Below are 112,816 nucleotides of genomic sequence, written 5' to 3'. Positions count from 1 at the left end.
AGATATTGATAATTTATCTTTTTTTTAATCAGACATTTGTAGCTCAAATCTTTGCATGGGGGTCCCTGGAACTAAATATTTTACAAATGTTCGCTTTGAAATATATATTTTCAAAGATTTGCACAAATGTTCACGATTTTTCAAAAATAGCAGATATACAAGCTCACTCGGTGCCACGCTATGAGCTTGTATATCTGCTATTTTTGAATAGCCAAATAAATCTTAAAATGACACAAATTATGCTTTCCCGGACTTAAATGGTTAAACAGTATGAGCATTTGATATTTAACGGTGGGATTTCACGTCATCTAGGGTTGACCACGTTAGATCGCTATGGTTTACTCACTCAAGAGGTTAGAGTAAGCAGTCCATTTTCGGACATAATGGTAAACCTGTAACTCCATATGGTCATGGTTTACGTGTAGCTCCTTATATGGATTATTATATGATTTGTTGGAGTCTGATGTCATGATGACATGGTTTGTTTGGGTCTGATGTCATGCTGTCACAGTCAGCATGACACATGTCATATTTGGGTGAAGCTCAGTGAGAACTCTATGGTTATGTCTGAGTCATGGTGAACTATATGTCTGGGTCGTGTGATTATGAATCCCACCAACATTATAGGATATAGACCCGCCTTACCTGTCTGATTGGCTCGACGGAACCGAGATGGTTGACCGACCGGCTGACCAACCGCAACCGACCGACCGCATGACCTGTTAGGCAGTTTCAATATAGGATGAAAATTAAGATCAGAATCCATAGCATTCCAGACATGCAATCACACCAGCAGCAGGCAAAAATAATCAGGATTCGTTTGCCTGCTGCTGTTGCTCACTGCATTTCAGAGACAATGAAGTACGGTTTTACCAGGAATAATCTTCATAGTACCTAGTCACCACACAGTTTTACCAGAGCCCTGTTATTCAGCATTACCTGCTTTCACCTAGTGGGGTTGGGTGGAAGCCACTGTACGTGGTCATCTGGTTGTTGTCGTCAACAAAGTGGTTCTTGTCATACGGCAGGTAAGCCAGGAAGACTGGTGACACAACCGGGCAAGACATGACCTCTACCGGGCTAGACGTGACCTCTACCGGGCTAGATGCGGCCTCGTACGGCATGTCGGCCAGGAGGACTGGCCACACTACTGGGCTAGACGAGGCCTTGGCCTCGTACAGAATACAGATGGAGCCGCCATCCTCGCCAATGCGATAGCAGACTTCGTATGGGTCAACCCACAGTGTCAGCTCCAGAGGCAACAGACTGGACAGCTGTTTAATGGTAAGTCCACTGCAATTGGCAGCCTTGGCCAAGAGAGGGACCACAGGGCCTCTCTGGTTGATACGTATGCATCGGTAGGCGTTGCCCTTCAGCGGTCTGTCAGGGTACCAGTGGTGTTGGTAGTGGGCGCTCATGGAGTCCTGGAGACATTCCTGGAACACCTGGAGCTGATGTTCATCAAAACCTTTCATTTTCAAAAGTGACGCCATGAAGGACGCTGCAGCAGTCACTTCATCAACCATCTGAGTTCTGGAGCTGTGTCCTTGGTTCATATTTTGCAAAATAAGTTAGCAATAATCAAGCCAGCTGGATCACTCGTAAAACGTTAATGAACAATAGCGGCTGCCATCAGCAGCATTTTAATGGTCGCCACTTCGCTATTAGATCCGACCTTGCGTTGTGATTGGCTAAGAGGCCCGAGACGCATTTTCAATATTTCCAAATATGGTTTGTGCCGCTAAGCCAGCATAAGTCCCTGACTCCCTGATTGGCTAACCAGACCCGTCGGCTTACCTTATTGGCCAAGCCTCGCATTTGTGCTGCATAGCCAGGGGTCATCAACATGCCGGCTTGTGATGGACATTTTCCTCAAAGAAAATCTTTGCCACGGACATACCAAATGAGTGGTCAATAATATTACCAGAAACACAGCCCAAAATGTATACTAGTCCAGTAGACAACACATGCTGTGTTTATAAAGAGGGAGAGTGGTTAGTCCTCATCACTTGTAGTTTATTTCATTTTATTAAGATATTACATATCTCTGCTGTTCGGCCGGAACCAGCTAAATCCAAAACGGTAATTGTTCAGGAAATGAAAAACAAAATATCAATTTTTCAGAAAATGAAGAAAACCTTATATTTTTAAAACAAAGCAATACTGCCTCATCAAACTTGGTATTATGACTTTATATATTATCAGATACTTGCATGTGTCATTATATTATCACCACTTTACCCAAATCCAGTGCAAGTGGAGTTAGGAGGTTTTGTCCATCATTGATAAGAACAGCTGGCAATGGATCTCAAAGCTCACAACACATCACAACACATTGTGAGCTTGGAGATCAGCTATTTATGGTGAGCGCCATCCTCATATACTATAGATCAAGCTGAATTCTGTACTTAAACAACTTTTATTTTAACATGCATTGTAAACAACCATGGATCTAACTGTTACCACTGTTGTTCTTCTACAGTTGAGTGCAACAAACAATTCTGCCTCAATACTCAATCATGTATTTAACAAAAGCGATCATGGCACACCAACAATAAATAAATGGCATATAAATACAAAATGCATTCATGAAAAATAGAATCTGTCAAATCTGTAGCCTACTGCACTAACAATAACAACCACAGTTGAATTTACCTATCATATACCTATCAACATTTTATTATCACACTGTTGTGTGTTGTGTGTTGCGTGTGTGTGGTGGGTGTTTCTTAGTGCTTTAGATTGTCATAAAAGCTGTGAAAGTCTTTTGGCATGATCTCCTTGAGCTCTTGGAGATGTTTGAAACAAACTCCTGCACACACTCATTCTCTGTCCATTAACATTTAAAAAGAAAACACGAGCAGATGACCTTTGTGAAGACACCCTTCTCCTCTTTACTGGGGTGACATCTATCAAACCTTGCACATACATTCTCTTCTCTTCCCAGTTTATGTTCTCCCAAAAGCATTGAAAAATCTTCTCCCTGTCTGCCTCATACAGAGCAGAGCTTCTCGAGAGCCTGAGAGGAGGGGGGAGTTGTTTGTTTTTGACGGACAGTTTGAGGGTCCAATGGAGTTAGGAGTTTTCGTCAGAGGCGCTTTTTAATACTTTTCATATGTTATTATTAAAAAAAAATGTACACAGATGTAGAGGGGGTTCAATAGCGTTGATTTATGGAAAAAAAAAAAAAACTGAAAATGGAGTTAGCTGGTCCCGGCTGGACACTGACGATATTTTCTATCAATTACACACCCTGTGAGTCCTTGAATTCATGGAGATATTTTTGTTTTTGTCGCATTTCTGAGCCAATAATTTGAAGAGTGGCAGAAAGATGCTAATGTCTCCGATAGGAGACTCAAATGCAGGTCAATTGAGTCTCTGTCGCACATCAAATTATTGGCTCAGGAATGTGGCAGCCTAATGCTGCCGGCTTTTGTGCGTGGCCATGGGGGCTGAACTTGACCACCACTCGCCCCCCCCCCCCTTCCCCCCCGCCCCCCCCTCCACCCACTGCGTCGCGGCATGTGCGCGCGCGAAGGGCGCGATTTTTTTTGCTTAATTAATTCATTAAATGACCATAAAACAACATTAACAACACTCTACCCATCCTTCAGTGTGTCCCATCCTCAAATGTTTTACTTAAATAAAAGTACTTATTTTAGTAGTAGCCTATAGTTACTTCTACTCCACTACATATAGACAAATATTGTACTTTTACTCCACTACAATTATTTGATAACTTTATTTACTATAGTTACTTTGTAGATTTTGATTATTATTACAAAACCACTTATACAGTATATATACTTTGGCAATTTGAAAATAGCAGATTTGCGACGCGTTGTGAGCTTGTAGATCTGCTATTTTCAAAGAATTTGTATACATTTTACACGTTTGAAAACTTGTGAAATGGGACCTTCTGCATAATGAGTACTTTTACTTTTGGTACTTTAAATACATTTTGATACCAATACTTTTCTACTTTTACTCAAGTACATTTTGAATACCTTACTTTTACTTGTAATAGAGTATTTTTACACCGCAGAATTGATACTTTTGTTTAAGTAAAACATTTTAGTACTTTTTCCACCACTGGTATTCAGTGCATGCAGTGAGTGACTGTTAGTGCACACAGGACGAGGGAGTCGAAGGACACAGCATAGACCCTTCATTTCAATAAGGGCAGACGGCAGAGCCAAAACCTGCAGAACATGTTTAGCACAGCCATAGCCATGGTTCACATGACGCCCGAGTCCCCCTGGTCTAAAGTTGTGTTCGATTTTTTCACATTGCCACTCGAGCTGCAATAGCCCCCCCCCCCCACCCTGAGCCGTTTCTCTGTCTGGGGTATTGTTCTAGTGTCAACGGCGCGTTAACACCTATCTGCGCCCCGCTATAGTAATGGTAATGGTAGTGATACTGTAAGTTTGAGCCTGACATCTGAGATTCATTCATTCATGACCAATTGACCGTGGGGGCGCTAGCCCCGAAGCCCCCGCGTCATCGGCGCCCCTGATAGAGCCTATTGGGGCAGCAGCCGCAGCACCTGTCAGCAGGGAGTGTTGGGCGGGAGGAGTAGGAAATGCATACGTCCTCCTGATGGGGGCTCCTCACTGGCAGGTGAGTCAGTAGATACGACAGCAGTGACAACACAGAAATGTGTGTGGGGACTGGGGAGGAATCAATTGGCATAACGAATAAATTGTGGCGAAAAAGGGGTAAACAATTATTGGCTACTCTAAATTTAAAAAAAGAAAAAGAAAAAAAAACGATTTTCACGGACACGGTTGTGTGGACACATTGATGACCCTTGCTAGCTTGTAACTAAAGTTTTGAAATACTTATAGCCTAGTGGAGTAAAAAGTACAATATTTGCCTCTGAGACGTACTGGAGTAGAAGTAACAGTACTGAAAATTTAAAATACTCCAGTAAAGAAAATGTATCTCAAAATTGTACTTAAGTAGCCTACGGACATTACTAGTATGTACTTAATAACCTTACACCACTGAGAAAGAGGCAGAGAGAAAATATACAGCCTAACAGCACCTCTTACTGGTTAAAAGTAACAGCCTAGTTGGAAAATAGAAAAAGTCAAATACTGTACTTTTTGAGGTACTTTTACTTTACTGGAGTATTTCCAATTCTCAATACTTGTAGTTCTCCACACCTCACAGCCAAATATTACTTTTTACTCCACTACAATTATTCAAAAACTTTAGTCACTATATTACTTTGTAGATTAGTGATTATTATTACAAAACATATACATTACCCACTTCAGCCCATTTTGGCTATTTGAAAATAGCAGATCTACAAGCTCACATCACGTCGCGATGTGACACATTGTGAGCTTGTAGATCTGCTATTTTGAAAAGATTTGTATTTTCAAAACTTGAAATGGGACATTCTGCATAATGAGTACTTTTACTTTTGGTAGTTTAAGTATATTTTGATGCCAATACTTTTGTACTTTTACTCAAGTAAATTCTGAATACTAGACTTTTACTTGTAGGGAGTATTTCTACATTGCAGTAGGCCTATTGATACTTTTACTCAAGTAAAACATTTGAGTACTTTTACCACCACTGCCTGAGAGGGCTCAACAGGAGAGTGGGACAAAGAGGCAGAGAGCAAATATACAGCCTCACAGCGCCTCCTACTGGTCAAGCAACAGCCTGGTTTGAAAACAGAAGAACTCATCCAAAGATTTCAAACACACGCGTTGCTAAGACGATTAAAGCTCGACTCTGATTGGCTCCTCGCTTCACTCCCAGCCAACCAGCGCCGCTGTTGTAGCGAGGTCACTCTTCACTCAAAAGCGTCCTTCTTCCTAACCAACCGCGTCCACGGTGATACACAGAGGGTTTCATATCAAAGAGCCTCTCTCTCTGATATCAAATACATGAATATAGACTAAACGCTACGATATTTCTAGTAGCTTTAGTTATAAGTGGGCATTTTTTATAATAAGTAACATTGTCTTCTCTCAAGCTGGCTTCACCAAAAGGCAGAAAGCTGAGGCTGACTCTACCAGCTTCACTTTTAACCAGCATGTCAAAGTTCAGTTTCAGGAGGAAATCTGATCAACAATATGTAAGCTCAACGTTTTTTTCCCCCTTCTCTCTTTTCTATTCTTTCCATGTTACAACGCTTTAGACAGACAAGACAAGACAAGCCTAATGTAAACATCTGTAGCCTACCAAATGGCTGTGTGTGTGTGTGTGTGTGTGTGTGTGTGTGTGTGTGTGTGTGTGTGTGTGTGTGTGTGTGTGTGTGTGTGTGTGTGTGTGTGTGTGTGTTAATATATGCTTAATTAATGATGATTAATGACATTAATACATTAATTCATCATGGATTTATAATGAACTCATCATCAAAGGTAGGTTAACAGAAAGTTTTTAGTTAAAAGGTTAAAGCTCTATATTCTGACAGTGATTGAGAAATCATTGCTGTAGACAGTAGCAGGGGTCTCCCTGTCTCTCCACCTCTTTGTGTATGTTTGTATATAGATGGGTTTCCGCGCGACGTCATCACAGAGCAGAGTGTGCATTCTGCGCATGCGGGAGGTAGAACGACCCGGAAGTGCCATTCACTCTATTGTTATTTTCGGGATTTAGATAGGCATAATGCTGCTATTATAGGCAGAATAGGCATAATGCTGCTATTATATACAGACAGATCCAACTTCCGACAAATCATTTTTATTGAGTAAAGAAGATATTACAAACTGCATCATTTAATCTACTTTCATTAAACCCGGTGAAGACCATTTATTTTATCAATGTACAGTGGCCAGAGATGCTGCGGGTAATAGCGCCCTCTACAGGCTCTTCCCTCCACTGCGCGCGCATCATCCTCAATGTTTACAAACGGGAAACCCATCTATACGGACCTGAAAATGCAGTTTCTTATAGACATGCTACATTCTATAGCAATGATTACTATCAGAACAGGGCCGGACTGGGACCAAAATTCAGCCCTGGCATTTTGGTCCGGACCGGCCCACCCCCCCCCGGACCGTTTTGTCAACGGGGGGGGGGGGGGGGGGGGGGGGGAGCGTTGTGTTTCACTGTTTCAGCCCAGCCCTGCACATGAACTCTGCAGCCGCACTGAGGCCCCTGCTGGAAATCATCCCAGCCCAAACATTAACGTAACTAATAATTGGGCCACGCGACCCTGAAATGACCGTAATAATCCTAAAACGGGAACGAAAATATTTAATTAAAAAAAAAAAAAAAAAAAAAAAAATTTTTTTTTTTTTTTTTTTTTTTTGGGTGGCCCAGCGGCCCACTGGCCAGCGGCCCACCGGGCATTTGCCCGGTACGCCAAATGGCCAGTCCACCCCTGTATCAGAATATAGAGCTATTCAACACTATTAAAAAACATATATAATATAACTTTCCCTACTTATAAGTCCCGGTCCTCACCATTAAAGGAGTAGTTCACAAAAAAAAACCATTTTCTTTCTCTTTTTTCTTTTCTTGAGTCAATAATTTGATGACCGTTTCATTGGTCAGTATAGGAGACTCGGTAGGAAAGTCTTTGAGTCTCCGGTCATCAAATTATTGTCTTAGGAATGCGACAAAAACAAAAATCTTTCCATGAATTCAGGGCTTTATGGGGTGTGTAATTGATAGAAAATAAGTCATTTTTTTGGGGTGAACTACTCTGTCTCTGGTGGTCGTTCAGAGAATCCTGGCTACTCCTACCCGCCTATATGAGCACTCATCCTGAGCATATTAGTGGAACTGTGGAATAACGTCCTTAAAGGTAGGGTAAGTGATATATTTTGGTTAAAACAAAAAGTATTTTGTTAAAAGGTTAAAACACTATATTCTGATAGTAATCATTGCTCTAGAGTGTTTTTTCAGTAACAGATGTCTTCCTGTCTCTCCAGCTCTTTAATAAACAGAAAATACATTTTCCGGTAGGTGTCAAAATCTCAGCCAATCAGGAGAAAGTACCCATTTTAAGCTTAATTTGTATAGTGTTCCAGTTCCAATTTTATTTGCTCATTTCTTAGTGTCATCACTTCCAATTTCACTTGTTTAATCTGTATCCTTGAGTTCTCTGTCCTGGTTGGATAAAATTGGAAATGAAACTGAAACTGAAACGAAAATGTATTTTCTGTTTAATAAAGAGGTGGAGAGACAAGGAGACTCCTGTTACTGAACAAACACTCTATAGCAATGAGTACTATCAGAATATAGAGCTATTTAACACTTATTTTAACCAAAACAAATCACTTACCCTACCTTTAACTAATGATATATTACACTTGGTTCACAGTCACAGTGAATTCACCATTAGTTAATGGTTGAGGATCAGGAATTAATGATACATTCATGATAAATGTATGTATGATGTTCATCATTAATTCATCATTAATTAAGCTTTCATTACGTGTATCTGCATTTGCATGACCTTTTGAATGTGTGTACATACATACAGTATAGTCTAACTGTATCCCTGACCTGCGTCTCCATAGAGGTACATCTCTCACGGTTTGGTCCCTGCTGCCTCCATCGCCCCAAAACCTGCTGTCCCCCGAACCCCTCCACCCCGCAGCCCCGACCCCTCTCCTGAGAGGCCCAGGTACCATACCCCCTTCCCTTCTGCCATCTCCTCCACCCCTCTCCTCTCCTCCTCCTCCTCCTCCTCCTCTCCCTCTGCCTCTGCCTCTGCCTCGCCTCTCCTCTCCTGCGCTCTACTCCACCTTCCTCTCCCTTTCTCCCCTCACCCCTCTACCAGTATCATATCTCTCCTCATTTGTCCCTATTCCTCCTCCCTTTATCCTCGTTTATTTGCAGATCAGCGTTAGCGGCGGCCGTCTGGTCTTCATCTCTGACCGGCAGGACGTTTGCTCTTCCCCCAGCCAGACCACGCTCTCTATCTGACAGCGGCCACCCTCAGTCTGTCACCTACCACCCCGACACCAGCACAGCGCTCTACGCACAGTAAATAGTGTTTTCAGCACTTCTACACCATTTCTACAGTGAAGACAGACAAGGAGGAGAGGTTAACCACATGAACCCTAGCGTCTCTATCATGTGGCAAACATTCCACGAAAATAGCAGATCTACAAGCAACGCGACACATTGTGAGGTTGTAGATTGGCTATTTTTAGTGTAGAGGGGAGAAAAGGAGCGGACCAAGTATAGAGCCCAAGGGGATATATTAGGTTTAAGTGGTTAAAACCACTTTCAACATGTTGTCCCTATTTTGAGCATGTCATCATAGGCAAAAATGGGATTTTTTTTTATAACATTGTCTGAATTTGTAAAAATATCGAAAATGGCTAATCTGCAAGTTCACATGACCTCGCACGGCGTGACCTTGTTGATCAGCTATTTTTGCTACTCATCGTACAATGAAGTACAGTATATTTCCTTTATTTATTCAGGGAAGCCCATTGAGAGCAAGCTCTCTTTTTCAAGGACGCCCTGATAACAGCATATAAAATACAATACAGTACATGTATAATGAAAAACAACAAACATTTGAATCATATTTCAGTGTCACAGATGCAAATAAACATAGAGTTACATGAAGCAGGTGCAGTCACTATGTAGTGTGTCCTCGAGAAGCACCCTAAATGTCTCAATTGAGACCAATCGCACCAGTTTCAGAGAGTCCTGAAGTTTGTTCCATTTGTGTGGAGCATAATGCATGAAAGCAGTCTTTCCTTGTTCACTGGACTAGTATATCTAATGTGGGTTTGTGTCCAGTAACCTTTGGTTTCAAAAGCGAGGATAGGTACAAAGGAAGCTTTCCACCCAAGGCCTTATAAATAAATGAAATACAATGTTGCTCTCTACGCACTGCGAGAGATGGCCAACCCACTTTATCATATAAAATACAGTGATGGGTGAGATAATCATCGGCAGTAATAAAACGCAGGGCACTGTGGTAGACTGCTTCAAGGGGCTTCAGTGTGGAGAGTGAAGCATGCATATACAATATATCCCCAATTCCCCATAGTCAAAAACAGACATTATTACAGATTGAATTATAGTCTTTCTGCTGGAAAAAGAAAAACAGGACCTGTTTCTATAGATGAAACCTATTTGTCCTCTTAATTTTTTTATTAGGTTCTCGATATGAACCTCTAATATAGCCTCTAATATCGGGCTTAAGTGGTTATTAAGCGTGATTCATATTTGTCGTTTGACCGGGTCGCTCACTGAAAATAGCCGATCCGCAATTTCACAATGCATTGCCTTGTGTACTTGGTGATCTGCTATTTTTGGTGAGTGATGCAGTATGATGGAGTATGAATTAATGAAGCATTGGAGAGGCAAAACACAGATGTTACGGCCACTAGAGGGCACACACAGCAAAGCTATCTGGATGAGCCCATTAGTGCAAAATACCAAAATAATAGTTGAAAAGGGGGTCCCATCAAAGGGCAAACTTCAAGCACACTCGAGCAAGGGCTCACTTTAAAAAGCCTTTAATTAGACCACCCCAGCAGGGCTACACATAATTTTAAAAACAATAAAAAGCCAAAGACACCAACCGGTTGTTTTTTGACTTTGTGAGCACCTTCACCACCTGGACTGCAGTCTTCCCCCTTTGAACTCTAAGAAGCACTCGGCTCACCTTTGGTCTTTGAAAAAGAATAATAGTGAACCCTGTTCACTACTAGGGCATCAGTATTGCTGTTCTAAAATACTTTGTGTACATCTCACCAGAATATTAATTGAAGGATTGTAAAATGTTTGTACAAATTTGGTATGAATATCTGACCAAATTGATATTCAGTGATACTGTTGTGGTTAGCTGGCTTTAGTCATTAGACTAAGGAACAACAACAAAATAAAACTCTCCTGTCAAAATATCCATTTAGTGCATCGACCACGTAACTGCAAAATCACCAGTTAGATTTTGCATGACACTATCCAGCACCGTGAAAGTCCCTACAAAAGTTGAATCCTTCAGCAATCTGTTCACAATCCGTTCAATCTGTGACTCTGGAAAAGAGCCTCAGCTATGTGTTGTAATTCTAGGCACGGTATTAGGGTGTTAGGTGGGGCTGTGTCTTAGTGAGGTGTCTGTAGAATATGTATATAATTTGTATATCGTTGCTGTCGGGCAGAAACTTTGTATCTCCATATTTAATTGTTTCCCCCCGTAAATGAATACCCTACCCTCATCATACAAGAGTATTGTACAAAAGTAGTGAAAATAGCTGATCTACATTTAAATAATAATAAAAAATATATAATTGGACATACAAGGTTTCCACCCGACAGAGATGATATAATACACATACACACTGTGTGTGCGTTTTGTTCGTACAGGGACACATGGCCAGAGTATGCTATCAGTCGACCTCACCTGCCATCTCCCGGACATTCTGATGAAGAGCTAGATGACAAAGAGCAAGAGGAGGAGGAGGAGGAGGAGGAGGAGGAGAGGAGGAGCAGGTGGGAGGAGGACATAGAGAGGGAGCCGCTGTCCGAGGAGGAGGAGGGGCATATCTACCAGAGCCTTGACAGACGAGGGATCTGTCCAATCACAGAGCCCGTCTACACGATGCCTCTAAAAAATCAGGTAGTTCTGTCAGTCTGTCTCTGTCTGTCTGTCTGCTTTACTGACTGTCTGACTGTCTGACAGGCAGAATGTCTTTCATTCAGACTATGAATGACCAGTGTTCGTTGGGCACCTGCCTGCTAGGGAATGATGCAAGTTGGGAACAATCCAAATAGGGAATGCATGCAAGCTTAGGCTGAGGTTGCCATGGCAATCAATTGGCTCATTTGGGCCACGGCCAGAGCCTTTTCTGGTGGTTCTGGACAACCGCCTATCTCGAGACGTGGATTACAGACGTACATGTCATGCTTACAGAGATTCTGTGCATTTATTGCAAGAAGAAGATTGTAATGTTCACTTTCTAGAGTAATATTAGTTTCAGACTGCAGTTACCAACCTGAATCACAAGGTGGCTTCACTCATACTAGGTTCTTCTGAGAGAACTGACCGTGCTGTAGCCCATAATAAGTAGAAAATGTTTGTATCACCGTCGAATAATGGGATGTCGGAATTATGAGCGGACCCCCTCTCACCTCCCTTGACACATACTCTTGAGGTGTCCTTTAGCAAGGCACTTGCTAAAAGATCATTGGCTTTATTTTATTTATGTACTAACCTCTTGTAGACATTGAGAAATAAATACAGCTGAGGTAGACAGCTACAGCTTATTCCTGATTTATACTTCGTTACGTATAGGTGTTGTGCACCAAAAAGTATTTTCAGTGTGCCACAGCCACATGCAATTAAGTATAAATCAAGGCTGCATCAACAGTGTGGCCTGTCATGCAGGCAGCTGTTTTCCAGAGTGCACGGGGCCGTGACCCCCAAATGAGCAAGGATTAGAGCCTCCCCACTTCCCTGTTAGCATCTGTCACTCTCCATCAGCAGTTTCCCTGCAGCTACCCAACGTTTCTTTTAGTCCCTCTGAGAGACAGTCAGTGCATGCACCTGTCTGAGACAGAGGGAGACAGGGAGGAACGGGAGAGAGACAGAGAAAGACATAGAGGAGAGAGAGGACAAAAGCCTGCGAGAAGGAGAGAGCCGAAAGACAGACAGACACAGACAGACAAGGAAATGATAAGTTAGTTCTGTATGTGTGCAATGATCTGTAGAGGTACTATATCTGCTGGTTAGATTCAATTCTAGCAATCTGATTTTTATTTAGTAATGTGTAAATCTCAGTGTAAACATGAAGCAGAACTAGGCATAAAGCTACAATTGTGTACGTTTTAAGTCTCCCTCTCCTGGGGGAAAGAGGTAATTGCAACAATATCCAAAGTACGATACCCACGCATGCAGCCACGCACGCACGCATGCACGCACACATGCACACAGCCACACACACACACACACACACACACACACACACACACACACACACACACACACACACACAAACACACACAGGCGCACCTGCGCACCATCTGCTTCATAACTATTTATTGTCAACCAGTAGGTGTCCTACCCGACACTAGGGTCAGACACTAGTGGTAAAATAACATTTCATTCATTCAAATGATTCTCAGATGTCATTTTGTGTGTCTTTCAGGGTACCAGTCAGTCAGAAGGAGGAGAGGAGACAGATGACTCCGCCTTCCTGTGCTCCCCTACTCCACTACAAGGTCTCTGCTCATATCACACACTCTGTACTGTAAATACAGTACAGTACACACATATAGGGGCTGTCACAATCATGGCATTTTACTTGACGAGTAATTGTCATACAAAATAATTGTGATGAATGGTTTAATTGTGTTTATCCATTGAACATTGGATTATAACATTTTACATTTCTGTCTTTTTAGGCTTTGTAAACAAAAATAGGCCATATTTAATGATTTTATACTCAAAATGTGTTGGAAATGTGTGGAAAAATAGTGGAATTAGCCGATCGACAAGTTAATCGGCTATTTCCACATTTTCTTTAAATGTTTGAAAATGTATTAACATTTGTCAACATGGAAACGATTATGACGATTATGCAAAAATATTATCTTGAATAATTGTGATTATGAAATAATTGTGATGGCCTGTGTGAGGCCTACACACATATACACAGCACACACTGTAAACATCCCCACAAGCATAAGCCTATATTTCAGGAAGACTCAAGACATCAGCAACAACTTAAGTTGTCGGGCAGAAACCTTGTATCTCCATATTTCAAATTGTTATGTTTTTTTTGTAAATTAATGCCACTCTTCCTCTTATGACAGTGTCGCACTAAAGTAGCGAAACATTTTGTAAGTGAAAGTGGCTAATCAGGCTAATTCTGTCATTTTTCATTTTATTGTGTTTTGTGTTGTTATTGTGATATGGATCTCCCTTGGGTCAGAAATGTTTTTTTAATTGAATTGAATTGTGGGTTAAATATTTAACCAATGAAAAGGAGTTGGCTCTATTGGAACACAGGTGGTTTTTACCATTCCCTGAAAAGTAAAGGTTTTGAACATACCAGCTTTCCACCTGACAATACAAGACAATACAAGACAATACAATACAATACAATACAATACAATACAATACAATACAATACAATACAATACAATACAATACAATACAATACAACTACTAATTAAGTACCAAAGAAAAAAGCAAAAGAGGAGTGCTGCAGCGTTGAATGCAGTGTTGGAAGGTGCTCTTTGGTTAGAAAAGGGAGGAGCCTTCAAAGTCAGATAAATTGAAAAAACCAAGGCACATCTTCCAAAAAAGTTAAAAAATACTTTCACATTTACTAATTAAGTACGTTGTTTCTCTACAGAGGAGATACAGGAGGCAGAGCTGCTGAATAAGAAGGTAAGACACCTTTTTTTCCTTTCAGTTTTTTGTTTATATTGTATATTTTTATTATAATTATACAGACTAGTCCATACCCGTGGGGGGATATGCGCCCCCGCACGAGTCCCGTCGTGAAGTTTGAGAACCACTGGCGTAGAGGGTAGAGAAATAGTCTTTGGTGCTTACAGTCCGCAGTTACATGCATGTAAATACACACACACCCATCAACACAATGAAGTGAGCGTGTCTGTTTGACTGCAGTGACTCTGCGTTTCTGATCAGTCACACCACCTCCTTATTTCTGGATGACCTCTTCACAGTAGAGGTAGCAAGACACTTAATTGGCCTCCCTATTTTTGGCTCGTCATTATAGATGGAAACCTTCAAAATCCTCCTCAATTATTCGAAGATAGCCGATCCCAACTTGCCGTGACGCGTTGTCAGCTTGTAGAGCCATTTACAAATAGGGCTTAAGTGGTTAACAGAACTGGAGAGAAGAGCATTAGGACAAGTACCTCACTCTCTCCATATATCTCTCGATCACCCCCCCCCCCCCCCTCTCTCTCTCTCTCTCTCTCTCTCTCTCTCTCTCTCTCTCTCTCTCTCTCTCTATCAGATGGTGCACATGTAGCTGTTAGAGGAAATTGAAAATCTCTCAGATATCATCTGACCATTTGTCTTTTTACTCTGCTTGTCCTCGTATAATCTGTCTTTGGGGTCAGATGATAGTTATTCTCTGAAGGCAGACGTGTTGGCTCCCACAATTTTCAAATTAGGCTTCTGCCTAACAAGTCTGCACTTCGGAAACTTTGAAAATTAGTAGATGTTCCACCACTTCCGTTTTGCAGTTACATAAATAAGTCCCACTGGAAACCAATTTAGTCAAAGCATATCTAGCTACAGTAGCTGTTTACCACTGGAAATTCTAAAAGATCATTTAAAGATATTTAAAAATACACTTGCGTTGTGACTGGTCGAACACCCTTTCCGGTCTGCGGAGCAGATGTCAGCTTCCTGTTTTCAACTTTTACCGGGTGGAATTACAGACTCCGTAGCATTTAAAGATTGTGGAAGAGATAGTCTGGCTTGAGAGACTAGATTATAGTCAGCCCTTCGATAATACATGTCACTCAGTTAACAGTCAGTCAGTCAGTCAGTCAGTCAAACAAACCAGTGTATCTGTTTCTCTTACAAATTACTCTCTCTCTCTTAGACCTCGACTCCAAAGCTGAAACAGAAGTCTTCATCAGCCAATAGAAGCATGCCTTCCCCAGGTACTGGTCCTCTCACTGGTCCAACCCAGGCATGGGTTGGACAGGGTGTGTGTCTCAGAGCCAGCACACACCAGTGGATACACTCTGCCATGTCAAACGAATTAAAGCAGTGGTTCCCTCACCTGGTCCTTGACATACCTTAGTACTGCTGGTTTTCTATCCTATCCTAGGTAGTGGAATGCCTTCACCTGACAATGAACTACTCCCTGCAGGAATAACAAGGACATCTGGTCAATGCAATTAACATCTGGTACGATACAAAACCAGCAGTAGTAGATGTCCACTCCATTTTCTTTTTTTAGATATTGCTAAGTATTATAGGAAATCTTAAAGGCCCTAGAATACATTTCACCATTTGACATTAGAAAATGTACTCTAATGAAAAACTAAACTAAAATACACACTAAAGCATACGACTAAGATTCGAATGACTATGAAACATTCACTGCACTGCATTGTTCTGTGTATTTGTTGCACAAAAGCTATTTTTGTGACAAATCTAGTTTATCTATAATCTAGACACACACAAAAAAAAACCCACTGAAATAGCTACCTAAATACTGTTACTTTGAAATTGGAATTTGGCGTTGAAGGGACCAAGGCACCACACTCCTTGCTGTTATCTGTGTCATTCCTCTCTCTGATAGCAGTAATCAAGTATGTGAGAGAAATGATCCATTTGGAGGGGTTAAAATCGTCTTGTCTTTTAGAGACAAATAACAGGAACTGTCTGTCCTACAGAGACAAACAGAAGGAGCGGATTGAGCAGTGAAACAGATATTTTTTTTTGCTTACATTTGATCTCCTTTACTGAGAACACTAAACTGTAAGAGAAATGGATTCTAAACTCCAGTCGTGACCAGTGACTTGTGTGAAGTGAAGTAGTTCATGATGTATCTAGGTCTGTTACAGTCACTACATAATTGCCCGATCGCAATTATTTCAGTTAATTGCAGTCATTTTGCATAATGATTAGAATTGTTTCCATTCGTCTATATAAAAACCCGATGGACTTAACAGAAATGTCACATTTCCATTATTATTTCCACGTCATTGTCCACACTTTTAACCACTTATCTGCCCTGTGCAATTCTAGTTGACAAAGCCTAAAATGTAGAAATGTAATTTGTATTCACACACCATGTTCCACTGCTCAATGCCAAACATCATTAATCATAATTATTTGTATGACAGTTATTAGCCAAATATAATTTCATGATGGTGACAGCCCTGGTTGTATCTTTTTAGGGCAGACTTAAAGCCTAACTTGTGCTCCGTCACACGACGGTGTCGCGCGTCGAAAATAGCAGAGCCACAAGCTCACAGGGCGTTGCGGACGCCACGCGCTGTGAGCTTGTAGGTCTGCTGTTTTCGATGTGCGATGAATCGGACTTAATGTGAACGTTGTTTGTTTCTTAGATGTGACAGAGGAGACGAGCGGCCGTGGATTGTCCAGGAAGAAGAAATGTTCAGTTAAAAGAAGAGAAGGCAGCCGGGGACAGCACGGAGAGCCTGGTAAGACAAGCTGCTCATATCGATGCCTGGTAGAACGACTCCGTTTCCTCTTCAACCTTCACTCAACTTTTACATCCATGTGGGGTTTTTATGTGAATTAAAATGGAAAGGAATTGAGGGCCACCCACACCAAGAACTGTAGCAATATCGTTCACCACTGTTATATTTGTGGTGTGAACTCTGCTATCCACTTGAGTTACAATGATTTTTTTAGCTATATATTTACAGTATACTTATAGTTATAGTTACAGTATAGTGCTTGGTGTGGACACCCTCCCCAGCATCCCTATTCTGGGGTGAACATTCGACGGAAACAGCCGATCTACAAGCCTGCGTTGTGAGCAGGTAGATCGGCTATTTTCGGCAAAGAGATTTTGTGTAGAGGGAAAAAAGGAGGGGGCCTACTATAGACCCCTGGGGGACTCAATAAAGTACGTATATAGGGTTAAAGTGGTTAATGCCGTGTGCAGCAATGGAAACACATTTGTTAAAAGATGAATGATGCAGTCACTATACATACCGTAAACATACTTATGTTTACTTGAAAATTACAAAAAAATACATTGTGGCCTTTTTTGAATCCAAGAAGTTTGCTGCATTCTATAAGTATACTTTATTTATTCACTTCAGACTATTGGATGGAAATGTACTGTAACAGATTTTAATTTCACAGAAGTCTTACCACTTAAACCACCACTTACTTAGTCGACCAGGGTCTCCCAGGGCTCTATACTTTGTCCGCTCCTTTTTGTGTGAGCTTGTAGATCTGCTATTTCCGTTGAATGCCCCCAGAATAGGGACGCTAGGGTTCGTGTTGTGCACTTCAGATGTACTGATGATTGGATGGACACATTTGGTGTTTACGTTCATTGGTCTAATTCCCCCCCCTCCCCCCCCCCCCCCTTTTCTCTTTTGTTCTTATCTCGGTTTGGGTGTCTTTTTCTGTGTTGTGTGGCGTGCCGTGCTGTCGCATGTAAAACCTGTTTTACCCACACCTATCACCACACTCGTACCAAATCCCACTCATTCCCTACTCAAAACACACACTGCCTCATTTCACCAAACACTCCCACCTCACTAACTCCACCCCATCTCACTCACCCCTACAATAACACATCCAACCCCACCTAACCCCACTCATTCCTACCCTAACAACCCCACCTAACTAACCCCACCCCACCTGCACCTGCCTGCTCCGTGTTCTTTGTTTTGTCGTGTGGCTGTGTGTTGTGTCCTATCCTGTTCCGGTCGGTGCCCACGGCGTTCCTACCAACCTCCTCCACCCCCACACCCACCACTACCGACCTCCACCCACGCCCAGGGCCCAGCCAGGCGTACAGGGAGGTGTTGGAGGTGCAGAAGGAGCTGGTGCGCTCCCTGATGGAGCAGAACGCGGGGCTGGCTGCCGAGCACAGGCAGCTGGAGCAGAAAGTCTCCCAGCAGGGGGCAGAGATCAGCAGGAGCCTGGAGAGACAGAGGCAGCTGGAGGAGGAACTGAAACACAGCAAGGACAGGAGGAGCTCAGCAGGTGGTGCTCAGGGAGGAGACGCAGAGAGGAGAGGAGAGGAGTAGAATAGAGCCCGACCAATGCCATATTTTTGGGTCCGATGCTGATCCCGATTTTCCTAGAGTCCTAGACCACCGTTTACAGATGTTTTGACCGATATTTTGTGAAAAAGTGCAACATGTTTCAACCCATTAAGACCTGAGGCCGATTCTACAAATGCCTTCTAAATCAGTAGTCCTCACACTTTCAAGATTTTTCAAAAATGTTCAAAAATAGCAGATGTACAAGCTTGCGCAAGCTTGTACATCTGCTATTTTTGAATAGTCTATCTAAAATGACACAGATGCTTTCCTGGTTTTAATGGATTCATCGTTTTGAAAACGATTTTTTGAACACTTTGAACCTGGCTTCCCTATTTTGGCCATGTCGTTACAGGAGATTTTCACAGATTTTTCAGATTCTCAATAATAGCAGATATATTGTATTTGAATAGGGCTTCATTATACTTTATTATGTAGACAGACACAGCGGCTACATAAAAGTCAAGATCGATTTATCGGTCTGGCTCTTGAGATAAAAGGGAAGGGTGAGAGAGCAACTGCAAGAGGAGGAGAGGAGATAGAGCGAGGAGAAACCGGGAGAGAGTGAGAATTAGAGAAGAGGAGACGGAGAGTAGGAGACCCAGGGAGGAGGAGAGAGGCTGGTTGTGACTAAACATAGTGTATGATGCTGTAGTGTAGGCGATCACAAGATTCTTCTGCTTGTCCTGTTTAACAAGTTGGCCTGTAATACTACATACTCATAACACTGTACATGCCTGCTCTTTTACACATTTAGTATTTATACCGTTGCTCTCTGTGTGTGTGTGTGTGCGCGTGTGCATGTGCGTGTGCGTGTGCGTGTGTGTGTGCGTGTGCAGGACTACAGACAGACAGACAGCCTACAGACAGGCTACAGACAGAGCTACGGACTGTCAGACAGCAGGCTCAAGAGTTGGTGGATGAGAATGACGGTCTCAAACTCACGGTGCATCGTCTCAACGTGGAGCTGAGCCGCTACCAGGCCAAATACAGACCACTAAGCCCACAGGAGGTGAACACACACATCCACCCACACATCTGTATATAAATATATATTGATTTGACTACAGGGCAGATGTTGTTGGCTTTGGGGCTGACATTGACCTAAATGCAAATGTCGAGCCCGAATTTCGCTAATGGCTGACAAACGACCACGGCAGTGTATAATGCCAATAAGAATAAAAAAGGGTTGGATAGAGCTCACTGTCAAACTAGAATAAACTTTGGAACAGAATTCAGATGGCGTGCGTGGCGGTGGTGAGAGCTTTGGGACCGTGTGGGATTGGAGGAAGATGTGGAGCTTGCATTGTTTACTGAACACGAAACGTGGGGCTTGCAGCAAATTGTTTTCAAAACATTGCCGCTGTACTGTAGCTGAGGCCCTTGGCCTTGTTGGTCCCCCATCGATGGCTGCTATCAGTTTTTCACTCTGTGTTTTGGTTCCTTTGTGCCCAGATGCCAGTTCAGCCATGAACTCTAGCACACTGTTAACAACCATGTATTATGTTAGTACTCACCACCAGAATCAATTACTGTCACAAGCCTGACTGCCTGTACACCTGTGGCTTCTCGTTGCTGGAGCCTGGCTGCCAAGATTTAGTCAATCTGCTGTCTGGCTTAAAAATAATTTGATTGCCGTCCAAGATTCCATGTACCTCCATGGAAAATGAAAGCTTCTGCTGGGATTTCCAGACAGTGTAGGGACACTGGATGCCAGACTCACTGTTATGCAGCCATTCTGTGAACCCTCAAAGGGGGCCGTTTTCTCCTCGGTGGTTTGGGTCCTTAGTGCCTGGTTAAATTCTGGCATCTCCTCTGCTGAGATCTACCAGGTGATCAGATTGGGCTATTGAGATACTCATTTGAGTTGATCAAAATCAATTATTAACCTTAATTGTGTGGAATTATGTGCAGTACACCTTTCTCCCCAGATATAGTCGGAAATGTATCTTAAATGTATTATTCATAAAGAATTGTTGACTTGTTCTCAGTTAGGTTGTATTATTTAGTTATTGACTATGCTAGTATTTGCAGCCTATATAGTAAGACATAAAAGCAATGGTGGTTTTCACTGTCTGGCACTGGGTGACCACCCCTGATTTACACTATCCAAAGCAACCACGTTTGGCAGCCAAGCTTTGTCCATGTTTGACTTAGTGAGTTATGCAGGGAGGTGCCAGCTCAGCCCGCCACTTTACCACTTTTTGCTGTGCTGGTTATACGGCCAATGACCAATCAGGACACGCTTATCACCCTCTCTGTACTTTTATCACTCCTCTTACAAAAGGGCCAACGGGTCATTCTTGTCAAACTTATTTCTGTCCTGTATTATGTGATACCTCCGATAAGATAGCTATTACTGTATCTCTGCTGAATATTTAATGTGAGGAGCATCCGCAGTACTGCACACAGAATACTAACCACAGAATCACCTCATATCAGCCTCTCATTTTACCCTCTGTCATATCACATCCCCGTATGTGACCATTCTCATGCTAAACATCTTCTCCGGGTCAACGCAGGTTCCGCTGCTCTTAAAGACAGCTCTTATTCACTTTATCCGTGTTGTGGGAGGTGACCTAACGATGGTCCAGTCTCAGTCCTTTATACTGTACATATCGCTGCTGTCGGGCTGAAACCTCGTATCTCCATAGTTCAACTTTTTATGTTAGTTTTTTGGGGCAGTGAATGCCCTACTTCGGCTATTTTTGCTGCTTTTGTGTGACACTGTAGTACAATATGACGATCTATAAGCTCTCAAGGCGTTGCAATTTTATACTATTTTCGAAAATATTTGAAAGTGAAAGTGGTCAAGTATGTCTGTGGGTTTTTACCAATGGAAAGTATTAACACGAGCATGTAGCTGAATGATAACTACGTTGGATCCATTGGAACAAAAGGTTATTTTTTTCCCCATTTCCTGAAAAGTAACAGTTTTGGATATACATGGTTACCACTCGACAGCAACGATATCCCAGGTCATATTTATAGCTCATATGTGGAATCGTATGTGGAATAGAGTTACAGCAGATCAAACTATTCTTACAAACTACTCAGAGAGGTAGAGTTGTGACTGCTTCATCAGTGTTAATGTATCCATTTGTAACTCTGAGACACTATTGGAGTTCAATTAGCACTTGTATCTTTCTCCCTGTCCTACAGTCTCTCTTGCTCCCACATTCTCTTTGTTCTCTCTCTCTCTCTCTCTCTCTCTCTCTCCCTCTCTCCAATTCGATCTGCGTCCCTCAGTGTTACAGAGATTGTAATTTTGTATCTAGATAGTAGAAATGTAATTACTCATACAGCATTGTGAGTCAATCTGCAGGAATGGAAGGTTAATTGTGATGTGGAGATCTTAAGTGTGTGTGTGTGTGTGTGTGTGTGTGTGTGTGTGTGTGTGTGTGTGTGTGTGTGTGTGTGTGTGTGTGTGTGTGTGTGTGTGTGTGTGTGTGTGTGTGTGTGTGTGTGTGTGTGTGTGTGAGACTGAGAGGAGAGGCGAGGCTGGTTGTGAACTTGCGACTAAACATAGTTTATGATGCTGTAGTGTAGGCGATTACAAGATTCTTCTGTTTAATGAGTTGGCCTAGTAATAATATATACTCATAACGCTGTACACGCCCTGCTCTTTTACACATTTAGTATTTATACCATTGCTGTGTGTATGTGTGTGTTCAGGTTTCTAAGCTGACTGAATATGACAAATATGTTTGACTGTTCTCTGGTTGAATCGCTGACTGAGTGTCTGACATTTGTCTCACGTCTCCAGTGAGTCACTGATCTTTGTCCACATTTACCATTCTGAGCAATATCGGATCAACTGGCTATCTGACCAGACATGCACGCACGCACGCACGCACGCACTCACGCACGCACGCAGACGCATACGCACACACGCATACGCACACACGCATACACGCGTACACACACAGGTTGCCCTATCATACACTTCAAAGTTCAACTATATCAAATTAACAATCAACAAACAAATAAATAAGACAGTTGGCCAGTAAGGTTCTGTCCTACTCAGTATATAGCAGTTATAGTTGAAGTGAGAAACATGACCTCTGTCCTGTTAAATGTATAGTGGCTTATGGCATAGCTGTATATCGTCTCTGTCGGGTGGAAACCTCATATATCCAAAACTGTTACTTTTCAGGATTCAAATTCAAAAACAGCAAAAGTAGCAGATCTACGCAAGCTTGTAGATCTGCTAGTTTTGATATTTTTGTGTGACGCTGTTGTATGATCAAGTAGGGCGTTCATTTACAACAAAACACAAAAAGTTAAAAAAAATAGTTAGTATCTCTCTCTATATCTATCCATAATATCCATCTATCCATCTGTCTGTCATCCAGGGTTCCAGAGTCAGTGGGTTACCAGTGAAAGGTTCTCCTCCTCCATGGCTGGTCAGTATCTTTACTTATTAAACACATTGATTGGCTAGATCGAGTTAACTAGTTTTTTACTAGTTTTTAGAATCCATCACTTGATTGCCAAGATTTTTTTAGAATTTGACCCAAAGACCAAGGAGATATGATTTTTCGAAGATCTAGACTCCTATCCACTTCCTTGTTAACTTAAAACTTTAAAATTCTGTATCTCGGCTCCTGAGTACTTTTTTTTTTTTTCAATGAAAAATCTCTGGCAATAAACTGCAAAAAATCTGAAATAATTCTGGCAATGTGTTAAAGCGGCACATGTCACTTTTTTAAAATTAATTAATTAAAATTTTGTCCAATCTGTATGTTATAATACAACTAGAGGTCTGTAGCCGCGCAAGGGGCTCTAGCGAGGGCTCGCTTATTTTGGGGTTCCAAAATCGTGGGATAAAAATTTCCCCCCCAAAAAATTAAAACAAAAATGTAATTAAAAAATAATTAATAAAAAAAATAATACATGGGGGACCCCCTGGGGGTCCGCAGACCCCCTGGGAGTCCTGGGACCCCCGCGAAACATCACAGACCCCCGTGAAACATCGTGGACGCCTTCGGCTGTTTTTTTTTTTCTCATGAAGGTTGCTTGTTTCTGGCGCACATCTGGCAACACTGACCTGTCTGCTTTTCTGCCCCCCAACGTGGCAACCCAGACTGCCGAGTCGGTGTTGTTGTTAGCGGCTGCGTTGAGACACTACACACACACACACACACACACACACACACACACACACACACACACACACACACACACACACACACACACACACACACGGTGCAAGGGGAAACACGCTCGTGCGCAGGAAGGGAGAAGCAGCAAGCGGCTATGATTAGCTCTGTGTTTTTTCATGAAGCTGCCCATGCATGCGCAGTTTGCAAACGGACGAACAAATTGCGACCTAACTGCGACCTAGTCCGCGCATGGGCAGATATGCCGATTGTATTATAGGATATAACGTATACAATTGGGGTGGTTGTATTTGGTCTCCCTGCTCTTTCTTCTATTGAGACATTTAGATGGTGTCAAAGGTCATGTCTCACCTAGACACCTATCTTTTTATTGCTTCTCTACGGGTGATCCATCCCTGCTAACCCCCCACAGTAGGTCATTGGGAGGGAGAAGACAGCCACGAGTCCCCTCCGATACCCTCTGACTTGGTCTCCCTGCTCTTCTATTGAGACATTTAGATAGTGTCAAAGGTCATGTCTCGCCTAGACACAGGATCTGACACAAGATTATTTATTTTCAAAATCTTTTTATTTACATTTTTAATGGCAGAAATCTCAGGAGCAGGCATACAGTACATAATGACATCCCAGATCCCATTTATTTCAAAAGTAAAATAACAGAATTATTAAAACAGATATAAAGATCTGAGGTCTATTATTTTCATATAAAAGGTACAAAGACAAATAATGAAAACACCCCACGCTCCACCCAGACAAAAGAAAACATATTTGTATTCCCTTCATATTCCCAATTTAGTCATTAAAGGGGAATTTTGGACCACGGTTTTCTTACCTTTTCTATGATGTTATGATATCCTAGGATGAATGCTACAGTAGAAAATTCTAGCCACAGCTAAAAACGCGCGCCAATTGGCGGTGTGCTAGATCACATATTTTGATAGCTTTATTTTTGTGAGATCTGACGTTCATAGTGACAGAACACCCGGAAGTCGCCCCACCGGAGGTCTCGCTAGACAAGATTGAAATCTCGAGATCTGACATCGTTTTTAGCTGTGGCGGACCCGAGATGGATGGATTTTTTTTGTGGTCCAAAATTCCCCTTTAACACATTGACTGCCAGAATTATTTCATATTTTTTTAGCCAGTGCCAGAGTTTTTCATTGGAAAAAAAAAAGTACTCAGGAGCCGAAATACAGCATTTTCAAGTTTTAAGTTAACAAGGAAGTGGATAGGAGTCTAGATCTTCAACTAATCATATCTCCTTGGTCTTTGGGTGAAATTGGAAATTTTTTCACTTCACGTAGATCTACGCGATTGGCACGTGGCGGCTTTAAAGCGGTTCGCGTAGATCTACGTGATTGGCAGTCAATGTGTTAAGCCAATTCCCAGTTCCCCTGCTTCTCTACGAGTGAACCATCCCTGCTAACCCCCACAGCAGGTCATTGGGAGGGTGAAGACAGCCACGAGTCTCCTCCAATACCCAAGCCGTCAAGCCAACCATCTTCTTTTCACCTGACAGTGAAAAGCCTCACTAGGGGGCATAACACATGTGGAGAGACACGCTATCCTCCCCAGTTCCCCCCCCCCCCCTGAACAGGCGCCCTGACCATTTGTAAGGACCATTAATGCAGCGTCAGAAATCAGCCCTCCTTCCCCAATCGGCTTCCCACCCGCAAACACGGCCAATTGTGTTCGTTGGAGCGCCCGGCCAAGCCGAATGCGCCGTGAAGACTATACTCCACGGTGGTGGGCAGGAACTTTAACCTGCACCACCCGGACGTCCCAGTAGTGGCCCCAACTGAGTCCAAACAGACGGACCCTAGACAAGTAATCCCAATCAACACTCCCCGAACATCAAGTGAGAGACATCAGGCCATCCAAAAGGGTATCGAATCAGGCTTAAAGCAAACCCAGCGTCAATATGTACATACATGATATCCACCAATAAATGAACAAGTCCAGTCCACAGATCGAATGTAACCTCTAATCAGAACAGTAGTCCCACCTCTAGGTGGGACTACTGTTCTGATTACTGTTCTGATTCTTGCATGGTTTAGGGTTAGAAACAGTGGCGGAACAACTGAAAGCCGGGCCATTAGGCACACACAGGCCCCCCCCCTGCAGCGCTCGTGCGTGTGGGCCCAGCCCGTGCGCGAAAATTTGCGGGTTTTGGGCGGATTGTGTTCGTTTTTTTGTTACTTTATTTCGGTTTTAGGGTTAGGGTGAGCTTCCAACAGTGTTTTGGGGTGAATTAGCCTCGAATATATTTGCAGTTCTATGTAAGCTGGTGAATCTCTGGGAAAGTTGCTGAGAGGCGGCCGTGGAGAGGCGGAGCACGCAAAGTGCGTCTAATTCTAATAAAATAAAGGTCCATGTGATCTGACGGCCCGGGTCCCCGGAGTCCCGGGCCCGTAGGCGGCCGCCAACCTGGCCTACCCGGACGCTCCGCCACTGGTTAGAAATGTCTATTTTCAGTCCCGTATGAGGCAGTTCATCTGCCACCCCAGAGGAGGCACAATAAGGTCTGCGGATTTGTCTTACAGATGTTATTCGTTCGCCGGACCACCGGGGACGTTACAATGTCCAAACATTATTCTGTGCGAGCGAGGTAGTATAGCCAGATAGCCAGACCAAAGGGGGCAAATAGAGTTCACTTTTACGGCAGTGATAAAGCCCCCAAACTGAGTGACCAACAAACTAAACTGGCATACAGTGTACAAAAAATAAATGAATACAAAACCAAACAGGATACAAGATTCAATGTGATTCAAGAGCAAGCAGGCAGGCTCTATTAGCTCAATGGTAAAAATGTCAGCACTTGTGCAGGAAACCGGGTTCAAATCCGGGGTAGAAGAGGAAAGTTACATAGTGCAGCTTTAACCAGGGGGGAAAGCAGTCTGAAGCATGGATGTACCGTAGCAACGCCTTGCTTCACACAAACACTGTGCTGATCAATCCAAAAGTGTATCAGAGTGTTTTCATTTCTAAACGAACACTACACCAGCTGATGTGAATAATTAGGTCCCCTCAAAATATAGTACTACTACTACTACTAATCATAATAATAATATAATAATAATAATAAATACAAATTTTACTTTAAATACAATATGTTTTTTTGACAAAAAATGATTGATCATAAATATTTAAAACGCTTGTAAAATATATTAGTTTGTATGTATATTTTTAAGCCCCAAAATAGGACCACAGTAAGCTATAAAGCAGGTGTGTGCTGCTGTGCTTATGTGTAACCTATCTCCCTCATTTAACCTACACAGCAAAAAGTTATATATAGGACCCCATTTTACACTCCTGTACAGATTGTTCAAACCAACATTACACAAAGTAAATATTTTTTTTTATCTGTGTGTACATGGTAATGCCGTAGTGCACTACTTCTACAAACCCACACGATACCCCCGTCCCCCATTGATGCTCCTCATGGGGATTTATATTTTTTTAATGTCTTTGTTTATCTTTATTATCGCCATTTATTATCATTGTTATGTTGTGTTAGCACAGTATTTGCGGTCTTTAATAGCGCTGCAGTTGGCTGCTTGTACCTGTGTTAGTAGTGACAAATAACCCTTCTTGATTCTTGACACTGTTGCAGTTAAATTAACACTCAGTATTTTTCCGCGTGGTGCCTTAGTTACGCACGTAGTCCAACCAAGTTCTGCTTGTGACGCTCTTGTGACAACTGCTGTTGTGGCTTGTTTCTTTTTATAGACTATGCTACGTCTTCAGCATGGTTAATGAGCACACAGTCTGCTGTGGATTCATTTTTTATATGCAGTTTATTTATGCAACATAAGTATTCCATTTGATAGTCTTCTCTCGCTCTGACTCACCTCTAGATTAAATGATGCAGACAAAATGCAACATTACTGAACAGAATCCTCTGAACACCTGTGTTAATCTTGTCAAATTGAGACCAATTATAGTATTCTTTTCATTTTCCAAAATAATTATAGAACATAAATGAAAAGGGTAATTGAAAAAACACGTATTGAGAGGACAGTATGAGTCACCAGAACCAAGGACGGGTGTTTTCGATGAATCTATTATGGTTAAAAATTGATCTAGATTTCACATCAACTAATCCTTTATTAAACTGTTCCTAGGCCTTCCTGTAATAAATAAAGCTAAAATAGATCTACATGTTTAGATATAGGTCAACATGTTGCATTGTGGAACGCTGTGAGCTTGTAGATCTATTTTAGCTATTTGTGAAAATTCCTTGAAAAAGTTTAACATTTTCACCTATAATGACATGCCCAAAACATAGTGGGCCAGGTAGAAAGTAGTTTTAATCAACACATTGTGTTTGTGGCATACAACAATGACCAGCCTTGTCATGTTGGTGAGGTTGAGAACAAACATTTCAATGTTGATTTCACTGCTGCTACTGGCTATTGAAAGACTAGCAGAATTAAAGGTTGTATCTAGACTTGAGATTTGCTCCTCAATAAATAAATAAAAACTCACAAATCAATTTCAACGTGAAAAAAAAGTATAAATGTTCGACTAAGGCCAAGAACTGAGTGATTAATGGATTATTCGACTATATGGGGGACAGACACATAGACACACTGTAGGACAGACAGTTGGTGCTGGTTGTCTCAGTAGGACAGACAATTAGTGGTGATTATCTCTGTAGAACAGTATTGAGGAGACATCTTGTAAATGTTGTCCTGATTTAATGTGTTGTTTGCTGTCTGTCCCGCCTGCAGCTGGACGTGAAGTATTTATGTCCTCTGCTGCTAGCGTACGAAGACAGGATTAACGAGAAAGACTCTCTTCTAAAAGATGCTGAGGTAAGGCTGTGTACACTGTGTGTATGTGCGTGTGTAAATGCACAATCTGTGCTGTGCTCTGTGTAATCATATGAATGTGAATGTTGTTGTGTGCTGTTTGCAATTGAAATTCAGTGAATTATGTATAATGTCTAACGAAATAATTTGTGGAAAGTTGTGAATTGTTGATTGAGTATCATGTTGTTGGTTCAAGAGGAGACCCAGATTTTTTTTACCCATTCAAACCGGGAACGCATCTGTGTCACTTAAGATTTCTTTGGCAATTTTTTAAAAAATATCTTGAAAATGTGTGCAATTCTTGTTCATTTATTTGTCAAACATTCGACAAATGTCTTCTAAACAGTTTTTTTGAAAAAACTTATGTTGCTATAATCAGTGGTTCTGAAAACTTTTTCATGTGAAGGACCCCCAAAATGATATGTATTTGGCCGTGGACCCCCATCTCAAAATATTTCGTTCCAGGGACCCCCCAAGAAGCAAAGATTTGAGTTACAAATGTTTGCTTTAAAAAAATATATATATATATTCAAAGATTTGCAAAAAGAAATCACGATTTAAAAAAAGAATACAGATACTACATACTGTAGAAAGAGTAGGCTAATGAAAACATAGGGACACTAGAATTGTTTCTAGAATTTCAAATTACTTACTTACTACTTACTTTGTGAGAGCCAGAGTCTTGGACCCCGAATATGTTCTGCTACTGCATGTTCCCAACTCTGTCTTTTTTATGTAAATCACTTGAAATTGCCTTTGTGTGTATGAAACGTGCTATACAAATCAGTTTGTTTAGCCCCTTGGCTTTATTGTTGGATTGGCCTCCATTTGCCAATGAAAATGATGTTTTATGGTCCATTAGGACAGAGGAACACTCAGCTAACAGCCAATCACAGCTATTAAATGTTTTGTGTTTATTCCAGCCATCCAATTTAAACTGAGATATGGGGTGTTGTGTGTTTGTGAAAAATAGAAAAACAGCACTTTATTTTGTACACATACAGAATATCTGCTATTGTCACTCTGGACAAGAGAGAATTATAGGAGCAAAAACTGCCCCAGAAATCTCAAATTGCCAGTATGTACCTCCACTAATAGTTTTTCACATGTTTTATTCTATTTGAAATGTTTAACTTAAATTGCATAATGGAAGTCACTACATATTGTATAAAATTGTGTTGCAGATTAAACTAAACTTTTTCATAGATCTCATAGATAGCTTCATAGACTTGTTTGACAGCACTGTCATCAGTGTTGTGTAAATTCATGTTTTTTTTAGCATGTTGGATTCATGTTAACGTGCATTTTCTGTTAAAAACTTAAACCGTCAAAACTTGACCTTTCACTCTGTACTTGGTCTGCTCTTTTTTCCCTCTACACCAAACCTCTTGTAGATCTGCTATTTTTCGGCTAATGTTCCCACCAGAATAGGGATGTTAGGGTTCAAGTGGTTATGTAAAAACAATAATTAATTGGATAACATATCCAAAGTGAGAGTGTGTGTGAAATATATCAATACATCAACCAATAATGCTTTCCATGCCTTTCCCACGTGGATCTTGAGATCCACATGATTCAACTTCTGTTTACCACATTTTAGATCTTGATAAAGCATTTTCACTTTACTTTACTTTTTTGTAAAAGTGCCTAACACCTTTGCTCTGTACTGTATGTTCCTGTATACCTTTGACACGTTTTGACTTCTGCATTTATGTTGTAAGTGATGTGATGTTACTGCCGCACTAAAGCCTGTCATATTACACAGCTATTTCCGCTTCCTTCTGGAAATGGGGTACAAAGGCAAACTTCAGCCATCAAGTTTAGGTTAAACTGTCAAAAATGTAAAAAGTAAAGTGCACATATTCTGTTTGAAGGTACAATTATGGATCCTTTATCCTTTATCCTGCTCAAATCCTCCGTTTGAGTTGACGACTGTGTCTAAGCTCTTTCCAACAGAACAGTGTCTGGGAGACGAGGTGACAGAGAGATAATCTGCTTTTCATCACACCCACTCTAGCCCAATTTCTCCTAAGTAGTGATATGTGTGTCAGCTGAGCTCTGATATCACCTGAACCAACCAGCTTTTGACCTTATAGGCCCATATCTGCATGCATTTGCATTTAGTCTTACAGCTCTGTTTGAAGCTATAGCAATCTAGAAGAAGGTCTGTCTGTGTGTCTGTTCGTCTGGAGCTAATCTCACAATCCGCTCCACAGATCACTGCCATATTTCGTTGTGCACACTGCCAGTGGGCCACGGGCATTTCTTTTATAGATGCTTTGAAATATTTAACTTTCATTTTATGCCTAGCGTAGCATTGCATGATATTTGGCGGCGTGGCCCTGCTCCAGTCCAGAACAATCTGTGCAAGCATGACACAGACTGAACACAAACCCCTGAATCAGAGCCTAAAGCTACACAGTTATTTCATGGACATGATAATAGATATAATGTGAATCCCTCAAGATACACAGACATTTAAAGAACATGATACAATGCATATGAACCTGCATTGAATGTCAAGCTTGACTGTAAGTGCTGATACTAAAATACTAACTATAAAAAAAGATAATACTAAAATGCTAAAAATGTATGGTCATAAATTCACATGGCATAATTTATAATTTCATGATATAAATACATAAATAATGGGTTTGATCATTTATTTCATGTAAAGTTAAAATTGTAAGCATGATGTGATTAAAACTTCTGGGGCGGAACGCAACTTCCCTGTCATTAGCAATACACCGGACCTCTATTAGATGCATGTCACAAGCCAGGCGAAGCAAACATGTTTGATTAAGCTCTGAAACTTGCACTTTATGTGACATTACACTGCTGAAGTGATTAAAGACGTCTGAAGCCAAAGACAGACGGTTAAAGAGACTTTCTTTGGACTTTTCAAAGATTCAAGGACCTGTTTTCTACAACAAGCGGCCAACGAGTACTCACAGCATGAAGCAATAAATACCCGTTCATAAAGAACCGAATTGTGTCGTCAATGTGAAAGGAGCTATTACTATAACCTCAATGCTACTACTTCACTGATGAATTTTGATCATTTGTGGTAGCAGCGAGAGATGTTGAGCTACAAAGAGTGAATGATATCTGATGTCAGCTTAAATGGACCGTGTAGATTTAACCATTAGGATCATGGTCGTAGGTGATTGGAAGGTGTATGAGCATGGACTCGCCTTGACTTCCATGCTTGCCTGAACTATACCATGATGACACTCCATAGCAAAACACACAAAAACAGCCAACAAATCTCAAGTCTCATTTTGGAATGACTTTCTCTCATGATGTGCGCTTATTTCCTGTTGTTGTTTCTGGCTGGCATTCAGGAGGAGATGAGGAAGTTACGTGTTCGTGTGGACGAAGTTGTCACAGAAAACCAGAAGCTTCATGAACAGCTGACGAACACTGGAGTAGTCAGCCATAATGACTGGTGAGGCTATTACGTGTGTGTGTGTGTGTGTGTGTGTGTGTGTGTGTGTGTGTGTGTGTTGTGTGTGTGTGTTGTGTGTGTGTTGTGTGTGTGTGTGTGTGTGTGTGGTCATGTGTGGTCATGTGTCTCTTTTCTATCAGTGAATATATATATCACCTGTCTACCACTTTCCTCTGGAATATTTGATCCTTAAAGGATATTGGGGTGTCCCCTTCCTTTTGTGTGGTGCCTGTAGACATCAAGAACTAACAAGACTTTAGCGGAGAGTCGGAGACAAACCAGAGAGGGGTGGGGAGCAAAAAAACAAATCCTGCTGTTTTCCTGTGTAAGACCAGCTTCGCTGAGCCTGGCTTAGGCTCTGTAGGCCCACACATTGTACAGGGATGTAGAATATACCACTGTATATCAAAGATCTGTGTCAGTCGTCTCTTGAGCACCCCCTCGAAAACGAGATGCTGCATCTCAAGGGGCTTATCCTCCAGTGAAATTTCTAATAAATACCCAATAAAAGAAGATCTATGCATCCGTCAGTACTACTCTCATGAAACCGTTAACTCACCATTGCAAGCATGCTTAAGAATTAGCATTTTACTCATTGGACATAATGTCCTCACTATTAGGAAGCATCTACAGCTGCACGGATGTGCAGGTAAGATAATAAGTGCCACCTAAACAAAGTTAAGGCAAGGCAAGTTTATTTGTATACATTACATTTAGGCCTGTCCCCGACTAAGGATTTGTTTAGTCGACTGTAATTGGTGACTAATTGCCAATAGTCGACTGGCAGTCGACTAATAAAAAAATAAAAAAATAAAAAACTTTTTTTTTTTTTTTTTTTTTTTTCTTCGACTAGAGTCGACTAAGAGACACTTAGTCGACTCGGACCCCCCGCGACTAACCAGTCGACTAGTCGACTTAGTCGAGGTCAGGCCTAATTACATTACATTACAGTCATTTAGCAGACGCTTTTATCCAAAGCGACTTACAATAAGTGCATTCAACATAGGTAGGAACGAAAACTACTAATCACCAGAAGTCTTAAGTGCATTTTCTGCAAAAACAAGCAACCAAGAGTATACCTAGCGCTAAGGTAAAAGTGCATTATATCAGCTACCTATTTCCTTAAACAGATGAGACAAAAATAGCAAAATCAAATGAGCAGGAGCTAAAACAAATAAGTGTATCGACTAAACAAGATCTAATAAAACAATACAACAATAAAATAAGCGTTCGTACAACTAGTTAACAACAAGTAGACCAGGCAGAGAGGATGGGTAGTGTTTCCTGAAGAGGTGGGTTTTCAGCCTGCGGCGAAAGATAGGCAGTGACTCTGCTGTCCTGACATCAGTGGGAAGTTCATTCCACCACTGTGGGGCCAGAACAGAAAAAAGTCGTGACCGTGTGGATCGGGCAGAAGGACCCTTGAGTGACGAGGCAATCAGTCGCCCCGAGGTGGCAGACCGAAGTGGTCGGGCAGGGGTGTAGGCCTCGACCATAGCCCGGAGGTAAGAAGGAGCTGTTCCTTTCACTGCCCTATAGGCTAGCACCAGGTTTTTGTATAGACCTTTTCATACACAAGGGTAAGTGCTTTATATAAGACATAACAAGGCATTCAAGGACATGAAAGGCATTTAAAAGCATAAAATACAGAAATGAAATGCAGTAAAAGAAACTGGTATAAGCTGACAATATTTTTTTTGTGAAAAGTTGTGGAGCAGAAGGCATATTATAAAATCAATTATTTGACTCAATGGAAGCCAGTGCAGAGATCTGAGAATTGGTGTAATGTGTTCAGCTTTCTTAGTTCATGTTACAACTCTAGCAGCTGCATTCTCAATGAGATGTAGCTGTCTGGTAGGACCTGAGAGAAATCAATTATACATATTGCATTTTAACCAACTTGAGAAACGCAATTATAAGTTCTTCTAAGTCTTATTTGGACACAAATCCTCTACTACTTGCTATATGTTAAAGATAATAATAGTCTGTCTCTGTTATTGACTTGATGTGGTTATTCAAATGTGTACAGTTGTCAGTGGTTGCGACCGTTCTCACATTGAATTCTCTTTCGTCACACACGTTGCACGAGGAGCGGGTGTATTCATTAGTTGTAGTTCCTGAATCCATAATTACACCAAGATTTCTGGCTTGGCATTTAGCCTCCAAAGACAGGGAGTCAAAGTGAGCACTACGTTTCAGCCTTTCTTCCTTGGTACCAAAGACAATCGTCTCAATCTGTGTTTCCAGTGGAATACCAGTACATTGCAGGGCAAACAATTCAAATTGCGGCATAGGCAGTGGGAGAGTCATTCCCACATAGCCTACTTAATACTTAATGGTACATAACTTTCATCTCTTGCGCAAGCACTGTCATGATGCACCGGTATGATACAATCATGATTGTACAGGTAAAGTGATGCTTTGCATTCACACTCACGTGACGGGGTAGGGTGTACGAAATATACCAGCTTTCACATTCGGCACCTGTTCCCACAGGACATGGGAAATGTAATATTCCAGTAAATTTCAGGCTTTTCAAGCAAGTGGGAAAGGGGTTTCAGTTTTGTCTTTGTTTTGAAGGAAATGTTGGCACATCCAGTTGTTCAATACACTGATGCAGCAAATCTGTGGGACAAAAATAATTTGTTTAAGTAACTTTGTTATTTTGTTGATTCATTTGACCCAATGAGAGCATGTGCAGAAAAGGTTCAATAAAAGAGGCCCAAGTATCGAACCTGGGGCTTCGATACCATATAGAAAAAAACATCAGGACATATATCATATATGTCCTGATGAAGGTCTGAACAGGCCGAAACGTTGACGAGCAATACATTACCAAGTGGAGCTTTTTGCAACTTTACCAGTGTGCAGACTCTATTCTTTTTTTCATGATACTTTGTTTGTCTAGCACCTGGGCCACGGATGTGCGTGCACTACCTTTTTCATTCGATACCATATCGAACCATACCCATACAGTATGTGTTCATGTTTGATTTTGTAAGGGATGCTGACGAGGAACACAACACAAGGATAGCTCCGAGAACAGTAGCTTTATTGGTAAAGGGACTTTCTCTTGGCCCACAACCACACATAAACAGGCAAATAATAAAGTTCTACGTTGTTCACCAAGTTACACTAACAGTCTCAATGCACACAGAGTAACGACACAATGTACATATACTGTAGTGTAGCAAACTTTCTCTCTGCTCCCAGGCCGTGTGGACCTGTCTCAGGACCCAGCCTCACTGTCTGCAAGAGACAGACACAGGGTTAGAGCACACATATAGTATATATAACCTGCCCGTGTGACCTCATTACCTGAGCCACACGTCTACCATCTAATATAGGAGCCTAGTGGGCAGAGCTCTAGCTTCCTACATTTTCACACACATCATACCCTTAATCTCTTTCTGTCTCTTTCTATCCATATCCTCACCACCTTTCTAATTCTCTTTATTCTTTCTCTCTTGCTTGCTGTCTCTTTCACTGGGTTATCCTCCTCCCATTCCTCGCTTTTTAATATGCGTTTTCTTTCTACGTGTTTCAGTGTGTGTGTGTGTGTGTGTGTGTGTGTGTGTGTGTGTGTGTGAGAGTGTGTGTGTGTGTGCGTGCATGAATTGCCATCTGTATGAAATGTGCTCTGCAAATAAACTTTACGTGTTGTAAACCCCCCTTCATTTCTCATCCAGGCATGAGCTAAAGGAACAGGCTGCCCTGGTCCTCCAGGAGAACCAGGTTCTGATAGAACAGTTGGAGCTACAGCACGTCAAGACTAAAGACACACACAACAAACATCATAATGAAGGTATCTTATTGAGAGACAGACAGACAACTAGACAGGATTATACTGTTAGCTTGGTGGTTTTCAAACTTGCTCAAGGCACACCAACGGGCAAGTCAAAATGTCATGGCAAACCTGCATTCAGCCAATCTACAATAATAACCTGGCCTGGCATTGGCCGGACTGATGGCGTGGATTCACTCACATACGTTCCATGTGTGGGTGGTTCCGCATTGTCGGTCTGGCTAGTACCCTAACCCTTAATTAGCTGTCTCTAACCCCCAAGAGACGGTGGGGGCAGTAGCTTGCCACTTGGACACAGGCCGGGGTCTGATCAGCCTCGGTCGGGTCGGGAGGGTGTCTGTTGCAAGACCCGAAACACCCAGTGACTCCAGGTAACAATACTGATGATGTGTCCAAGTTTGTGCATCAGTTGATGTTTTATTAACTGTATAATCATAATAATAATAGATAATCAATAATAATAATTTGAACTCTAATGTGTAGTTGTCACAAAAGCCCAAGGCACACCTGGACTTGTCTGTCTCACGTTTGGGAACCACTGCAGTAGACAGACCTCCCATTATTCTCTATTATTAACCCATTAAGACCTGAGGCCGATTCTAGAAATGCCTTCTATTCTAACTAAGTCAGTAGTTCTCAAACTCTTTCGTGCCAAGGACCCCCAAATTGATATATATTTGGCCGCGGACCCCCATCTGAAAATGTTCTTTGTCAGGGACCCCCAGAAGAGAAGATTTGTGTTAAAAAAAACTAAATGTTTCAACACCTTTCAAACACTTTCTAGATTTTTCTAAAATGTGTATCTGCTATTTTTGAATAACCAAAGCTAACATTTTAAACAACGCTTTCCTGGTTTTCATTTTTGGTGAATGGTCTATTCTAAGGCTTTTTTCTAACACCTTCCCTTTTCTAATATGCGGTACTCGGGGATGACATTCAGCAAGCTCAGAAAAATTGCGAAAATAGCAGATCTACAAGCTGCAGATCTGCTATTGTCGCTATAGCTTGAGACTGAAACTAAGGACATTTTCTCTATGATTTTAGTTAGTAGTTATTATTATATTATTATATGTTTTGTCCATTTTAGTTTTTGTTATTTTGTTGGTTTTAGTCAACTGGAAAAACCTTGCTTCTCTCTTCTTCCACTACTCCGCCACTATTCCACTTCTCTCTCACCTCCCTCTGTGTCTCTCCTTCCCTCTCCTCCTCTCCTCTTTGTAGTGTGTAAGGTGTCTAAGCGGATGATGCTGTTGGAGGAGGAGAAGAGGAGGCTGGAGGTGGAGTTTGAGGAGAGCCGCAGGGAGCTTTCATCTCTGCAGGCCAAACACCGGCACGCCTCAGCCAGCCTGGAGAACGCCGTCAGCTGGGAGGAACACTGCCACATCGCTGGCAAGCTAAAGCGGTACTGACACACGCTGACCACAGAACAGTACTCACACTATTAACAACAGTATACATTGAGTATACATTATCCATATGTACAGTATACATATGATGATGTAGTGGTGCCAGCCAACGAAAATGAGCTCTTTATTATATTTTCAATTCAATTCAAACTTTATTCCAGACACACAGGGGGTCCATAGAGTACAGTTATACTCTGTTGCTGTACTTCATTGAGGCATTAGGCTAGTTTTATACTTGAATTCCATGTGTCGTTCCTTTCTGGAAATGAGATAAATGACTGAACCTTTTCATTCATAGTGAGTGAGTCTTTCTAAAAGATAAATGGGTGAGGAGGAAGATGAATACAAATAAGTTCAGATGTTGTGACCTTTAGAGCAGACACACATAGCTTCAAGGGAAATGTCACCAAAAAGAAAGAGACAATGAAGTATACAGGGTTTAAGTGGTTAAAGCCCAACTACACTACATACAAAAAGCAGCAATAGAGATTTGGAGTGAGGCTGTTTCACTGTGGGCAAAATACTGTATATGATTAAAGAGCAAATTTGCATAATGGTGCCTGTGGTTTGGTCAGAGGGCTGAGGTTTAATCAGTGAAATGTCAATGTGACGTTAAAGGCAATGAAATAAAATAGAATAGAAAGTGCTGATGGCTGTTTGGAGTGTTTGGCTACTGGTTATTTTGAGCAAAATACTGTAGCAGTGTAGAGTTGACAGTGAGATAAAACCATTTAGTGTTCACAGTATATTCAATCAGACACAAATAAATGCAAACAGCCTGCAGCGCCACTGAATCCTTGATGTAAATTGCGTCCAGTAGCAGTTTATTTCTCAAAACAGGGGAGTTATCCAGAAAGCAGGATTAGTGAGTTGAAACCTGATCTGGATTTAGGAAAATGCTGAATTTTTCTAAACTACACTATAGCACAGCATACATGTGCATGCCAGAATATTTAGCTAATAATTAACATCTTTGCTAATCTATTCTTCATTTCAGTGTCATAGCTGTTTCATGGTGATTTAGGAAAATATTATTATCGCTGTTTCATGGTGATTTAGGAAAATATTATTATCGCTGTTTCATGGTGATTTAGGAAAATATTATTATCGCTGCTTTCAGATATGGATACACTTAAATTTTTGGGAAACTAATTAACATAAGCTGCCGGCATAGGCAGTAGGAGAGGCGTCCTCACATGCCCTATTTGCCTGCAGAGTTTGCGGTATGTACCGTTCTCATTCTTGGCGGAATAGTGAGTACAGTTGCTACTGAGATTTTACTGTAAGCATGCGAGACAATGCATTGGTGATGAGAATTCAATAGTATCCATCCAGGCATCCACAGGCTGGCAGACCTGTAACTTGTAATCTGTTGAAATAAAAAAAGAGGAGTACGAATGGTTTTCTGCTGAGGAAACTATGAAAGCAACCATTTACAGGCAGAATAATATTGTGATATGATCATCATCATTCATTATCACAGGGATGCAGGGGTTAACAGAGGTGGACTGCTTCTCCTGCAGCCTTAAATCTCCTCATGGCTACTCCAAACATATCATAGCTCTTCTTTTCTTTTTTTTTTAAACGGTCACTTAATTGGAGCATTGCTAACAGCAGTACCTGTGCGGTGGTGCTCTCTCTCTCTCACTAAAGCATGCTCGCTCTACCCAACAGACAGAGAGAGAGAGAGAGAGAGAGAGAGAGAGAGAGAGCATGGCCATTCATGTTCTAGTGACCATAATGTTTGAGAGAGGGACCGTCACAACGGTGAATTGGACTAGTTGTAGCAGAGACAGTTGCATTGTAAAAGTAAGAATGAAACCTTTAAAAACATAACTAATCATCTCACGTGAATTAATGTATCACCTAGAGCTGCCAAATTCATATTTAGATCTTAGTTGGAAAACTGCAATGGCATATCATCAGAGTGTTCAACTGTTGAACACTTCTCAATTCATGTAAAAAAAACTTAAATTAAAAAATTAATATTGAACACAAGTTGCACTCAGAATATGCAAGCAATATCATGATGCTGCAGGCACAGTGTTCATACTTGCTTTCCGCAAAGACTTTGCCTGCAATGTTGTAGGTCCCAAGCAGGCATGAATGCCGAAACAAGATTGCAGACACTGAACATTCGTTCACACATGATATGCCAACGCATTACCTGCAAATCTTGTATATCTGAAAAGGGCTTATGGCAATAACTAGATAAACCAATGCATTATCTCGCCTTTTCTTTTTCCCATGCCATTTCCTTTTCCTGCAGCTGAGTTATTGCATATTTATTATGTGAACCAAGTCCCTGTGTGCATTTATGATTGTCTCTTGTTCAGTGGATATAAAAAATGAATCTGGTCGGCTGTCTTTGAATCTATAATGAATGAATCATGTTTTCTGTATTTGATTGAAGATGGCTTTAACCACTTAAATCCTATGTGCTTTGTTGACCTGGTGTCCCCCTATCCTAGGGCCGCTCCATTTTCCCCTACACCAAATCTCTTCACCAAAAATAGCAGATCTACAAGCTCACATGTTGCGTTGCGATGCGATGCATGGTGAGCTTGCAGAACTGCTGTTTTCACCAAATGTTCTCCCCAGAATAGTCAATATTATTTATGAAACTCATTTAAAAACAACCAAAGTTGACCAAACTGCTGACAACATTTGATGAAACAGCATAAAAATGGAACAGACAATGAATCAACTTTAAAATGAGAGAGCTAAAACAGCACAAGATTAGACCAATGTACCAAAAACGTAAAGAACAGAGAATAATATAGGGACGCTAGGGTTAAAAGTTCCCTGCGAACACGCATGGTTTGGGTTGAACTTGTCCCAGCTTGATCCAAACCCCCCAAATTGAAATCAGCTGCTGTTAAACTTAGAAATCAGAAAAGGCTGCATCTGCCTCAAATCAAGTCAGGCTTCAAGTTTAAGTTCAAGATATCTTGTGCCAGCTTTCCGGAATAGACCCTTGAACAGAGGGCCTAGCATACGTACATTTGTCGCTTTAATACAAAAATACCCTCAAAGTACCAGCTGTATGTGGACATAATTATTTTCAGCATGGCTGACCCCAGCTGGAATAGAAACCCTAACCCTGGCAATGTTAGTGTCACACTATTGATTTTGCTATGAAGAACCAGAAATCCTAATCGGTACAATTTTTAAAGGACATTTTTTGGATGCAATTTGAACTGTTCTTTGTTTTTGTTCCGTGTTGTGATCACTGCTGTAAATGACTGTGTTGTTACTCCCAGTGTGCTTTGCTCCTGTGTGTTTAATTTTTGTGTATTAGTAATATGAGTAGAACAGAGATGAAACTGAAACCCAGTGTTTGGGGAGAGTCTTTGAACAAACAGTTTCTATCAGACATCCAAGAGTCCTCTAGACCAGTGGTCTTCAAAGTGGAAAGACCACACGGGGGTTGCCAGGGTAGCCAATTGAAAATGAGAGGAAAAGGAAAACAAAAAATACAAAAAACATATAGATACATTTTTTTATTGTATAATGTTTTTTTTTTATCATGTCATTATTGTCAAAAATAGCAAAAATAGCTCATCTACAACATGACACTGCATGTTGTGATTTTATAGACCGCATATGTCTGCCTGGGCTGGCGATGCACAATTGTTGGGACTTGGGACCGTACCTACTAGTGTTCACGTACCAGAATGACTCGGCATTAAACTGTTTCACATTGAAGCGGTGGCAGCTGTTCCCTTTAGGTTTGCAAAATATAAATATAATATAACTTTTATATTTAACTTTTTATTGTCTTTCCTTATTTTTGTAGGTATTAAAAGGTCTTAAAAGTCCTTAAATTGACATTTCACTGTCATCTGGGGACCCCCCAAAAATCATGTGGGGACCCCCCTGGGGGTCCTGACCCACAGGTTGAGAACCACTGAACTAGAGCAGTGGGCTGCAGTGCGTGATGAACTCAAGTACAAGTCTGTCTCAAACTAGAAAGATGCGTTCCAAATATGCTGTAAAGAGTAAAGGGTGCCGTGCCCCCCTGTTGTGCAGAAACCCATCAATAACACTATCACTATAACACTTTTTATCAGTGAATTTACAGTAGCACAGGTTAATGTTTAGCAAAATCAAATGTCAATGTCAACAAGTGGATATTGAAAACCATCAGTTGATGGAGAAACATAGTACTTTTGTGGATATCAAGGTTGAGAAGCTGATTTGCCTGCTTTCGCAGAGGTATATTATTTGACTATTTTAGTGACATATTTGTGCACTTAAATTCGGTTAACTTGGGACTACAGGGAAATGATAAAACCGTTATTGACATAATGGAAACACTGGCTGCTTTTCAAAATAAACTGGTTCTATTCACCACTGAACAAAATGCTCCATTTCCCATCATCCTCACAGATCACTCCTGTGTCAGAGTTTTTAGATTAACTAAAATGAGCATAATTCTCTGCTAAAGGTAAACAGGTGGTGACATTACTCGAAAAGGTCCCAATTACAACTGGTTGACTTGTAAACAAGCATCTGTTGATCTTAGGCAGGTACAAGCAGGCTTTGAATGCTCTTCGACTGGGTGTAATAATCAAGTGTAATTCCCAAACATGAGAGCTTCGGCATTTTGAATCCAGCTTCTCTCAAATTAATGCTATAACAAGACTAAGTCAAAACCTAGTATACTGTATAAAATGCTGGAGGGCTTAAATTTGAAACGATGGGTAGAGAATGGTGGTCTATAAGTATCAGTCATATATAGTGAACGATATTTGTGGTGAAAGCGTTCATTTAAAGGGATATTTCACTTTAAAAAAATGTTTGGGTCATTTTATCGTCTGCTCAGGCTTTTGTCAGCCCCCTGGACAGTTTTTAAGTTGCTTGATTCAGTATTTAGATATTTGATATTCATTTTATCAGACACGCCCCCTTCCTATACAAACCCATTATAACTTCAAACTCCATTTTTAAAGGAGAGATCCAGTCATATTAGGTGTTTGCTTTGATGTGTCGCTAATAGAAGCCCCTGTTGTCCATTGTGGAGACCCCTTCCACTGGCATAATGGAGTACTGTGTAACAACGAAAATCGCCTATTTTAGCAGCTCCAAAGTTCGTTTTTTCCCCACTAATCTTCATTATGCAGTGTCCTGACACTCAAACATGCACTGAATGTCCCTTATGAGCTGCCGTTCATGCAGAACGACATGGAGCTGGTTGCTTGTTTCTCTCACAGAATCTGGCAACACCGAGGACTAGCTTCCACTAAAATAGGCGATTTTCGTTGTTACACAGTACTCCATTATGCCAGTGGAAGGGGTCTCCACAATGGACAACAGGGGCTTCTATGAAATAGAAGCCCCTGGCCCCTTGGTGAGTGATTAGCGACACATCAAAGCAAACACAAGACTGGATCTCTCCTTTAACATGTTAGATTCATCAAAAACACCCGTCCTTGGTTCTGGTGACTCACCCTGCCCTCCTAATACGTGAGGGGGCCATGTTTTTTCAATTACTTTTTTAATTTCATTTTTTTATTGTATTTCATTTTTTTCATTTTCCAAAAAAATATATATAAAATAAATGAAAAAAGTATTTGAAAAAACACGGTCTTCTCACGTATTAGAAGGACAATATCAGTCACCAGAACCAAGACGGACGGGTGTTTTCAATGAAACTAACATGTTTAAAAGTTACACTGGGTTTGTATAGGGTGTCTGATAAAATCAAATATCTAAATACTGAATCAAGCAACTTAGTAGATGATAAAATGACCCATTTAAAAAAAAGGTGAAATATATCCCTTTAAGACCAATCAATTTCAAGCAATTAACACAAAACCATCAAATTGCTCTGCCCCCCCCCCCCCCCAGTGACCATGCGTCTTTTGAGCACATAATACTGTTGCTGCCTATATTTGATATAATCTGAATGGGACTTTTCATGCAGCTAAGTCTCTGTTAAGCGTAAAAAGTGATATTGATAAGATATATAGATAGTCAGCATTGAACACATGGATAATAAGCTGAAGTTGAATGTCTTAAAAAGTAAATGCATGGTAATAGGCTCTAAATATGCTCTCAGGACAGATCAGAAATTCAGCCTCTCTTTGTAGGGTGCTATTATTGAGCAGGTTAAAGAAGTCAAACTGGTGGGTGTCACTATTGACGAAACATTGTCATGGTCCACTCAGATTAATAATACAGTGGTGAATGAGTAATGGTATCTATGCCATTAGAATGAGTGCTAATCTGCTAACTAACACAACAATTAGACTACTCATACAATCTGTAGTTCTGTCAAATCTGGACTACTGTTATCTGGTCTATAGTGCATCAAAGCAAGAACTTGGTAAACTTCAGCTTGCTCAGAACAGAGCGGCAAGACTAGCACTTTACTGCTCTGTCGGGAGTCACTCCCATCCACAATACTATTGTGGATGCTATGCATGCCAGGCTATAATGGATGAGGGTGGATGAAAGACTGGCATGCAGCCTTATTCTGTTTTTAAATAATGTGTATTCCTCACAGAAACCCTTCAGTTTTTGTTTTTTTTCAGCTATTACCTGCAAATGAAGGACATGGTTATAATACTAGACAGGCACTAAATGGACACTTTACTTTACCTCTGCCTAGAATCAATGCACTTAAGAAAACAGTAATTTACAGAGCCATTGCCTACTGGAATATGCTCCCGCCACATTTGACTCTAACAAGAAATACATTTGGTTTAAAAAATAAACGTAATGAAGCATTAATCAGAAAGGAAATTAGATTATTAGATTATTTTGGGGGTGGTAGTGGCTCTGGGGTAGAGTGACCGGGTAGAGTGAACTAGAAACCGCAAGGTTCCCAGTTCGATCCCGGGCTGTGGCGGGCTCCCCCATAGTTAGTGTCGAAGTGTCCTTGAGCAAGACGCTGAACCCCTAATTGCTCCCGATGAGCAGGTTGGTGCCTTGCATGGTTTCCTCCGCCATCGGTTTATGAATGTGTGTGTGAATGGGTGAATGTAATGCACAATCCCTGTAAAGCGCTTTGGATAAAAGTGCTATATAAATGCACCATTTACCATTTATTTAGATTAGATTAGGTTGTTATTATTTTTGGTATTTTCGAACAGACAAACCTGTTTTGTTTTTAATTCTTATTTTACTGTTAATGTAAATGTTGTTCTCTAAGTTTTGTTTTTGTTCACTAACATTGATTATGTTGTACTGCATTTTATGATTTGTATTGTGATGTTTTTTGCCTGGACCCCAGGAAGAATAGTCTCCACTACGGTGTAGACTAATGGGGATCCTTAATAGACAATAAACAATTAACAATCCCACACAATACCAGCATGTAACACAAGTAATGTTTTTCACATTATTTAAATTTCCAGTTTTAAAAATTACCCTTTGCCCTGCCTATAATAATGTTGTTGAATACAGCAGTAAAGGCTGTAGACAGTAGTGTTGTCTTGTTTCTTATTTCATGTCATGTGTGCCCCACAGCCAGTTGGAACAGGAGGATAGAAGGAGGCAGAGTGAGGTGGAGGAGTTACTCCACAGAATGTCTGCTCTGCAGGAGGAGAAGAGGAGTTTTGTCGTAGAGAAAACCAACCTGACAGTTGATATCAGGAACGTGACGACTGAGCTGGATCTTCTACGACAGACTGACAGGTAACTCTGCTACTATTTGCAGTCAAATCTACTAGTAACGCTACTAATATTAAAACAAGTACTCCTGATATGGCAACTGATTGACTAAATCAAATGTCAGAGTTTTTTTGCATTCTGACTAATCTTTCAAGAACCATAGAATATTTATATTCAGTATGATCGATCCCCTGATGGTTGCTAATCACGGAGGGTTTAAATGTGCTTCTGTGAAGAAAAAAAAAATGTCATCGCGACCTCCCGTTCGCTTGTTATACCCAGTTGAAAATAGCATGTTTCGCCAAAAATACATAGTAAAACACAGGAGCCGAGATACAGAATATTTCCCAAATACTTTAACCAGGAAGTGAATGGAGCAGTAAATCTTTGGATCGCGTTATCTCCTGGTTCTGTGTGAAAAATGGGAAGAAAAAAAAATACGGAGATCTCCGTCAATGGCGGTGAACGGGTGGATTTAAATGACGGAGATCTCAATGTGAGACACAACATTTTGAGAAATGGCTTTCATTGTTCATTTCACTCAGCTAGAACGGCCTAGTAATTTCTGAAAATGTTATCACTTTATTGTAATCCGCAGTCTCGAAAAAGACAACATTGACAATATTATATAATACGTAATATTGCTACATAGCTACCACTTCTAACACCACAGTCAGGAGCCAGCCAGAGATGAGCTCCATCTCCTTAAATCCAAATGGCACTCAGAATCCAGTGAGAGGAGATAGGCAGTCACATTGTGTGGATGTGTGAGCGTTCGTCGGTGCAGTCGTTCTCATTTGGTTCATGCACTTTGTGTCACAATGTCACGTTGTCTGACTGAACATCACTGATTCATCATCTTTCTTCTTCCCTTTTCTTCTCTCCCTCTCTCCATATACAGGCGAGCCCAGCGAAAGATAGGAGAGATGGAGAGACAGGTGGAGGAGTGTAAGGAGAAAGAGTCAACGGCTGATCAGTATTTGGCCTATGTTGTCACTGTGGCTGAGAGGAGCTGCCATGAGAGGGACCAGCTTATATGCATGGTACAGCACACACATGCACACACACACACACACACACACACACACACACACACACACACACACACACACACACACACACACACACACACACACACACACACACACACACACACACACACACACACACACACACACACACACAGAGCATCTCGTACACAAGTCAAAATATAAATGTAATGTCTCTATTCTTATGCACACACTCTAATTGAATTGCAGAAGAGACAGTTGCAACAGACTGTGAGGATCCTTTGAGAAGTAGATAGACAAAGAGAAGCAGTGTGTTAGTAAGAACATTTTATTTATATAGCACCTCTCACACAGAGAGATCTCACAAAGTGCTTTACATACAGTGAGATAAAAAAACTAAACAAGGTATTGAAGCAGAAAAAGGCTGTACAGTTCATCTCAAGCAGGACAACAACACGAGCATGGAAATAAAATCGTGTAGCATCAGCAAACGCTTGTTCAAATAGTAGGGTTTTAAGGTTGTTCTTAACCCATTAAGACCGGGAATCCATCTGTGTCATTTTAAGATTTCTTTGGCTATTCAAAAATAGAAGATCTACAAGCTCATAGCGTGGCACCAAGTGCCGCGCTATGAGCTTGTAGATCTGCTATTTTTGAAAAATCGTGAGAGTTTGTGCAAATCTTTGAATATATATATACTTTTAAGGCGAACATTTTTCACTCCAATTTGCTTCTGGAACAACATATTTTGAGATGGGGTCTGCGGCCAAATACATATCATTTTGGGGGGTCCTTGACATGAAAAAGGTTTGAGGAGAACCACTGATATTATAGCAACTTAAGTTTTTTCAAAAAACTGTTAGACATTTGTAGAATCCCCAGATTCTACAATTCCATTCCAAAGTTTAGGAGCTACAGCCTGAAAGGCTCTGTCACCTTTAGTTTTTAGTCTAGTATGGGGAACTTACTAAACGGTGGATATAGACAAAAAAGGAGCCAATCAGTGGTGTAAAGTAACTAAGTACATTTACTCAAGTACTGTTCTTGAGTGCAATTTTGAGGTATTTTTTACTTCACTGGAGTATTTCCAAGTTTCAGTACTTTTACTTCTACTCCACTACATCTGAGAGGTAAATATTATACTTTTATCCACTACAATTATTTGAAAACTTTAGTTACTAGTTGCTTTGTTGATTTTGATTATTATTACAAAACATTCATTACCCACTTCAGCCCTATATACATTTTGTCCATTGGAAAATGACCGATTGAGCTTGTAGATCTGCTATTTTGAAAAGATTTTTATACATTTGAAAACTTGTGAAATGGAACATTCTGCATAATGAGTACTTTCTACTTTTGGCACTTTAAGTACATTTTGATACAAATACTTTTGTACTTTTACCCAAGTCAATTTTGAATTCCAGACTTATACTTGTAACAGAGTGTTTCTACGTTGCTGTATTGATACTTTTACTTAAGTAAAAAATGTTAGTACTTTTTCCACCACTGGAGCCGATACAGAGAGAAGCAGGTAGACAGTAGCCTGGTTCCAGACGAATCTGAAAATTAAATTTGCCCCTCGGAAATGCAGGTTCCACACAGAGATTCCAGACTAATATCTACGCAGTGATATTTGTCTGGACATGCCAGGCTAGGTAGACAGAGAGGAGCAGGTAGACAGTGTCATGATTTATGACGTCATCTAGCACACACATGTGCATCTACGTAAGCATATTGATATCCGTGATACGATGACCATCAAGTACTTTATCAGAGATACTGACGTCTGTGCACAATGATACAAGATGTATGTTCTATTTCCTATCCTTTCTGTTCTTGTCCTTGTTCCATATCTTCTGGTCAAGTCATGTGTCCACTGTACAATACTGTATTCTCTATGTGTGTATTAAACTTTAGAGCTTGTCGTGTGATACTGCCTGGTGTCAACTGGTTCTCCGTGCGTGCGTCTCAACAGAAACCTTCACTCACCACCACCCTTATAGATGGAGACTCATAGGGACCATTATGTGGTCAGCCAAAATCACAACAGACAGAGAGGAGGTGTGTGTGTGTGTGTGTGGGGGTGTGTGTGTGTGTGTGTGTGTGATACAAATAATTGCGTTATGGGCTGGTTGTCATTTTATGACTATAGAGGTCAGAGCGGGCACCTGTTGCTATGGGAGACCTGTTGCTATGGGATACTTAAAAAGACGTTGTTTTCGGTATCCAGTTCTTAACGGTCTTCCACAACCTGTAGGAAATGAGAGCACAAACAGCTTGTATGCTTTCATTCTTGTGTGTGCTACACTAGCATTTACTCTTACACATGTGTTTTACCTTTACACACACACACACAGTACATCACATTTAAATCAATGCTGATGTTTAATTCATTATTGCATTCAATGGTTGAATGTATAAAACACAGAATTGCCAGCGCTCCAAAATCCTTCTGGTACGTTTTAATGCACGGGCATACACGTCCGTGTTTCGCCGTCAAGCCTTCTTCAGCCTGAGATTCAGATTCACTTTATTTTTACTGTGATTCATGGATGACAGGGGGAGACTAGGTTTTCAAGCCAATTTGTGTATACGCAAAATCTTTGGTCACACAGTATTCTATTCTTCAATATTGATGGGATAAATACGATCTAGATCAAATTCTTATTCCCTCTCCCATGGTAAGTACATGCATTTATCACATGATATAGAGCTACTGTTTATTTTCCAGATGAGCAGGCAACATACAAAAAGAAAAGTAAATTGTACAGGAACAATCTATTGCACAAAGACTGGCTCATTGTAAAATCCCAAAGATAAAAAAAAACTACATCTCTAATACACAGTTGGCAGCTAAAGAGAGTATACAACATAATCTAAAGGTATACAAATACTCAAGATACATTTCACATACAGTAAAGGAGCTATTCCATCAACACACTGTGAAGTAGAGAATACGAATACAGTCCCTATGCAAGACACCACAAGGATCACAAGGAGCCAAAAGGCTCTGTGTAAACGAAGACACAGACCTATACATGGACAGAGTTCAGAATTGCACCGATCTAGATAGAGTAGGGGTGTGCCGATATATCGTCCCGCGATATATCGCAATATATCGTGACGATATGTATCGTTTTGGGGAAAAAAAATATCGTTTTTTTTTTACAATAATAATAATCAGGCATGCAAACAGCCCCGAGGTGAAAAGGGTGACAACATGTTGTTTTTTTTCGGGTCAGGTGTCACACTATTGCCCTATTTGGATTCAAAACGGCTATTGTAGCTGAAAAGCTACAAGTTTGCATGTCTGAATAATGCAAAAACAGAAGTATTTGTTAGCATTTGCTTTTTTTCCACCTAATATATTTTCATAATAAAAAAGTCCCATATATCGTATCGTATCGATGTCGTGAGCCCAATATCGTATCGTATCGTTTCATGAAATTAGTGTCGGCACACCCCTAAGATAGAGGAAGAGAGAACAGAAATAAAGACAAAAGAGCTATTCTGGAGCTCTTCATTGAGACCTTCTGTGTGTAGTGTCTTCATGATGAAAATCCATTTGCGCTCAGATCCAAGCGATCAATGTGAGTTAGAAATCCTTAGAACAGCACAACATGTGAGGGTTGAGGCGGGGTGACCGGCAACATGAAAATGGCTAGTAATACTGTGGGTGATTAGCGTAATTGCTATGAATTCGGTGCCACGCTATGAGCTTGTATATCTGCTATTTTTGAATAGCCAAAGAAATCTAAGAATGAGAGAGATGCGTTTCCGGATTGAATGGGTTAATAACTCAAAACCATAAATTTTCGGGCCAGGCCATGAAGTGCTTTAAAAGCAATCGGCACAATGTTAAAAATCAATCCCAAAACACAGGGCAGCCAGCGCTGCAACTAATAGACAAACAGCCACCTTGGCTGAGCTCCGTGCTCTACCGAGCATATTTTATACTTCTGAATCTGTCTGGGTATTCTGATCACCGCCCCTCCACTCACAAGCCTGCTTCTCTGATCTCTACCCTACATACCACACACTCCCATGCTGTCAGATAACTAGCTGTTGAAATAAGGGCCTCTTATTTAACATCTGGCACCTAATTGAACTTGTCAAGGATCTGTTCAGCTTGGTGATGTACAGCAGCTTCCATCACCCAGACACAAACTCCCCATGCAGAACCACTGAATCCCTGATATCAGTTGTGTCTTGTGCACTGGTGTAAAGTAACATTTACTGAAGTACTGTACTTAAGTACACTTTCGAGGTATTTTTTTTACTTTACTGGAGTATTTCCAATTTTCTGTACTTCTACTTCTACTCCACTACATCTCAGAGGCAAATATTGTACTTTTACTCCACTACAATTATTTGAAAACTTTAGTTACTAGTTACTTTGTAGAATTATTACAGTATAAAACATACATTAACCACTTTAGCCTATTTCATACCTAGGCTATTTGAAAATAGCCGATCTACAAGCTCACAACTGGTCGCATCGCGGTGCGTTGTGAGCTTGTAGATCTGCTATTTACTTTTGGTACTTTAAAGTACATTTTGATACCATTACTTTTGTACATTTACTCAAGTAAATTTGGAATTCCGGACTTTCACTTGTAACGGCGCTCTTCTACATTGCAGTATTGATACTTTTACTTAAGTAAAACATTTGAGTACTTTTCCCACCACTGGTCTTGTGACACAGCTTGTTTAACAGAACAGATCATATGGTCTAGCTGTCACTTTAACCACTTCTGTCCCCAAGCATTTGGATACTTTAACCACACGAACCAGTCCTGGGAGACAACTAAGGGGTGAAAGTGGCTTAGGGTTTAAGTGGTACACGGTCCCTCAATGTACAAATGATACATTTCCTGCACGGTTGACGGCAGGGGGAATAGAACTCCTGCTGTGTTAGTGCATTGCTCCACCCAAAGCCCCGTCTGTGACCTCCTGCTCGGGGACCAGCAGTGGTTCCGACCGAATGGTTTGAAACAACCTTTTACACCGTTTTCTTTTTGTTTTGTTGACATTTTACATGGAGGCATGCGCATGCGTGTTTCACATATTTCTACATGCTAAATCTGGCACATGCTGACAAAAAAAACTGATTTAAAAGTCTGTTTCAACCTGTCGATGAATTGTTCCATTCACTACTACAGACATGTGTAGGATACCACGGCTACCTTTACATTTTGGATATGATGTTCAGAAAAAAGTAAGAATTGGACATTTTCGCCTCAGCCGGAACGTATAATGCAGCGGGACCACACCCCGGAGCTACAGCGGAGGGGGAGCCCACAGATGGGGCTACTCCACCCATGAGGCTACTCCACCCATTGAGCTACACAGGGAATGCAACCAAAAACCCTGGCAGTGTTTTATTGCTGTGTTATGTCCACTAGTCAAGGTCCTTAGCCTCTGCTACCGTTGTCACAGCGGCTACTGAGGCCAATCCCATAGCCTGCGGGTACACCGTAACCATGACAACACAGCCCAACAGTGAGAACAGATCCCATGGGTCGAACTGCAAATCTCCGGTGTTGACACAAAAGCGCTAATAAACAGCTTACACTTTGGGAAAGTGAAAAACATTTGTGCATATGGTAATGGCCAATGTCCATGTGCAAGTTGAGATCAGTTGCTCAACCCGCTGTGGAGAACCATGCGGAACAGACACTGAGAGTGTGACTGACTTTCCTTAATTACATGTAGGATTGTGCACCAGTGAACATCTTTAATGATCACTCCTTTCTCTTTCTCCTTTCATCTGTCCATCATCTCTCCCTCCCTGCAATCTTAAAATCATCCTCACCTCTCTCCCATCCTCCCTTCCCTCATCTTTCTCTCCTCTCCTGTTCTTCCCTTTATCCTTCGTGCTCCTCATAGCTCCGTAACCCACCCTTCTTCCTCTCTCCTTTCCCAGGCCTCCAAGCTGGATCAGGACAAGAAGGGGGTTCTGGGAAGGATACTGGAGGGGACAGTGCACCTTGTAAAACTTCAAGAAAAGGTCAAGGTAAGGTCAACATCTCCTCTGCTTAACATCAGCTCTTCAGCATCTAGCTAACATCACCTCAATCTGGGAACCCAGGTAAAATAAAAAGGAAAAACAGCGCCCTCTGCTGTTTTTTACTTTTGAATTTGACTCTGGGGGTAGCTCCCGATAGAACGTGGGTTCAGGAAATAGGCCTGTTTGGTCTGCCCTCAGCCCTCCTCTTCCGGTGGTTCGCCTATGTTTTCATTCCCACTAACACCATTTCTCCCACGGAACATGGATCGTTTTGGTTATAAGCCCACTTGTTTCTATGATGGAACAACAAATTAAAATGTTACTAACTTTCCGTGGTTTTGTCGGCTCCGAGGACGCTATTGTTAAATGCGTTTGAGTTTGTTTCTAGTGGGAAGCGAACGCGCAGATGTGAATCCCGTCCACTACATTTGATTGGGTAAAGCGCGGCCTGCTTCCTGACCTGAAGGCACGCCCACTTGTAGGCTAATGTTGACACGTTCTGAACGGGGCTACCGACAGATTCAGCAGCGCAGCTCTGAATCTGTTCTTGAGAGATTAACATCACCTAGACTCAACATCTACCTATAACATCTTTTCCGTGACATCTACAGTACAGCATCACCTCCTCAATTTCACCTGTTCATCATCTACATAGTATCACCTCCTCTACATTTTCTACCTTGCCTCCTCATTGAGGAGAACCATCACAGCCTCCTTCTTGGACTTAAAAAAAGAAAAGAGAGAAAAAAAAGCATTAAATATTAGTAGGAAATCAGGTGAGACTGTCACATTTTCTTAACCAATTCAATCCGGGAACGCATCTTTGTCACTTTAGATTTCTTTGGCTATTAGAATTTTTTCAAAATTTGTGAAAAGTTTTGGCAAATCTTTGAATATATATATTTTTAAAGCGAACATTTGTAACTCAAATCTTTGCTTCTGGGGGTCCATGTAACAAAAATATTTTACAAATGTTCATGTTAAAAATATATGTATTCAAAGATTTACACAAAATTTGCAAAAAATAATTACAAGCTTGTAGATCTGCTATTTTTTTAATAGCCAAAGAAATCTAAAATGACAGAGATGCCTTCCCGGATTGAATGGTGTTAATTATACAAACTTTCTTGGACCACAGGAATATAGTCTGGTGCTCTGACACTTGTACTATTGCTTGGTTACAATTACTATTACAAAATTATTCTACTGCTGTTGGAAGTGTATCTTTTAAGACTCAAGAATAAAGAAGTCCGCACAGACAGCTGCTGCTTTAAGTAAACTTTGATATTCAAATCACAACGTTTCGACCCCATTGTGATTTGCACATTAAAGCTTCCTCAGAGCAGCAGCTGTCTGTGCAGACTTGTTTTAGTATTGTTACAGTGCGTATCTCTTTAGTCCTGCACCAGCGTCTACATGGATTTGCATAACAATTCCTTTTGACTCAGTATCTTTTAAGGGTCCCCATATTTGAGTAAAGAATGTTCCCTTTAAAAAAATATATATTCATAGATTTGCACACATTTTCAAGATTTTTCAAAAATAGCAGATCTACAAGCTCATAGCGCGGCACTCGGTGCCGTGCTATGAGTTTGTATATCTGCTATTTTGGAATAGGCAAAGTATAAAATAATGGTTATAGCTCAAATCTAAAAGGACACAGATGTGTTCCCGGATTGAATGGGTTAAACCCTAATATACATTGTTGACCGGTGTCCCCTAGGGGTCTATACTTGGTAGCAGGTCCCCTCCATTTTTTCCCTCTACACCAAATCTCTTTGCCGAAAATAGCCTATCTACGAGCTCACAGCTAGCTATACTACAGACTGATAGAACATCTGCAACAGCCTGTGTTGCACACATTGAAGGACCTGTTGCATACAGTATGTTAAACAGAGTATTTAGTTTGGACACCTTTGCAGCGGTTCTTCTATTCAGCAGTGTGTGGGGCGCGATGAAAATGTATGTGTTATAAGAAGTTAAGATTAGTGTTATAAGATTCTTTGGATGAAGAAGGATAAATAGTTACATGTTACAACAAGTATTGTAGGACTGATTCTTTGGATTAACATTGTGAAAACGGGGGGTGAGGAGAGACCCCATATCTGTGTTTGCCTTAGGCCCCAAATCTCCAATCCTATTAAATATTGTGGTGGAATTAAACTTATCAGCTCCCTCTCTGATTTAACTAACTTAATTTAGCGCCGTCTTGATTTTGCACTATGCATGAGGAATTCCGGTAGGAATTGGCAGTGGGGGAGAATGAAGTGGCACGACGATGGAGGAAACGTGTTGAGAGTGGCTTGAAAAGAAAAAAGAAAACGAGAAAACCTTCTGTTAACCCATTAAAACCGGGAAAGCATCTGTGTAATTTTTGATTTTAGCTATATACTGTATATAGCAACATGCGTTGTTATGGTTCAAAGGTCAAATCATGTCAGTGCAGGAACAAGTCACGTTATTCTCCAGGTCAGGACTTCTGCAACGTTTTGTCCTTTGGGGAAAAACAAAGGAAGGCAGCTGTATCTGAGTGGGTAGAGAGGCCATCTGGGAATTGGAGGGTCACCGGTTCGACCCTCGGCACGCCCAGTGTACATGTCGAAGTGTCCCTGAGCAAGACACCTAACCCATATCAACTCCCCCCGCGTGCTTATCAGAACCATCTGAGTGAGCAGCCATCAGCTTGGTGAAGCTGTACAAATAATTTCCCCTCCCCTATATGGACCAGAAACTACTCCCCTTTCCCTTTCCAAAAGGATTAAAAGCCCCTGGTCCCTCCTATCATACAGTTATAATGTAATTATCAATTATTTACATGAAAAGGGGACTATTTCAGAAGAGCCTCTTTTTGCAGAGGCATGGCTTATCTAGCAGTAATACTTTTGTTCTGCATCTGAGCCAGCAGTGTTGCATTTATAGTCTTTGGATGCCACTATTCCCATTTCATTTTGAACCACATGAACCCTTGCGTCCCTATTATGGGGCAAACATTTGATAAATAACACTGTAGGCAGATCTACGTACAAGCCCACAACACTGGCGATGTGGTAATAAAGGAGTGGACCAATTATAGAGCCCAGGGGGGGCCCAAGGGGGGCCCAGGGGGGGCCCAGGGGGACCCCTGTCAAATAATTAAATAGGGTTTTAAGTGGGTACGGTAACGGCTCACTCAAATGATCGCCTTAAACACAGTATAGACAATAGTCAAATCATCTAATAATGTGATTACTGACCAAAGCACATCAGGTAGTAATCAGTAATCAGGTAAACACAACGCATGTACTGAACAGTAAACGTGTTGTGTCATCGTTCTAGTAACGTGGTTCATGGTGTGCATGTAAAGTATCAAGTGCTTTCCATGACACCTGAGGAACCTCCTCCAGGCACCTTCAGACTAATGGTGCTTAATCTAACAGGTGAAAGGCTTTGTGAATTGTGATCCTCTTCAAAGCTCTCAGTGCAGCCAGGGAATTACACACACACACACACACACACACACACACACACACACACACACACACACACACACACACACACACACACACGTGGGCGTGTGTGTGCATGTGTGATGAATGTGTGTCGTGTGAGACGCTGCCAGGCTAATTGTGATCTGTACATAAATTCACAGGAGACTAAATCAATGTCAGCCAGCGGCTGTTGGCTTCTGATTCTCACTTCATCATCTAGTGTGTGTGCGTGCGTGCGTGTGCGCGCGCATGTGTGTGCGCGCGTGCGCGCGTGCACACACACATGCGTGTATGTATATGTGAGTTGGGTTTCAGCTAGAGGCTCTAGGCTAGCCATCTAAGCAGAACAGGCCAGTGTTTGCGTGCGTGCGTGCGTGCACGTGTGTGTGCATGCGTGTATGCGTGTGTTGGAGAGTGCTGTGCTTGCGTACATATGATATGTGCATGATAATGCCTCCTATAAGAGGTAATGTCAGTTCAGTGGGTTCTCAGTGAGATGTGGCAGAGACAGAGACAGACGTGCATGTACAGACGTCACGTTACAGATGTGTATGCCTGCTTTATAAAACGATGATTATAAAACGATGATGACATGTACAAAGTGTGTGAAGCAACAGTGTTTTTAACCTCTTGTATACCCTAGTGGGTTTTGTAACTGGGTTAGAATTATCCACTATATTTTTTGATTTATCGTATAATCAAGAAGTGCCTTTTCTTGGATAATAATTTTCACTTTTTTATTTTTAAACACAACTGCGTCAGAAGCATTGTAGCCAATGGCATCAGAGACGTTAATTTCCAATGTTGTCTTGCGGGTTGTGACCAGGTTTTCTGGTGTGTAGTTTGTTGGACTTTCATTGGAGTGGTTTGCTCACTGAAATAAAACTACAAGTGGCTGCCGGGTTCAACCACAGCACCTCTTTCTTATTGGTTGACGACACCAGGTCAAAGTTCACTAATATTGAACTCTGCAACCGGAAGCTCCACCCCCTTGCTGCCAGAGCATGGAAGTGAACAGGCCGCTGACACTTCTGAAGTGTTTGTGTGACCGTGCCCTTATGCAGTCTGCTTTTAAACTGCTGTCATTTTTAACCACAAACGGAATTACAAACTACAAAATCTGTCTAGGTTTCATCCACCTTTAAACCTGTTGGCTATACAAAAAGGTCAAACAGGGTACCGTCTAAGGTCTACATTTTTAAATGGCTTCTTTATTTTCTCTCGCTGTCCTCTTATCAACCCTACCCCCCCAACCTTCATCTTCACCCACTTCATCCTCATGTCTCCTGCAACCGTCTGTTAGGTCAGTGTTAGGAGAGATATATAGTCACTGTGTCCTCATTTCTCCTGGATTAAAACTGACATCAGAGAGAGAGAGAGAGAGAGAGAGAGAGAGAGAGAGAGAGAGAGAGAGAGAGAGAGAGAGAGAGAGAGAGAGAGAGAGAGAGAGAGAGAGAGAGAGAGAGAGAGAGAGAGAGAGAGAGAGAGAGAGAGAGAGAGAGAGAGAGAGGAGAGAGAGAGAGAGAGAGAGAGAGAGAGAGAGAGAGAGAGAGAGAGAGAGAGAGAGAGAGAGAGAGAGAGAGAGAGAGAGAGAGAGAGAGAGAGAGAGAGAGAGAGAGAGACTGTGAGAGACTCTGCTCTGGGCTGGGAGACAAATCTTGTATGTCCAAAACCGTCACATTTCAGGAAATGGAAAAACTAACAAAATTACGTTGCATCCAATGTAATTATAATGTAGTCACAAGCTCTTTGTAATACTTTTCATTCGTTAGATATTTATAAAACCCACACAGACAGACTTGACCACTTTTAACCTGGCATCCCTATTTTGGGCATGTCATTATAGGTGAAAATGTAAAAAAAAAAAATAGAAACCAGCATAAAAAAGTTCATTTTTAGAAAAAAAAATGCTGATTTACCGTACAAGCTCATGTGTATGACAATGTCATGCAAAGTTAGAGATACAAGGTTTCGCCTAGCAGCGATCATATGGAAATAAGGTGAATCATTTTTTATCTGAACAAGTTCAACGTCTCCTCTGTGGGGAATTTGTATTGCAGGCAGACATAAATCACTGAACATTACAGGTGTAGACAATAACCAAAAACAAGTGAGACACCAAATTAACAATTAATTAAGAATCGTCAAATGAGTGAAAGAGCAGAAAATGACCAAGGAAGTCAGGGTTGTGGTAGTCAATTAAATTAATGTCATTTCTAAGAATGCTTTTAGAGGTGTGCTCTATAGAGGCCCCTCCCACAACTTTTTAAGCCAATCACAGGCAAACAGTATGGCATATCAAAACACTGCATTATAGTATAGTAATAGGTTATGCCTGTATTATAACTTTTTAATAAACATTACATTGTCCAAAGGTCATTAGATTGAGTCAAGGTTGAGTTTTGACATCAGTGTTGCCGAAATGAGTTTTCCTGTCTTCCCCTCCTGTGTTCCATTCACTGGCTTTCAACTTTCAACTTTAGAATTGTGCAGATACCCTGTATACACTTATACTGTTTGTTTGTTTGTTTGTTTACTGTTGAGTGAGAAAACAATGTTGCACATTAAGCTAATCATCTGGGGACCCCCCAACATAATTTGGAGATCCCCCTTGGGGTCCCGACCCCCAGTTTGGTAACCAGCGGCTTAGAGGAGGGCTCTACCTGACAAATGGTGCATTTATATAGCACCTTTACCCAAGGCGCTTCACAATGTGCATTACATTCACCCATTCACCCATTCATACACCTATGGCGGAGGCAACCATGCAAGGCGCCAACCTGCTCATCTGGAGCAATTAGGGATTCAGTGTCTTGCTCAAGGACACTTCGACTCTAACTCTAGGGGGAGCCCGGGTTCGAACTGGGAATCTTTCGTTTCCCAAGAGGCCGCTCTCCTGAGCCACTACAAAGCTCTGTGTGATGATCCATCCAACCTTTTGTCCAACCCTTGCCACATACATATTTTGAAAAAGGTATTTCCAAACATAATCTTTAGGATTTTGTAAGTATTTGTGAAAATGTTAATTAACGCTTGGCTAACCAGAACAAAAATATTGAAAGCTTGAGAAGGTCCAGGACTTAACAAACTTGGTCAAGCTTCAACACACTTTAAAACTGCATGCAGAAATATATATTTTTTTTTAAAAGGAATTTGTCTGACTCTAAGTAAATGGGAAAACAGGTCAAATCAAGCTATCCCTTTAAACACTTATACTATTCCATTCACTAGCCAAACTGAAACATTCAGTCACCATGGGAACGTGGCTCATTAAAAACCTATTATTTTCATGGTGTAGTTGCCAAGAGCAATTGCATCACTTGTGTTGGGTCTTTAACCCATTCAATCCGGGAACGCATCTGTGTCATTTTAGATTTTAACTATAACCATTATTGTGTGCCGCGCTACAAGCTTGTAGATCTACTATTTTTTTAAACATCTTGAACATTTGTGTTGAATACATATATTTTTTTGAAACGACATTTTTAACTCAAATCTTTGCTTCTGGGGGGTCCCTGGAACAACATATTTTGATGGGGATCGGCGGCCAAAAACATATCATTTTGGGGGTCCTTGACAAGAAAAAGTTTGAGCACCACTGATATAGCAACAATAGTTTTTCAGAAAAATTAAGACATTTGTTGAGACATTCGACAGTTACAAATGTTCGCTGATAATAAATATATATTCAAGGATTTGCACAAACTTTCAAGATTTTTCAAAAATAGCAGATCTACAAGCTCATAGAGCGGCACATAGCCAAAGAAATCTAAAAGGACCGAGACGTGTTACCGGATTGAATGGGTTAATGAATGCAAGGAAACGGTGCCCTTTTAAAGCTGAAGAGGTTGCTGAAGAGAGACTGAGAGAAGAGCCCTTCACAACCTGAAAGTCAATAAATGACCACCTGCTTTCCTACAAAACACACTATTTATATATGCAATCAGGCTGTTTACATGCAAATAATAATGGCATATTATAGTAATCATGTTTTTCTGCTGCTTGACAGGTTGTCATGCTGTTGATCTTTTTTTTCTTCTTGAATCCAGTGATGTCCTCTCAATCCGCTGACATTTTTAAACTTGGCACTATAACGGTTGCAACACTATTAATTGCAGCACCAATACAATTATAGCAATATGAGGGAGGTGGAGGGTCAGTTCAGAATAAATCAATAAAATAATTAGCAAATTAGCTTTAGCTGAATTTAATGAACGGCAAAACAAATAAAGCTTCAAATAACAAATATTTTCTTAAAGGGTCTACACCAGTGTCTATCAACCTTTTTTGTGCCAAGGCACACCTGGCATAGCCAAAAAATCCCAGGGCACACCTAGATATACGGTATATATAATTATATATATATATACGGTATATCTATATACACACACTAGGGGTGTGCCGATTTTCACATTTCACGAAACGATACGATACGATATTGGGCACACAACTTCGATACGATTTCGATACGATACGCACTTTTTTATCATGAAAATATATGGGGGAGAAAAAAAAGCAAATGCAAACAAATATTTCTGTTTTTGCATTATTCAGACATGCAAACTTGTAGCTTTTCAGCTTCCACTAGCCGTTTTGAATCCAAATAGGGCAATAGTGTGACACCTGACCCGAAAAAAAACAGCATGTTGTCACCCTTTTCACCTCGGGGCTGTTTGCATGCCTGATTATTATTATTGTTTAAAAAAAAAAAAAAAAAAAAAAAAATCTTTTTTTTTTTTTTTTTTTTTTCAAAATCTTTTTTTTTCAAACCTCCTTCAAACGGCGCGGCACACCTCAGCAGTAGCCCCGGCCCAAAATTGGGACGTTTGCCAGGGTTGATATACACTGGTCTACACCATGAATTTCATCTTTTTTTTGGTTTTTAGTATTTTTTGGGCTCCCCAGTGTCTCTTGTACCCCAAAAAATATATATTTTTAACATTCAGTCATTCATTCTCATTTCAGAGATTTTCAGAATGGGCGTGTCTGAACAGGCCATTTCAGAATGGCAATGCAAGTGACATCACTTGCATTGCCATTGCATTGATGCTGGCCAGACAGAATTGCTCAGTAGCCCCCCCCTGCCCAATAGGACGTTTTGGTATTGCAGCTGAAAGTGCTGTATAAGCCAGAGACAATTGACTTGGGATGAGTATATCTGAGTGATGATTTAGGCTCAAACCTTTTGAAAAAGGTTTGAGGGACATACACCATATGATATTAAATATCAAATATTTTTTTTAAATTCATGGTGTAGATCCTTTAAACAAAAATAAATAAATTAAACAAAACAGTCCTCAAAAGGTTTACACCAAATCAAATATTCAGAAGTTCTTTGTTAGTGTCCTGGCACTGTCCATAATCCAAACCCAATGTCCAAAAGAAAACCAGACCAGTCCAGTCCAGTCCAAACCAGTCTATGCAGTTATGACAAGTTGGAATAGCCTACTCTTCCCACCAGTCCAACTCTTCCGCACAGTCCGATCACAACAAAATCCTTGACCCAGAAAATCCAATAATCCACAAAGGAAATAAAGTTCACTTCATCCAGTGGTATATCCAATGAGGTCCAATAGCAAGAACTTGGGAAAAGAATATCCTCTTGCCTCTAGTCTCACTGTTCTCTTTCACCCTGGACTGCCAGAGCCTCACTCTCCAAGCGCCACAAACATTTCTGAGCGATAGGTGAGTCTTGGGCGGGGTTTCCCAATCACTGCCAGACTCACTGCAGTAATATGCACAACAGCCATAACATGAACATGAAATAACTCAAATGGCTTTCAAGACACTTTACATAGATTGTGCATTACATTCACCCATTCACACACACATTCATACACCGATGGCGGAGGAAACCATGCAAGGCACCAACCTGCTCATCGGGTTATGAGCCACTGTCCCCCAAGTCCTGACACATCGGCGGTCAAACACACCAATGTTGTTGTCGAACCTTTGGTTCCTGGCCTTGCCCCCAAATACAAACATCTTTGTCCCGATGATGGTGGCAGAGTGACCTGAGGAAGCAGGTGGTCGACTTCCACTGGTGTTAATTAAAGACCAGACCATTGTGGTGGTGTCCAACTTGTAGATGTCATTAGTGTATATGTCACAGGGAAATTGGCTTTCCAGGGAAATTGAAAGAGGAGCGCTCGCTTTTAGGCACGGGGCTTCGGCGCAAGGCGGGGCTTTTTGGGACAGGGTTTTTTACGCGAGGCTTGCGAGGAGGAGGAGGCGCGAGGCGGGGCTTTGATACGAGGCGGCGTGAGGAGGAGGAGGAGGAGGCGCGAAGCGGGGCTTTGATACGAGGCGGCGCGAGGAGGAGGAGGTGGAGGCGCGAGGCGGGGCTTTGATGTGAGGCCGACCTGGCTTTTGTTGTTCCCATAGATTGTTCCCCCCCACATAGCAACCAGGAAGCTACGCTAGGGGAACGCTGAACACGCGTTCACACACACACACGTGATAATAGTTATTGTCCATGACGGAGGCGCACCGACTCAGCAGAGCTTGAGGCAGAGGAGGCGCGCCCTCGCGCCTCCAGGCCGAAGGTCTGCTAGTCGAATCAGTGCCGTCCGAGTTGTGAACCGATAGGGGGAGAATAGATCTTTTCATGGGTTACATTCTATGGTTTCTATCCAGTGTCCACGACGACACATGTGTGCGTGTGTGCGTGTGCATGTGTGTGCATGTACACACGCACACGCGTGCACACACATGTGCATGCGTGTGGATTCAGTGTGGATTCAGTGTGCATTCATTGCCCTCTAGTGTTGGTTATACAGAATTGCCTGGGGGGCGGTGAAAACAAGCGCTCCTTTTTCATTTTCCCTGGAATGCCAATTTCCCTGTAACATATACAATTGGTAAGTTGGATCCTCTTCGTACTAAGTTCGATCCTCCATTTATCATCCATATGGCCTTCCCCAAGACACAGGCTGAGTGGTACTGGCTGAGTTTTAGCAGCTCTGGAACGTTCCCAGAAACCCTGGGCTCGAACCATCTGTGGGTGTCGACATCAAATGCATAAAGCTGCATGTAGTGTCCAATATATTTCCCCCCACAAATGTAGATGGAATGTTCTATCAGCATAGCTGAATGGCACCAGCGGATGGAGGGAACCTCAAGGTGATGTTCTCCTCTTCCAGCTGTCACAGGGGGCAACATCATCCAGCACAGAGACACTGTGTTGAAGATGTGCACTTCAGTCTGATCATTCTCATTCATTCTATTTATCTGGTTCAAGTTTCCTCCAAATCAGTAGACCTCGTGTCCAACTACCACAGCACCATGGAAGCATTTATTTTGTCTTCCATTCAGATGTGCCACCCAGTGAAACATTTCACTCACCTACACGAATTAGTGCTGATAACTAATTTACTAGAGGACATTGTAAGAAAGCAGGTTGATTTCTTGGATTTCCTGTACCTAGGACAAGTCATTTTAAAGGACAGTTACATGATTGTGATGATGATGTTGTGATGTCATTGCGTGATGACATCATCAAAATAAGTCAAGTTTGCCTATTTTTGGCAAATCTTCACCTATTATGACATGCCTAGAACTAGGGATACTGGTTGTGGTTAACTAAGGCCTGTGTGTGTGTGTGTGTGTGTGTGTGTGTGTGTGTGTGTGTGTGTGTGTGTGTGTGTGTGTGTGTGTGTGTGTGTGTGTGTGTGTGTGTGTGTGTGTGTGTGTGTGTGTGTGTGTGTGTGTGTGTGTGTGTGTGTGTGTGTGTGTGTGTGCGCGCGCACGGTTTGACCGATTCTTTATGACAAAGACCGGAAAATATAAATCTCTCCAGACAGCTTGACCGGTTGACAATGACACAGCAGTTCATTAATTATCACCGCAATTTCAGGCACATTTCAAATCCTCTGCTTTGCAAGCTCTCTCTCTCTCTCTTTCTTTCTCTCTCTCTCTCAGTGAATGTGCATTGGCCACCCTCCATTGCTCTCTCCTCCTGGTGTTTTATTAGGCCAAACAGATGTGGCTCTTTCTCAGCAGGTCCCGCGCACGCAGTGTCACACACACACACACACACACACACACACACACACACACACACACACACACACACACACACACACACACACACACATATATGCTGGTGCCCCCAGACAGAGAGTGAGGTAGATACATAGATGGGTGACAAATTAAAGGAGGAACCTGAATCATGCAGGTGTACTGCATGATACAATTAAGCAATTAACCTCTGACCATGCTCTGTGGTGTTCATGAAAATGCTGAGCAGGCCCAGTTGGTTGTAGATTAAGATGGCAAGAGAAAAATAACTAAGTATCTATGAAAGACACACACACACTCTGAATCAACACTCAAATACATTAGAGCCATGGTGACTATGGAATTTGATTCTATTCAGTTTTATTCTCAGACACAACCTTAGTGAATGACCTTCTCTGGCTCAATGTAGCCCAGTGGTTTTACCTACAGTAGTATGCATTGCTTTGTTGTCAGCGTGATGCCTCCATGGGTGACACCAATATGACACCATGGGTGGAGTCACAGCAGGAAGAGATGATTGACAGCTCTAATTGACACTTTCTGGGTTGAGAGATCAGAACCATCAAAGAGTAGATCATCATCAATTATGAATAGATGCTAGGGGTGGTGTGTGTGTGTGTGTGTGTGTGTGTGTGTGTGTGTGTGTGTGTGTGTGTGTGTGTGTGTGTGTGTGTGTGTGTGTGTGTGTGTGTGTGTGCGCGCGCGTGCACACACGTGCTGTGGTGTGTATGTGGTGTGTATTTGTGCTCAATGTCTGTAGCTACACCGCTCCAACAAATGGCCACCCATCATACTGATGTATTGTCTGGGATTTATTTCCATAAAACTCTCCAAACTCCTCCAAACAAAAGCTCTCCAAACTCCTCCAAACAGACACCAAGTCACACCATACAAGACATGAGAAAACTGAAAATAAAATGAATTCATACATTTGTTGAGTCCATAATTATTATGAAGCGGAGTGCTCTGATTAGCAAGTCCACACAAGTGCATCCAATTATTGACATGCAGTCTCTCAAACAAGGTCTGCTACTATAATGGACGACGCCACCCATGGGAGTGCGGAGTCAGTGTTGTGGCCAGTCTCACAGCAGACACATGCCCCAACTGACTCCACACTTTCCACAAAAATGACTCAGTATTCTGCCTATAACACCAGCTGCTTCCCATACCGTTACTGTACTTGTACAATGTACCATTATTATGAAACTAATTATGACCCAATACTTATGCAGATCACTTCCGCATGTGCTTCAACGTCAAAATCGTCACAAAACAGATCCAGCCCGGGTCCGCCGCGGCCATCGGCCCCTCCCCTTAGTAATTTGATCTTCTTGCTGAAGCTGCTCTCTCAGTCACTGGAGAGTGGAGACACAGACAGACACAATGTTGTTCACTAACAGCAACACAACCTTACCGGACGAGGACGGACTTTCAAATCAATGCAGTTTATGGTCTAATGTGCAAATATGCTGGACATGGACATAAAGTCGAGTTGAATAATTGAAATAAGCAGCAGTATTTCTTAGCAATTACAGCAAGTAAGTTAAATTAATGAATTACCCTGTTCTCCTGCAGCGAATGACAGATAGAGATCTCCATATATGGCCATATCAGTTGGATCACTGGTGAAACGTAGCTGTGAGGTGGCTGTGAGGTGGATGCGCGATGCGAAGTGGACGCTACGTCACGCTAGATGTGAGGGCCGCGAAGCGGCCCAAACTTCTAGTTACAATAATACACAACAAATAAAAGGCACATAATGCCTCTTGAACCATGTGCAGAATTGTGAATTATTCTCTCTCTGGCGTTCCCATAAACATGACCTTCTCTGTATCAACTCTGCTCGCTTCTGACTTTGATTGACAGCTTCACTTTGACCATGTGACTCTTTGCCCACATTACCGTAAACCCTCTAAGCAATGGGCACAATATTTTTACCTTAAATCCTTTTAATATTTCTATTGTTGTTTTTCATTTTATTCATTCAATAATGAAATTAACCTTTTAACCCAGAATGTACATGAATTTTACGTAAACAAAAACATAACTTTATTTATTACTCAAACTACTGTCTCTCCTTCTGGGACAGTTACAGTCACCATTACGGATAATGCAGTAAAATACCTTGGGCTGTTGTGTGCTGAAAATAGCAGATCTACAAGCTCACAACACATTGCATCACTTGTAGATTGTATTATCCTGGGAGGGGTCACCATGGATTCCGTTTGAAGCACTGGCAATGACTCCTGCAGCGTTTTCATCAACCTCCAAATGAGTCCTCGGTCGATGGTTGTCATGGTCTAGAAATCATTAGCATGCAGGCACAGTACACACCTGCAGGGCTGTGACTATCGATTGTTTTCTTAGCGATTATTCTATGGATTACGCATTAAATTAATCTAATAATCAAGAAGTGCAGGTTTTTTATCACCCCTGTAGATTGATACAACATGCAACAGGGTAGATCTTTTGAAGTGCCCAGGTAATTTTTTTAATATGCTGGTTTTTGTCTCCACCAGGCCAAAGGCGTTACCGAGACTATGTTTTGCCCAGTCTGTCTGTGTGTGTGTGTGTGTGTGTGTGTGTGTGTGTGTGTGTGTGTGTGTGTGTGTGTGTGTGTGTGTGTGTGTGTGTGTGTGTGTGTGTGTGTGTGTGTGTGTGTGTGTGTGTGTGTGTGTGTGTGTGTGTGTGTGTGTTCGTCTGCTACAGCTACTGCAGAACCTCTGCACCAAAGTTTTCACATCGGCCTGTTATAGCGCCACCAGGAGGCCAATTTTGACAACAAATACAAAATTATTACTCCTACAGATTTTGTCCAAACATCACACAAAAAGTGCACATTATCTCCATAGTCATGTGATCAAGACGGATCTGTCCGATTTTTCATATTCCATCCTGATTGGCTAAGATTGGTATCTGAAGTTTGCAGGAGTGGAAATAGCCAAAGAAATCTTAAAATGACACAGATGTGTTCCCGGATTGAATGGGTTAGACGTGAACAAATCAAATGCACATACGGTAAACACATTCTTGGCCATTGTTTACCCTGTACGCTCCCTCAGTGAAGCTTTAGGTTTTAGGCCAGGCTGAGTTTTTCATTTTTTGTCATTGTTGTTTTACTGAGCTGTAACCTACATTTTTTACAGTTTTCTCCTGATGACATCACTGGAAGAGCCAACTCAGGCTATTTAAAATGTTAAATGAGCCGTGCTAAACAGATGGACCTAGGATCAGTGTTGCCAAGTCTGCTTATTATAAGCGACTTGTTGTCTCCGCCAGGCAGAAAGGCATTGAGTGATGTACTTTATTTAGTAAGACATGAGAACATCAGTACATGGAAGTACAAATTCACAATACAAGGTCTACTAAACTGGGAGACTCATTAAGCACTGAGCTTGTTTAAGATGAGATCCCCATGCACACAAATCATGATGATGCATGGCGAGAGTATGTTTTACCCCCTGTTCGTCCGTCCGTCCGTCCGTCATTCTGTCTGTGTACAGCTAATCGCTGGCACCGTTGGCTTGCTCGCAGCGAAACTGTGCACACACACACTCCTTGGATGCCAGAGCAGAACCTATGCACCAATTTTTTCACATGGGACTTTTATAGCGCCACCAGGAGGCCGATTTGTGCAAAACCCATTTTTTTGACAGTACTCCTACATATTTTGTCCAAAAATCTCATTAAACAAAACGGGTCTTTCAGATTTTTCATATTCCATAAAATTGGCTTCCCAACTTTGCAGGAGAGCTCCGTTTTGAATAAAATGCCTCAAATCATGAACACAGCTTGCAATTTCCGTGAAATTTTGCACGCACATTCCCATTAGGCCGAGGAGGAAATGCCACTTGAACATTTTCAAATCAACCTCATGGTGGCGCTATAACAGGCCGATTCGTGTTTTTACCTATAACTGCACCGATCTGTGTAAAACTTTGTATGCACACTCTCTAGAGGCCAAGGAAAAACCTTTGCCCTGCATTTATCACATTTGCCTTGTATAGCGCCACCAGGAGGCCGACTTCTGTAAAACACATTTTCTGATATTAAGCCTTCAGATTTGATCCAAATTTCACGCAAATCGGTACACATGATCTCTATAGTCATGTGATCAAGACGATCAAGATCTGTTTGATTCTTCATATTCCATCCTGATTGTCTAAGATTGACATCTAAAGTTTGCAGAAGTGGCCCGTTTTGAACAGAATGCCGCAAATCATGAACGCAGCGTCCGATTGCGGTGAAACTTTGCACGCACATTCGCACTACGTTGAGGAACAAATTCCACCCTTTTAACATTGCTCTATTATAGCGCCACCAGGAGACGCTATAATAATTGTATACATTTTTAATTTTATATTACTCCTACAATTTTTTTCCAAACATCATGCAAATTAGTACACATTATTTCTATAGTAAAGTGATCAAGATGGTTCCGTCCGATTTTTCATATTCCATCCTGACTGGCGAATTCCGAACATTGCTGGCCCACAATAACTTACCTGACCTGGCGGAGACCTGTGCTCCGAGGAGCACTTTTTCTAGTTGTTTTTGTAGTCGCTTGTAATACGATGTAGTTGCGGGATGCATTATTTTGGGCTGGTTTTTAAAGTGTAGTTGCTTATTTTGGCTTGCTTCTCAAACATTTCAAACAGGACCTGTCAAGGATGAGGCTACTTATTGCTAAGTGGTTGAAAACATGATTGAAGGTCTTTTTGCTGAAATTTGAACATTTATTTTGACCTTGTAGCACTCAGCAGTTTGTTGCAAAGAAATAATAAAACATAAATCATAGCCACTCAGCTCTAAGTGCTATCAGGAGCGTCAGGAATATGTCAAATAATAATAATTATGCCATGCTTCTGTGTGTGTGTGTGTGTGTGTGTGTGTGTGTGTGTGTGTGTGTGTGTGTGTGTGTGTGTGTGTGTGTGTGTGTGTGTGTGTGTGTGTGTGTGTGTGTGTGTGTGTGTGTGTGTGTGTGTGTGTGTGTGTGTGTGTGTGTGTGTGTGTTGGGCAGAAAGAGGCAAGAATGTGTTTAAATTATTCATGTCTTATTAAAATTGATGTGCCACATCTGCTGGAAATACCTGGAAATGTTGAATATTTGATTGTAGCCCGTTATAATACAGTCAGTCTGAGCTTTCCAGAATTACACATCTCACTCCGGTGTAATAATAAGATGTGCTGTGCAGAACCCGACATTTCCAGCTGGCTCAACTCTGATGACTGAAAAGAGCAATGAACATTCTAATGAATTACTTCAACAAATACCTCACCTCCGCATTTGTCCCCTGAATCACACTTTTCTCCCTTGAAAGACCTCTTGCCTCCTCCCCTAACTAACCTCCCCCTCTATTCCCTGAACAGTTACCGTGCTCTATGATTTATTAATGGCACATACATTTCATGAGATATATGCATTGACATGTTTCAGCCCATTTCATGCATCCTGCACTTGAAACATGGCAACATCTCGTGCAGTTTGTGTCAGTCAGTGGTAAACCTTTTTGTGCAAATTAACTGTATTCTGTGTCTGTTTAAAGTAGACTGTTCCACATCAGACGCTATAAAGATACTGTATTGTTGTGGTGGTGAACGATGTAGTTATACTGTAGAACAGTGCTTGGTGTGGATGGCCCTATATCTGTAATGACATATTAACCCTAACGTCCGTATGTTTGGGCATGTCTTCATAGGTGGCATTTCTCAAAAATAGCCTTACTGTATGCTTTATTTATGCACTTCATATGTCGTTGTTGTGCAGCGAAAATACTATTTTTGACATACAGTATGACGTCAGGCTTAAGTGGTTAATCCCTAGTCCTTCACTTGTTTGATTTTAACGTTATGATATGCCACGCTCCTCTCACATTTGCATACAATTTTCATTGTTCTTTCTTTCTTTCTTTCTTTCTTTCTTTCTTTCTTTCTTTCTTTCTGTCCAGTGTTCTCAATCTCATTAAGTCTGTAATTAACAGGGGTTAATGACTTCAACCATACATTTGCTCTGTTTGAAACACTGTCGTCTTCAATTAGCTGCGGTTCTCAAGTGCTGCAGGAGAGACAGGACTATCTTTATCCCTCTGTTGCTCTCTCTGTCCCCCTGACTCGCCCTCTCTTTCTCACTCAGGACCTCTTTCTGTCTGAATATGTCTGTCGTCTCCTCTCACACTCTTTGTACGGAGAGGAGCCTTTACGGGTCCATTTGGTTCCATTTGCACACATTCTCAGAGATACAAACCACTAAGGGTCCATTTTGGACCCCTTTTGGGCTGCAGACCTGACGTTGAGAACAGTGGAGACAGACATTTAGGAGACAGAGACCATGCAAAATAAGCCTCCATTTTTATTTCAGTATTTTTGGTCTTTCCATTTATTTCATCGTGTGTCCTGTTGTTGGTGTAGAAGACAGTTGGTACAGTATGTAAGTAAGCAGGACTCAGCACAAACACAGAAACAGAGAAACAGGCGCAGTGTAGAGCAGTGGTTCTCAAACGTTTTCCTGTCAAGGACCCCTAAATCAATTTGGCCGCGGACCCCCCCCCAGAAAATATTTTGTGCCAGTGACCCCCCACAGAAGATTTGTATTGTTAAAATGTTTAAAAACATTCCAAATCTTTCACATGTTTTCAAGATTTAAAAATAGATAAATAGCCGATCTACAAGCTCACAATGCGTCACAGTGCGGTTTAAAGTGGTTAAACTGATTTTGGTACTATATTTACTCTTTGCTGTGGACCCCCTGGAACCCTCTCAAGGACCCCTGGGGGTCCCCAGACCCCACTTTGAGAACCAGTGAAAACCTATGTAATTGGGGGGGGGGCAGTCATTTTGTCAGAGCAGCAGCCATTCCAGTCACATGGTGGACATATTATGTCATTAGAAGGAATCTTATCAAACAGAGGACACAAAAACACATATCTCCAGTAAGATCTCATATTAATTTATGTTTTCAAGATGTTTTGTGTTTTAGTCATTGGGGAGTTCACCCCAACGACAAGGCATTGGCAATGATGCAGAAGACTGCAATATTTAAACACTGGAATATGTCTCTGCCGATGAAACCTCAGACTTTTCAAATCTCTCGTGAATAGATTGTTGATTCAAGCATGGACTTGGAGCACAACAAACAGCAGTGAGTCATATCCGCTGTTGTTGTTTTTATGGTAGGATTTGCTATGTCTTTGTGCCTTTTTTGGAATTACCATAATGCATGGTTTCCCGATGCCAAGGGCTAAGGTGGCTCATTGGCTGTTGCTAGGCACCACCACCCTCAAGACATGTGTGAAAATTAAATTGGGCCGGCGTAGACAGCTCAGAAATGGATTGGTTACGATCAGATTGACTCCTTGACTCCACTCACTCCAATACAAGCGCCGCAGTACAGTGGCATTACACCTCCGACGTGAGTTCACACTTCTGGCCTCAAAAAATGATCTAGGAGATGAAAATCCTGTTGTCTGAGACCATCTGAGCGATGAGGCAAGTGAAGGACCTAGGTAGACAAAACACACACACACACACACACACACACACACACACACACACACACACACACACACACACACACACACACACACACACACACACACACACACACACGCTCGCGCACACATGCTACAAAAGCAGAACATGGACTCCAGTTGGCTACAGTGTTGTTGTTTCTTCTTAGTTCTGTGCACAAAGTAAAACATTACATAAACAAATGCTGTATCTTATGCTCATTGGAAATCTAAACTCTTTATTCTATATTCACAACATGTGACCATAAAACACATAAAAATAGTTCCTCCAGCTGTAGGGCGGGGTGGTGGATTTGGGACGTCGATCTGATTAATTGGTTTGTTCATTTAGGGCTTGTTTTTTTTATTATATGGAGCCAAATGGATGGTTGGTTACATGTACACTCTTAGAGTTATATTAACACTTTTCTTTACTGTGTATCTGAACAAGTCATTCTAGCATCTGATGCAGTCTATTGCAGTCAGTCAGTAGGGGAATGGACACAGTAGAGAGCTCCTTGCTTGTGTAGTTAATTCAGTAGTACAGATGATGACGACATCCAGACATGAATGACTAATCGCTGGGTCCGCTTACTCTTTAACACTCATTCAGCCATACTGCTATCTGTAGCAGCAAGATAGTCAATTCACCAGTCAGCCAGTTATTCAGTAAACACTTACGAAGGTACAGTGAATGGGCACGTTCAGGGATCACGAATACTTCCTATAGTAGTTCATTCCATAATGCCGCCCACAGTGCAATCTGTAGGAGTGTTACATTGGACCCGTTCCCTCCAGCCATATTGGTACTCTGTTCCAGTCGACCAACCAATCAGTCAGCCCCTAGATGAGCAGTCACACATGCCCTGGCAGAGGCACTGACAGAAACCGTAGACCAGGCAGACGGTGAGGCTGGAGGGAACCAGGCTGACACACACGATGCCCAGCGTCACTCGCTGGATCACCAGCAGGTAGATCCCCAGAGGCAGGGAGCCAAAATAGAAGAATCCCAGCAGCCAGACCAGTACCCTGGGTACGTTGTTACAGAGCTTGGCCAGGGCGTCCTGTTCCGCGGCGCCGCCCGCAGACCCCACCGACACGGAGTCCAGGCTGGGCTCCCCTCCGGTGCCCATAGCGGGGTAATAGTAGTTGTTGGAGGAAGTGGGCGACGGCTGGGAGTCGTGCCGGTTCAAGTCCCCCTGCACCTCCATGATGGTGATGACCAGGCAGTTGGAGGTGGCGGAGGCGGAGGCGGTGGAGTCGCCGTGGAAGGACAGCCCGGGGGAGGAGGGCGACGAGGCCGAGGAGGACGTTAAACTCCTGGGCGTCAAAACCACCTCGCAGCTGTTCCTGCGCTCCAGGGAAGGCCTGCTGGGCTTCGAGTCACGGTTTGTCGCAGCAGCAGCGGCTGCAGCCGTGGTCAAACGAGACATGATGTTGGCGTCGTCGGGCAGACGGGCCACCTGGTAGCGGGACACCAGGGTCTCGTGGCGGCAGAAGGGGCAGGGGAGGCACGCCTGGGCCTCGCCCCCAGCAGAAAGCATCCTGCCCAGGCAGCGGGAACACACGCGATGCAGGCAGGGCAGCAGCTTGGGGCGGCGGTTGTGGGAGTTGTAGCGCTGGTAGCAGATCTTACACTCCAGCTCCTCAACTCCTGCTGATGTGGACTCAACGGGGGGAGGGGGAGGGGGAGGAGCGGGGAGGGGGGAAGGAGAGGGAGGACAGATGGAGTTGCCATCCTTCCCTGTGTCCAGCCCAGCTGCTGGGTCAGCCTGTGCAGGGGTCATCCTGGGATCATTCTCTGGGGAGAGCGAAAGAGAGAGGGAGTGAGATGGGTTGAGAGAGAGGGAGAGGGAGAGGGAGAAAGAGAGAGACATAGTGAGAGAGACAACAAAATAGTAATATAGTATATTCAGTATATGTTTGTATTTTTTTGCTGTGACCACGCAGTTATCATAGGACTCTTCATCTGTGAGTCGGTTAGTCTGTCTGTACAAAATATTCAAATGCAAGCACACTTTTTCTTTTCTCCTTCTTCCAATTCGTAATTAACATACGTATCAGAGTCAACCAACAGCTGGTGCTGTCTTCTCTGAAACTAAAACATAAATACAACTTGTTGGTCTGCTGTTGCCCAAACAAGCACGGTCTGGTAGCTCGAGATAAACAGATAAACAGTGTATAGGCATGGGCAATCCTTAAAGAACCACTTCCCTGCATGTATTTAATTCTTTCAGTTTGCTTCATTGAAAACTCAAACAAGGTTCCAGCTAGCAGCCCGTTTTTGGCTTCAGTATACCAGCACTGCAGTTAAAACTGACTTTGACTTTGAAAACACGCAGGCAGCAGCTTCAGTCAGTCAGTCATAGTTTGACAGTATGCTAATGGGGGTTTGAAGGACAGTTTCCCTGTCATACTGACTAGACACAGGTCATGTTGATGTCTACACTCTGCTTGAGGCTGCTGACTGACACAGGTCATGTTGTCTGCATTCTACTGGAGGCTGACTGATACAGGTCATGTAGATCAGTGGTTCCTAAACATTTTATAATTATATAATAATAATAATAATAATACAAAACGAAAGGAACATTTACTCAAACATGCGTCCGCACCCAAAAAGGGGGTCCCTACCAAGCCCCCAGAACCCAGTGTTTGCGTTGAAGCGCATTGGACATGCTGGCCATTCATAGGTACTGCAGCTCAAAACGGCTGGGGCCACTGTACATGATCGAGCGAAAACGGTTTCGACCAATGGGCTCGACTCACGAGCTTGCGCACGGGGCTGCGCACCTCTGTGACGCAAAACGCGTCACTTCTGTGACGCAAAACGTGTCACAGTGGCCCCAAATAGGCTACGCCCATCACATTTTCCAACCCGGGAAGAAGGGGTGAATTCGCCTATGCACTGGGTGAGCAACTGAATGCAAGTGGATGGGAGGCGATATCCGGTGCCCTCTCTATTATTTTTTAACTCTATGGTCCCTACCTACTGTTTGGGGACCACTGAATTGTAGATCAGTAAATATCCCTTTTCTTTTATTATTTCAAAGAAAAAGTAAAAAAAAAAAAAATCTGTTTTCTTTTAAATAATTAGTGAAAATAGCAGATCTACAATCGCGACGCGTTGTATGCTTGTAGATCGTCTATTTTCACTAGTTTGGGTCCCGGGGAGACTTTCCTTTGGGTCTTGAGAAAGTCCAAAATGTTTGGGAAGCACTGATGTTGAAGTGTGCATTCTGCTGGAGGCTGAATGGCTGACATGTTGATGTTGATATTTACATTATGTCGATCTACTGCACGAAGCCATGTTCCTATTTATGTTCTTATTTTAGTGAATGCAACCTTATGTTAACCAGTCTGTATGGTAGAGGATGTTAATACGAGTATAACTAGTGCATCTGCAGTGGTTGGAGGTGGTCTCTCTACTCTTCCATTGAGATATTTAGACCCTGTCGTCAGGTGGGACACCTACTGGCTGACAAGTAACCCTGCTTGAAGGTCATGAGCCCGATATCTCGAGGGAGGATCCCCTCCTTCTTGAAAGACTGGTAGAAATGTGGTTTCCCACACAGGAGAATCCCAGGTGTTAATAACCCATTAAGACCTGCGACGCATCTGTGTCATTTTTTGATTTGAGCTAAAAAAGCATTATTGTACACTAGTCTATGGCTATTCAAAAATAGCAGATCTACAAGCTCATATCGCGGTGCCGCGCTACGAGCTTGTATATCTGCTATTTTAGAAACATTTTGAAAATGTGTGCAAATCTGTGAATATATATATTCTTTTAAAGCGGACATTTTTAACTCAAGTCTTTGCTTCTGGGGGGTCCCTGGAACCAAATATTTTGAGATGGGGGGTCAGTGGCCAAATACGTATAATTTTGGGGGTTCTTGACAATTATGAAAAAGTTTGAGAACCACTGATAGAGAAACATAATTTTTTTAGAAAGCTGTTGGGATTTAGTAGACATTTGTAGAATCGGCTTCAGGTCTTAGTGGGTGCTTAGTCTCTCCGTCAGGAGAGGACATGAAAGTTACAGATTGTAACTTTACTCTGAGAGTGTACAAAATGTAACCAAAATGGTTACATTGGTAAACAGTCCTGTTTATAGAGTGCTACAGTAATGACAGCTTTTTGTAGGCCACGTTATTCCCATCATGATTTCCCACCTGACTTGCAGTGGAAATTGCATGGGTTTTGAATAAGTTGTGAAAATAAATGCAAACAAAATGCTCATGATATTCACGTTTTGTTCATCAAGACAATTTCCACGTTATGATTTTTGAATGACACACAATTTATATTATAATTATACCAAGAATAACATGGCTTCAGAATTCACATTTGAGAATGTGTCACATGAATGGTGTAGCTCTATTTTATACTTGTTGGTGTTGCGTTGTGAGCTTTTAGAACGGCCATTTTCGAAACATGTAGAAAATTATTTTTTATTTAATAATTTGGAATCATTTGAAATAATTGTGAAAGATTTTGACACAAATGTTCTCTTATGGAGGCCCCTGGCACAAACTCTTTTCAGGTGTGGGTTCGCAGCCAAATACTTCCTGTCCGTGACATGAAAACAGTGGTGTAAAGTAACTAAGTACATACTTGTGAAATGGGAAATTCTGCATAGTGAGTACTTTTACTTTCAGTACTTAAGTATATTTGAATGCTTATGCACTTTCACTCAAGTACATTTTTAACACCAGACTTTTATTTGTAACAGAGTATTTCTACATTGTGGTATTGCTACTTTTACTGAAGTACACAATGTGAATACTTCTTCCACCACTGCATGAAAATGCATGAGAACCACTGGGATAAGCAATCTGGTGAGCCTCAATAGTAGGCTTTAGGACTACAACAACACCCCCGTTCTTATTCTCACCTTTCTCTTCTATGAAAATAACAAAAAGATGGAGCTTGCACAAAAACAAATTTCACCCACTGTTTTGCACCTGTAAACACACACACGCGCGCACACACACACACACACACACACACACACACACACACACACACACACACACACACACACACACACACACACACACACACACACACACACACACACACACACACACGGACGCATAAACACACCATATAGACAAACGCATGCATGCCATTTACTGCATTCACCTGCATGTGCATATAACCCATAGAGAGAACAGCAGGTGCACAGAGTGAAGCTGTCAATCATCCTCAATGAGGTCACAGTGTGCTGGGCTCTTCACATCACACAACTCATGAATGGGAAATGAGTCTAATCAGCCTCTCTGTCACACACACACACACACACACACACACACACACACACACACACACACACACACACACACACTCAGAGTACCACTCCTTCAAGATGACTTTCATTCATTATAAATGTCACCATTATTGATTCAAAACAGATAAATATCCTGAAAGCCAGTCCCGAGCCTCTCCTGTCTGTCTGCTCTGTGTGAATAACATCAACAAGCAGCAGGGTAATGGGGGAAACAGGCTGTCTGTCTCTGACGCTCTAGTCTCCAGATGCCAATTTTTGAATGCTAGAGAGAGTCTGTTATTCCGGTGTTTTGAATTGAAGTTGCCTTGTTTTCCTGTGGATTATCAGTGCTTCTGATATACTGTACAGACTGTTCAGCAGAAGAACTTGAGAATTGTGTGAGTCTATCTCGAGAGACTACTCTCTGTTGATAGAACTCCATTCTCAGGTTGTCTCTCCATTTGTCTGTACTGTATGTCTGTCTCCCTCTGTCTGTCTCTTTGTCCTTTCCATTATGCTTTCTGTCTCTCTGTCTGTGTGTTTATCCTTTCTGTCTGTCTCCATACTTGTACGGCAGACAAACTGGCTCTGTTATGCTTCACTGTATACTCCGCCTGCCCTAACATAGCCGACCTAGTGAGCTTGGGGTGGATCTGCTATTTTCGGGCATGTGACACCGTCTTACGATGAATAAATCAGGCCTTTAGTAACAAACTTGTCTGCAGGTGGGGCGCTCTTGTGGCTCAGGGTTCTAGGGAATCGAATCCACTGCAATGCTTCTAGTTTGGCTGAGCGTATATGAAGACAATTGGCCTTGTTCGTCCTTGCCTGGACGGGTAGGATGAAGGAGGTGCTGTGTCCTCCCAGTGGGGGCACCTCACTGTCATTTGAGCCAATAACAGCAGTGGCAACACAGAAATGTGTGGGGAGGAAATCATTGCCAAAGCGACTAAACTGGGAGAAAAACAGGGTAAAAATAATTGGCTAATTTAAAAAAAACAAATAATAATAATACTTTTGTCAGCAGGTGTCGTGAACCTAATTCAACCAAACAGCTGTGCAGGGAGCAGCCTGCTTGCTAACATTTCTCAGCACTTTTTTACCTTGCATTATTCATGAAGGAGTTCTTCTGTTCCTCATTAAATAAATAGCACTTGTGTGTCTGATATTAATAGAGAGACTCCCTACACCTCCTGTAATGTCCAGACAGATTTATGCACTGACTGACGATCAATAGTATTATGGATAGTTACATCACATCCTGCAGTCTAGGAGAAGAAAACATTTAAATAATCAGTCCTGCTGAAGAAACTGATTCAACTCGGTTGCATAACGTTTTAAATCCTTGTTTGCATGACTCATATACATTTTTCTGCTACATTCACCACTGAATGTTGCCCACCAGAACAGTGCTATATTCAGTTGCATTGATCTGGTCTTCTTCTCATTTTATCTTAACCTATTAAGAACGATTTTACAAATGCCCTCTAAATCTGTGATTCTCACACTTTCAAGATTTTTCAAAAGTGTTCAAAAATAGCAGATGTACAAGCTCGCAGCGTGGCACGAAGTGATGCGCTGTGAGCTTGTATATCTGCTATTTTTTAATAGCCAACGCAAACATTTAAAATGACACCGATTTTAATTGGTTAAACCTAAAACACTAGATGAAAGCATATGAGTCTGTGATTTGCTGACAAACTGACCTTCACGAACTTGAGAATAAAGATCTTTCCTGACAGATAAGAGTTGAGCAGACATTAGTTGTTTGGTTTGGAATGCATATCTTCTGTCACTGCTCTCAGAAACAAGTTCCTGACAATGGAACCTCTCCAAGTGTTCTGTAACATGAAGAGAAAGGCTAGGAGGACAGACAGCCGTCTGAAACCAAAAGCCCTTCGTCTGCCCTCCCCTCCTGCCTGCTGATTCTTCTTGTTTATTTGCACATATTAAAAAAAAGAAAATTACGTTAACCACTCTTAAGCCCTACAGTATATACTTAGCTGTATAATGAAATAGCAAAAATATGCGGTCTACAAGCTTTGCAACGTGTTGTGAGCTTTTAGAAAATGTAGATTTTTTGGGGAAATGCTGTTTTAGAAAATGTAGACATTTTTGGAAATGTTTGAAAATCTTTGGTAATGTTTGGATATTTGTGAGAACGTTTGGGATAATGATCTGCCCAAAAGAGAGGCGATCTTTAAAGTGTTTTAGAGATCTGACAAAGGAAGAAACGCACATGTGTGGGTGGGAAAGATTAGCTAACCTCACTGTGGTTATACAATTTATTATTGACATTTCAATAGTTGCCCAGTTCAGTAATGGCTGGCCTGAATATTTGGCAGTCAGCCTGAAGGTTTGTGTGTATGCCTGTCTGACTGACTGGCTATTTTAGGCTTTTTGTGTGTCTTGACTAAATGTCAGAGACGTTCCCTGAAGTAAACATGTTCGGCTGCACATCAGCTTGTGCCTGAAAGGTTAACTGTTGATTTGAGCAGCAGCCATACTGCTCTACTGGGGAGAGACAGACGGATGGAGAGTGAGGAACAAAGAAAGGAAGGGAGGGAGTGAGATGATGGGAGATGGGGAGAGGGAGAGAGGAATAGAGCAACAGAGAGGAGAGAGAGAGAGGTGGCTCTCTACATTTTTTTGTTTTTTTTAGAGGGAAGAAAGGATAAAAACATTTTAAAGGGTCATCCACACCGAGCACGATAACTATATAATAACTATAGATATGTTGTTTTAAAAATCGTTTAACTCAAGTGGATGGCAGAGTCCACACCACAACTGTAACGACTACTGCAGTGGCGAACAATATCGTTTCGATCAATTTCAGAGTGATTTTATGAACGATAGAAATCTGACAGTCAATCAAAATTCACAAGAAGGTTATCTGCTGTAATCGCGAGTCTCACCTGCGGAATCAGTGGTACTTTTGTTATTATTATTATTATTATTATTGTTAACAGAATTGAAGAGACAGTCATGAATAGGCTTGCTGGCATTATCTCAGGTATGCCTACACCTATAATCTGGCCTGTTTATAATTAATAATCAGTGTCAGATTATCCATGTAGCCTATGTATGTCTTTCATTAGTACAACGGAGGCGGATATCTCTCTCTGGCTCGCTGTCTTGCTCTCTCTGCCTCCGTGTGTGGGCTCCGACACAGCTGGACTGCACAGCGGGTGCTTGGTGCCACTGTTTACTTTACAGAACGTTATTGTTCATCAATGTGGATGCTCACATCATTTTTGTTATAGTTAGCATGCTTGGTGTGGTCGGCCCTTAACCCATTAAGACCTGAGGCCGGTTTTACAAATGCCTTCAAAATCAGTAGTTCTCAATTTTGTTTTGCCAGGGACCCCCAGAAGAGACGATTTGTGTAAAAAATATTTTCAAAATTATAAAAAAAATGTCATATATACAAGCTCACAGCGCGTCACTTTGTGCCATGCTGCAAGCTTGTACATCTGCTATTTTTGAGAAACTGTTCTAAATCCTCAGAGTTTTCTGAAAAACGTATGTTGCTATATAATATATAGCTAAAATCTAAAACGACACAGATGCTTTCCCGGTTTTGATGGGGTAAATCAGGATTTCAGAAGTGCAACGCAATGTAACAACAGTTTAGCATTTTGTGCCACGACAATTTCAATCCTCATTTTCATTTCCTGGAAGAAATAGTTTAAGATTATCATCGACAGGTGACCTGGTGTAAATTAGAGGCACTCCTGTTTAGATTCTTTACACATATTTATGCATATATGTTGGCCCACTACTCTTTCAATATTATTCCCCCACTTTGTACTTTCCCTTTGCCATTGTCAGACACCGTGTGTGTCTACTAGTTTGTGTTCATCCTCTAATCATTCATTGTCTCCGCCTGGCCAAAGGCATGGTGGAGAGTATGTTTTACCCTCTGTCCGTCCGTGTGTGTGTGTCCGTCTCAGCCAAGCTAACATAGACCACCGAAGTCCTGACGTCATTCGTTCATCCCCAGGTTTGCGGAAGTAATTTCTCTATGGAGAATAACATTGGGTCATCTTAGAATCGTCTCATATAAGAATTGTGGTCCAAAAATAAACAAACTGTCCCGGCGATATTGTCAGGGAGGAGGTTCTATATCGTTTATGATAGTCAGTCACTTATATTTGATACAGTCTGTTTCTGGCGAAAATGTAACTAATTCGGCGGAAGTAACATTATCGTTTTCTCACGTCAGTTGATGCTTCATATCCATAAGAGTCAAACCGCCGGGGTCATTTGTTTATTTTTGGAACACAGTTCTTATTTGACACGATATTAAAGACGTCTATGGGATTCAGAATGGGGGTGGAAAACTGCGAACCAGGTAGACAAACAAAGGATGTGTAAATGACGTCAGACTTCGGTGGTCTATTGGTCAAGCTTCACGTGACATCACAATATGTAATATAAATAGGTAAGACAGGATTAATCAGGAACAGTACTCGCCTGGCGGAGACCTGTGCTCCGAGGAGCACATCTTCTAGTTCTTCATCTTTTTCGTGCCAAGGGCCCCCACAATGATATGTATTTGGCCGCAGACCCTCATTTGAAAATGTTTTGTGCCAGGGACCCCCAGAAGAGAAGATTTGTGTTAAAGAATTCAACATTATTAAAACATTTTCAAACACTTTCAAGATGTTTAATTTTTTTTTTGAAAAGCTTGTAGATCTGCTATGTTTGAGAATATTGCGAGCAAGATATTCGATTATGGGAGAGCGCCCCCTGGCGTGATCACAGAAGCATTATTATACACTCCAGGCAATATTATTGGCTGCAACAAGGTTGCGTGCTGGCATCATCAGCAGGTACCACCCCCCTGTGCGCCTTGATAAGCACTGATGAATGCCAGCCACGTTATTCAAGATAAGCAATTCCCTTCTCGCCAATCAGGCAAGGGAGTTTTAGCGAATATCTCGCTCGTAATATTCAAAGAACAGGGGTTATGTTCGTAACATTACGTTCTTTTATCATATTACTCACTCAATATTCGCTCATGGGAGACCCATGAATGGCTCCTAAATATACATTAACAGTAGAGAAGGCTGCCCTTATCCAACATTTCCTGTAGAAAGGAGAGGCTTGGAATGCAACAATGTATGACTTTCCACACATTCCTCAAAGACTCGCCACTTACAACTATAGAGAGTCCTAGTCGATATCCGTCAGTTGCGCAAGTTCCAGCCATGTGACCCTTTCTTGTGTCACGATGGCGGCCAAAGTGCGTCCCGCACAAACCCAGGCATCTCAGGCAGTGAGTGTGGGTTAGAGCTCTTCACTGGCCCCCCGATTCAGTGTTTTATCATAATCACTCGGTACCAGGTCGGAATCCGCGCTATTAACTCAGGTCTGTCCATCATTATGTGTAATACCCGAGTGGATCCGAAAAGACCCGTACTATGCCTACTGTGTGTGATCTCTAACCAGGAGAGAAACGCAATGAAGTGCTGTTTAACTTGTGTGTGATGTTTTAGACAGACCTAGGATCAGGTTAGTGCAGCAGCGACATAAATGGCTGTGCATCTTGTGTGATGATTATGCTGGTTAAGGACCCGATTACTGCAGGGCAAAAAAAAAGAAAAGAGTTGGTGGTGCGCAATGCAGGTGCACCACCATACTGCAAGGCAAGCCAGCCATAGATATAGAAACCTTTTATATGTCTATGAAGCCAGATGCCAGGCTGATTTGAAAACAACGGTGTGCAAATCATGGATTTCTCTGACGAGGTGAAAGCAAAGCTTTGATCATAAAATGGTCATTGGTCAATAGGTCTGCTATTATTTCATAAAGTCCACATTTATTTACAAAGAAAACCTTTTGCCACGCATATTAAATGAATACCTCTGCGCATATTTTTATTTTATTTTTTGTAGTTTCATATGCGCTTTTTTGAAGGGGTGTCTGCAGGTTTGGGTCTGTAAAATCTTCGAAATAATCGGGTTTCGGAACAAATTTCACCGATCCAATGAGGGTCCGGGTCCGGAACAGCTCGGAATCGGACATAATTGTCACGGGTCCACCCGGGTTTGAAAAAATCGGATCAGATTTCACAGGTCCGTGAATGAAGAGTACATCGCAGGCCTCACTGAAGAGTCATCACAGCTGCTGGAGTGCTATGAAACGGAGTTCCTAAAGGACCCTTTCTCAGACAACACCAGTGAACTAAGTGATGCACTCATGGAATCCCTAGGGAAGGAGAGGCGGAAAGCCTGGCAGGACCTCGTAGAAAACATCAACATGACTCAGAACAGCAAAAAAGCCTGGTCTACTATCCGGAAACTAAACGGTGATAAGATCACTCCACCTGCTGTATCCGAAGTAACACCAAACCAGGTTGGGAGCCAACTGGCGGCCAACGGGAGACGAGCAGAAAGGCGCAGGGCCAACACCATCTCACCATCATCCCGGGCAGTCAGCAGAACATGTCTATACTAACCAAACCCTTCACATCTGAGGAGCTTGAAGCAGGATTAAGCACCATGAAGCTGGGCAAAGCTGCAGGTCCTGATGACATACTGACCGAGATGATCACTCACCTAGGCCCAGTCGCCAAACAATGGCTTAAGGACATGTTCAACACCTGCCTCCAAACTCAGCGCATACCAACGATCTGGAGGAAAGCCATCATCATTGCTCTCTTAAAACCTGGGAAAGACCCCAACCTCCCCAAAAGCTACCGGCCCATCTCCCTACTCTGTATCACCTATAAGCTGTTCGAGAGACTACTCCTTAGCCGACTATCCCCCCAGATAGACGCTGAGCTAATCAAGGACCAAGCTGGGTTTAGACCCGGAAAATCATGCACAAGCCAACTGCTAAACCTCACCCAATACATCGAGGACGGCTACCAGAAAAAGCTGATAACAGGTGCTGCCTTTGTTGACCTGTCGGCAGCTTACGACACCGTCCAACACAGGCTGCTGATCAAAAAACTCTTCGACATGACAGCGGATGCCAAACTGTGCAACGTAATACGTTTTCTTCTGAGCAACCGGATGTTCTATGTCACACTCAACAATAAAAATAGCAGATGGTTCCACCAGAACAACGGGCTGCCGCAGGGCAGCGTCTTGGCACCTCTCCTCTTCAATGTCTACACCAACGACCAGCCCCTACCAGAAGGATGCAGCAGGTTTATCTATGCAGATGACCTAGCCATGACAACGCAGCAGCATACCTTCCCAGAAGTTGAGTCAACCCTGGAACGAGGACTCTCAGATATGTCCGCATACTATCTTGAAAACCACCTGCGTCCAAACCCAGGGAAGACCCAAATCTGCAGCTTCCACCTTAAAAACAGGGAGGCGAAACGGGAGCTCAACGTAACCTGGGACGGAATAAGGCTCGAAAACCACCAGCACCCAGTCTACCTGGGAGTAACCCTTGACCGTACCCTCAGCTACAAGGAGCACATTCAGAAGACGAGAGCTAAAGTGTCCACAAGGAACAACCTTCTGCGCCAACTCACCAACTCAAAGTGGGGAGCTCACCCAAGTACGCTGCGTACAACGGCACTAGCCCTGTGCTTTTCCACCGCCGAATACGCCTGCCCAGCATGGTACAAATCAAGCCACTCTAGCAAAATAGACCCTATCCTCAACGAGACCTGCAGGATAGTTACTGGGTGCATCAAAACAACCCCCATACCCTGCCTTTATGCCCTCTCTGGCATCGCCCCCCCTGGCATCCGCAGAGCCGTCATCGCTAAAGCCGAGCGCACAAAGCAGGCCAATGACAACCGGCATTTACTCCATGAACACACTGCCCCCCAGAAACGGCTCAAGTCCAGGAGCAGCTTCCTGGATGCCACAGCAGAACTGGAGACCACACCACCTGCTGCCAGGATTACTGAGTGGCACAACCAATGGAACAGCCTGGGCAGCCAGACAACCCAGTGGACCGAGAGAGGCATCACCCCAGATGAATGTCTCGCTACTGGCCACGACCAACCTTGGACTGTCTGGAAAGCCCTGAACCGTCTGCGGGTCGGCGAAGGACGCTGCAAGGCATCCATGAAGAAATGGACGTTAACATCTTCTGATGCATGTGTGTGCGGTGAACCACAAACCATGGACCACATCATGAGCTGTAGCTACGCTCCACAATGTACTGGAGTTGACCTGGCCGAACCAAATGCAGCTGCACTAGCCTGCGCCAACCACTGGAAAGACGTGATATAGAAGATGGCCGGACACGAAGAAGAAGACAGGTCCGTTTCGGTTCAGGCCCGTTTTTTTTAGACCAGTGAAGAGCTCTAGTGTGAGTATCGTAGCCCAACATTTTGTTCCCACAGGAGCACAACTTTTGGATGGGCTTCTTCGACCTGCTGGCGGCAGGGGAAACGCTCATATCCGCTGCGTTCTGGGAGGATGGTGGTCTAGATATCGTAACATGGTCTGGCTTCTAAGGCTCAGACGTGGTGTTTTTATTTCGGTTTGGCTATCTCTGCTTTTATTTACTCACTCGAAATAATTTCGGGTGTTTTGTTGTTAGCTTTTGGGGCTTAACACAAGCTCTTCTCTAGAGCGAAAGTAGCTTTTGTAAGCTTACCCAAATCTTCGAGTGCTTAAACGGTAGCGCTTTGAGTCCAAGATCTGACACTCAATTCGAGCTGTTAAACTACGCGATGTCCGTCTGAGAGATAAGGTGAGAGTATGCTCTGTGATTAAGAGAAGGGAAGTTTGAATAACGTGGCTGGCATTCATCATCAGTGTTTATCAAGGCACACAGGGGGTGGTACTTGCTGATGACGCCAGCACGCAACCTTGTTCCAGCCAATAATGTATGCCTGGCTGGAGTGTATAATAATGCTTCTGTCATCACACCAGGGGGCGCTCTCCCATAAACGAATATTGAGCGAGTGATATGATAAAAGAACCACTGTTCTAAACCACTGTTTTCTGAAAAACTTACGTTGCTATATTGTATATATTTTCTAAAATCTAAAATGACACGGATGCTTTCCAGGTTTTAATGGGTTAAAGCTGCAATATTTTTTGTAGGCCGGAAAATATCTGCTGGATAACGAGTATTAATTGTCACAGCCTCTGGGCTTAGAAAAACCTTTTTTTCCCTGCAGCTCTCAGAGCCCAGACTCAGATTTGGGCTAAAAAACATTCTCCATTGCTGCTAAGAGGGTTGGAGTGTGTGTGTGTATTATTTTTGTCTCTTTGTGTTGTATTGCTCTTGTTAGCACAGTCTTGCAGACGATGCCAAACCAACATTTTGCTGCTTGTACCTGTATGAGTGAGTGACAAATAAACCCCTCTTGATTCTTGATTCTAATTCACAACAGCATTGTGGTGATCAGTTCTATATACATTATGCTTTATTGACATGGCAATATGAATCTATTGTGGACTTTACTAGTGCTTCTGAAACTAACTTCTAGTAAACATACAGTGGTAACTCTTGAAAAATTCAAACTAGGCGCTCGGGTGGCGCAGTGGTCAAGTCCCTGCTCACCAACATGGAGGTTGTGGGTTCTAATCCAACGCGGTGCATCCGGCTTTGTCGGGCGGTGATAGAAAACCCCATATTCTCTGTTTTCCTTTTAAAATGTAATATCCGTAATGAGCATTCATCATTAACAATATTTACTGTGTAGGTACAGTAGGTGTGTATTTCACAATGATTGCTTTAGCGGAATTAGGAGCTGTTCCTTCATCACTATGCAGCATCTTTTGAGTTTGAACACAGCCAACCTTAGAGCAGCACACAAAGTAAATGCTTTGAATAATGATGTTTCCCTGAGGTGTGAGTGGGCTACCTGAGAGCTGCTTCTTTTAAAATGCCAAATAGGGGAAATCTAAACACAAACCTGCTCCTCTCAGCAATACCTGTCTTCACTCATATAATCCCCTCTTTCTCTCTCTGTTGGAGGAGAGAGTTTTGTCCCTCAGGCTGTGATTATCATGCCTGGCCTTTCCTGTGCCTCTCCTCTACTGTCCTCTCATCTCCAATTTAGGCATTTTGCAGATGCTCCTACGCATGAGTAAACAACAAGGTAAAATAGTCACATACTAAGTAATACTATACTTACTATATACATACTATAAGACTGCTCAGGTTAAATGAATCACAACTACCGGGCGGGAATTGTCTGTCACCAAGTGGCTTTTAAATATTTTGAGTTTGATCAGCGGATGGAAATGGAATCAGTGACGAGAAGAAACGGGAGGACTGGGTCGCAGCCAGGCACAGGTGGGTCGTTGACCCGAGAGGAATTCCCTCCGAAGAAGCAGATAATGTGTTGACTGGCCCTAACTGATGGAGAAACAGACTGTGCCATATAACAAAATACAGAGCTGTTTTCAGAAACCCCAGATCATGTCTCATGCAGCCCCTGATCCTTGTAGTTCTGGGGCTTAAACCCTATTAAGCCTGTGCATTAAGGAGCCCGTGCTCATGAGCTGCTATCCTTCCATATTACTATAGGAACTCATATCCCTGGCCACTACCGCCCTAATCTGAGTTCCCAGAAGCTCCGCTCAACCCCTTCTGACCTCCTACCTGAGGTGATCAGAAGGATTATGAGATCAGACTTCAGCAGCATCTCTTGCAGAAGGTATATTAATATAACAGGTTTAACACGCATGCATGTACGCACTCACTCATGCACCAACGCACGCACGCACACGACCGCACCCGACACACTATGCTGGTGACCCCAGAACCCAGAACTGTACTAAATTATAGTAGAGTAGCAAAGTGTAAAAAGTAATGGACACATCAGAGCCAGTGAGATTAAAAGAGTTGCGTCATCTCCGTTCACTTCACTCCAAGGGGACAATTATTTTAGAGCAATGAAGGATCATGTAAAGAAAGAATATTCATTTAATATTATATTTAAAAAAACGAATTCACAATTGATTTGGAATTAGTTTCTGTGTACTCAGAGATAATAATAAGAATGCAGAGGTAGCGCTTGCCATCGAGCAACCAGTAGTTCCAAACATTGAATCCTCATAATGGGTGTTGATGAAGCAGGATGTGTTTCTGACCCGTCATTGACGCAACTCTTTCTATCTCAACGGCTCTCAATGGACACAGTGAAGTAGCTCAGCAGTGACATCATCCTCTGTGCTCATTGATACAGCACTTTCTGCCTCCCATAACGCTTTTCTCTGCCCATAGAGACAGTGCGCTGTCGACCACTGACGTAAATGAGAAACGAGAGTGGAGTTGGAGCAAGGTCAGCGCTACTCAACCCGCGGCCCGCGGGCCGCATGCGGCCCGATCGCAGCGTCTTGGCGGCCCCCTCATGGTCAAAAAAAAAAAAAAAAAAAAAAAAGTTGTTTTTTTTTTTTTTTAAGCACAGGATAAAAATATACATTTCCGTTCAAATATATGGGTTGCTAAAACATTTTTCAAAAAAACAGACAGACATACATACAGGTGCGTCAATTGTTACAGGTATAATCAGGGGTGCACATAACTGGTGCGCAGGTGCGCATGCGCACCCAAAATAAATAATGAGCACCACATCAGACGACGCGAGGCGCTTTTGCGTACCAACAGCTGGGACCGGAATTTCCAAGCTTTTATTTTTTAGCAAAACTAAAAAATAAAAGCCTGGAGATTTACTTCCTGAAGCCACACTCACACAATCACGCTAAAGCACGTGTCGGCCCCATGTACAGCCATAGGCGCAGGGGGACGCATGCTGTGATTGTGTGAGCCTCGCATCCTGACACACAGACAGGCTGCGACTCGCAGCCCGCTGCACGCAGCGGCTGTTAGAGGCACTCGTCACCGTTGATGAACGTACCGTAATGGTGCAAAATATGCCGTGAACGTCCCAAATTTGGCGGATAAAAGCAGCGCAGCACAGGGCACCAACCTTGGGGGGTTCACCAAACAGCGTGAGTGAAAAAAAAAACGGCGAAATTCGGCGGAATTTGGAAGCAGAGCGTCCTTTCCCCCCCCCCCCCCCCCCCCCCCCGTTGACAAAACTGTCCCGGTGGGCACCGTGCTGAAACCCCCCCCCCCCCGTTGACAAAACGGAACGGGACCATTTTCTTGTGTGTTACAAAATCGAAAAATCCAAAATAGGACCGTCATTTTTATGGCGGCCCCTTGGACTTTTGGCATTTTGCTGAGTGGCCCCTGAGCCATCTTAAGTTGAGTAGCCCTGGTCTAGGTCTACCTATCTAAGGCCAGATAGCATTCAGAACCTGTCGTCAGAAGGGCATAGCTCAGCATGGTTTAGCATAGCTCAGCATGGTTTAGCATAGCTCGGCATGGCGCTTTATGACGGCGCTAAATGTCACCGCCTCAGTTGGTCTGACACCAGCCGTCCCCTGTCTCCCTCTGGGGGGTGTTAAGGAGATTTAGAGAGCATGAGGAGCTGTCCTCATCACTGTAAACTGCTACTGAAGATTACATTTAGAATCAGAACAGGTTTATTGGCGGAATACATCCACACATACAGTAGGTAGTCTTGTCTTGGTACTGTAGGTTGCTCTCTGTGTTCACAACGAAAACACATGATATAAATACAAGTAAGAAGTACAAATGATACAACACATACAAAAGAAAATAAGAAATACAAATGTCAAAACAAAATAATTAAGAAATACGATCACAGATGGTAGAGATTAATTAGTGTCTCTATGATAAAGTGACATTGTCTCAATTAAGGGCATGTCCAATGTCCATGGTAAACACTAGGAGTGTAAATCACAAGCTGAATCATATTAAAATACCACACTGATTCTTAAATAACAATTCAATATTTTCCTTATTACACATTTTCCACAATAACAATGTGATTTGATGAAGTATGATCAGTATGAGAGATCATCTTTTGTTGGCTAACACATTAATGTTCCATTTATATCCGCTCACAAACAAACAAAATAAGCTGTAACAATTTTATTGACGATTAATTTTTTGTCAGCTGTATTAATGATCCTCTAGCTAATTAAAGCATAGTCGGGTCATTAATCATTTAAAAAGTCTAAAAAGAATGAAAGAGACACTGTCAACTTGTTTATAGCGTTCTATTTTGCTATTAGAGACACTATAAATCAAAGGGGACATTATAAATGCCTGCCCGAAAATAATGTTGGCATGGCATGTTAAGATCTCTTGCTTATTAGCTGTACTCGAACAGGGTGTTCCACAAGTGTATACAATATCCAGCTGGGAGGAAATAGTAGTCAGCCAGGGACCTGGGACCTGGGGCGGAGCCAGGGCAGGGCGGTATGACGGGTTGGTGAACAGGGGTCTTCCAAAATGGCTAAAACCAGGGTAAGTTGCCATCCGGTACAACTCCCACTGCCACCTGCCACTCCATAGTCGTGCCACATGGCAGTATGTCACCTGGCAATATGTAGTGGCAGGTGATACTGCCAGATACCACTTTGGAACAGCATTCCAGTCATTCTATTAGGTTACGTGTGATCATCTTTTGCTACAGCTTGTAAAAATGTAATTTTTTATTCGCTGTAAAGGATTTGGCTGCATTTGTCTTTGTGTATCCAATCGAGGGTAGTTATATTATACTTATATGTGCCAAGGTGGTTGGATGAAATTTGTAGTTACAGAACAATGTAGTTAGAACACAAATCGATGTCCTTTAACCAGAGTCCCCCTGGGATCAATACTTGGCCCCCTCCATTTTTCACTCTACACACCAAATCTCTGAAAATAGCCAATCTACAAGTTCACAACGCGTTGCATTTAGCTATTTCTGCTATTTTGGCCGAATGTAATGTTTGCCCCCAATCAAATACTGTCAAAGTACAGTTCTCCGCACTTCCATGCCTTCTCTTTGCTGGACCCTGGTTCTGCCAAGCTGGGTTGCCATTCTGTGAAAATATGTGGCTTGGCCCGGACCGGTACCTTGCTGGCTCCAATGTAGCCTGTCAGTATATCGCGCGTTCGAGTCCCGTTCCCGACTATCTTTACTGCATGTCTTAACGCACCTTAACCTTAACGTCCATTGTCTATCATGCACAGTATAAGTATAACATGCACAGTATACAATACATTGCTGCTATGCTCAGGCACCTTAGTTTAGTTTATTTAGTTTTTATTATCTCAGGTAATTTGTAAATATGTAGATAACTTGTCTGGCCTTCTGTTGCTCTCTTGTTTTGATCTCCTTCCCACTTACCCCCCACCCTCTTCTTCTCCCCCCCCCTCTTCTTTCTATGGAAACTAACGTTGCGATGGGAACGATGTACAAAAAAGAATTTCACCCACTCTTTTACCTTGTAAACCTGTGATGTGACAATAAAACTGATTCTGATTCTGATTCTGATGTCTCTCCCCATCTCTCTCTCCCTGTTTCCTGTCCATCTCCACTATACCTATAAATAAAGGCAGAAAAGCCCCCTCCCCCCCCCAAAAAAAAAAGAAAAGAAAAGAAAAAAAGAAATCTGTGGCTTGAGGAACAATCTGTGGACCACTGCAAATGAAAAGGTAGTCCTACTGGGATTTCACGGTAGTGTAGGGCCTTGCCATTACCTAACCATTCTGTGAAATGTCAGCCGAGCACATACAGTTTGACATGGTGTATTCCATAAGCAGAGCTGTTGCTCATTGAGCCAGTTCAGCCCACTTTGCCAATTTCACTGCGCTGATTAGTCAGCTGCTGTATAACCTCTAGGGAATATACATTTTTTTGGCCGCAGGCCAATAGGTGGAAATAGGGGACTGCTTAGATACTGCTGGACAGAGCGGGACAGGATGTAGTAAGTGTTGCATTGAGAGCCAGTCTGTGGTTGATTTGTGATTGTGAACACACAATCAAAGAGCTTGAACAGTAATCCTATGTCCGGTACGTAAATACAAAACAACAATTGGTGAGGAGGATGACTGTGGCTAGTACACCTTTGTCTTCCACTTTACAATGTCTAGGAGACCTGCAATGGCATTTGAAACATGGCTGGAGATGTTCAAAAACGACCTACTTGTGATTTATGTGAAAGGAGCCAACTGGCCTGATACCTGAAAGCCAGCTATACTACTGCACAGTGTCGAAACCGAGTATTTTCTACACCTTGACTGAAACAGATTTTTATGATCATACCGTGGCTGCTCTGCAAACATTTTCTTTCAATGTCAGAGAGACATAAGTTTCACCAATAAGCTCAGAGATAGGTTGAAACAATACACAATACACCTCTGTGCTACGTGCAAGATATACTACAAGACCAAATTGTGGAAAATGTCTTTCATTCCATTAATCTTTTATTGCCCACGATCTACTGACAACAATACATGCCCCCACCCCCCCCCACACACACACGCACGCACGCACACACACACACACACACACACACACACACACACACACACACACACACACACACACACCACACACACACACACACACACACACACACACACACACACACACACACACACACACAGAGTAGTGTTTCAATACATGTCCTTGCAATCCCACCCCCGGCTCTTTCTCCTGTGTTATCTCAGTCCTTTCAAACGATATATCCGCCACCACCTGTATGCACTCAGTGTGTGTGTGTGTGTGTGTGTGTGTGTGTGTGTGTGTGTGTACTGTGTACGCGTACGCATGCGTGCTCGTGCGTGCACACAAGTGATTGTGGATGCTAACCTTGCGTCAGTGAGTGCGTCTCCTCTCCTCCACTCGTCTCCGTAGCGATGTTCAAGTAAACACTTCCTTCTCAGCGCAGCATAGATACACATCCATACACCAGCATACTGTGTGTGTGTGTGTGTGTGTGTGTGTGTGTGTGTGTGTGTGTGTGTGTGTGTGTGTGTGTGTGTGTGTGTGTGTGTGTGTGTGTCCAGGTCTGTCCAACAGCTAGTTCAGGGACATCCTGTACTTGCTCTGTGTCTAATATGTGTTGGATGTAGGCTTAAGACCGAATGTCTCTGTCCTCCTCTTGGTCTCGCACTGTGACAGTCTAAGAGGTGGACATAGGACTTACGATGTGATGAGCAGAGGTATGCCTCTGTCTGTTTGTCCTCTGTTTATCCTCCTGTTGTCTCTCTGTCCGTTTTATGTCTTCTCATGATAGTGGCTGGATGCGCAGAGACAAGCGCGATGGACACAAAAACACGTCAAACAGCCTTGTCTCTAGTGCGTCCTCCTCTTCTCCTCTCCCTCTGCCCGTCTGTCCTTTTTTATTTTGCCCCTTTTAACCGCTGGAGACATAAATATTTAAGCCGTAAGCTCCCTGGGTTCCAACAGTTGCATGTCTCCGTTCGTCTGTCCTCCACTTCCGTCTGTCTGTCTGTCTTTCTGTCTGTCCTTCTCTCATCATCTCCTGACTATAACAGTTGGTAGTTCTAAGTTGCTGCGTGTGAAGCTGTGGTATCGCTCCGTTGAATCACTGCTGTGTCTCTTCTTGTCTGCACCCCCGCTCCCCTCCCTCTCCTCTCCCCACCGGTGTCCTCCTGCAGCTGTACCGGCGGCAGGCAACGTCCAGCGTGGGAGCACTGGACCAGCGTCTGAGGCAGCAAGAGGAGGACTTCACCGGGAGAGCAGCCTCCTATCAGAGAGAGATAGAACACCTCCACGCGCTACTGGGAGACGGACAGGACTCTCTGCAACTCCTGCTGCAGCAGAAACGGTAGAATGGGGGGGTGGGGGGCTGTGTGTATGTGTGTGTGTGTGTGTGTGTGTGTGTGTGTGTGTATGTGTGATAGCGAGGAGGAAGGGAGAGAAGAGATGGAAAAGAGGGTGTGTGTGTCTGTGTACACACTGAGGGAGGCAGAGAGAGTGATGGAGAGAGCAGTGGAGTGTGTGCGCGCGCGTGTGTGTGTGTGTGTGTGAGAGAGAGAGAGAGTGAGAGAGAGAGAGAGCAACGAAGTCAGAGTGTGTGTGTGTGTGTGTGTGTGTGTGTGTGTGTGTGTGTGTGTGTGTGTGTGTGTGTGTGTGTGTGTGTGTGTGTGTGTGTGTGTGTGTGTGTGTGTGTGTGTGTGTGTGTGTGTGTGTGTGTGTGTGTGTGTGTGTGCGCGTGTGTGCGTGTGTGTGTGAGGAAGAGAGGCAGATATGCAGAGCTGGTCACAGTGACACTGATAACACAAACCAATTACAGGCTACTGAGAGGAGAGAGAGTCAAACGACTGGTGCTGCAGATAGACCCGTTTGATGCTCTTCTCCCCACTCTCTCCAGGTCAGCAGTGTAAACAGTGCAACTTGTGTTGCAGAGCAACAGAAGAATTTCACTTCCAGCTGTATTGTACATTGTAAAATCCTGAAAGTAAAGTAAAGTCCTATTTATATACGTAATGCTGCGGTTCTCTGTTTAAAATTTAACTGAGCGGTTCGCCATCCACTGACATCCATTAATGTCTGTGTCCTGGAGTTATCCCCTCCCCGGCAGTGAATCCAGCTGGTGTTGCTCGCCAAAAACAGCCCGTTGTGAACCTGTAGAGTGTAGATCATCCATTTTTCTCAGGCGACACCATCAGATTAATAAATTAACATAATGATTAAAAGTTATAAGTTGTTATTTCTAACCAAACAGCTGCAACAAAGTCCTCCATGACTGCATGGGACTCTTGTCAGCGTTGTAAGCATAATATCCTTAAATCCTTATGCAGAGATTAAAGGCTGTTTTATTGTCGTAAGCTAAACGCCAAGACTACACAATATGACCACACATTTCACTGCAACAGAACACACAGTATCACACAACTGAACACATTGCTTTGCTCTACACTGCCCTCTACTGGTGGAATGGATTTTTTTAATCCGGAATGGCAAATTGACTATATTTTACAGCAACACTGCACTTACAGTTACATACATTATAGTCGCACCTAGGAGCAAGTCTTCTACTTGGCCACTGGAAGCTGACCAGCACAACCACATACTTTTAATGTTGACCACTGGAAGCTGCCCAGTACAACCTCATTCTTCTACTGTTGACCACTGCACAGCTTCTTAAGGCACCGATATTGGCCCGACTCTTCCGCTGAAGGCGTTGGAAAGCGTCTCCTACCGACAACCTGTTGTAGATAGCGCCATGTCGTCGGGTCGGGACTAGAAGATTATTGTCGATGAACAACCGAGCAGGTTCGGTCATTGGACCGACCGGTAGAGCCGTCGATAGCCGTGGGTTAGTGAAGAGGGGGGTAAAGGTTTGCTCCGAGCTGCAGTCCGAGCTGGCTCCAGTGTTGCCAGATTCTGTGAGTGAAACAACCAGGTCTATGAAAACAAGCCCAAAAGAAGCGACCAGTTTCACCACTTGAGCCCTATTACATCAGCTATTTTCTAAAACAATCTTGAAAGCAAGCCCAAATAAGCAACTACACTTCAGAAACAAGCCCAAACAAAAGCAACCCAAAACTATGAATATTTACAAGGGACTTTACAGGAAAACAAGCCAAAAGTCGCTCATAATAAGCAGACCTGGCAACACTGGCAGGATCTTGCAGACCAGTGCTGCCAGCTGCAACGCATGCGCACAACAATGTGCGCATCGGCCAACCGTTTGTGCTGAACTAAATGCCAACTTTTGCCAACAGACTACCATTCTGTAGTCTGTTGTAGTCTGAAGTAGTCTGTTTGGTGGAGAGTCACCTTTAGGAGTAGTTGGGGGTCCCATACCTTGCTCAAGGGTAAGGTGTGGCAGCTGTTGCAGAATAAGGGAGTGTTTCTCGTTCTCATTTCCCCAAACAGATTTCAACAGCTGGGAAAATTCAGGATTCAAATCAACAATTTCTTATCACAAACCTAACAAACCTAAACCTGTTCTCCTCCCGCTGTCTCTCCCTGTTGCTCTCTCTCTTCTTCTTTGTAGTCTGTCCATCTGTCCTGCAGTCCCAGTAGCCTGGCATGGCCAGACTAATATCACTGAGTAGACATTAGTCTGGAATCTATGCGTGGAACCTGCATTTCAAAGGGGCGGATAAAAAAGAAATGCCTCTGGTGATACACCGGCCCCATATTTGCATACTGCTGCCCCACAACTTCGGGGCAGGGAAATCCGATCACAACCGAGAGGGGCCAGACTAATCTGGCAAGGTCAATTTTTTTTCTCGCACTGGCAAATTCGTCTGGTTTCCAGGCTACACTCACAGCATCCTGAGTTCCCAGTATCGCCTCAGGAATGGCTCTCACCTCATTTCCTGGAGCTCAGCTTTCAGGAGCTTATTTTATTCCCCTTAAGGCAATGCCTTCTCTTCTCTTCTCTTCTCTTCTCTTCTCTTCTCTTCTCTTCTCTTCTCTTCTCTTCTCTTCTCTTCTCTTCTCTTCTCTTCTCTTCTGTTGAACCTTTTCAAAATGCTGATGTTCACTTATGTTAAACACACACACACACACACACACACACACACACACACACACACACACACACACACACACACACACACACCCCTATGAATTATGGATTATGTATTAATACAGATAGATGCTTTTACTGATGTAGGATTTAAAACTTCCTCTGGTTTCATACAGTGTCAACCTGAGTCTATCGACAGACGGGTGAAATGATGACTATAGTCCCAGATTCTCATAAGGTGGCATACCCATTTCCTGTTCTGGTTCAGTGTTACATAGCTTAGTTTGATTGGCTCAGCAGCAGACTTGAACAGGAATAATAATAATAATAATAAAGCTTATTTGTATAGCACCTTTCATGACATGAAATGCAGCTCAAAGTACTTTACAGAGCAGTTTGGAACATATCTAGGCAGGCAGTCATAGAGGTAGGAAGGTGCCAAAAAAAACAAAAGTGTGGATCAACGCAACATTTCTAAGATGAAAGAAGGCAATCTTGGTAACATCAACGTCAATGACACCGTTCTGAGTTTCCCATTAAAATCTATTGCCAAGCCAATCAAATGAACCAGAACCGGAAAAGGGTATGCCACCTTCTGTGACTACAGTTATGCACAGAGCCTATTATGAGGCGGAGGAGGGGACTAAGTGCTGGGTAATCACGACGAGGCATCTTCAATGCACCTTGGCATATTTTGTACAACTCTACTGGAGGGAACACAGTATAAATTCTCTCATTTGGTGTCACATTAAACCTTGAAGTGACAGCAAATGCCCTGTGAATGGGGGAATTGTCATCCCACTCCTATTCATGATAGAAATGTTTCATCATAGGATAATGGTGATCCGTTGTGAATGGATATACAGAATATCTAAAGTGGATATGAGGCTGTGTTTTAGGCCACGTTTAGATCATTTGGATGATGAGTTGCCATTGTTTATGCATCTTCCAACCTGTAGAATGTTAACACGCAGTGGCTCAAAAAAATTCAGGGCAAATTCAAAACCCCCCCCCAAAAATCCTTCCAGTTGCGAGCCAACTTTTAGGGTTCGGGACCAATTATTTTCAATTGAAACACTCTGAACTGGATCTAAATTAGGCAGAGAGAAAAGAACGGAACCAGTTCCATACCGGTGGAAAAGAGGTATTGGTGTAATCGGCAAGAGAATGCAGTCGCCCACTTGTGAAGAATATGGGGAAGATTGACAAATGACCATGTAATTGTTTCCCCACATCTTGTGAAGTGCTGACTAAGGCTGCACGATATATTGAAAATGTACCTTCATCGAGGTATCATCATGCGCGATATACGTATCGCGGGAGACAGCATTTATCGAGGTAAATGGCATATTATTATGTCTAGTTGCCGATTGAGCAATCCCATCGGTGAAGCACGTATAAATCAAGTTGAGCACAGCTGCTCCTCCCCACCCCTCTTCTCACACACCGCATCTGCACTGGCAACGAGCGAGCATTCTGCCGGCGATATCGCACAAAAAACTGTCCTGATATTGAGCGTCGGCCATGGCGTTGCGACGTAGCCTGAAATCAGAACTATTAAATTGATAAAGTATAGGAGCGGAATTGTGGAAAGGAATAAGCTACAATGCGGCGCACGCGCGCACACACACACACACACACACACACACACACACACACACACACACACACACACACACACACACACACACACACATACACACACACGCGGCAGAGACTCTGCTGGTCATCAAATTATTGTCTCAGGAATGCGACAAAAACAAAACAATTCAAGGCTTCATGGGGTGTGTAATTGATAGAAAAAAGGAATTTTACATTTTCATGACATGTATCCCACATTTTCAGGACAATTACCGAATAAGCAATAAATAAATAGCGGAGCTTTTTTTCACTCACCGTAGCCTGCTGTTTGATGGTGGTCGTTTGAAATTTAGGCTATAAATATGAAGTAATGAGGGTCTCAGTATACCGTTCAGAACAATCCTCAAATATGAAGAACTATGTGAGGGTGCAGTAGCCGATGTGTTGTTGTCCGTCCACTATATTTGAAAATCCAATATCCTTCAGTCTAAATAAAACGACTGACAATCAAAATATGTATTCCAGGAACAAGCACAAAGCACTTATTTTTAACTCTGACAAAGCAGCGTGCAAATCTCAACCAGACAATGGAAACAAGCCCCTCTAGGGCTTTTTGTGTCCTTTTAACAACCATAGTAAAATCTTACCTCTGTAGGCTACTGTTTACAAAGCTGTTAATATTCAATCAATCAAAAAAAACAAAAACAATAAAAAGTGTTTGGGGGAGGGACACGGCCGCGAAACCTCGCTCAAATAGAGACTGTGCCAGCGAAACCAAGCTGTTGCTGTTGTCATCTCGAATTGACCAAACTGAAATCCACGTGGGTTGCTTTTAGATTAGAGAAGCGATCTCTCGGTGGATTTTCTTTTTCAACCCAAATGAGCATGTAACAGTAGGTTAATGATGGCTCGTTAAGTGCCTGTATGCGCATTTTCACTTCAAGTTGCAAACAAACAGTTTTATTAGGGGAACATTTAAAAGCGGGGAGAAGGAAGATCAAACATTCAATATAAATTCTTCCCAGACTGATTATTTTCGATGGGGTTTTTAGAGTCCAAGCACGAGCCTCTAGTTTGTCTAAGCAAGAACAGAAAGAACTATTAGTTCTGTGAAGTCTCATATCAGCTTTTTAAGCCATAATGCTGCAGTGTGTATCGCTTACCGACCAATGCTACATCTGTCCTCTAAGGGAATGAGCTCAAACTGAGGAGAGATCCAGCAACATTAGTAGCCCTGGGCTGATTGGACCACAGCTGTCAGGACTCTGCCAATCACACCCCATGTGTCATCATCACATCAAGTTGACAGGCACATATACCTTCCATCAACCATCCAGTGTTCAGCACTGTCCTTGGTGCTGAAATCTATCCTCATAGTCCGGCAGCCAAAGGGCCCTTTTTGGCTGAAGTGGCAAATTTGGTCTATAGTTTTTTTTATTGACCCAAAATATTCTCTATATACATACATTTATGAGACCACCTGCTGTACAGCTGTCAGCATTGAGCAATTGTTTTTATAGGGAGTTATATGTGACCATAGTACCTGTTTTGTTTGTTTTGGAATTTTTGTTTATTGAAATGTAATCTATAGGCCTAGTGTATGATATTCAACTTTGTTGCTAAGAGTTTAGTGTTGAGCAAGTAGCATAATTAGCGTAATTAACCATTACCAAATTTGCCACCCCACCTCAGCGGCTACCGGACTATCAGCCCTCTGATCGCCTTGGTTGCCAGCCTCATCGGGCCCCAAGCAATACTCCACAATCTCTGTAGACCTACAGGTGTTTTTTGCACCACTGAACTCTCAATTGTGCATTTGAATGATGAGGGGGTTTGCACGGCAACCCTGCTATAATATTCCTCCCTTTGTAGTTGTCAATGGACTGTTCTTTCTTACAGTGTGGTCAGTCACATCCTGTGTTGACATTCTCAGTCGCCTGACAAAGTGTTTTGTCGTTTTTCCTTGCATATTGCACTAGTTCATTTGTGCAATATGCATTTGTGCTAAGGACCCCCTCGAAAATAAGATGATGCATCTCAAGGGGTTTATCCTTCTAAAAAAAGGTTTTATATATATATATATATATATATATATATATATATATATATATATATATATATATGTATATGTATATATATATATATATATATATATGTATATATGTGTATATATATACACACACACTAGTGCACGAGCATCAGTGATGAATGTATCACGGTTCCTGTTGACACACTAGCCAGTACAGCAGTCTTTGTGACTGAAGCTCTTGCCATCCATTCCACAATTGCAAACCCTCTCTCATACAGTAGTCGGTCGCATAGTTTGTTTCTGTTTCCATCTTGATCCATAATCGTGATGTAAGCTGGACCCCATTAACATTTTACTGAATTTTGCATTTGTTATTTCTCCGTTCATTTATTCAGTTTTTGTTTTCCTTCATCTTTCTGTCCATGTATTTGTTTATGTTGAGCGGGGTTGTCATACACAGTCTGCCATGATGAGAAGAGAAGTGTGGTTGCCATGGTTTTATGAGCGATTCAGAAACACACGTAACTCTCTCGCACACGCACACGCACACACACATGCACATGCACACGCACACTGTACCACAACAATAGAAGACAGATTGCACTGGTCAGCGTCCAAGTATGAATGTGTGCACCTGTGTCATTGTGAAACATGTTGCTGCTGCTAACATCATTGGTATGGATAATTGAAGTTTAAAAACAAAGTTCAGAAAAAAGAACTGAGGAAGTAAATGAAAACACAATGGCACCTTATTTGACTACCCAGCTGCAGGAAGCCAGGTACAGTAAAGTCCGAGATTACGGGTGCATTTGGTTGGATTTTGTACGCTCTCAGAGTTAAATTAACACTTTAACAGAGCTGGTTTAAACTGTTCAAAATTCACATCTCTTTAGACGTGAGGATATCTTTGACTGAGAAGCAGCAGGTTGTGATGAATATTCATGGTAGACTCTCAGGGTTTCCTCTCAACAGTCTGTTGCAGTGCTTCTCAAACTTTTTATTGTCAAGGACCCTCATAACTCTGAGAGTGTACAAATGGAACCAAATGGACCCGTCCATTTGGTTCCATTTGTACACTCTCAGATTTACAGGCCTGTAAGCGTACATTCGGAACCCCCTCAAGGGGACTCGTTGAGGGTCCCTGGACCCTACTTTGAGAACCACTGGTCTGTTGAACAGCGCTCCCCTGTTCCCCCGACTCGGCACTCGATCGATTCACCAGGCCTGCTATCGCCTTGGCGATTTCCCCCTGGGGCTCTCTCCCATGGCGGGTTCTGTAAGACTATGTCGTATAGGTCTGTTGTTGGTATCTTACTCATTTACCTACAATCCAAGATTTACCATCAATTGTGCTGATCATTGCAAATAAAGGCACTACCTGATCGTACATACAGTAAACTGTAAAATCCTGGAGTGTTCATTTAATTCTGAAAGTGTACAAATGTAACCAAATGGACCTGTATGTTTTTTCTGTGTAGAAGTACAGATTGCTGCACCACACAAACCATTACGTCTCCATATCTTACAATAAATAGACGAAAAAGAAAAGAAGATCCCACGTCAAGTGAGCATTAATGGCATTAGGGAATGTTTTATCGATAGTACATATAAAATTTCCAAGCCTGTATCTAGGCTGAAGCTAGCAGCTAACGTGGCGTGGTGCGTGCACTGTGACAGAGTGGGCATCCATGGTCCAGTCATGTTGGGTCGATACTGATGTCTTTATGAGAGGCACAAAACCAATCCTGTCCCAAATGGTTTTTATCTGTCTGGTGTCAAATAACTTCCCATGTGCTCCCTGGACCAGCCAAGCCAATAGCATTCTCTGCCTCCTTGCCAGCGCGACCAATCACAACTAATGACAGCCAATCCTCTTTTTCCTGGGTGATCCTGTCATTCAGCCTGTTATCATTGCTGAAGGGTGGAAAACGTGTATGTCAAAAACTATTCCTTTTGTATTATTATATAAAAAAACTAAATTAAAATAGTGAAAATAGCCGATCTACAATTCAATGCAACGCGTTGTGAGCTTGTAGATCTGCTATTTTCACTGCTTTTTGCGACTCTTGTAAGAGTCTTAAATTCACAAAAAAAACATAAAAAGTTGACATATGAAGATACAAGGTTTCTGCCCGACAGCGACAGCAACAATGCAATATACAAAGTCAATGGACTGAATCCCATCTATCATGACCTGTCACCAACTCTCTCTATTAGATGGTCCCATGGTGAAAGAAATACATAATCAGCTATGTTGAATTCTTAAGAAATTGGAAGACTTTTCGAAAATGTGTTAAAAATGTGTCTAAAATGTGTTTTATTAAAAGAAAAGTTACTAACTTTTGACCCTGCAAATATATGTTAGACAGCGGCATAGATCAGTCATTCTGTTATGTGAAACTTTGAGGTGCTAAAATTTCTATCATAACTGATAAGCTAATGGGAACAATGGTTGAAATAAAACGTATCTTATGCTTATCCTATCTAGTGTCTGAGCTCTGGGAAAGGTCTGTTACAAGTGGAATTTATTCATAGAGCATAGCGTTAGTTCTGGCAGGACATGATAGTCAAGCTTGCCTCTGAGCAGCTGATTCTTGCCAAGCCCACGCCTATCATCTACAGTAATGCTCAGCTGTCAATGTGCCATCGTATTTATAATTGCTTCGTTTTTCCTATTCCTCCTACTCACAAGCTCTCACTAAACCCACCTCCACCCCATGCCCTTCCTTTTTATGCACATCTGATCTTATCAATGGCATTGTCTGATGTTATTGTTGCTGGTGCTCTGTTCTGTAGTACCCGGCGGGTTGCTCTTCCATGTGCATGGAAGGGCAGGGAGATCCCAGAACAGATACATGACGGCAAACATAATGAGTGGTTGAATATTGCAATTAAATCAACAGTTTGAGTATGCAATTTAAACGTTTCATTTTGATGAAAGTGGTCCTGACATAATTATTATTGCCTAAACAGCAGGCGTTCTGTGACTCAGCTCCTGCCAGTACGTTGTCACTTACTGGATTGGAAGAAAATATCCTGTCTGATGCTTTAGCATCCATGCAGTATAATTTAAGTATTTAACGTGCTTCACCAACCACACACAACTGCCCTAAAGAGCTCATTAAGGCCACCAAGAGACAGCAGACAATGATCAACACCCATATAAGACGATGTATTCAGCTGAAAGAGTGTGCGTGAGTGTGTGTGTGTGTGTGTGTGTGTGTGTGTGTGTGTGTGTGTGTGTGAGAGAGAGAGAGAGAGCGAGAGACAGACAGACAGACAGACAGACGGACACAAAGAGAGAAAGTGGGTCAGTGTGGTTTAGGGAGAGAAAATGATATACATATGGAAAAAAAGCAATAAAAAGCAAAGCGACAGCCAAAGATAGAGGTGAGGTATGAGGAGAGTGAAGAGGGGCTGTCACTGCATATGACAATAAACATACCAGAGGTACAGTATGATACCAATATCAGTGATTGATTAGATAAGAGTGCGCTGTCTTCTCAGAATGTGTGCCTTATCAGCTCTCTATCTCATTTGCCTCTCTAAAATGCAATAGAATAGGTGTGGAAAATACAGTACAATATTACCAGAAATTTCCAACGAGCAACATGATCGTACGGCAAAGTACGAATTATTATTTTTCTCTTACTACATACTCTACTATGCCATCCACAGACATCCATACAGACATATAGACATACAAATGCACATACACACATCCGGCTATAGGATCAACTCCTATAGTCGGTCGTTGTGGCTGTGCTGCTGTTGTTGCTGCCCAAGTGGCTGGCACATAGCTTCAGATGTTGTAGTTGTTAAATATGTAATAATTTATTACATAATAACACTACTGTACATTTTTAAAAAGAGGCAGAAATAAAATGTGATTTTCATTATTGTTACGCACAGATTGTGCTTCACAAGTTAATTAGTAGATTGTCACAGTTGACATGAGAATTCACCTTTTGAGCAATACCTGGTGTTGCGTAGCCAGACTACAATTCCACAATCTCCAAACGCTATATAGAGTATGGAACTATACCTCCCGAAACCGGAGAAAGGAAGCTGTCATCTCTTTGTCATTTACGTTCATTTTGAAATATCTTTAAAACATATTTTTGAATACCAATTTCTGATCAGCACAGCAGCAAGCTATTATGCTTCGACTAATTTGATTTAAGGAAGGCGGGACATCCGCTTTTTCCCCGGGATCGTTTTCAGCGCTTCCTTTGCTCAGACTGTATGAGGGAACATTATGGGAGGCGACAGTCTGGCTCGAGATACTAGGCAGTACCGGTTAGTATGGTGGGTGTGGTTACCTGATTGGTGTCAGTGAGCTGCCTGATTAAAGCAGATTGGCAACAGCTGCTCAGGTTAATTCAGTGGGGATTCAGATTGAATACTATTATACTGTGTGCTTGGATGTCGCTGAGGAATTCATGTTCATTGTTTTCTTTGTTAGTTTAAGTATTTTTAGGATGCTATTCTACAAAAAAGAATGAACTCTTTTCTAAGTGTGCAAGCTTGCAGCTGGAAAGCTTACAGCTTGGGCTGAGAACCATGCAAGTAGAGCACGCCTTACAAGTAATCTTGTTCGCATTTGCTAAATGTGCTGACCAGTTGAATTAACTTTGTTCACTGCTGGAAGTTGCTGTTTATGCCTAGTATAGATGAGTTTTAATTCTATATGTTTTCATTAATAATTCATAATAACAGAGCCTTTGCCTGTGATTTTATCAACTAATTAAACCTTCCTCTTCGCCTCCTCTGGCTACATAATGTCAGGCATGACAAAGGCCTAACATTATGCATGCTGTTTTTTTATTAATGGTGATGTATGCAAAACCAGATACCAGCTTCCACATATTTTGTGCATTTACAGTACAAACTTCTAGTTAATATTTGATCTGGGAAAAGGATGCCAGCTTTTTGTTTTGACAACTTAATTCAACTAGACAGGTTCCCGTCGGGCACCGGCCTATGGAACAATGCAAGTAGGGAATGCATTCCTCACCTGGTTTTGCAATACCCGTTGCACCTGTATGTCTGTCTGTGTCCTTTTCATGCCTATGTATGAAGATCTCTGTATGAGTATACAGTAGGCCTAGTATGCCCATCCTACCGACTTCACGCCGGGCACCGCATTCCCTCGGGTACTTGGCGATACATGCGCCGAGTTTGAAGTCGATTGGTCGAACGGTTCTTATAGTAGGATGAATGTGGCGTGGCGGCCGATGCTGCACTTTGCCTGCATGGAATGTATGAATTACACAAATGATTACAAGTTGAATCAATTAAAAGTTTGATCATTTTAATAGACTTCTTCTTGCACTCAAATTTTATTTTATGAGAGACTTGGCAGGCGTATTGGACTGCATCATCCCTTCTTGGAGAAGCTCTTTCTCTCTTATCTCACAATCTTCACTCTCTCCCTCACTTTATGTTCTGTATGCAGCATAATCCATTAGTCAAGTCCATTTTATTTACATAGCACCAAATCACAGTAGAAGTTGTTATGACACTAAATATAGAGCAGGTTGGGACCATACTCTTATGGAGACCCACCAATTCTGCCATGAGCAAGAGCTCGGCGGCGGTGGCAACGAAAAACTCGCCTTATGAGACCTCGAACAGAACCTGACTCTGGGTGCGTGGCCAACCGGCCATCTACCTTGACCGGTTGCTTCGAAGGATTTGGTTTGGTCAATATTTTTGAAAGGGGGGCACTGAGTTAACAGTAAATAATAATAATACAATGGAATCCCTGGCCTATTTTAAGGCTATGCAATTCTACTTATAACTTCTTTCCCCCCTCCTGGAAGTAGGCTAATAATCACATTCTAAAAGTCCAGCTGAATGTAACATTTTAAGTGGGTGTGGGGGCGGTAAAGGACCGGGATATTGGATAGGCCTGGTGGCAGCATGCACAAGAAATATGCCACTGATCGGCCTAGTAGTTTACAAGATTAGCTGCAGACAGACACACAAATGCAAGAATCTTCTGGCAGAGATTAATGATGTCCGAAGAAGGCCTGTGCAGTGGGCTTACATTATTCTCGCCTGCTGTTGTTGCCTTCATCACAGTGTCATAGCAGGATAAGCACAGCTGCAGCTAATACAATTAATCATGGGTAGTTTATTTTATGTGTACCAATTAGCAAGCATTGACAATACTTTTACCTGCAGTATTGCTAATGCTTTCTCTTTGACATACCTAAATTAAACAGATTCATTATAAATGTTATTAGCTGCAGGCAGCTGTCTACCGCGTGAAAGTCAGAAATGGCCTTGTTGTACACCATGAGATTCTGAAGACAACTCCTCTCTTTTTGGCTCTCGGGGTGCTCCTTCCATTCCGACATCTCACCACTCCGACTAGTGGCTTCCGCGTGCGGTTATGGTTAGGGTTAGGGTTAGGTATAGGGTTCGTCAACGTCGGAAAGGCGACATGTCGGAAAGGAGAAATGCACCCTTGGCTCTCATGCTGTTTGTACGTAGACACATCCATGCGTCTGAATGGTGTGTCTGAGCTGAGGTCTGTGTGTGATTTTATCTTTCATCTTGTCATCTTCACCCTTGCGCTTTGGACATGTTTATTTTTTTCATTTCAGTCGTGTTGTGGGTCACTCACGGTTAACTCAATGGCTTCAGTAGAGAAGCTTTGTTGATGGACACACATTGTACATACTGGCTACATAGTGGCTACTGAATGGGATAAAACACCCTTCCCCCAACCACTTATCTGTAGGACAGACAGTTAGTGCTGTTTGTCTCTGTAGGACAGTGGTCCTTCAGTAGCTACAGTAGTGTCTGGGCTTTGCTTGGCTGCTCCAGTGACAGATCTTCAATCTTCTTATCGTTTGTATTTATTATGTTATTGTCGGTAATCTCTCCTCATGTGGTCTCTCCTTACAAAGGTCTGAGATCTCTCTAGGATAGACATCCTATAGACACAGGAATATTGTCTGACCACTATGGCTCTGTCTGAACCTTTTACTGCTTCCTGCAGTGCAGACAACAAAATAACCTTGTTTTGTTGCCCTTTTTCTATGGGATTAGGAAACTGATCCTGTTCTGTAGTGTAAACATCATTTTGCATCTTGGGATCCACATGGGAACGCCTATGACATATCTATTATGTATGGATCCATATTTGGGCAAGGTTTCAGCCCAGTTGACTTCCATTATAAAATGTGAGTTAAATATTTCTGAAAATATAAAACATTATGTGTAAAAAAAACATTAGTGGAGGTACTTCTGTGGCCAACTGGCAGCGTGCATACCAAGATTAGCACTGATAGGTCCAGCGGTTTGCGAGATTAGCTCCGGACAGACACACAGACAGACCTCTCATAGATGGCTAGCCTCCTGCAGAGGCATGCCATGAAAATGAATAAGGGTTTTAAAAGATTTTGTGGAACTACATCCAACACAAATATTTACTTTATTGTTTTCAGTGATTTCAGTGAGTTATTTGTTGAGATGAATTCTGTGTTTTCAAGATGTATGAATAAATGAATGAGTAAATAAATAAACAGACAAATAATTAAGTAAGTAAATTATTAGTAATAGCCCATAGCAAGACATTTAATGAGAGTCATGCCAACTTGAATGCAGTTTAACATTAAAGGGCAAGACCACTTTGGTAGAGGTTTGGGTTGTGTAGTTACCTTGCCATGATGTAACTCCAAAGGTGGGCAAGAAATAAAAAAATATTGCTCCATTGATTAGAAATTGATAATTCAAAATATGTTCCGCATTGACTTACATTGTACGGTAAAACAGCTCTCAAAGTCACTCTTTTAGCACATAAACGAATGCAAACAAAGTTGATTCAGACAATATAGAACATCACCAAACCCAGTACTGTTTTTTTTTTTAAATAAAAATGTCAACTTCCTGTTGATTTTGCCATTTTTAATAAGTAGAAAACCTGGACTGGATCCGCGGATCCGGATCCAGATCTTCAAATAGTAAAATCAACAGGAAGTTGACATTTTTATTAAAAAAAAAACAGTACTGGGTTTGGTGATGCTCTATATTGCCTGAATCAGCTATGTTTGGGTTCATTTATGTGCTAAAAGAGTGACTTTGAGAGCTGTTTTACCGTACAATGTAAGTCAATGAGGAGCAATTATCAATTTCTAATCAATGGAGCAATTATTTTTTATTTCTTGCCCACCTTTGGGGTTACATCATGGCAGGTAACTACACAACCCAAACCTCTACCAAAGTGGTCTTACCCTTTAAAGCCATAGAACGTCAGTTTAGAGCAATGCAAACATTGAATTTCAGATTATTTTAGAGCCATGTACACATGAATTTCAGTTTAACATTCAGTTTAAACGAGTAATGCAAGACTCTGAACTATAAGGTGGAGGCTGGGGAGGTGATGGCAAGCTTCATATCAGCAGCTGTGTGTGGCAGCAATTGAAAAGCAGAGATCCAGTGTAGTAGGGAGCCATATTTTAACAGACTACCTTGTTGAGGGAATGAGGTGTGATTGGTGTGCAAAAAAGCGTGGCTGATTAAAAGCAATCAGCAGACTGACAGCTGATGATTTGTGTGCCCTGCATGAACCAACGCGATGCTTTTTATTCCACCTATTTTAAGGACAGGTCCAAAGGTCCCATTCACTTTCACCAGACAAATGAGATAAAATGATCCAGGTGTACTCAACACACAATATGTAACATCAATGTGATTCTAATCTTGCTGATACAAAACTGAAGCTTATTATACAGTTGACACTCATTTTAAGTCTATATATGGATAAGAGTGGGATATACTGTAGTACTGTATGGCTGGAATGGAAGTTGCAAGTGTTCACACAAGTAAAGTATACCAGACAATTTCCCTGTAGAGGAGATGGTACACTTCAATGAAGTGCTAGAGTATTCTGAGATGCCTGGCCTCTCCAGAGATTTCAGACTTAAAAGTCTCTCTTCACCTCTCAATCAATGTTTTTCTCTCTTTCACTATCTCTAACTCTCCATCTCTCTGTTCCAAATGATAACCTTTTCCTCTCCTCTCCCCATCTCTCATTTAGTCTCTTCTCATTTCTCCACTCATATCCTCTCCTTCTAATCTCTCCTCCTGGTAAATTAGTCTCTTTTTTTCTCTGTAGCTTTCTCATTAATCGAATCCATCTCATCCACAAGCTAAACGTACTTGTCTCTTGTCCTCTTCCCTCCTTAACTTCCCGTCCCTTCCCTTCTTGTTATCCTCTTCTCTCATCTCCAGGTCAGTGGAGGAGGAGTTGGAGGTGGTTTGGCAGGCAGCGACCAGGGAGAACCAGACCATCAAGGAGACTCTGTTAGAGTGCGGCCCCAACAGGATGCTCCTCTGCCCGGCTTTTCCCTCCCCTAGCCAGCCCTCATGGGCCCCAGAAGAGGAAGAGGAGGCGTGATACCCCCCCCCCCCTCCTCATGTCCACCCGCTCCTCCCAGAAAGCTTAAGGTCTCTATCCTCCTATATCTCCTGGCCCCTTGCCCTCCAGCGAAGCACCAAGTTTGATTTGAACTCCGACCGACACAGAATAACTCATCTGACAAGAGAAAAAGAATTGACAGAGAAAACCATCCCTTACATATTTGAGTTCAAGAAGTAAACACTATGGAGCCATAACCCCAGCCACTCCATCCAGTCATACTCACTTCTTTAAGAGTTTAGAAACTTCCCTCCAAGAAGAAGACCTGAAACAACCTCAAGAATAATATCTACCCTGCCTGCTGAAGTGCCCATGAGCAAAGCATCAGTCCCCAACAAGCTCTGACGGGTGTTGTTTTGTGATGTGACCCTGTGCTTACATTTCTATGTGGAACAAACAGACATAATATCTATGATGGCATTCTGGATGGCAAAGTCCCTGACTTAGTGGGTCACTTTAATAGCAAGAAATGGACACGTCTTCAGAGCTAACGCTCCTTCATCAGAGTAAACTGCACTGAAACATGTATGCTTTGTACAGTATTATACATGTTAACATATCATCGCTGTGGGACAGAAACCTTGTATCTCTATACTTTTTTATCTTTTTTAATTAGTGAATGCCCTAATTTATACTTTGTCGTATTACAGTGTTGTGGAAAAAGAAAAGAAAAAGAAATCGTTCTGCTATCTTTGCTACTATTGGAACATTTTATTTGTTTTATTTTTATGTTCGCCTATAATGACATACTGTACCCAAAATAGGGACATTGTCTGTCTGTGGGTTTTTATAAATATTCAACCAATGATAAGTACTAACAAGAGCTTGTGACTAAATAATGACTATATTGGATCCATTGGAATAAGGGTTATTTCCTGAAAAGTAACGGTTTTAGACATACATGGTTTCTGCCCGACAGCGACGATATACCGGTTAAATGCAGTGCTTTGCCAAAGTAACAGGTGCTACAGTTGGAAGTCGTTTCTCTTTTTGATCTTCAGATTTAATGCTAGCTGTCAACATAGGACAGATTGGTTTAGGCCTGTCTCCTCCGTAGGGCTGATGGTGTGTGTTTGGGACAGCTGTGGTCACAGAGGTCTGTGTTTCACATGTTACCGCTCAGTGTTAATCAAAGGGAAGCCAATTAGACCAAGAGACATTTTAAGGCACTTTTCAATTCTGGATTGAGCTTTAGCTGCAATACTGTCAAAAGCAGGAATTTTCTCTGTATATTCTTATTCCTCTTAATATTTCTATTTCTATTTTAAGCTCAACCAGATTGAATTTTCTGTATGTGTGTTAGGCTTTATTTAACTGACTTGAAAGACAATCACCTTCGAGATGCCATAGCTGTTCTTTTGTGAATAATAAAATATTGTGTTTATCTTCTTCGTAGAAGTTTTATTGCGAAGCTTTTCTTCATTACCCACACTCAGTGAGCTGTTGTCTATCCAGGGAAAGTGGACTGAACATGAGTGTTCTTTTACAGCCACAGCCATTGTCACTGTAATGAATAAACTGTACACTTTTAACCTCTGTACAAACAACAATTTTCTTGGACCCCCCCCCCTCCATGACATCACATGGCATCATTATACCTCTAAGACATTATTGACCCTCTATGATGTCACTGTCCGTTAACCACATGAACCCCAACGTCCCTATTCTGGGGGCGAACATTCAGTGAAAATAGCAGATCTTACGAGCTCACGGCTTGTAGATCAGTGGTTTGTAGAGAACAGATTTGGTGTAGAGGGAAAAGAGGAGGGGGCCAAGTATAGACCCCTGTATAGGGACCCTGGTCAATTAAGTAAATTATATTAAGTGGTTAATGCCATTGCCCCTGTCACGCTATAACATACTATATAACATACATAATAATGTACATGCACGGTACATCATTATAATAATGTTCTAATCATGTATATTTACTTTAAAACATTTACATATATATATATATATATATATATATATATATATATATATATATATATATATATATTTTAACATTTTGGACAAAATAGCCAATTTTGCATCGAGGTGCCCAGATGTCCCTATGCCCACCTATCCTGTTACCTCAAAAGGATACAACACTCAGTTGAAAAAACAAACAAAAACAGAATAACAAATCAATGGCAAGGTTTGGATTTGTCACAGTCATACCGATAGATTTTGCTGTGGAACGTGGAGCGTATATAACATTGCATTCTGCTTTTCCACAGTGGTGGACGAAGTACTACATTTTTTTAATTAAGTAAAAGTATCAATACCACAATGTAGAAATACTCTGTACAAGTCAAAGTAGTACTGTATTCAAAATGTGCTCGAGTAAAGGTACAAAAGTATTGGCATCAAAATATACTTAGCAGAAAAACTAAATATATTTTGTTTCAAACAAATTATTAGGAAATCAAACTGTCCATGCAAGAACATATATGAAAACAGATAATACTAGCACTCCTCTCCTCGCAATCAGCCACTCATCAAAATCACCTGCGTCCCAGTCCCCAGCTCACTCACACTCTCACAGAGTGTCAGCAGGTTGCAAGCAGTGAGGTGTGAGGACACAGAAATTTAAGTCAGTGGAACAAAGAAGCGTACAACATCCAAAGTAAGTATATTTGTATTACAATCAGACGCTTGCCTGTCATTAAAATGCAATTTATACTTTGAGAGTCTGTGCATTGCATTCCACATGCATGTATGCTTGCATTCGTTGTAGGCTAATGAGTGGGAGGTGTTGCTCATTGTTTTCATGACAAGCCAGGCTGATGCAAACATTTTATGGAATAATGCTTGTATGTGAAGAAACACGTGGTATTTTTTAACAGATTCAATCAAGTTTTTCAATGGTTCTGCTGTGATCTCTCTGAGTTAAGGGTGCACCAGACTGCAGTGTTTTTTTTTATATCCACACCAAATCATTTAGCCAACAATGGCAGATCATAAAGCTCACAATGCCTCATGTTGGAATGTGAGCTTGTAGATCGGCTATTTTTGTCTTCCCCCATAATAGGGATGTTGGGGTTCAAGTGGTTAAATGTCAAGCATAAAGCATTAAGTTATTTTCAATCTGTCCTAATGGAAACAGAAATAACTTTGTGACATACTGTATCTTGGGGGGGTTTACATATTTATGTACCATACTATGACATAAATGTAAGGTGGTATAAAGTAAATGTAATTCAGGCTATGGGTCATCAATGTGTCCATATATGGACACATGTATCTGTGGCAAGACTTGGCCTTGTCCGTGGCAATGTTTTTTTTTTACATGACATTGTAATGTTCTTACTTTGACATTTATTATTGTTTGATTTTGACAGTGGTTCTCTAACTTTTATTTTCAAGAACCCCCCCCATAACTTTTGAGTGCACTGCACAAATGTAACCAAATGAACCCGTAGGGTCCATTTGGTTACATTTGCCTTAATGAGTCCAATCTGCATTTGCCTTAATGAGTCCAATCTGCATTTGCCTTGATGAGTCCAATCTGTTTGACTCAGGCAAGGTGTGACTGCTTAGTCTACTTGCATAAATCTGGACCCAGAAAGCAGCCTTGCTGATGTTTATGCCTCCTGCAGTGAATCTTTTTTGCAGTAAATTCGAAAAACACGAATAAAATGTAAAAAAGAAATTGACCTAAAATTCCATGACCCATATAACTTTTAGATAGAAGCTGCATTTGGGTTGACAGACACAGCCTGCAGTTGTCTGTTGTCTGTCTGTCTGTCTGTCGCGTCTGTCTGTCTGTGTCATGTCTGTCTGTCTGTCTGTGTCATGTCTGTGTCATGTCTGTCTGTCTGTCTGTCGCGTCTTTCTGTCTGTCTATGTCATGGCTGTCTGTCTGTCTCTCTGTCTCTCTGTCTGTCTGCCTGTGTGCCTGTCTGTCTGTCTGTCTGTGTCATGTCTGTCTGTCTGTCTGTGTCATGTCTGTCTGTCGGTTATGTCTGTCTGTCAGTCTGTCAGTCTCTGTTCTGTCTGTCTGTCTGTCGCGTCTGTCTGTCTCTCTGTCTGTCGCAATTGTCTGCCTGTCTGTCTGTCTGTGTCATGTCTGTCTGTCTGTCTCTCTGTCTGTCGCAATTGTCTGTCTGCCTGTCTGTCTGTGTCATGTCTGTCTGTCTGTCTGTGTCATGTCTGTCTGTCTGTCTGTGTCATGTCTGTCTGTCGCATCTGTCTGTCTGTCTGTCTGTGTCATGTCTGTCTGTCGCATCTGTCCGTCTGTCTGTCTGTGTCATGTCTGTCTGTCGCATTTGTCTGTCTGTCTGTCTGTGTCATGTCTGTCTGTCTGTCGCGTCTGTCTGTCTGTCTGTCTGTGTCAT

The 112,816-nt window shown here is 42.1% G+C and overlaps 2 protein-coding genes across 2 annotated transcripts; one reads left to right on the top strand and one right to left on the bottom strand.

The window, feature by feature from the left end:
* Positions 1-5,906: 5,906 nt before the first annotated feature.
* On the top strand, positions 5,907-109,789 carry cep89 (centrosomal protein 89). Its single transcript, XM_080434862.1, has 20 exons — positions 5,907-6,094; positions 8,490-8,596; positions 8,812-8,958; positions 11,305-11,557; positions 13,086-13,158; positions 14,298-14,332; positions 15,528-15,588; positions 17,008-17,103; positions 18,425-18,631; positions 19,530-19,702; positions 23,046-23,096; positions 28,547-28,630; positions 31,972-32,075; positions 35,765-35,880; positions 37,102-37,282; positions 44,763-44,930; positions 45,808-45,949; positions 51,846-51,935; positions 92,624-92,793; positions 108,308-109,789. Exons 1-20 carry the CDS (start codon positions 6,053-6,055, stop codon positions 108,471-108,473), a joined length of 2,466 nt encoding a protein of 821 aa, XP_080290988.1. The 5' UTR covers positions 5,907-6,052; the 3' UTR covers positions 108,474-109,789.
* LOC308081760 (E3 ubiquitin-protein ligase RNF182-like) lies at positions 71,760-72,710 on the bottom strand (the record flags this gene model as incomplete). The annotated part of the gene is made up of 1 exon (XM_080423384.1): positions 71,760-72,710. One exon carries the CDS (start codon positions 72,708-72,710, stop codon positions 71,760-71,762), a length of 951 nt encoding a protein of 316 aa, XP_080279510.1.
* Positions 109,790-112,816: the final 3,027 nt, after the last annotated feature.

Source organism: Gymnoscopelus braueri (assembly GCF_963280865.1).
Source record: "Gymnoscopelus braueri genome assembly, chromosome: 1".
Classification (NCBI taxonomy): domain Eukaryota; kingdom Metazoa; phylum Chordata; class Actinopteri; order Myctophiformes; family Myctophidae; genus Gymnoscopelus; species Gymnoscopelus braueri.
Note: the sequence above shows the minus strand (reverse complement) of the source record. Positions and strands in the feature narration are given on the sequence as shown.

Coding starts and splice junctions, on each gene's coding strand:
- cep89 (XM_080434862.1), top strand. CDS start 6,053: ATGTCAAAGTTCAGTTTCAGGAGGAAATCTGATCAACAATAT. Junction 23,097..28,546: donor GTTCTCCTCCTCCATGGCTG/GTCAGTATCTTT, acceptor TCCCGCCTGCAG/CTGGACGTGAAGTATTTATG. Junction 28,631..31,971: donor CTCTTCTAAAAGATGCTGAG/GTAAGGCTGTGT, acceptor GCTGGCATTCAG/GAGGAGATGAGGAAGTTACG.